Raw genomic sequence first — 144,179 nt, 5'->3', positions numbered from 1 at the left:
TGAGGTTTCTAGCAGTCTCCGTGGGGAGTGGTCAGGTCAGTGGTGGGGTAGATACGTCGGGTATTTTAGTGCAGCAGGAGAGAGTGGGCATCTCTCCTGTTGCAGGGGGGGGGGGGTCGCGGCCGGGATTTTAGGGCAGCGGGAGAGCGTGGGTATCTCTCCCACTGTTGTTGTGTTTTGGGCGTTTGGTTACGGTGTTGACAGCGTTTTTTTCTGCACATGTGCCCATCGCTATCACCAGCGATGGGCACATGCAAATTTAGCGAATCTTCGCTGCTGTCCACCGACCTCATTTGCATGCACGATTTTTTAAGAATTTCTTGGGTTTTCAAATTTGGTATCAAAACGGCTGCATTAGCAGACCATCACTTTTTAACGCGGGTTTTTGAGAGTCCTGGCCTCAGAGATTTAAAAAGGTGTTAACAAAGACTATTTATAGAGGCCTTTTCTTGAAAGCTGCTCACTTTAATCACACCGTTGGGGATTTTTAAAAATATTTGTTGTATTGTGTTTAAAAATTGTGTATGTATCTTATGAACTGCTTAGGTTTAAGCGGGGTACAAGTTTTAAATTAAATAAATAAATAATGCAGTTTCGGTGCAAACGGACTCTTTGATCTCCCCATAATTCCAGGGGCTTTGCTGCCTTGTGCCTTATTTGTCTTGGGAAAGGTGTAGCGTAGACTCGTGTGCTCTGTCACATTGGCACATTCAGGACAGGTTGCCACCTGCAATATTTCCTAAGCAATCACCCAATTACACTAACATGCTGTAGCAACATTTAATTTCCAAGACGACAACAAATGACAGCATTTAATTCAACAAAAACACCACCAACAGAAAAAGGTTGTGGCCAAAGGTCAACAATTAGCTCCTTTCTTGGGATTTATTAACTGCCTTTATGAAGAGATTCACCCAAGGTACAGTTTAACAAAAAACTTACAATTTTGTTAGCAGAATAACAATAATAAAATGACTAAGAATAAACATAAACACAATCAATGAGGTAAATTGGAAGAGGCAAATTGAATCCTAATAATAGGCATAGCATGATAAAGTGTCAAAAATATACACATACAGTGAAATATCAAGGGTAGGAGGCACCCAGGGCGGTGGCACCCCTTCTGTCTCCCCCGCCCCCCCGCACACACACTCCTTCCATGCCCCCATACCACACTCGCACCCTCCCTTCCCACCCCTTTACCTCTTTAAATCTTCTCCAGCGTGAGCAGCTTCTCGGGCCCCACAACTCACCCTGGGGCTGGCTTTTCCTCTGATGTCACTTCCTGGCCCCGGAAGTGATTTCAGAGGGAGCCAGGCTAGCGCGAGCAGCAGGCTAGAGTAGTTGCTTGCGCTGACAAAAATTTTACAGAGGTACGGGGGTGGGGGTGGGCAGGGAAGGGAGGGTGCAAGCATGGTGTAGGGGTCAGAGAGGTGCCACTGTACACATAAGAGCTCCCACAACAAATCATTTAATTATTATCAATCTGCAAACATTTGGAACTCTCTTCTCGCAATGATCTGAACCATTGCTATTTATATTACCTTTAGAAAACAACTAAAAGCATGGCTCTTTACATAAGAACATAAGAATTGTCGCTGCTGGGTCAGACCAGTGGTCCATCGCGCCCAGCAGGCCGCTCATGCGGCAGCCGCCAGGTCAAAGACCAGTGCTCTAAATGAGTCCAGCCTCACCTGCGTACTTCCCAGTTTAGCAGGAACTTGTCCAGCTTAGTCTTGAAACGCTGGAGGGTGTTTTCCCCTTCAACAGACTCCGGAAGAGTGTTCCAGCTCTCCACCACTCTTTGGGTGAAGAAGAACTTCCTTACGTTTGTACGGAATCTATCCCCTTTCAACTTGAGAGAGTGCCCTCTCGTTCTCCCTTCCTTGGAGAGGATGAACAATCTGTCTTTATCTACTAAGTCTATTCCCTTCAGTATTTTGAATGTTTCGATCATGTCTCCTCTCAGTCTCCTCTTTTCAAGGGAGGAGAGGCCCAGTTTCTCCAATCTCTCACTGTACGGCAACTCCTCCAGCCCCTTAACCATTTTAGTCGCCCTTCTCTGGACCCTTTCGAGTAGTACCGTGTCCTTCTTCATGTATGGCGACCAGACAAACTCAAAATGGAGGACGCAACCTAAATTAGACTCCACACAGTGCTAGAACCTCATGAACCTAAGGGCTCCCTTTATAAAGGTTCGCTAGCGTTTTTTAGTGCACGCACCAAATTAGCATGTGCTGTAGCGTGCGCTAGCCGAAAAATTACTGCCTGCTTACAAGGAGGCGGTAGCGGCTAGCCCGCGTGGCATTTTAGCGCACGCTAAAACTGCTAGTGCACCTTTGTAAAAGGAGCCCTAAATGTATGCCAAAACAGCAACTTGATCATTACTGTGTATTATATAAACAGTCCCATGTAATTATGATAATTATTATGTACTGTATAAATAATCCTATGTACGAGATGCAGCAATACAAAGGCATTATAACATTCTCGTTTTTTGTTTTCCATTCCTTTGCTAATAATTCCTAACATTCGATTTGCTGAGCTGAGGATTTCAATATATCATCAGCGATGACACCTAGATCCTTTTCTTGGGCGTTGACTCCTAATGTGAAGCCTTGCATCCTGTAGCTTTAGTTCGGGTTCCTTTTTCCCATGTGCATCGCTTTGCAATTGCCCAAATTAAACATCACCTGGTCAAGGGAGCTCTTTTTCAATACCGAGCAGACTGCAGACCTTCTTAGTGTCGCTGGCAGCTGCCCTGCCACAAAAGAGGAATTAACAGTTTGAGTGGCCCCTTCCATCAGGCCTCTGTTTGCTAGCTGTACTCTTTGCTGGGTAGGGGTCAAGAGGGCTGAAAGTCAACCACAGACCTTTCAAGATTTTTCAAGAGCCTTCTTTGTTGACTGGGTGAATGAGTCCCAGATGGTTGGGTATGAGGGGAGAGGAGGAGGGAAGAGGGAGTGTTCTTCTGATTAGCTGATGGTGAGACTGTCTGTAGGCCTTGATAGAGACCTTTAGTTTTGCTAGAAAACTATGTGGTATAATCTCTCATGTCAGCTGTGACTGGGAAGGCTGGATTTATTGTTGGGGTCGCAGTTCAATGTTTACTATTTGGAATAGCTGCTTGGTTAGATATAATAGAGATGCTTTAATACCTCGATGATATATATGTAAAGTAAGCAAGTCTCTTTCAAATGAAAGAAAGCTCGGGAATAGGGGAAGCATAGACTGCAAAGTAATCAGGAAAAAATAGTTCTTCACTGAAAGGTTGGTGAAATTGTGGAACAGCATCCTAGTGGAGGAATGGAGACAAAAACAGTGGCTGAATTCAAGAAAAGCTTGGAACAGGTACTTATGATTTCGAAGACTATGATGAGGCTGCCAAATTGATCCAGACTCACAGATCAGGGTTGATCCAGTCCTGGGTTTACTGAAGTGCATGCTGGGCTTTGTAGTCTTGCTTTTTTAAAGGGAATGCAATGAGGAAATTAGAACTACAAGTCCTTGCATGCAACAGAGTAATCCCAGGACTGGATTAACCCTATCCTGCAAATCTGGATCGAGTTGGCAGCCTTACTCTAGGAGAGAGGAAGGGATAGTAGATGGCATGGATGGGCAGACTGGATAGGCCATATGGTCTTAATCTGCCTTCATTTTCTCTGTTTTTCTGTCGAAATTGCAGCCTATTCAATGTGCTGAGAGAAACAGTGCTACTTTTAAGGCCTAGTGGTGCATTGCCTTGTGTTTCCTACAGTTGAGCCTGCAATTGATATTTCCACCATTTGCCTTCCAGTTTATGTCCTTGATGCTTAAGTAGGGTTACCAGACTTTCCTGAAGGAACATCTGGATCCATGGCCACACCCCCAGGTTTGCCCAGTTCTGCCCCTTTCCGCCTGTCACGCCCCGTCCCCAGATGGTATCTGCTCATGCGCAGATGGGATGCAATGATGTCACATGCACGAAAAGGAAGACATGTCCAGGGAAATCCGGACATCTGATAACCCTATGCTTAAGGACCTATTAGGTCTGGGAAGAGCCACAGGATATGTTTGTGTATAGTAGAGCATAAGACTTGCTTTTATGGGGCTGTTAGATTCAGGGCAGGTTGATCCAATCCTGGTTTGACTCCATTGCAATTCTGTAAAATACATAGGCCCAAAACAAGGACTGGAGAAGCCCATTGTGAAAAATGCAGAGCTCGTTGTCCCTAGAAGAGAAATGTTTCTGATACAGACCTGTGCAATGGGCGTGCTGATCTCTTCCCTCCTGCAATGTCACAGACCAGCATCTGGAATATCATTACAGCTTGCCAAAAAGAAAATTAAAACAGGCATCATCCTGAGGTGGCAAAAATTCTCCTGGAAGTCAGTTTTAATGAATTCTCTGCAATTCTTGCCCCTCCTCCCCCTTCCCCCTGGCTTCTGTTTCCTACCGTCAATCCGTAGAAACAAGAAGATGACAAATGCTTCAATTAGCTGTGAGAATTCTGAAAATCGATGGTTTAAATGCTGGTGGTGCGGAGTCCCAACTGATCAATGCCAGCAATTATATATGATAACAGCATTTTAATCCTGAGCAGGTTCTGCTGTTCCCTCCTTTAGCAGCTTTGAGTTGGGAGGGAAGGAGGATGCCCGGCTTTGCTGCTGGACCACCATAAATTCACGGGTGCACTGGAATGGAAATCTCCTTTAAAAAAAAAAAAAATCCTCTGCAAGGAATATTTTACATCTGCTCAGTTTCTTGCAATTGCTATAATTTGGAATGGGCAGGGAGAGAATATACCCCGGAATCAATAGCATGGGACGTTGCTATTATTTGGGTTTCTGCCAGGTACTCGTGACCTGGCTCAGCTACTGTGGAAACAGGATACTGGGCTAGACAGACCATTGGTCTGACCCAACATGGTTACTTTTGTGCTCTTATACACATCCTACCTTCCATGGGATAACCTTGAGAGCAGTGGCGTAGTAAGTGTTGGGGGGAGGGGGTGTCCACCCCAGGCGCGGTCTTCCTAAGGGCTCGGCCACCCTTCTCCTCTCCTTGCCACGCGCGCATACCCCATACCTTTTGTAAGTACCCGGCGTGAGGCTGCTCCCTGCGTCGGCATCGGCCTTCTCTCTGAGGTCACTTCCCGGACCCACACCTAGGAAGTGACATCAAAGGGAGAGCCGACACTGACGTGGGCATGCTGATCATGCCAGAGAAGTTAAAAGAGCAAGGGGGAAGGGAAGGGACAGGGCCGGATTTTCCTATAGGCTAACTAGGCTTCAGCCTAGGGCCTCAAGATCAAGAGGGGCCTACATTCAAATTGTTAGCAAAATTAAAATTACACTATTCTAAAAACAGTGAACACTAAAACACTGAACCGAAAATAAGGAGACATTCTACGCTTTGGGATCGGAACCGGCTCCGGCCGCATCAGGGCGCCGACTTGGCTTCTCCCTTTCTTTTTCTCGCCCTGGGAGGAGGATCGAGGAGGGAAAGACGTCAGTCCGGAAACAGCTGGGCAAAGCCCAGCCCCGCGGGGAGAGAGGCAAAACGTGGATCCATCAGGACAGGGCGGCCCAGACTGGCATCGGGGGTGGGGTGGGGTGGGGGGTTTCAGTGGAAGGGGGATGGGAGGCAGGCAGGCTGGCATCGGAGGGGGGTGGGGGGGTTTAATGGAAGGCAGGCAGGATGGCATGGGAGGGTGTTCAATGGAAGGGGGATGGGAGGCAGGCGGGCATCAGAGGGGGGTGAGGTGAGGAAAGACGCACTGGGGGCACTATGGACATAGGAAGGGGCAATGTTGTGTATTATGTTTGATTAGTTATTGTTACAAGTACTATATATGGTGCTGAGAATAAATGTCAAAATAAGTGTTCTCGACTTTTTTTTATTTATTATCCGTGTCACATTTTTTATAAAGGTTAGTACCAATAACAACATGTTTCATTTAACATATTGATATATATCACAGTAATGATGTATTTTATTATCTCTCATGTAATAATAGTCTTCCACTACAGGTGATTGAGGCCAGCAGCGTGCCTGATTTTAAGGCCAAATGGGATCGGCACATGGGATCTATTCACAGGGCAAAGGTAGGGGAGGGACATTAAGGTGGGCAGACTAGATGGGCCGTGGGCCCTTATCTGCCGTCTATTTCTATGTTTCTATGTTTCTATGTAATTTACAAACTTAAAAATGGGAGGTGAAAGGGCCTCATAAGTGGAATAGCCTAGGGCCTCTTTTCATCTAAATCTGGCCCTGGAAAGGGAGTGGACCCGGCGGGGTGGGGGCTGGGGATTTGGGTGGGGAAGGGATGCCACTACCCCAGGCGCCGCTCACTCTTACTGCGCCACTGATTGAGAGTGAGAAAATTTGCCTACACTTCTCTAAAGAGAATAAGAACTACCATTAAGAATTTTGCCATCATCCCCTCCCTTCCCACATAGAACAGATATTGACCCAGAGAGAATCCTAGTACCCATTCCAGAGACTTAAGGCAGTCCGATTAATTTTCAATCTGAATAAATCAGATCATGTCACACCTTATTACCAAAGACTACATTGGTTATCAACCGAGGCTAGAGTCAGATTTACCTTGTTTCTCATTTTAGGGCTCCTTTTATCAAGCCGCGCTAGCGGGGTTAACGCGTGCGACGTTTCATCACGCGTTAACCCCCGCGCTGGCCTAAAAACTACCGCCTGCTCAAGGGAGGCGGTAGCGGCTAGCACGGCTGGCGGTTTAGCACGCGGTATTACGTGCGTTAAACCGCTAGCGTGGCTTGATAAAAGGAGTCCTTAGTTTTTTTTTATTTCTAAGAAAAATATTCCTAGATCTGGTTGGTTTTATTTTCCTTCAGCAAATGCAGGTCGTTACAAAAAATTTTTGGATAGGACCTTAGCATTCCAAGCAGGATTAATGAATTCATGTTTGAATTTTCTCGTTTCTCTATTTCTTACTTATTATCAGCTTCGACAAGATCTTAAAACCCACTTATTTAAACAATATAATATACATTACTGATTTTCATATTATCATGTAGTTATAATGTACTTTTTATCTTTTTATCCATACTTATTTTAGTTTATATTGTGTTTTCCTTATTCATTCATTTTAATGCTTGTATTAGTTACGTTTAATTTTATTATGTATGATGTTATTATTATATTGCATGCCAAGTATCTACTGTATAAACAGCTATGAACTGCTGGTTAGGCGGTATATATAAATTATCTGGTGGATCATTTTTTATTTATTAATTCACAACGCCCAAGACATAATTGTAACTTGTTTGCTTTTCCATCGGTAAAGGGTCGTTTATACAAGAGCTATTTTCAACGACTCCTATCTTTTCAGGCAGCTTCTTGTGATAAAGAGTTTGTTAATCTATTAGTTAGCTCCGTCTCTTACCAGCAGTTCAGAAAATGATTGAAAACCTACTTATTTAAGAAATTTTTGTAATTTCTAGGTCATTTGTTTTTATTGTCACCATTTCGATTTCCTTTTGTAAACCGCAAAGAGCTCCTAAGGTATTGCGGCATATAAATACATTTTTATGTTATGTTTTGCAAAAAGTAAGGCTACTTTTTTTTATTTAGCGGTAGTGCTAAGATTAGAGAGGTGAGGATGGAAGTAGAGAATGACACGGTGACAAAATTCATCACCGTTCCCGTCCCCGCGGATAACCGCGGGAAACCATCTTCATGTCATTCTTTAAGGAGAGAGGGAAGAATCAGAGAATAATTGGGCACAACCACTGACCCGCAAGCTTTGCTTTGAAGAATGCTGGTGTAGAAGGACTGAGGTTGAAATAGACACTACAGAATGACAGTCTCTGGTATCCAAAGCAGATATTGTGATGTCGTAATGCCTCATTCCACCAGTGTCTAAGAGCCAATCACATCAGTGATGTCACAATGGCTTCATTATCCTTGGCTCACATAAGAATCAGAGTATGAACGGCCACAACCACTGACCCGCAAGCTTTGCTTTGAAGAATGCTGGTGTAGAAGGACTGAGGTTGAAATAGACACTAGAAAATGACATGGGATTATTTCCCGCGGTTATCCGCGGGGACGGGAACGGTGATGAATTTTGTCACCGTGTCATTCTCTAGATGGAAGTGTACCTAAGGCTGAGGGGTGCTACAGGGCAGTAGCAAATGCTGCCATTAATTTAATAGTAAAGTTGGGGGCAGATGAATTCAGCACATGCTTTCTTGGGTGTCCTTGAGAACAGGCGGAGAGCTTAGCTAAGATCACTGCACTCTTTCCATTTAGATGCGCTTTCCACCACAATGCAGCTTTTTTTAAATTTCCCTTCACCTTCTTTCCCTTGGGAATTCAGAACTGAAATTTATTTACAGCTGCTGTCTTTCACCATTAGGGGTTTAGCCTGATGCAACCAGCTTTAGCCCTGACGTCACTGCATGCAGGACCTCGCTGTGCCAATGTTTTCTTCTTTCCATGATAGTTTCTGGGCTCACAAAACTCTACTAAACATCTTCAGCTCACACTGTGCCAGCTTTTCCATCCTCCCAACTGACCTAGAACCCAAGCAATACGAACTCTCCCCTCTTCCCCACTGACCTAGAATCCAAGCAATACAAACTCTCCCCCACTGACCTAGAACCCAAGCAATACAAACTTTCCCCCACTGACCTAGAATCCAAGCAATACAAACTCTCCCACACTGACCTATAACCCAAGCAATACAAACTCTCCCCTCTTCCCCCACTGACCTAGAATCCAAGCAATTCAAACTCTCCCCCACTGACCTAGAACCCAAGCAATATGAACTCTCCCCTCTTCCCCCACTGACCTAGAATCCAAGCAATACAAACTGTCCCCCACTGACCTAGAACCCAAGCAATACAAACTCTCCCCTCTTCCCCACTGACCTAGAATCCAAGCAATACAAACTCTCCCCCACTGACCTAGAACCCAAGCAATACAAACTTTCTCCCACTGACCTAGAATCCAAGCAATACGAACTCTCCCCCACTGACCTAGAACCCAAGCAATACAAACTCTCCCCTCTTTCCCACTGACCTAGAATCCAAGCAATACAAACTCTCCCCCACTGACCTATAATCCAAGCAATACAAACTCTCCCCCACTGACCTAGAACCCAAGCAATACGAACTCTCCCCTCTTCCCCATTAACCTAGAATCCAAGTAATACAAACTCTCCCCCACTGACCTAGAACTCAAGCAGTACAAACTTTCCCCCACTGACCTAGAATCCAAGCAATACAAACTCTCCCCCACTGAACCTAGAACCCAAGCAATACGAACTCTCCCCTCTTCCCCATCTGATCTAGAACCCAAGCAATACCAAACTCTCACCCTCTTCCCCACTGACCTAGAATCCAAGCAAATACCCAAAACTCTCCCCACTGACCTAGAAACCAAGCAAGTACAAACTTTCCCCACTCCGACTAGAAATCCAAGCAATACAAACTCTCCCCCCACTGACCTAGAACCCAAGCAATACAAACTCTCCCCCTCATATCCCCACTACCCTAGAATCCAAGCAATACAAACTCTCCCCCACTGACCTAGAACCACAAGCAATACAAACTTTCTCTCCACTGACCTAGAACCAAGCAATACGAACTCTCCCCTCCTTCCTCCACTGACCTAGAATCCAAGCAATACAAACTCTCCCCACTGACCTAGGATACGAACTCTCCCCTCTTCCCCCACTGACCTAGAATCCAAGCAATACAAACTTTCCCCCACTGACCTAGAACCCAAGCAATACGAACTCTCCCCTCTTCCCCCACTGACCTAGAATCCAAGCAATACAAACTGTCCCCCACTGACCTAGAACCCAAGCAATACAAACTCTCCCCTCTTCCCCACTGACCTAGAATCCAAGCAATACAAACTCTCCCCCACTGACCTAGAACCCAAGCAATACAAACTCTCCCCCACTGACCTAGAACCCAAGCAATACAAACTCTCCCCTCTTCCCCCACTGACCTAGAATCCAAGCAATACAAACTCTCCCCCACTGACCTAGAACCCAAGCAATACGAACTCTCCCCTCTTCCCCCACTGACCTAGAATCCAAGCAATACAAACTCTCCCCCACTGACCTAGAATCCAAGCAATACAAACTCTCCCCCACTGACCTAGAACCCAAGCAATACAAACTTTCCCCCACTGACCTAGAACCCAAGCAATACAAACTCTCCCCTCTTCCCCCACTGACCTAGAATCCAAGCAATACAAACTCTCCCCCACTGACCTAGAACCCAAGCAATATGAACTCTCCCCTCTTCCCCCACTGACCTAGAATCCAAGCAATACAAACTCTCCCCCACTGATCTAGAACCTAAGCAATACGAACTCTCCCCTCTTCCCCCACTGACCTAGAATCCAAGCAATACAAACTTTCCCCCCACTGACCTAGAACCCAAGCAATACAAACTCTCCCCTCTTTCCCCACTAACCTAGAACCCAAGCAATACAAACTCTCCCCTCTTCCCCCACTGACCTAGAACCCAAGCAATGCAAACTCTCCTCTCTTCCCCACTGACCTAGAACCCATGCAGCGCCAGCTCTCCCTTCCTCCCCTCTGACCAACAACCCAGGCAATGCCAGCCAGCTCTCCCTTCCTCCCCACTGACGTGAAACCTTGCCATTGACCTACAATTTAGGGCAGGGGTGTCCAACTTGCGGCCAGAGGGCCGCATGTGGCCCCGTGAAGAATTTTGTGTGGCCCCAGTCGAGGGTGATGCAGTGTTTTCCTTTGCTGCCCCCGAGTGTTTACCGTCTTGCTGGCTCCCTCCTCTGTCTTGCTGCAGTGTTTGTGCGTTTGTGCGGCCCCAGAAACATTTTTTCGGCCAATGCAGCCCAGGGAAGCCAAAAGAATGGACACCCCTGACCTAGGGAGTGCCAGCTCTTTTACTTCCTCTATCAAATTTTCCCCCAACCTCTGCAAGGAACTCAGTCTATCAAGCTAAAAGATGCAAGGTAAGGATGTATGCTCTCTCGGCCTAATATTATTTCAGGAACAGAATAGCTGGTGCTGACCTTCAGTTGGTGCACCCAAGACCTAAATTTTAACTCATGGATGTGCTTCTTGGCCCTTGAAGGCACACGTCTCAGATTATGCTGCAGTCAGGTTTTCCATTTTGCCCTGCTCATCTCACCATCCACACCACAGCGCAGGGCAGAATGGAAGACCTGACTGCAGCATAATCTGAGACGTATGCCTTCAAGGGCCAAGAGGCACATCCATGAGTTAAAATTTAGGTCTTGGGTCCCTACAACCCACTTGCAAAAGCAGTTCAGTGGCTGCAGAAATGTCCTGTAACAAATCCTACTCCTTCTACTGACATGCTAGGTAAATTTAGACAAGTATCTTTGTCTCCTATTGTCTTAAATATACTCTTGTGCCCTGATTCTTTAAATGGTGCCTAGCTGCCAGGCATCACTGAGCGTGGTTGTCAGTCATCCACTAGGCACTTTTTATAGAATCACACTTAGTAATGCCTAAGCCATCTTCAGCACCGGTAGGCATTGAAAGCAGAGGCGCAATCAGTGGCGTAGGCTGCCCTGTGTGCCATCTTGGTGGGGGCACCAGTACCTCTTCTCCTCTCCGTTTCTGCTACTTCTCACTCCTCCCCGCCACGCATGCGCCCTCACTTCACCCCTCCCACCGTACCCCTACTCTTCGCTGGCGCGAGCAGCCAGCTCTAACCTGCTGCTCAAGCCAGCCCCCTCTGCTGTTACTTCTGGGTCCTGTGATGTCAGAGGGAGAGCCAATGCCCGTGCGGGCAGCAAGTTGGAGATGCTGTTCGCACTGGGGAAGCTAAACAGGTATGGGGAAGGGAAGGGGCGTGCATGTGGCGGGGGGGGGGGCAAGGACTGGGGGCACCACCACCTCAGGTGGGCACACTGTCATTTAGGCCATGATGTTCTTGTTCTAAATGTGTGTGCCTATGCCAAACCATGCCCAGAATCCACCCCCTAAATATGCCTACTTGCTGGAATAGCCCCTACCTATCTCTTTTCCCTCATTTTGTGCTATACAGCCCTACTAGGATAACCAGAAATTGTAATTTATTTGCCTACCCAAGGAACACTGGTTGTAAATACAGGTCCTTTCTGGATAGAACATTTATGTTTCAAGCAAGTAAACAGCAGTCTTGGTTAGGCAATTACATCAATGGAGCCAGGTTGACCTATGGCGCATTTTGGAAAGAAATTAAGACAGATTTATTTCCTAAACAGAAGTCGTACTAAATTTAATAATTCTATACTGACTATCCTTGAGAAATATGTTGTACTTTTACTATTTGTATTTTGTAAATCGCTGATTGTCCAGTTCTCTTCAGTGTAAACCGCCTAGAAGTCGGATGATTGTGGCGGTATAGAAGAATAAAGTTATGTTAAGTATGTTATGTAGGTATAGATGCCTACTTCAAAGTGGTATGTGCCTCCTGAGTTAGGCCCCTACCAGCTAATTAATTTTTTTAATTGCCATTTAATTGGTTTTTAATGGCACTTTCAATTATCAGCATCAATTAAGCTAATTAAGAAAATTAAGTTAAGCGCCTAGATCAGCCCGGTACACCAATCTAGGTACCATTTATAGAACCTGGGCTTTAGATTATAAGCTGTCTGGGACAGTGACATACTTGAAAAAATAGAGTAAACTTCCATGTGCTAAAAATTGAAAAGGTGGTCTACAAATATATTTAATAATAACAACAGAGTGAGAGATTAATGCCTTTGAAAACATTTAAATGCCCCCGCATCCCAGCTTTCTTACCCGCTCTAGAGCCCACCTCTCTGATTGCAACAGAGCTGTGACTCCAACTGGAAATCTTATTCCATTCACTCCCAGCAATTTCTAGACTCTTGTCTCATAAACCTTTTGTCTTCCGAGTTTTTCCGTGACCTTTTGGTTTTTTTGGTGTGTCTATGTCAGGGAAAGGGGGATATGCTCGGTTTGACAGACTTTTGTCTCATCAACTGAACATAAAGCAGAGGAAAGAATGTCACATTGGTCAATTACTGATTGCTGAGGGTTAGGGAGTGGGAATGCTGTGAGTGACTAGAGCTGAGAGACTGAAGGCTGTGTGTGGCAGAGCCAGGGTGGTAAGAAGGGCTTGTGAGTGACCAGTTGAGTGAGTTCAAACAAGCGTGGGATCTCTAATCAGAAAATAATGGGTATACATTGAAGGAACTAAGGCCAGTACTGAGCAGACTTGCACGGCCTGTGTTCCACATATGACCATTCAGTTGAAGACGGGCTGGGGAGGGTTTCGATGGCTGGGTTGGTTAAGATGGGCTGGAGTGAGCTTTGATGGAGACTCCAGTAGACGGAACCTAAGAACACTACTCGGCAGGGCTCTGGGTTTCTGGCCCAGAAATATCTAAGAAAAAGGCCCATTTAAACTAAATAATTAATTTATGGAATATGTATAGTTGGGCAGACTGGATGGACCACTTGGGTCTTTATCTGCCGTCATTTACTATGTTACTATGTCACAAGTTGGCTGCTGTTGGACTATCAGATGCAAGGTCTCTGTCTCTCTCTTTTGCTGTCATGTTTAATCTTTCCTATCAGTCGATGGGTTTTCTGCCCAAGAGCCCACGAAAACGATACCTTTGTGACAGCTCTTGGTGGTTTCTATTTTTGCTAGTTATTTGATTTTCAGGGAAAACATGAAGTAGGCAGACAACTACGCAACCCCTCCTCCTCCTCTGTCACTCAGATGGGCCACCAGAGCTACCAGTGAGGTTTGTATCAGGGAGCTTGCAACACATGGATAGAGGGGGAAGGTACAGTGTGTGTGTGTGTGTGTGTGAGTGTGACTGGCAGAGATGGGGCCAGCATTAGATATGGAGGGATAAAGGTTTTCCCATGTGCCAAGCCTTTTCTAAAATTGCAGAGAAGTTTACATACATATAAGCTGCATGGTGACAAGATGGTGCACGCTGAGACTCAAAGGAGGTAATTCTCAATGGATCGCCTAAAGTTAGGTGCCAGGATAATGTGTGCTAAGCATGGATTCTATAAAGGAAAGGGAAAGGAGATAGGATCTAATGTACCGCCTCTCTAGTTATAATCAAAGCGGATTAAATATTATAAACAGGAACTTATTTTGTACCTGGGGTACTGGAGGGTTAAGTGATTTGCCCAGAGTCATAAAGAGTTGCAATGTTTATGTCTATTTAAAAAGCTTGATATACTAGCTGGCCTTATCGAATGGGGGCACTTTACAAATTAACAAATTTAAAAATTTAAAGGCAGGAAAAGAACTCCATTAATAAAACAGAAAAAAAAAACCTTAAAACACATATATTCGAGAAACCAGCTTGCTCTATCATACTACAACCTTAATACTAAAAGCAGATCGTTTCTATGTATGCATAATTATTTACAGTAAATGAAACAAAACATAACATCGTATTGATAAACCGCGTAACCATAAGTTCAATGCGGTTAACAAAAGAGTAATAATAAAATAAAGTAACATAGGAATCATTTAGCTGAATTCACCAGATACTTTGTAAAAAGAGAAGTTTTCAGTTGAGTTCTAAAGTGTTTCTAAGAACAAGCACTACGCAACAATGGTCAAAATTCCCTATCGTAAAAAGCAGCCTGAAATGCTAATGTATGTTCCAAAGATTTCTTACTCTTACATCCTTGAGCCGATGGAAAAATAAACAAAGCGTGTGATCCTCTTCTTTATTTATAGGATGCTATGTGGAATCTATCAGTCATATAAATTGGAGCAATGCCATACACAACTTTGTAACAGAGACAACCCAACTTAAACAAAACATGAGCCTCTACTGGAACGGTTAAGAAGGGGACCGCAAACAGATCGGAGAAGGGTATCATGCCATGGTGCGACCCCCCACCTGTGTGCGATTCTCAAAAGCCACTTAGGCGGTTTCTGAGACTGGGCATCCTATACAGAATCCGGGTTTTTGTCTAGTAAGACGTCCAAGTGCTGGTTTATACTGTCTTTTGGACGTCTATCTCTTTTGAAAATGAACCTCCTACTGTATATTGAAGGAACAAGTCAGGAAGAGAGAGAAGAATTGAAAAAGAGACAACAGTCACTGGAAATAGAAGAGAGACAGGAAAGTAGACAAGTAACTGGAATCAACATAATAGAACATGAAACCGTCCAGACAACAAAGATAGAATAAAGTGTTTTATTTGGAATTTATTAATTGAAATATATTAGCTTTGGGAAATATTAATTGCAGATGTCTGCATTGTATTCAGTACAAAATATGGAGCCCCTTTTTAGGTTTTGTATGTCACAGTGTGCCTGGTAGTGGAGAGCTCTTTTGTATGGTGACTTGCATGAAGAAATGTTCCGGTTCTGATCTGCATGTTGTGGGGAGGTAGAATATCAGCTCCTGTATAACCAACTTTATTATGGTGTGTTACACTGAGCTTTTCTTTTGCTTGCTTTCTCATTTTGCTCCTTTTTGTTTGAGCATCATCTATCTCCTTTGTGTTTTTGCCGAAAAGCAGGTTAAAGTATGTGTGGCGAGAAACATGGTTCTCTGAGTTTGTCTGGCAGGATCTATTGTATTGCTTTACACATGGGTGACTTGGGCCTAAAAGGAGTGGTGCGCAAGGCTCTGCTGTCATTTACTGTGTTACTGAAGCTACTACTCTCAGCTGCTGCCATAGGTAGCTAGGTAGTCTTGCCTAATAGTTGGGGCAGCCCTTGCCCCACACCCATTAAGGATCCTCGGGGAGGGGGGGGGGGTGCCAGCTTATCCCTTGCCTCAGGCAGCAGATTGCCTTGAGCCACCCCTGAGCATTCTATCGGCAGTCGGCATATAGTCTTCCTTTGATGGAATTTCTGCATTGAATGTGATCTGTTTTAAATTCTTACCATTTCTTCTTCTATATTGATAGATTTTATCTTTTTATTACCCATGATCTCTTCTGGCAGATCCGGTATAGTTACATCACAACAGGACAGGTTTTCGTTACTGTTATCTAAAACCTTCTTTGTTCTTGAAATGGCATATTCTCATGAGAACCATCAGATTATTGACTGGAGTAATAATACTTTGAACAAAATTATTATTATAGGCTCCATCAACTACTCCTACTTTAAGTAAGAATAAACCTTTTAAGGTCACGCAATAGATCTGCAGCCACTTCATCCTCCCTTTTTATAAGTGGACTACCTTCAGTATTAGGATAGACTCTGTCTTACAATAGAAGCTGTTATAATTATTCTCCCCCCTCGGGAATATACCATCTAAGATGGCCCTATGCCTATAAGATACAATAGGTTGTTATAGCTATACAGATCTCCCCCCCTTAGGGATGCCATCCACCCAAGTAGGTTTTATGCCTATAGAGTAACTGCAACAAAGGTCAGTTTACAGTTATACAGTGTAGGGTTCCCTCCCTGGAATTTTATAGAGTTAAGACATTTCTCCCTGTTCCCTGTACCTTACTCCCATGTTTATCCTGCTGGGGTCTGGAGGAGTTAGTTGTCGGTGTTTGAGGGAAGTAGTGTTCTTGATGGGAGAAATTGGGTGTAATTCCGTGCTTGACCCTCTTCATTCTGCATGAAGGGTCTTGGGCACAGCCTCTCAGTGGGGCCTGCCAGAGGGAGGGGCCTGCTTGGCTGTGGGCCCTTTAAGGGCAGAAGATCTGGCCGGTAGTTGTTGGGCAGAACTTCCTCCATTTATCTTAATGGAAGAGGGTAAACAGTGGAGTGCCACAGGGATCTGTACTGGGACGGGTGCTATTTAACATATTTATAAATGATCTGGAAATTGGAACAATGAGTGAGGTGATTAAATTTACAGATGATATTAAACTGTTCAAAGTTGTTAAAACACATGCAGGCAGACCTTAGGAAATTGGAAGACTGGGCGTCCAAGTGGCAGATGAAATTTAATGTGGACAAATGCAAAGTGATACACTTTGTGAAGAATAATCCAAATCATAGTTATCAGTGCTCAAGAAAAAGATCTAGGTGTCATTGTAGACAATACCCTGAAATCTTCCACCCAATATGCGACGGTTAGGTTAGGGACTTTAAAGGCGATGATGGTCCTTTCAATAGTCTTCTGTGCTTTTCTGTATCAGGACCGAATAGCTACCAGATTCATTAACACCCATTTTAATTTGCTCTGTGTATAATGTGTACCAGTGTCATATCTGTAGTTCATGCAGAAAAACTCTTTGCATCACACTGCCATCACACAAGTTTCAAGTTTATTTAAAATTTCTTATACCACTCAATCAAGCTTCTGAGCGGTGTACAATAAAAATACAGCTTACAAATGATAAAACAAGGTTAGAACTTGATAATTAAAAATTGACAGGGGAGGTTAGAAAAACGAAAAACTCAGACAAAAACGAACGGGAACAAGTGGAAAAAGGGGGAAGAACTACAATGTTTGAGAAAAGAGAACAGATAAGGAAAAAACGATAGTCGGGGGGGGGGGGGGGGGGGGGGGGAGGAAGAGTTTGCCTACAGCAGTCAGCAAGTGTTTGGCCCTTACAAAGGCAGTTAAGTTTCAAAGGCATCTTGAAATAGGAATGTTATGCTAACCCACATCAATATCTGCACACGCTTTTTGCATTGGCTCCTTAGAGGATCATTTGTTTGAAGGAGGAAACAGCTGAGAAGATCCAGAGAACATGACAGTGAAGAAGAGAACACCCCTCCCCCCCCAACTCCTGAGGAGCCCAATAGGAAGTAAAGGTGTGTCTTTGATTAGAGATCATATACTGCTCCAATGGACCCCCCAGGAGTGTGGTAGGTTTTCTGCTGCTCAGAAGAAAATTATTCACTGGCGTCTGGTTTAATTGGGCAGCTCTTATAGCTTATGCTGTAAGTCAGTAGCATTAGCTCACAAGGGTTAGGGGTTTGAACCCTAGTCAGTCTCACACTGGCCAAGGAAAACTACTATTGTCCTGGTCCCCCTGGACCATGGGAGTGTGTGGCACAGTGGTTAGAGATACAGCCTCAGCACCCTCAGCTGCTCCTTGTGACCCTGGGCAAGTCACTTAATCCCCCCATTGCCCCAGGTACATTAGGTAGAGTGTGACCCCACCGGGACAGATAGGGAAAAATGCGTAAGTACCCGAATGTAAACCACTTAGGCCGTAAGTGGTATATAAATACTAAAATACATTAAAAAAACTATAATGGTGCCAAATGGATTTTTGGTTCATTCAGAGCCCATGCTGACGTGAACCAAAAATGCTCTCATTCACTATGGGCCTGTTTTACAAAGCCACGCTAGCGGCTGCAGCGCGGTAACAGCCCCGAAGCCCATAGAAATTTAAAGGGCTTCGGGGCTGTTGCCATGTGGCAGCCGCTAGCGAGGCTTTGTAAAACAGGCCCTATTATGTTTAACATTTGTTCAAAAATTAACGCACTGGGAAACATTGTTAAAATCAGCAAGGCTGGGCTTTAGCGGAGACAGGTGCTTTTTAAAGTGGCATTTGAATGTGGCCAGAAGGTAAAACTGAGGAAGATGATTCCAGATGTACGGTGCGGAATGGTGGGAACGGTAGAGCTGGAAGCTGTTGATGTAGGAAAAGGGCACAGATAACAGAAACTGGACCAGTGAATGGAGGCTGTGAGGTAAAGGGGGTGAGTGAGCAATAGATAGGAGCTGCAGAATAAAGGCACTTGGAAAGGAGTAAAGAAATTTAAGCTAGACATGGAAATAGAGGGGAAGCTAATGTGGTGATACTGGTGAAGAATCAGTCCTATAGTTGAATATTGAACAGAATACAATCGGGCTGGATGGTTCAGTGGGAGGTCTGAGAGGAGCAGGCTGAAGTGGTCACAAATCACCATATTTCTATGCATATAACCTGCACATGAATATAACATATGCAAATTGGGTGTCTATGTAAAGATAAATTTGAATAACGTGCCCATGCATATAACATGTGCTATACCAGTTTATTTTTCTAATGCATGCTAATTGCAAAATCAATGCATATGTATTTAAGGGCTTTCCACTTTAGGTTTTTGCAGGTAATAGCGCACAAAACCTGCAAAAACCTGAAAAGAAAAGCTTTTAAAAACAGACACGCTAATTTTGCAATTAGCCTGTTTTAGTAAAAATTCACTGGTATAGTGCACTCATGATATAGTGCTCAGGGGATAGGCACAGTTTGTAAAAGCACATGTAATATGCACCGTATATGCATAAAACTACTAAACTGGGGTAGATCCTCTGGATTACTAGGAAGACATACCCATCTTCTTCCGCTCCATCTATTCTTGGCAGTATAGTCCCTTTAAAGAATTCTGTTAACACACTTGGCATCCACTCCGATAACCAATTATCCTTTGATACTCAGATTTCTCTCCTTGTAAAGGCTCATTTCTTGCCCTTCATAAAATTAGCTTTATTCGATCAGTAATTGACATTAAGGATATACGAACTCTCATTTTCACACTTGCACTAAATGATCTTGACTATTGCTGTTCCCTAACCGTCTTCCATCAATGCTTTCAGCTCGTTCAGCATACCGCCGTACGGCTGCCATGTGGTGCTCGCAAGCTCAACCACGTCCCCTCATTATTGAAGAAGCAGCAGTTAGTCCATCCAGGTCAGAATCAATTCTCCTTTTAACTGATCCTGCACTGCAGTTGGGTTCTCTTCTGTGACTCGCAAGCCGGCTTATGCTGTACTCCCTCTCTCATGCTCTGAAATATATTAAAGAAACCTGCTTCTTATCCCCCTCCTGATCAGACTGGAAATCACACATGCTGCTTCATTTGGCAACTTTACACCTGCCTTATAGAATTCCCTGCTTTGTCCGCTGGATTCTGTATAGGTTGTCCAAAATTGAACATGTGGTTTTGGGCATGGATCATAGACCCGAGCATAATCCAATTAGCTAACAATCAATTACTGGCATTGACAGGGGTTGATTTTATAAACGGTGTCCTGATTGTAGATGGCAGAAGACATCCTACCGCCATCTCACCAGCCAATTGGGATGCATGTTTTTTTTTTTTTTAAATCCATGCAGCGAAGGACGCTTACACTATAGGCATACCCAGTGGCGTACTTAGCATATATCAGTAACCAACACAGATGTATTGAAAACCGATGTATGTAAATTATACACTTTCAATTGGAGACTGTTAAGATAAAATGATGTTACAGTTGTGCAGAGATAATGAAAAGCCAGTAAAGCTCAATGTTAGCTCAAAAAGAAGGAAAAAGCCTCAGAACGGGCCCTCCCACCACCACAAAGGTGGACATAATAGGTGGTTGAGCGATAACCTCACAGGCAAAACCTTCGTTTAAAAATGAGCACTGCAACACTTGAGCATAAACTGTGCTTCACATAAAAAGTATTCAGACAGAGGAACGAATTCCACTTATCTTAATGCTGATCGGCACACCAACGGAGGCCAGCGTTTCACCGACAGGCTACATCAGGGTGTGACCCGACCGATCAGTCTTTGTAAGAGTGTGAAAAAACGCTTCAAAAAGTCCAGAAAAGGGCATTTGCAGTGAGCCACCTTTTTAACTCGGTGCTTGCGGGGGACGCTTGTCCTTCGCGGACCGGTGGGAGATTTTTGCAGACCGGCACCGGTCCACGGACCGGCAGTTGAAGAACACTGCTCTAAAGGACACCGATGCATGATTGACAAGTGATTGGCATCCTTCAGAGAACCTGGCCCTTAACTGGCAGTATTTAGGAGCTCCACACAGATTTGCCCTATGCCCTTTTCTACAATGTGTGTGCATAAATTTCATAGTGCACAACTCTGAAGGAGGTGTGGCCATGGGAGGGGCATGGGCAGGTCATGAACATTCCAAGTTTCCAAATTTCCAAGTTTTATTAAAATTTGTTATCCCACTTATCAGATTTCTAAACAGTTTAAAAAAGGGGGATATACAAACATTTGTCATTGAGCAAAACAATATATGTATTTACATGGACATTACGGACTGACAATAATTACAGGAGGTAGGTGGGGAGAAATACAATTTTAAATAGGATAGGAAGGCGTAGAAGGGTAATACAAATAGGAGGGGGAATTAATGTCTGTGGTAGAGGATGGAAACAGATTGTCAGATGTTATAGGTCAAATGTATCTTTGAATAGAAAAGACTTTAGATTTGATATAAATCGTTCGAGGTTGGATTCTTCCCAAAGGAGATTAGGCAATGAGTTCCATAACTGAGGGGCTGTAATGGAGAATATACAGTAGATGAACATATGGTGTCATCTATTATCTGCTGTGGTGATGGTTCAACTAGAAGGTGTTGATTTTGAGACCGGAGTACTCTATTAGGTGTGTAGGGAATTACTAATCTGTTAATGAATTCTGGTTTATTGGAGGTTTTAGATTTAAATGTTAGAAGAAGAATGTTATAAATGATTTCCAGAATTGAAGCGCAATGTTATAGAATGCTTGCATTTGCGCACCTAATTGCCTTCAGTAGGATGCTCATGCCCAAAGTTAGGTGCCAAACATGCACTAACGGGCAAATTCTATATAGGCCTCCTAAAGTTAGATGTAGGCGTCTAAGTTAATTAGTTAATAGGCTTAAATCGGCAACACTTCTTAATCTTAATTGGCACTAATTGGAGTTAATTGAAAGTTAGGCATCTAACTCAACAAAAGGCAGTTCCATAATAGGTGCCTAGTCCAAAGTGCCTGCTTAAAAGTGGGCATGGTTAGGGGCAGATTGTGGGCGTGTTTTTGAGTTAGGTGCCTCTTTTTTTATTTATTAAAAAATTTATATACCGCATACAACTATGCGGTTTCCATACCACATACATAAAATCTTGTTTCCCTCCGATTATCACAAATAACATAGACATGTCTAAACAACATCGTTAATCGTCCTTCCTACAATTCTTCCTACAAATTATTCAGGCACTCAAGCATTTTTCCCTCTAACTGTCCCGGTGGGCTCCCACTCTATCCAATGTACCTGGGGCAATGGGGATTAAGTGATTTGCCCAGGGTCACAAGGAGCAGTGCGAGATTTGAACCCACAACCTCAGGGAAACCGAGGCTGTAGCTCTAGCCACTGCACCACACACTTAAGCACAGGAATTTAGGCAAAGAAAATTCTGGCATAAACACGGTATGCTTAAAGATAGGACACCTTAGCAACACCTTAGGTGGCGTTGTGTGATTCTATACAGTACGCCTTTTATAGAATTACGCTTAGCACCACACTAGTCAGCGCCAATATTGTAGGCCTATAAAGAATCAGGCCCTAAGCTAGTATTCTGTAAAGGTCATTCTGTACAGAGCGCCCTTTATGGAATACTACTTGTGCAGAGATCATCCTGCTGATTCCCTCATGCTCTTAAGAAGCCAAAATCCCTCATGTAGTCAAACTAGGGATCTAACAACATGCCCCCAATATTTAAACACTGCACGAGTAGTCACTGTTGAATTGAAATGCTGACATGGTGTTTAAATCTGTATTCAGCGTCCAAAAAAAAAAAAAGTGAGGATGAACTAGTACATAACCACCAGGGATATATCAGCAAATAAAGTCATAATAGTAAGAAATTCTTCCCAAAAGTTTATCATTGACTTGACTTTGGACTAGAGCAGGGGTGTCAAACTCAAATCATATAAGGGTCTGAAATCTAAAATTCAGGCTAAGTCGTGGGCCAGATTTTTTTTATTAAGATACTTGCCCCCTCCTATGCCGATACGCAGTGTGGGCCCCAGCATCGGTTCCGATGCTCACAGGACTTCTGTGAGCCTCGGATCAATCACCGACGATGGCACCAAAACCCACTCTGCATGTCAGCAAAGGAGGGGATTAGTCTTAGTAGAATGCGGGGAGAGAGAGCATACTTCTGAGGTGTCTGCTGATGGAGAAAGGGGCTTTTCTTGCCTAATACCTGCTGCTTCCCTGTCTTCTAAGCGTTTTAAAGGTCCAAACAGTGCTGCAAATTGGGCAGGCACCGAGAAGGGCACCTACACCATCAGCGAGGCTCCTGCCATCTGACTTAAAAACTGGCTTAGATGGGAGAGAGAGCATACTTCTGAGGTGTCTGCTGCTGGAGAGAGGGGCTTTTCTTGCATATTACCTGCTGCTTCCCTGTCTTCTCAGCGTTTTAAAGGTCCAAACAGTGCTGCAAATTGGGCAGGCACTGAGAGGGGCACCTACACCATCAGCGAGGCCCCTGCCATCTGACTTAAAAACACTGCAGCCTCTTTGGCACGTGGTCACAGACGTGCAGCCACAGGGCGTGGCCAAAGGGGCGTGCCCTAAGGGGCAAGCCAGGCTCCTTGGGAGCTCCTTGGAGCCACTTGGGGACAGTTGGAGTGAGGTTAGTGAGTGGTGTCCCCTTTGATTTATGTCTGTACAGTGGTGCCTCACATAACGAACGCCTCACACAACGAACGCTGCACACAACGAACTTCATGTCTTGATTCACACAACGAACTTCGTTTCACACAACAAACTTCACACAACGAACTTCGTTTCACACAACGAACTTCGTTTCACACAATGAAGTCGCCCGAGCTGCCGATGTATTGCATCCTTCCGCGCAGGCACTGCAGGCAGTCGTTAGTCACTGCGCTTAACTGCCCTCTCTCACTGTATACAGTCGTCCTTTTAAGATAAACTCAATATTTTTTATATATCATGGCTTCTAAAAAAAGCAGGAAGGTGATTTCTGTTGAAATGAAACGGGAAATAATTAGAAGGAGTGAATGTGGGGTAAAACAGTGAGATCTCGTCAAAGAGTTTGGCCTCAGCAAGACCACCATTTTCACCATTTTGACAAATTTATCTTTTTTTATGTCATCTTAGCATATTTTATGCTGCAGAACGAATTATTTTTTTTAACATGTATTGTTATGGGAAAACGCGTTTCACATAACGAACTTTTCGCATAACAAACTTGCTCCTGGAACGAATTAAGTTCGTTGTGTGAGGCACCACTGTATAATGATATTGCAAAAATTTTCTTCTAATGGGGAAGCGTAAAGCAAAAGTTAAAGTCTCGACTCCTGTATCTTCAGGCCCAATGGATAAACATTTGACATCTATTGAGGTTAATACTAAACAGACTAAGAGATCAGAATAATTTTCAGGAGCCTCACTTAGCTCTCCTGAAAGAACTCCTCTTCTAAATCCTGTTCAACTGGCACCCAAAGTTGGTGCTAGTGCTTCTAAGGAAGCCTCAGAGCCCCAGACTGCACAGGTAGTATCCTATGAAAAAATGCCTCAAATCATACCATTGGTTGAAGATCTGGAAGGCTCTGAAGAAAATAAACAGAAAATGACTCAGACTTGTGGCAAATTAAAATTAAAATGGAGAAAATGTTGAAATTAGTCATGACTCAGTCTCAGGATTTTTCAAAGGAGGTGGTAGGAAAACTAGTGAATGTTGATTCTAATATTAAAGTTTTGGATGAACGCACAATTAAGATAGAGAAGCAAGTTTCTAACCTACAAGCATCTTCCATGTCAGCAATAAAGGATTCACATTCTATACATGTTAAACTAGAAATAATGGAAAATACTACAAGGGCAAGAAACTTGCGATTGATTAATTTTCCTGAAACACATTTGAGATTCTTTTTCGTAAGTATGTCAGAGAGGTTTTGGGGTTGACTAACTCTGAATCAGTACCTATTTCAACACTCTTTTATATACCTAAGAAACAAAAAATTACTGTGGAACAAGGACCAGACCAATTGGCTTCTATTGATATGAATTTGATGGAATTTCTTGAAGACTCACAAGATACAATACAAACCAGGTCTACCCTTTTAGTTGCATGTACAAATGAGAGTGATAAGGTACTGATAATGAAACTATATTTTAAAAATAAAGAGGCAAGGCAATGTTTTGTGGGGCTAGCATCCAAATATTTCCAGATGTGGCAAGAGTAACCCAACTTAGACAAAAAACATTTTTAGCTTTGAAATCTAAGGTCGTGGAATCCAGTGCCACATTTTTTCTGAAATTTCCATGGAAGTGTTTGGTAACTTTTCATGATAAGGATTACGTATTTTTTGATCCTATTCAATTAGAGTATTTTCTTGAACATTCTTAGTAATCTTCTTTATGTAAGTTGGGGTAGAATTTTCCGTTCTTGGTTATGATAATTTCAATGAAAATAGGAGTTTAAATAGTTAAATGCCTCCCTTATTGATTACTAAATTTTATGTTGTTATGTAATGTAATTTTTTCTCCTCAATGATGGGGGCTTGATGGGATTTCTGATTTAAGTTGTATTAAGCAATATTTCTATATTTTTTGTGTAAATTCCCATATCCTGTATACTTGTTTGGATACGTTAATAAATTTCAATTAAAAAAAAAAAAAAGAAGTATAGGGATGCAACTTCTCCAACCCCACGCCAGCTACAAAATAAATAAAAAAGACTTTTCCTCTCTTTTAGGTCCTAGTTCACGCTTGCTGTCTAACACCAGCTCTGGCAGGATAAATATTTCAAATCTGGCATATTGTAATCACAAAATAGAAATTAAAATTATTTTTTCTACCTTTTGTTGTCTGGTTATTTTGATTTTTGGTCCCAGTTTCTCTTTCTGATTTTGTCTATTTTCTAATTCTCTTTCCATTTTTCTCTTTCCATCTCTCTAATTCTGCTGTCCATTTTTTTCTCCTCTTCTCTCTTGCTCCAGTCCCTGTCTCCAACATATTGATTTTTCCCTTTCAACTTTTCACCTTTTTTCTTTTCTGCCTCTGTCCACTCAAATTTTGCCCTCTTTCTCATCCTTCTCCTTTTTAAATTCTCAGCTACCTATCAATTTTCCAGCTTCTCTTATTCTGTAGCTCTCCCATTTCTCATCTCACTCCTTTCCTAGCCTCCTATTTCCTTCTATCTCTCCTCCTCTCTCCTCTTGGTCTAACATTTTGCTCCCTATCTTTTCTGTTGTTCTTCTTCCTCTCTCCCCCCTTGATGCTGAACAATGAGATGGAAGGAAAAAAAAAAAGAGATGCTTCATCTCTCTCTCCCTTCCACCCCCAGGCCTAACATTTCTCCATCCCCTTCCATCTCCAGATTCAACTTCTCTCCCTTTTTCTTCCCAAATGCCCCCCATCCCATCTCTCCCCCTGTCTGCCTGCCTGCCTCCCCCCAGGTCCACCATTTCTCCCTTTCTCTTCCCAACTGTTCTCCCTTCAAGTATCTTTTTCCCTCTTTCTCCACACTATCCCAGGTCCAATCTCTCTCCCTTCATCTCGCTCTCTTCACAGCCCATCGTGGCTTTCCTTCCAGCGCTGGTCCGATGTCGCTGCCGGGCCAGGGAATCTGCCAACCTCGCCAATTCAGGAGTGCTGTGCGTAGCTTCTCCTCCTGCTCTTTGCCTGCCGTGGTCTGTCTCCAATGACGCGCAACTTCCTGTTTCCGCCCGGGTGGACCGCAGCAGACGGAGGACAGGAGGGGGAGCCACGAACAGCACTGCCAAGTCGCTGCCGAGGCTGGCAGACTTTCCGGTGTGGTGTCGTCATCGTCGGACTGGCGTGGAGAAGAGTACACGCTGGGCTCAGAAGGGGAAGATTGGGAGTGTTGCTGTGGCCCACATAAAAAGGCCAGGCGGGCCAGATTCGGTCCACGAGCCTTGTGTTTCACACATGTGGACTAGAGAATGATACGGGGACATATTTTCCCCCATCCCCATAGGAACTCAATTTCCTGTCCTGTCCCAGTGAGTTCTTTTACTCTCCCTGCACCATTCCTGCAAGCTCTGACCTCATCTGCACAAGCCACAAACACTTTAAAATCACAAGTGTTTGAGACTTGTGCAGTTAAGGTAGAGCTTACAGGAATGGAGCAGGGACAGGGAAAGTGACAAAACTCATGGGAATGGGATGGGGAAATTGAATTCCTGCAGGGATGGGGAAAAATTTGTCCCTGGGTCATTCTCCACTTTGGACTCTATTTATTTTTGGTGAGGTTTCATCTCCATGCCTTTTGTGTGGACTCAGATATTTAATATGAACTAAGCCCTGTATCCAGCACTGAATATCCGGATATAGACTAACTACTGGAAGTTATCCAGGTACTAGCTTTACCTAGATAATTATTTGAGTAAGTTAGGACAGCTAATTTGCTGTCTTAATATACTCAGATAACTTCCGGATCCATCTTAGCTCTGCCTCCGGACCACCCCAGCCCTAGCAGAAAACTGAGGCAGCCAGAGAGGATTTCAGCTACAGACATTTCAGAACACTGCCATCAGACTCATCTACTGTCTCAGCAAATTTGACCACATCACTCCCGCCTATATAGACTCTCACTGGCTTCCGATAAAAGCAAGAACTCAATTCAAGTTCTATTGTTTGCTGTTTAAGATAACCCATGGAACTGCCCCCTGTTATCTAAACAACCGCCTAAACCGCTACCTCTCATCCAGATCAAGAAGAACTCAAAACCTATTCACCTTCCCACCTAATAATGGAACCCGTCTTAAGAAACTATACGACAGCCTTCTAGCGACACAGGCAGCAAAAATTGACCCCACAATCACCAAAATAATAATCAATACAACAGACATCAAAGTATTTCGAAAAGAAATCAAAACATTTCTATTCAGAAAACACGTCATTACCAACTAATATCCTCCCTTTATGCACAAGCTCTCCCTCTATAGAATAACACATTAATCAATTCTTAGAACCTTTCCTATCATACATACTCTGATTCCTATATAAACATTTTCCACACTATCCAATAAACTTCTTATGACATTATTAGGTAACTTCCAACCTGTAAACAGTATATACTGATAATCTCCACTATATTCTGTTATCAATTGATTCCCTTGATATGTAATTCTCAAAATTGAATCCTCTACCACACCATGTAATGTACACGAATAACTGTTATGTAATTTATCTAGATAATCTTTATTACGCAATTCTTTTGGTAATTCCTATAATTTGTATTCCGCCTTGAACAATATATAATGTATAATGTACTCGAAATTAATTTTCCTATGAACTGTTTTCCTACCTTCTTCTACTCTATGTTTATAACCTAACTAATTTATTTTTCTCAAGTACTTTAGCAAGAATGTGAGCCTTTGGGACAGTCAGGGAACTCTAAGTACTTTCTCTTCATCTTAATTAATCTTACTTATTGCATTTCTTCTGTTTCTACTGTAAACCGCTTAGAACCTCACGGTACAGCGGTATATAAGAAATAAAATTATTATTATTATGCTTATGTTTATATTTAATTACAGTATGGTTTTGATGAATCACCAAATTTGGGACAAGCCAAGTCTAAGCGATGCACAATCTCAAACAACTTCCAAAAAGGGAAAGGGGCACAAATAAATGGCAGCAAAGTACTCAACTTCACACCGAGAAGCATCCACTCTTTAAAAGAAAAATGTGTAAAATCTACAAACATAAAAACATCAAAAGGTTGCTCTTGCTCTTGATCCACCAGCATTAAGGAAGGTTGAAAGCTATTGATAGCAGCATTCAGAATCGCTACCTGGATAACTACAGTCATTTTTAATATTGAGCCCATGGGACTCAATTCTGTAAATGGCACCCAAATTTGGGTACTGTTCATAGAATCGCACTTAGGGCCTGATTCTATAAACGGTACCTAAGTGCACCTACATTATAGACGCTGCTCTGTGCAGTTGTCAATCAGCCACACAGCGCAGTTTATAGAATTATGCCTAGCTGCGCCTAAGTGGATTTAGGCATTACTAGGCGTCCTTGAGGTAGGCGCCGTTTTATTAGGTCAGATTTTGCCTGGCCTAATTTACCAGTATTTATCTTGGACACCTAGTGACGCTTAAGTCAACCACACCCATATGAACATAAGAAACAAACATAAGAATCGCTATACTGGGAGTTTCAAGTTTCACATTTATTTAAGATTTGATAAAATCGCTTTTTTCCTAGATTACAAAGCGATGAACAATAAAAAATGGGGGAGACGGACAATATTGGGGGAATCATTGACATACTTTCAACGAGAGGGAAGTAAAGGGAGGAACTACAAATTAATATAGGAAAGAATACGAAGAAGGGACAGATCGAAGGTCCATCAAGCCCAGTATCCTGTTTCCAACAGTGGGCAACCCAGATCCCAAGTAGTAAAACAGATTTTATGCTGCTTATCCTAGGAATAAGCAGTGGATTTCTCCAAGCCATCTCAATAATGGCCTATGGACTTCTCTTTTAGGGAATTATCCAAACCTTTTTTAAACCCTGCTAAGCTAACTGATTTCACCACATTCTCCGGCAATGAATTCCACTTACATGTTGTGTGAAGAAATATTTTATCCAGTTTGTTTTAAATCTACTACTTAGTAGCTTCATCACATGGTCCCTAGTCCTAGTATTTTTGGAACGAGTGAACAAGCGATTCACATCTACCCTTTGCACTCCTATTCTCCACCCCTAACCACACCTACTTTTCAGGTAGGTGCCAATAGGCATCATAGGCTACTGCACGCGGAACTTTTAATTGTTAATTAAAAAAAAAAAAAGAATCAATTAACCTCAATGGCATGGTCAATTACCATGCAGTCCAAAGAAAACAGCTGAGAGGTCCTGGTCTGCAAACGAACCACACTTTAACGGCAACCAATACTGTCTATACAAGAAATCATCTATATAAGCATAGGACTTGACACGGGTCATGTTTTGGCAAGTGAGCATGTGGCAGGAGTCCAGGATGAAATTAGCCAGTGCCCACAAAAGCAATGCCAAATCACAAATTATACTGAGCACAAATGGACAGTACTGACATGTTGCTCATTTCAGGAAGCACTGTCAATGTTTCCCGAAATGAGTAGGCTAGGTTTTCACACATGCCTATTGCAACAGATACTCACTATGTTAGCTTAACCTTCTGCCCCTCCATCCCCTGCTTGACTTCTTCAGATACACCCCTTCAAGTAATGTCTAGTGTATAACCTTTCTCTGTCTTACTAACCTTAATTCAGTTTCCCTAGCTTGTTTTATTGTAAACCACTTTGTCATGCTTTAACTGAAAGGTGGTATATCAAGCTAATAAAGAGAAGGAAAATCTAAGAAGGAGGTGATAAGATGTTTTGGTAGTGTCATACAGAAAGAGAAGCAACAAACTTAAACAGTGTTTTGGATGAGTATGGAGGAGAAAAAGGAGTCAAAAATGAGCCCAAGATTATGGCTGAGGAAACTGAGAGGAAGAACATGCAGAGAAAAAGATAAGCAAGTTGATGGGGGAGAGGGAGATAAAAATTTTAAAGTGGCAGCAAGATATTCAGGTGGCAGTATCACACAAGAAGGCTGAAATTTTGGGCCTGGGTTTCTGTTGACATTTCTGGAGTGGAGAGGAAGATCTGGGAGCCAGAGAGTACCTCACACTACAAGAGAACATCAGAGCTTCGAGGAAGAATAAAAGACGGCCCAGGACTGGGCTCACCAACTGATAATAAGAGTGATGGATGAGGGCTGGATGATGTACATCCTAGGGTGCTGAAGGAACTTAGGGAAGTTCTGGTAGCTCTGCTAACTGACCTTTTCAATGAGTCTCTAGAATCGGGAGTGGTACTGGAGGACTAAGAGCAGATGTGATCCCTCTCCACAAAAGTGGAAGTAAAGCAGAAGTAGGGAATTGCAGGCCGGTAAGTCTGACTTCTGTGGTAAGCAAATTAATGGAAACACTTTTTAAACAGAGAATGGTCAGGTTTCTGGAATCCAGTGGATTACAGGAACGGAGGCAACATGGATTCACTAGAGGTAGGTCTTGTCAGACATATCTGATCAATTTCTTTGACTGGGTGACCAGAGAATTGGATAGAGGGTGTACAACATGCGCTAGATGTGGTGTATTTAGATTTTAGCAAAACCTTTGACAGTGTTCCACACAGACATCTAATAAATAAACTGAGTGCCCTCGGGATGGGTTCCAAAGTGACGGGCTGGGTCAAGCACTTGTTGAGTGGAAGGCAATAGATCTAAAGGCAAAGAAACAGTGTGACAAGATGGTGGCTGTTGCCAGAAGGATGCTAGACTGTATAGAGAAAGGTGTAACCAGTAGAAGAAAGAAGGTGTTGATGCCCCTGTACAGGTCATTGGTGAGGCCCCACTTGGAGTATTGTGTTCAGTTTTGGAGACCATATCTCACAAAGGACATAAAAAGACTTGAAGCAGTTCAGAGAAAGGTGATGAAAATGGTAGGTTTGCATCAAAAGACATGAGGAGAGACTGGAAGCCCTGAATATTATATTCTAGAGCAGGGTTGCCCAATTCCGGTGCTCAAGATCTACTGGCAGGCGAGGTTTTCAGGATATCCACAATGAACATGCAAGAGAGAGATTTGCATATCAAGAAGGCAGTGCAGGCAAATCTCGCTCATGCATATTCATTGTGGATATCCTGAAAACCTGGCCTGCCAGTAGATCTCGAGGACCAGAATTGGGCAGCCCTGTCCTAGAGAACAGGAGGGACAGGGGAGATATGATTCATATGTTCAAATAATTGAAACATATTAACATAGAACAAAATCTTTTCCAGAGAAAGGAAAATGGTAAAACCAGAGGGCATAATTTGAGGTTGCAGGGTGGTAGATTCAAGAGTAATGTTAGGAAATTCTTCTTTACGGAGAGGGTGGTTGATGCCTGGAATGCGCTCCAGAGAGAGGTGGTGGAGAAGAAAATGGTGACAGAGTTCAAAAAAGCATGGGATGGATACAGAGGATCTCTAATCAGAAAATAATGAGAATATATTAAAGAACTAAGACTTACACGGTCTGTGTCCTGTATATGGCCATTCAATTGAGGATGGGCTGGGGAGGGCTTCGATGACTGGGATGGTTTAGATGGGCTGGAGTGAGCTTTGCAAACAAACCAAAACTGCAGACTTGTACACGGTGCAGGCAAATTTTTTCACTGCAGACGAAGTTGGACCTTTGGTTCTTTTGTTGTTTTGTTGCCCTGGAGTGAGCTTTGACAGAGACTCCAATAGATTTGAACCTAAACAAAGTACCAGGCAGAGCCCTGGGTTTCTGGCCATGAAATATCTAAGAAAAAGGACAATTGAAATGAAATCATTAATCATCATTTACTTTGTTACCATGTTTCTAGAATAGCAGAATCTGGTATAGGGATTAGGGAAGTCAAATAGAGCATTGCATAGATGTCTTAAGTAGCCAGTTGGTTGGGCACTGAACCAAAGAGAAGAAGAGCCAGGCCTATAAGCCACTCAAACCATTATATTTATGGTGGAAACTTTGAGCCCTCCTAAACACAACAAAACCCTACTATACCGCCATATAGGTGTCACCTGCAGCAATAACTCTCTCTGTCAAGGGATTGCTAATAAAGAGATTAGAAAACTTCAAATTATACAAACCCCTGCCATCAAAATGATATACAAGGCAAAAAAATGTGATCACGTTACCCCATTGCTAAAAGACACTCATTGGCTTCCTATATCCCACCGTATAACATTCAAAATCTTACTTCTCAGCTTCAAAGCAAGATCAGAACATTCCCAGACATTTATCAATTGATTGTCACTACCATATACCCCCTCAAGATCACTTCCTTGACTCACTTCACTGAAAGGGTGCCAGATATACATCGCACCATAACCACCTTATAATTTATGCTGAGCCCTCCAAAACTCCCCCTTCAATTCACCATATTGTATATGATACCACACGGAAAACAACCTTCTTGGTCACTGTGCCAACTCTCTGGAACGCCCTACCTAATCATCTTAGACAAGAAGACTGCTTATCAAGATTTAAAACTAATCTTAAAACATATGTTTAAAGATGTTTTTGATATATAAATAATTTCACGTTAGTGATTCAGGACTATTTTCTTTTTCTCCTCCCCTTTGTGTTTCCTTTAATTTTTTTCGTACTATAATGTAATTAATGTCCCTCTTTCCCTTCTGTAGGAGGTATTTGTTTACTATTTGTTGGTATTTGTCTTTCTCCATTACCATTTTAACTTATATTTATTTTAACTTTGTATGTACACCGCTTAGACTTATAGATAGGCAATATATCCAATTAAAAATAAACTTGAAACTTGAATAAGGGCTATTGGGGTGGTAGACTAGTGGGTATAGTAGGTTTTTGGGAGTGTTGGAGGGCTCAGCATAAATTATAAGGTGGTTATGGTGCGATGTATATCTGGCACCCTTTCAGTGAAGTTCACAGCAGTGCCCCACTGCTCTGTTGGTATGTCTAAGTGACCAGTCCATTACAATGCTGGCCCCTCCCACATCTAAATGGTGCCAATGTGGATGTTTCTGACTTGGATGGTTTTGTGCGAGGTATAAAATTAGACGTCCTGGAGGCCTAGACATTCTGGCAGCCAAGACATCCAAGTAGATGATTAAAAATAAATAAATATATATATTGGACATCCAGTTCGAAAATGGCCATTTTTTGGCCCTCCACTTTGGACATTTTGCTGGAAACATCCAAATCGGACTTAGAAGTTCAATTCAAAAATAGACCTCCACATCTCCTACTTTATTCAAAGCAGTTTACAAAAAATTACAAAAATTTACAAAGGGTGATTAAGAACAAAAATACTGAGAATTATAAATAATATTGCTTAACCTCACGGGTTGAGTGAAGCTCATTGTTCAAAGAGATAGGTTTTTAGTAATTTATGAAGTCTATTTTTCTGTCTGTCTCATAATACCGAAACCTTGTTACTGGTTTTAATTGCTAAGATAAGGCATGTGTTTAGTACAGGCAGAAAAGCTGTGCTTTTGCAAGTTGATCTGTTGGTGACCTCTGACATGATAGACCATAATATTTTACTGGTCTTATCAAGAGGATTAGGGATAGAAAGAACTGTCTTAAAATGGTTTCAAAATTTTCTTCAATGTCATTCATATGCGGTGAAGGTACGAGGTGTTCGCTCTCTCAGTTTTGACTTCCCAAATGAGGTGTTCCCCAAGGTTCACCCTCGTCTCCAATAGTTTTCAGTAACTTTATGAACACTTGAATTCAGGGGGTTGGATTCTGGTGAATTTCTTTATTCATATGCAGATGATACATTTATACTTCAGGAAGTGGATCATAGTATAGATTTTGGTTCTTCTAAAATGACAGCTTGTAACTATGGGCTGATCATTTCTGTCTGAAGCTTAATCCTTCAAAGACCAACCTTCTTTGGTTTGGAACTCAAATCTAGGGGTCTGATACAATTAAGGAGGTCTTTTACAAAGCTGTGCTGTCGAGCAGCACATGCTAAATGCCGAGCCATCCATAGGAATAGAACAGGTCCTTGGCAGCTCAGCTTTCTAAAAGGACCCATTAGTCGTCTTTCCCAGCTCCTGTGACCCTCAATGAAACTGTTTCACTTCCACTTGAATGCACCAGAAAATTCAAGAAAGGGATAAAGACTGTCCTTTTCTCATACTGCTTCAACTGGAATTATGAAGTTGACATACCCCCCCCCCCCCCTTTAATAAAACTATAGCGTGGTTTTAGCGCCAGCCAAGGCGGTAACAGCTCCGATGCCCACAGGAATTCTATGAACGTCGGAGCTGTTCCCGCCGTGGCCGGCGCTAAAAACCGTGCTACAGTTTTGTAAAAGGGGTGGAGAGAGAAGAAACTAGGATGGGTTTAAATAGATTATAGTTAGTTGAAATGGCCAGCCTCCTTAGGAGGTGTATAAATATACCCCCTCTTTTATTAAATTGCGACAGCAGTTTCTAGCGCGGGGAGCTGCACTGAATGGCCCACACTGCTCCTGACACTCATAGGAACTCATTGAAGATCGGGAGCAGCGCGGGCCATTCAGCGCGGCTCCCTGCGCTAGAAACTGCTATCGCAGTTTTGTAAAAGGAGTCCATAATGTATTTAGCTACAATAGGAAACCTAGTTTATATGTGTATATACATAGGATGATTGATTTGGTAAACATGTGCATATAAGTAGGGTGATCAATTTGCCAGTAACATAAGTAGGATGATTGATTATGACATAATAATGCCGGCATTAATAACTCTGTATTGTAACACCACCACAGAGCTCTGTGTATTTCAGTACAGAGCTCATGTATTGTAATACCTCGTAGAAGCTCTTTGTAATTCTGTATGGTAACATCTCTACAGAAACTCATATAAACCGCTCTGAATTGACTCCCCAGTTGTTAGTAGCTAGCGATATAGAAGCTCTCAGTAAACATACACATAAACTAGAGGTCTGCACGGGAACGGGGATCGTGGGAATCCCGCGGGTCCCGCGGGAATCCCCCCTTAACCCACGGGACTCCCATGGGTACCCCCCTCTGGCCCACAGGACTCCCATGGGGACCCCCCTCTAGCCAACGGGACTCCCACGGGGATGGAAGGCTTTGGAAGCAGGGTTCGTCCATATAATATAATGGACACGTCAGCCTTAGTAAAAGAGGGGGTTTATAAGTTAATTACCTGAGGAGTGGTTGGCGCAGTGGTTGGATCTACAGCCTCAGCACCCTGGGGTTGTGGGTTCAAACCCCGCGCTGCTCCTTGTGACCCTGGGCAAGTCACTCAGTCCTCGATAGCCCCAGGTACGTTAGATAGGCTGTGAGCCCATCGGGACAGATAAGGAAAAATGCTTGAGTACCTGATTGTAAAAACCGCTTAGATAACCTTGATAGGCGGTATATAAAAACCTAATAAACTTGAAACTTGAACTTGAAACTGAACAGAAAACAAAAAAAGGTTTCACCAAAGAGATTCCACAAGGAAAACAGCAGCGCAAACACAAAAGAAACTGTGGAATTGATGATCCTGTCAGAAGTAATTGCTGCTTTTTACGGGGACGGGCGGGGATGGAGGTAATTTCTTGCGGGGATGGGTGGGGACGGAGAGGATCCTGGCGGGGTCAGGTGGGGATGGGTGGGATTTCTGTCCCCGTGCAACTCTCTAACATAAACTTGAAAGTACTGGCAGTTATTTTAGATTCATTGCTCACTTTTCAACCATGAGTAAATAGTACCGTATAAAAATGATTTTTTTAAATTGAAAGAATTGTGTGTGCATTTCTTGAACCACCTCATTTTGCAATCTTGACTCAATATATTGTAATTCACTGTACGAGGGCGGGGGGTGCTGAAAAGTTTGCAGCCCAACCAAGAAGAGAATGATGTGGATACGGTTCAATCAAAGAAACGAAAGAATATCAAAACAGAGAGTTTTGTTTCTGCAAATTGGCACTTAACCAAATACGATAACACTCTTTTCAGCTACAGTGGCAAAATAACGCTCAGAATTTAGGAAGTTGGTTGGTTGGGCTGAGAACTTTTCAGCACCCCCTCATACACTGGAATTACAACTGGTTTGATGAAGAGATTATAGGTAGTCCAGAAAATGGCATCATTTGGGTGTCAGGTCAAAAGCGCGCCGGGACAAAGGCGCGCCCAGACAACTGAGCGCAGCGTGGAGGCGTGTGCCGCTCAAAATTACTGTTTTTAGGGCTCTGACGGGGGGTGTGTGGGGGGGAACCCCCCCACTTTACTTAATAGACATCGCACCGCATTGTGGGGGGCATTGTGGGGAGTGTGGGGGGTTGTAACCCCCCACATTTTACTGAAAACTTAACTTTTTCCCTGTTTTTAGGGAAAAAGTTAAGTTCATAGTAAAATGTGGAGGGTTACAACCCCCCAAACCCCCCATAATGCCGGCGCGATGTCTATTAAGTAAAGTGGGGGGGTTCCCCAACAAAACCCCCCGTCGGAGCCCCTAAAAACTGTAATTTTCTTCGGCGCGCACCTCCATCTTGCGCTCAGTTGTCGGTGCGCGCCTTTGTCTTTCGCGCCATTGTCTATGAACCCATGATTTGTAAGAAATCCAGTTTCAACGGTGTCTCACCTATTTTGAGAGATTTGCATTGGCTCTTACTTTGTGAAAGAGCATATTTTAAAATTTGTTTGGGGTGATATTTGGAAGAGTTTCTGGCATGTTTTTCTGTTGGAAAGCTCATTCATGGACGAGCCAGAACTTTGAAACGTACGCATCCTTCTTTTAAAGGAATTTGCTCCTAAAAACTGCTCACGCAATCATAAGAAAAGCCTTCACCGGATCAGACCGAGGTCCACCCAGTCCGGTGATCCTCACACGCGGCGGCCCATTTAGGTACTCCTGATTGGAGACCCAGTTATACCGTAGCCCTCAATATGATTTGCAAGAAGGTGTGCATCCAACTTGCGCTTGAATCCCAGAACAGTAATCTCTGTCACAACATCCTCCGGGAGAGCATTCCAAATTCCCAGCACTCTCTGTGTGAAAAAGAACTTCCTGACATTCGTCCTGAACCTGCTACCACTCAGTTTCAGTCTGTGACCTCTTGTCCGTGTCACCTCCGAAAAAGTTAGTAATGATTCTTCTTGATCTATTTTATCAAATTCCTTTATTAATTCATGAAATATAAAAAAACCCAAGAAGAGGAGAGCAGAAAGGACTACAGGGTGAAACTGAAAGAAGCCAAGAAAGAGATACGTTTGGCGAAGGCACAGGCGGAAGAACAAATGGCTAAAAATGTAAAAAAGGGAGATAAAAATTTTTTCAGATATATTAGTGAAAGGAGGAAGATAAAAAATGGAATTGCTAGGCTAAAAGATGCTGGGAACAAATATGTGGAGAGTGATGAGGAGAAAGCAAATGTGCTAAACAAATACTTCTGTTCTGTGTTCACAGAAGAAAATCCTGGAGAAGGACCGAGATTGTCCGGCAAAGTTACACGAGAAAATGGAGTAGATTCTGCGCCGTTCACAGAGGAGGGTGTTTATGAGCAACTTGAAAAACTGAAGGTGGACAAAGCGATGGGACCAGACGGGATCCATCCCAGGATACTAAGGGAACTCAGAGAGGTTCTGGCGAGTCCTATTAAAGACTTGTTCAACAAATCTCTGGAGACGGGAGTGATTCCTGGGGATTGGAGGAGAGCGGATGTGGTCCCTATTCATAAAAGTGGTCACAGGGATGAAGCAGGAAACTACAGGCCGGTGAGCCTCACTTCAGTTGTTGGAAAAATAATGGAAGTGTTGCTGAAAGAAAGGATAGTGTATTTCCTTGAATCTAATGGGTTACAGGATCCGAGGCAACATGGCTTTACAAAAGGTAAATCGTGCCAAACGAACCTGATTGAATTTTTGATCGGGTGACCAGAGAGCTGGATCGAGGACATATGCTAGATGTAATTTACTTGGATTTCAGCAAAGCCTTTGATACAGTTCCTCATAGGAGGCTGTTGAACAAACTTGAAGGGCTGAAGTTAGGACCCAAAGTGGTGAACTGGGTCAGAAACTGGCTGTCGGACAGACGCCAGAGGGTGGTGGTTAATGGAAGTCGCTCGAAGGAAGGAAAGGTGACTAGTGGAGTCCCTCAGGGTTCGGTGCTGGGGCCAATCCTGTTCAATATGTATGTAAGTGACATTGCTGAAGGGTTAGAAGGAAAAGTGTGCCTTTTTGCAGATGATACCAAGATTTGTAAAAGAGTAGACACCGAAGAGGGAGTGGAAAATATGAAAAAGGATCTGCAAAAGTTAGAGGAATGGTCTAATGCCTGGCAACTAAAATTCAATGCAAAGAAATGCAGAGTAATGCATTTGGGGATTAATAATAGGAAGGAACCGTATATGCTGGGAGGAGAGAAGCTGATATGCACGGACGGGGAGAGGGACCTTGGGGTGATAGTGTCCGAAGATCTAAAGGCGAAAAAACAGTGTGACAAGGCAGTGGCTGCTTCCAGAAGGATTCTGGGCTGTATAAAGAGAGGCGTAGTCAGTAGAAGGAAGAAGGTGTTGATGCCCCTGTACAGGTCATTGGTGAGGCCCCACTTGGAGTATTGTGTTCAGTTTTGGAGACCGTATCTGGCGAAAGACGTAAGAAGACTTGAGGCGGTCCAGAGGAGGGCGACGAAAATGATAGGAGGCTTGCGCCAGAAGACGTATGAGGAGAGACTGGAAGCCCTGAATATGTATACCCTAGAGGAAAGGAGAGACAGGGGAGATATGATTCAGACGTTCAAATACTTAAAGGGTATTAACGTAGAACAAAATCTTTTCCAGAGAAAGGAAAATGGTAAAACCAGAGGACATAATTTGAGGTTGAGGGGTGGTAGATTCAGGGGCAATGTTAGGAAATTCTACTTTACGGAGAGGGTGGTGGATGCCTGGAATGCGCTCCCGAGAGAGGTGGTGGAGAGTAAAACTGTGACTGAGTTCAAAGAAGCGTGGGATGAACACAGAGGATCTAGAATCAGAAAATAATATTAAATATTGAACTAGGCCAGTTATTGGGCAGACTTGCACGGTCTATGTCTGTGTATGGCCGTTTGGTGGAGGATGGGCAGGGGAGGGCTTCAATGGCTGGGAGGGTGTAGATGGGCTGGAGTAAGTCTTAACAGAGATTTCGGCAGTTGGAACCCAAGCACAGTACCGGGTAAAGCTTTGGATTCTCGCCCAGAAATAGCTAAGAAGAAAAAAAAAAAAGAAAAAATTTAAATTGAATCAGGTTGGGCAGACTGGATGGACCATTCGGATCTTTATCTGCCGTCATCTACTATGTTACTATGTTAAAAGTCTCTATTAAATCCCCTCTCAGTCTACTCTGCTCGAGGGTAAACAGTCCCAATTTCCTAAGGCGCTCTTTGTAGCTCAAATTCTCCAATCCCTTGACAAGTTTCGTAGCTCGCCTCTGTACCCTCTCCAGCAGAGTTATATCTTTCTTGAGGTATGGAGACCAGTGTTGTACACAGTATTCCAATTGCGGTCTGACCATTGCTCTATAAAGTGGCATTATTACATCTTCCGATCTACTCGTGATCCCCTTCTTAATCATGCCCAACATCCGGTTAGCTTTCTTCGCCGCTGCCGCGCATTGTGCCGAAGGCTTTAGGGTTCTGTCAATCAGTACCCCCAAATCTCTTTCCTGTTCGCATTTTGCTAATGTCGCCCCCAACATCTTATACTCGTGTTCTTTGTTTTTTCTTCCTAGATGCATCACCTTGCATTTGTTTATGTTAAAATTCATCTGCCACTTTGTTGCCCATGCTTCCAACTTGTTCAGATCCTTCTGGAGTTCCTCGCAGTCCCTTTGAGAGTCAACCGCCCGACATAGTTTTGTATCGTCTGCAAACTTTATTATATTGCAAGTTGTTTCCTCTTCCAGATCATTTATAAAAATATTGAACAAGATGGGTCCAAGAACCGAGCCCTGGGGCACGCCGCTAGTCACCCTCTCCCAGTCCGAGAATTTCCCATTTATGGTAACCCTCTGCATTCTGTTCTCCAACCACTTGCCGATCCATCTGTGCACTTCTCCTCCTAGGCTTAGTAGTTTCTTCATAAGCCTTGCATGTGGAACCTTGTCAAACGCTTTCTGGAAGTCCAAGTAAACTATGTCCACTGAATCTCCACTATCTACTTGTTTGTTCACTTTCTCAAAGAATTGTAGTAAATTTGTCAAACACGACTTCCCTTTCCTGAATCCGTGTTGACTAGCCCTTATTAGGTTGTGATCCTCCAAATGTTGTACAATGTTGTCTTTAATCAGTGTTTCAATTATCTTCCCAGGAACCAAAGTGAGACTCACAGGTCGATAGTTTCCTGGATCACCTCTTGATCAATTTTTGAAAATTGGGATAACATTTGCTATTCTCCAGTCTTCTGGTATTTGCCCGGTTCTAATTGACATATTAGCCACAGATTGTAGCAATTCACCAATTTCGACCTTAAGTTCCTTTAATACTCTCAGGTGAATTCCATCCGGTCCAGGGGATTTGTCGCTTTTCAGTTTGTCAATCTGAAAGTATATCATGTCCAACGTCACATTTACTGTTGTGAGGCTTTCTTCTATGCCTCCGGTGAATATCTTTCCTGTGTCTGGCACTGTTGAAATGTCCTCATTTGTGAAGACAGAGGCAAAGAATGAATTTAACCTATCGGCAACCTGTTTATCCTCTTTATTGACCCTTTCTTTCCTTGATCGTCGAGAGGGCCCACTGACTCTCTTGCTGGTTTCGTACCTTTTATATATCTAAAAAAGGGCTTGAAATTTTTGGTTTCCTGTGCTATCTTTTCTTCATAGACTTTTTTGGCGTTTAGAAGGAATCTGAATATTTATAGATTTTCCTTTCAATAATTTTTGTAATCTGTGTACAAGTATGTTTATTGCTTGTTTGTATTAAATAAATTGAATAAATAAATAATTAAAAAAAAAAAAAAAGAAGGAATCTGAAAGCCTTCTGCCGACCATTGTTTTGATGCTTAGGGCTCCTTTTACTAAGCCGCGGTAGCGTTTTTGGCACGCGCTGATGATTAGCGTGCGCTAAACCCCGCGCTTTTATGCGGGAAAAACTAACGCCAGCTCTATGGAGGCATTAGTGTCTAGCACACGCGGTATTGTAGCATGTGCTAAAACCGCTAACGCAGCTTAGTAAAAGGAACCCTTAGTTTCTTTTTTCAAAAAGTTGAGATCACGCTCTTTTTCTGTTTATTATTCTGATTTAATTTTGTACTTTAGGAACTTTGTAAGGGAATAAAGTGGTATATAAGGCTGATGAACAGAATAGAATAGAATATGACCGGTGGAGAGGCTGACTGCAGGGCAGATAAAACTCAGGTGCTGGAGCAAGTTGTAAGGTTGGAGGAGGACAGCAGATATCGGTCCAGTAAATATGTGAGGATTTGCCAAGAGCCCACCTAGTGCAAATCCACTAAGCAAAGAACAGGGCGTCTCATAACCACCACTAGAGACTGGCAAAACACCTCATCATGCCAGTTCTTTTTCTTTTGTGCCTCTCTTATCCATCCCCATCTTCCTTTCACAAGTTCTCTCTGCCTGACTCGTTCTTTGTTTCTTCCTCTCTGTCTCTCTCTCTTCCCCCTTTGCTTCCTCTCTATATACTGTATCTGTCCTTCAGCTGCAATGGAGGATGTATGATGGTTAGAGGTTCAATTAATTTTTATTGTTATTTTAATTTTATTGATTGTTTTGAGTTATTATTTTAACACACTTTAGGCTACTGGTGTGGTGTGATATCAAGTCATGCAAAGTACCTGCGTCTGACATCTCTCCATCACTTTCTTGCTGCCCTCATGGAATGGTGCTAATATCCCCACCCTCCATCCCCACCACCCAGTTCCCTACAGCCTTCCTGCTGCCAGCAGCTTTGACAGAGGCAGGCTCTGCAGTGACGGACAACTCCAAATCCCCCCCACCCCCAGCAAGAAATCAATAATTCTGACCTTTAACTGGCTCCAGAGCTTCCAGGCAGAATGTGAGAAAGAAAATGCTGCTCCGTGATTAATTCAGAAAAGCTTTGACAGGGCGGTTGTTGGAAGACCCAGAAAAAATGGATCCAGGCCGTGAATTATCTCTTGGAATAAATATTCCCCAGAATAATTATTCTTGTGCCCCTGGAATATGTATGCCCTGGTGCTTGGGAAAAATATAACCTGGAATAAATATCCCTTCATCTCTCTAAAAATAAAAAATAAAAAAGCTTCTCCCGCTGCTCAATAGAAGCAGAGCAGATCTCTCTCCTTTCCTCTCTCTTTGTCTGTCTACCTCTGTCTGTCTGTCTGTCTGTCTTTCATGCCTGACAGTTGAAAAGTTGATCAGCTGTCAGATACTTTTCTCTAGACAGCAAACAACTAGCACAAAATGTCAACATCATTTTTCTGTGATAACTGAAGTAGGAGCTTTGGAAAGGGCTCTATCTCTCCTGCCCAAACTCTTGTTTTAAGGAAGGAGAATTTAACTCCCTGCATGCTTCTCTCCCATCATACTGCCGAGTCTTTCATATCTTTGGTAGCAAATACATTAAAACATATTTTCCTTGATTCAAAAGTTATTTTACCTGTGCAGGTCAATGGGGAGGCATCACCTGGGATACTGTTTTCCGTTCTGGAGACTATCTTAGAAAGGACAGATACAGAATAGAGATGACCCAGAGAAAGTGATATGAGGGGCCACCATAAGCATATGAGAGGATACTGCTGGACCTAGATATGAATACCTTAGATAAAAGGAGAAGAGGTGAGCAAGATGGGTGGTTACTCAAGATACCAGGCCTGACAAAAGAGACAGAACTTGACTCATGTGTGACCACTTGTGTGTGCCCCAAATGACATCAGGCAGCTGCTTCATCAGCACAGGACCACACCCTCTGCATGCTTCATTAGAGGGGGAATCCCTCCACATTGGGACAGAATCATAGTTATCAGATGCTAGGATCCACTTTGTTAACATCCATGAAAAAGATCTGGGTGTCATTTTAGACAAGTTGATGAAACCTCCCACCCAATGTGCGATGGTGGCCAAAAAAGCAAACAAGATGCTAGAAATTATTACAATATGTGCAGGGCAGCTGTTACAGTCCAAAACAGCAATGGTAGAACTTCATTCTCTTCCAAGAACACACTGAAATAACCTACACAGAGTTGGGGAGTAGAACACTAAAAGGCAGTGTGCATAGAGGGATCAAAGTTGAAGCTCAAACCTCGTCCCAGTCTGGTAGTACATTACATTACATTAGGGACTTCTATTCCGCCTATACCTTGCAGTTCAAGGCAGATTACAAAAGAGCTAACTGGACATTTCCAGTGAAGTTACAACAGTTTTGGGTTTTGTTTTTTTTTGGTTACAAGGGAGGAGAGGTAGCTGGATTAATTCTGGAAGAACTTGCAAATTGGATATTAAATTGACTGTACGTTACTGTGTGATATAACAAATAGATTACATTTAGAGTACAAATAAGATTACGTTACATTTCAGGGATCTAAATACTTGGTTGGTGTTTTGGGGAGGAAGAGATTATTTAAGTGGAGGTTTTGGGGGAGAATTTATATCGGAGGAGGGGGAAGGGTTGGGTTAAGATATCTGGATAAATTTTTTGAAAAGTAGGGTTTTGATTTATTTTCGAAAAGTTTTGAAGTCGCCCGTTGCCGTCAACTGGTTGGAGATGGAGTGGTTAACTTTTGCTGCCTGCGTCGCCAGAAGGTTATCAAACATCTTTTTGCGCTGAGTGCCCTTGAGTGGAGGGAAGGCAAAAGGGTTCGGAGTTCTTCTTTGTCTTGAGGTGAGGATCTGGTTTAGGCGGTTGTTTAGATAGGGGAGGCGGAGCCGTTTAATGCTTTGAATAATAGTACTGTTATACCGCGTATCTCTATAGCTGGGCAATAAAAAAATAACTAATTCTTGGGGTACTGCTGGATGCTTATGATGTGGATTGGCCAATGCTGGAGAGAAGGTGTTGGTTTTCACAAATCTGTGGTCTTACACAGTATGAAATGTTTTATATTCTAAGTGCTATGCACTACCAGGTTCAAAGGTTGGTTGGTGATACTATGTAGGCAATGGCCCCTCCCCCCTCCATGGTAGATGCCATCATTGAATTTGAGCGATACATAGATAGCCTGAATTAAGCCCTATGGTTGTAATGTTCTGAAAGGAGTCAGATTACATCATCCGTAATACAGGATAGACATTGCAGTGACTTGAGTATGCTTTGGGAGGAGAGAATATAGGAGAAAAAACTTAGGCAATGTGAATGGAGATTACTTGTATTCATAGGAGCCAGGGTTCAAAATGATTGGGAGTGCTAATCCCCAATGGAAATTACCCTTCCCTGGTCACAATTGAGCTTGTTCAATACTGGGGGTGTCCCCACAGCACCCACAGAGCTGACTCCTATGCTTGTGCCACATTCCAGCCTGACTATGCAGCCTGTTTCTGTCTGAGCTGGAAAATAGGAGGCAGACACAAGCACTAGTTGACCAAAGAAACCCTAACTTCAGTAGACATGGATCTTTCCACAAGCCTCACCAACCTTGGTAGTCTTACTAATGAGTCACAGAAAAAGGTCTGCGTGTTTGGTTAAGAATTAGTTTTATAAGAAACAAAATTAAAGATGGCAAGGCCTGAAATGGTCTACTAGCAGAGCATGTGAAGTCTGTGAGGTTGCACTATCAAACTGCAGATGAATCGGTTTCTAAAAGAACTTCGTGGCTGAATGAACTTCTGCCCTCCCACCAGTAGGTGTTAGTAAGTTCTCCCATGGTCTGATCACTCCTACTTGCTCTGTGGTTTCAACTTTCAGAAACCATCTTGCTTGAGACAGTGTTGCCAGTTGGGTGGTTTTCTCGCCAAATTGGGCTACTTTTTAAGCCCCAAGGCGGGAAATAAAGGGCTTTGCAAGGTGGCAGGTTTTTGTGCAAGATTTTTTCTGGAATTGGGCTTATTTTGGGTGGGTAATGGGTTTGCTGGCAAACTTCCTGATTTTTTATTTCTATTGGTTCTGCTGCAGCACAATGGGCCAATCACATATGACCTTAGGGACTCTGAGGTCATTTGTGATTGGTCCAAAGTGCACCAGCTGAACCAATGAAAATTGAAGACAAGACTGGAGCAGAACAGCATGCACTGTTGAGATCAAACTTGGACCTTGCCTACTTTTTTGGTAAAGTTTGGTTTGGTCCTCTACCCCTCTAGTGTGCACTCCATGTTAAGTAACCCTCATGAGTTCCTGGTACTGGTCAGATCTCAGTTGCAATCCTATTAGCCTTTGAACTCAGACTGTCTTTTGTAATTCTACTTCTCTCCGGACCCTAATTCCATGCTATGGTCTTGCTTCAGCCTCTTAAGTGGTCTAACTTGTATGTTCAGCTGAATATGTCTTAAAGTCAGTTTTCTTGCTGTGTCTGGCAATGCATCCCCATGTCTAGATTTGTACATTCAGGGCCTCAATGCGGGAAGAAGGTGGTTGCTTCAGGCAGAAGTCCTCAGCCTCCTCCTTCTAGTGCTTGTCTCATCCTTGGATTTTGCTTTCCTGATAACCCATTTTACTCCAAGAATCGTCCTAGAATCCACCCCTGTAACAGATTTTGAGTAAAAATGGGAGAAAGTGCAGAAAGGGGGGAAGGATAGAGTTGTTATTGGGCTTCATATATAAGCTGATAAACTTATTAGACCACAAGCAATCTGGTTTTCAGAAATTCTGTAGCACCGAAACTTATTTAACTCTTGTCACCAAACTTAGGTTACTAATTGACCAAAGCCAATCTGCTATTTAAATGCAGTTAGACCTTTCAGTGGCTTCTGATCTAGTTGATTAAACATAGAAACATAGAAATAGACGGCAGATAAGGGCCACGGCCCATCAAGTCTGCCCACCCCAAAGACCCTCCCCTACCTTTCTCTGTGAATAGATCCCACATGTCTATCTCATTTGGCCTTAAAATCAGGCACGCTGCTGGCCTAATAACCTGAAGTGGAAGACTATTCCAGCGATCAACCACCCTTTCAGTGAAAAAGAATTTCCTGGTGTCCCCGTGCAGTTTCCCGCCCCTGATTTTCCACGGATGCCCCCTTGTTGCCGCGGGACCCTTGAAAAAGAAGATATCTTCTTCCACCTCGATGCAGCCCGTAAGATACTTGAATGTCTCGATCATGTCACCCCTCTCTCTGCGTTCCTCGAGTGAGTACAGCTGCAACTTATCCAGCCATTCCTCGTACGGGAGATCCTTTACTATTAGATAAGTTGGATTTGAATGGAATTTTAGCTTTTTTAATAAACAGAAGTTACAAAGTTAACAGAAATGTGGAATATTCATCTACTTGGAATCTCAGTTATGGAGTACCACAAGGGTCCCCTTTATCTCCAATACTATTCTGCATTTTTAAGTCCCTTGGAAGAGAACTTAAAGCTTTAGATTTGTGTTACTTCATATATGCTGATGATGTTCAGATCATTTTCCTGCAAATGAACACTAATGAAAAACCTTTCAATGATATGAATGACTGGGTTTATTTTGAAAATTTCTAATTTGATGATAAAGCACTCAAACTGAACTCTACCAAGACAACATTGATATGGGTGAATGGAAAAATCTTCATAAGAAAATAAGAGTTGCTATACTGGGTCAAACCAAAGATCCATCAAGCCCAATACCCTGTTTCCAACAGTGACCAATCCAGGTCAAGAGTACCTAGCAAGATTCCAAAGAGTAAAACATGTTTTATGCGGCTTATTCAAAAAATAAGCACGGTATTTTCCCAAGGTCATTTTAATAATAGCTGATGGACATTTTCTTTAGGAAATTATCCAAACCTTTTTTAAACTCTGCAAAGCTAACTGCTTTCAACACATTATCTGGCAACGAATTCTAGAGTTTAATTTCACATTGTGCAAATAAATATTTTCTCTGGTTTCCTTTGAATCAAATTATTAGCTTTAATGCATGCCCCCCAGTCCTAGTATTTTTGGAAAAACTAAACAAGCGATTCACATCTTGTACCCATTCCAATCCACTTAATATTTTATTGACCTCCTCTCTTCTAACTGTAAATCCCATACTAAATGGTAAAAATATTGCCTTACAAGCAGTGGTTCATACAGTAGTGTAAGGATTTAGTTAGACACAGAACTGAAAGGTGATTATCAAATAAAACAACTATTCTCTTCAGTATTTATTCAGCTTAGTTTGGTGCGTCAGACCTGTGCTTATTTCTCTCTAGATGACTTGCAAAAAATAGTCCATGCTTTGATTTTTTTCTAGAATTGATTACTGCAATCTGTTATATTTCAGTCTATCCAAAAATTCAATTCTCAGGCTCCAATTATTACAAAATACAGCAACAAGGATTCTAGTCTATAAATCCAAATTTGACAATGTAACCCCTTTACTAAAAAGTCTGTATTTGCTTTAGATTGCTGCCAGGATTGAATTTAAATCTTTATGTTTAGTTTTACAGTATTGTATGAAGGATGTCCTGTGTATTTAGTCTTAACTAGTTTCTTTAAGGACAAGCTGAGGTTCATGTAGATTGATTTATAGAAATAAACTTGTAGTTCCTTTATCCTATTCTTTGAAGTTAAAATCATCTTACAAGAAGCTATTTTCATTTTCATCTGTTTTCTTTGAATTCTTTGTCTTTAGAACTCAGTTTTTAGAGCAAGATTATTTGAAAACAAATTAAATCCTGGCGGTTTCAAAACAGTACAATTTTGGATTATGTGGCGGGCCTTTTTCGAAAAGGACTTCTAAGTCCTATTTGGACATTTCCCACTAATCATCCAAAGTCAGAAGCACAGAAATATCCATTTTCAAAAGCCAAAACGCTAGATGTCCAAAAGTGTATTTTTGGGGAAACTTATCTATTTAGACGTCTAGGCCGGCAGAATGTCCAACCCTTAGGATGCCTAACTTTATACCCCATTTTCGACCAAAGAAACGTCCAAGTTGAAAATGTCGAAATGCTCCCAGCACACCCCCTGGAACTCTGGACTCACAGTGGGAGAAATGTCTAGCTAGACGTCCAGGAAAAAGGTTTTGAATATCGGCAGTTGGACATCCCAGCGATTAGGTTGTTTTTTTGGACATTTAAGGTTTTTGATTATGATCTCCATAGACTGATATTTTGCTTAATTAGATTATTTTTACATTATCTTGCAAATACAGGTGGAGGGGCATAATTGAAAGGGACATCTAAGTCCGTTTACGTCCATCTCGCAAGTCGTCCAAAGTAAAAAACAGCTTAAGACACATTTTCGAAAGATACATCCAACTTTTTTTTCGTTTTGAAAATCGTCTAATTATACGTCCTGCCGATCTGATCGTCCAAGCCACTAAATCGTCCATCTTTATACCACATTTTCGTCCAACTTTCCGTCCAAGTCCAAAACGCCCTGTTGGACGTGTGAGGGGTCTGCAAAGTGATGGACTGCACACCCAGACATGCCATCTAAATAGTGGGGTACCTTACAGGGCACTGCTGTGAACTTCACAAAAAGGGTGCCATGTCTTCTCCTCCCTACAGCTCCCTTATAGGTTATGGTGAGCCCCCCAAACCACCTCCAGAATCCCCTAGACCCACTTATCTACCACCCCAATAGCCCTTATGGCTGCAGGAGCCACTTGTATGCCAGTACAAAAGGGTTTTGGGGGTGTATAGGGGAGTGCACATGTTTAAGTATCAATGCAGTGATTACAGGGGCTTATGGGCATGGGTCCACATCTCTATGGGTCCCTAACCCACTCCCAAGATGACTTAAGCTGCCTCTGGGCTGGACGACTAGGCTTTCCTATGCCAGGCGGCCAGGTGATGATGGTCTGGAGGCTGAATTTTAAAGTTATGATTAAAATTTTTATGGGGTAGTGTGTGGGGGGTCTGTTTTATGTGTTTCAAGAGCTTATCTGATGACTTTAGGTGGGTTTTTGTGACTTAGACCATGTTTTACATGGTCTAAGTCACAATGTCCAAGTTCCGTCGATCCCGGCCTGTATAACTTTCGGTTATACATGCTGTACGACTAAGTCTAAGCCGGCCCACATCCCGCCCAACTCCCGCCCTTGACATGCCTCCCGAAAAGCCCCGTTTGGCTTTGGTCGTTCAGTGGCATTATGAAGGCCTAGGTCATTTAGAAATACGTCCAAAACCCGTTTTTAGTATCGGCACTTGGACGTTTTTGAGAAATGTTCGTCCAAGTGCCGACTTAGGCCGGTTTTTGGACATTTTTCTCTTTCGATTATGAGCCCCGTAGTGTATAATGATTTGCTTTACTTTGTAAGTCATCCTGAGCCATTAGTTGTGACGATCTGTAAAATTGTTATGCTATGTTATGCTATCTCCCCAAGTAGGCAAATCTCAGCTTGGCAGACTGGTCTTTATTTACTTTAATTTATTTAACCCCCCCCCCCCCCCCTTTATGAAGCCGCATTAGGCCTTTTTTATTACTGGCTGCAGCAATATTAGCTTCGACGCTCATAGGAATTCTATGAACACTAGAGCTAATACTGCCGGCAATAAAAAAGCCTAACACGGCTTCGTAAAAGGGTGGGGTGTTTAGATTTACTTACTGCCTTTTCGGGGAAATGCACCCAAACCAGTATACAAGAAATACAAGCCAGACATAGACAATTACAGTCATAAAAACATTAAAATCTATTTATTTTTATTTATTTTAGCATTTATACACCGCTAAACTGCCTAAGCGGTTTACATTCAGGTAGTTTCAAGTTTCAAGTTTCATAAAAATTAGATTTGATCGCAAAATCGTAATTCGATGCGATTTACAAATAATAATAAAATTGGGGTAAAAAGAAAAACACACTAATCAAACCAGATGGTTAAAACAACTTTAGACCAACCAAACACAGAAGGTAAAAAATAAAAAATAAAGGGTTAAATACAATTTATAAACAAATAAAAAGGGCAGGGTGATGAAACAATAGGATGGGGAAAAGGTTACCCGCTCAATTTTCACTTATCAGCATTACTAGTCCTCTAATACGCATCCTGAATATATAAAATTTGCATAACAGTTAAAAGCGTCCTTAAAAAGCCAGCTTTTCAAGAGACTACAAGTGTCTACCCTTATCTGTGGGTTCACAATCTGACTATGACATAGTATGTGCTACTTACAATGTCTTAACAAATTATATATCTCAAGCCTATGTTTGGGCTACCTCACTTGAACATAAAATAGGTTGTGGGTCTGAGCACTAATTTAATTAATTTAATATTTATTAATTTCCAATCTACTGATAACAACCCCAGATTGCAGGATGTTCAGAAAAGAAATAAAGACTATACTCTTCAAGAAATCCCTGACAAAGTCCTAACACCACAAGTACCTTCTTTCCCCCCCCCCCCATATTCTTTCTGACCCCCAAATCAACCTGACTCTCTTTTTACCCTCTCTAAAAAGGCCAGAGATCTTCTATTGTAACCCTCCATCTATTACTCTTTTGTAATCCGCCTTGAATCGCCAGGTAATGGTGGAATAGAAATCTCTAATGCAGGGGTGTCCAACTTGCGGCCCCGTGAAGTATTTTGTGCGGCCCCGGTCGAGGGCAATGCAGTGTTTTCCTCTGCTGCCCCCGGGTGTTTACCGTCTTGCCGGCTCCCTCCTCTGTCTTGCTGCAGCGTTTGCGCATTTGCGCAGCCCCAGAAACATGTTTTTCGGCCAATGCGGCCCAAGGAAGCCAAAAGGTTGGACACCCCTGCTCTAATGCAATGTAATATGTGGAATTATAAGGCTGTGATATACATTTTTATGTGTTTTATCTACTTACAATGTCAACACAGTACCTGTATGTTGATTATTATATTTGTATTGTGTATGTTTTATTATTCACTACCAATACATTTAAGATTGTGTGGATTATAAATATATACATACATACATATCAAAACATCATAGGGCTCCTTTTACTAAGCTGCGATAGTGTTTTTAGCGCACGCAGGATTTTAGCGCGTGCTAAACCCGCGCTACGCGGCTAGAACTGACGCCATCTCAATGCTGGCATTAAGAACATAAGAACATAAGCAGTGCCTCCGCCGGGTCAGACCATAGGTCCATCATGCCCAGCAGTCCGCTCCCGCGGCGGCCCAAACAGGTCACCTGTCTGAATCATCAGAAGGGGCCCCCTTGCCACCCTGGTTTCCCATTGAAGTCCTATCTTCCCATCGAAGTCCTAACCCTCCGGTTTTGCACATGCACGACCTGGTCGGGTTTCTATACTTATTTCCTGGATACTTCTCTCAGTATCCCACGATCCCTTTATCCCTCAGGAATCCGTCCAATCCCTGTTTGAATCCCTGTACCGTACTCTGCCCGACCACCTCCTCCGGCAGCGCATTCCAAGTGTCCACGACCCTCTGGGTGAAAAAAAACTTCCTTGCATTTGTTTTGAACCTATCTCCCTTCAGTTTCTCCGTGCTAAAACTGCTATCGCAGCTTAGTAAAAGGAACCCATAATAGATAGCATAGGGTGTCAGGGGGGAGGTGATAAGAAAGAGTAAAGTGAGTTAGATAGAAAATAAGGGTGACTAACAAGGAAAAACTGCATGTGGGGATCAGAAAAGCTGCTTGAAAATGATCCCAGCTAGAGTAGGAGTGGATAAGCAGGTTCTGTTTCGGCAGGTGCAGCTGGTGTTACTTCTTGTGTGTGCGATTAGCTAGTTAGTTGCTTCTTCTATGAGCTTTGGAGAAGAGCCAAGATTTTACCTGCTTCTTGAAACAGAGATTGTCTTGTGCTAGGCCCCCCCTGGCTTGTGAGCCACACATGGCTCTTCTTGCATGTGGCTGCGGCTCTCCCTCCCCATCCCCACCCCCATCCCTTTAATCTCCCTCCCAACCCCACCAGGTACCTGGTGGGTGGGGGTTCAGGCAGGAGCACAGCCTTCTCGCTCCTGCCTCCTCACGGCTGCCTTCTATAATAACTGCCGTAACCTCTCACAGCTGCTCGCGGCATTTCCTGTAGTACCGCGAGCTGTCTCAAGAGGTTGCAGCAGCCATGTTAGGAGGCAGCCACAAGGAGGCAGGAGCCACCGCCACACTTCGAGCTGAGGGTTTCAACGTATCCTCAACGATGACACCTAGATCCTTTCCCTAGACAGTAACGCCTAAAGTGGAACCCTGCACCACGTAGCTATAGTCTGGGTTCCTCTTTCCCACTTTGCACTTGCTCACATTAAACGTCATCTGCCATTTTGATGCCCGGTCTCACAAGGTCCACTTGCAATTTTTCACAATCCTCTGGCGATTTAACAACTTTGAACAACTTACCCCCCTCTTTTACGAAACTGCGATAGCAGTTTCTAGTGCGGGGAGCTGCGATGAATGGCCCGCGCAGCTCCCAACGCTCATAGGAACTCAGTGAGCGTCGGAAGCAGCGTGGGCCATTCAGGGCAGCTCCCCGCACTAGAAACTGCTATCGCAGTTTCGTAAAAGGAGACCTAAGTATCATCAGCAAATTTAATTATCTCACTAATTATTCCCATATCTAGATCATTGATAAATATGTTAAAAAGCAGCGGTCCCAGCAGAGACCCCTTCTCTATTGACAATATTGACCATTTAAACCTACTCTCTGTTTTCTGTCTTTCAACCAGTTCATAATCCATAATAGGCCATTATCTCCTATCCCATGAATTTCTAATTTCCTCAGAAGTCTTTCATGAAGTATTTTGTCAAATGCCTTTTGAAAATCCAAATACACAGTATCAATCGGTTCACCTTTATCCACGTGTTCATTCACCCCTTCAAAGAAATACAGTAGACTGGTGAGGCAAGATTTCCCTTGACTAAAACCATATTGACTTTCTCTCATTAAACCTTGCTTATGTATATGTTCTGTCATTTTATTCTTTATAATAGCCTCTACCATTTTGCCTGGCACTGGTGTCAGACTCACCGGTCTATAATTTCCTGGATTACCTCTGGAGCCCTTTTTAAAAATTGGCATAAAAATGGCCAACCTCTAGTTTTTCAGTACTATGCTGGATTTTGAAGAAAAGTTACTAATTACCAATAGCTCTGCAAGTTCATTTTTCAATTAATCAGCACTCTAGGATGTATATCATATGGTCCAGGTGATTTGCTACTGTTCAATTTGTCAAATTGACCCATTTCCAGTGTTACAGAGATTTGTTTGAGTTTCTCTGATTTATCAGAATTGAATATCATTTCTGGCACCAGCAACTCCCCCACATGCTCCTCGGTGAAGATACATACTTGCACATACATGTTTTGTATATGTGGGGAATAATTTTATAATGGGGCATCTGCACAAATTTTCAATGCAGTGGCATAGTAAAGGGTGGCAGTCTGTCCCAGATGCCGTCTTGTTGGGGGCGCTGGCATCCATCCTCCTTTCCTTCCCCCCCCCCCACTCCTTCCCCGCCTGCGCATGCCCGCCCCTTCCCTTCCCTGTACCTCTTTAACATTTCCGACGCAAGCAACAATCCTAACCTGCTGCTCGCTCTAGCATCAGCTCTTCCTCTGATGTCACTTCCTGGACCCGCGCCTAGGAAGTTAAAATAAGAGGAAGAGCAGCAGTTTGGTGTTGCTGATAGCACCGGGAATGTTAAAGAGGTATGAGGGAAGGATAGAAGCTTGAATGCGCGGCAGGAGAGGACAGGGAAGGAGCAGATGGGGCACCTCTCACTCTCGTTACATCACTGTCTCAATGTACCTATTTTATAAAGGCAAAATAGACAACTATATTCCATTTACAAAACAAACTTCAAGAGTAACCCCAGCACCAAACTGGACTGATGTAGCAGCAAGCAGAGGCTTGGGTGTCCTGTTCAAATCACAATGCAGTTCCTTGTGATCTTGGGTAAGTCACTTAACTGTCCATTACTTCAAGTACAAACTTAGCTTATGAGCTCTCTGGAACAGGGAAATACTGAGGTCAATATTCCTCACGCTTTAACCAGCCAGAAATGGCTCTCGGTGATTAAATCACTTGTACGGTGCTGCTAACTGCTTCAGTGGCACTTAACCGTTTAGCACAGCTGAACATAAATAGCTGGTGCCAAAATGAAACTGGCTATTTTGGGTTCTTCCAAGGATGGAGTCGGCACTTGGCCAGCTAAGTGTCGATATTCGGGTACTTAACCAGCGAGGTTAGCTGCATAAATAGGACCATAGCTGTATGCGGTAACTGCTAAATATTGGACTTAACCAGCTCCGGAAACCTAAAAATTCAATGTCGGTGCCTGGACATGGCCTGATATTGGATTTTTGGGTTTAGTGCTGGCAGTAGTCTGGGTTCATAGACAACCCCGCGAAAGACAAAGGCGCGCGCCGACAACTGAGCTCAAGACGGAGGCGTGCGCCTAAGAAAATTACAGTTTTTAAGGGCTCCGACAGGGGGTTTTGTTGGGGAGCCCCCCCAGTTTACTTAATAGAGATTGCGCTGGCGTTGTGGGGGGTTTGGGGGGTTGTAACCCTCCACATTTTACTGTAAACTTAACTTTTCCCCTAAAAACAGGGAAAAAGTGAAGTTTTCAGTAAAATGTGGGGGGTTACAACCCCGCAAACCCCCCACAATGCCCCCACAACGCAGCGCGATCTCTATTAAGTAAAGTGGGGGGGTTCCCCCCATGTCCTCCCCCCCGTCGGAGCCCTAAAAACAATAATTTTCTGCGGCGCACGCCTCCACACTGCGCTCAATTGTCTGCGCACGCCTTTGTCCTGGCGCGCTTTTGACCTGACACCGTAGTCTGTGCCATGCTGAGCACTACCGGCTCCATATCAACCCCACCTGATTGCAACTCACCTTGAGCTACTGCACAAGCCAAATCCTGAGTGGAGTAGAACGGATCGATTTTTCACTCTGTCATAAGTTACAAAGACTAGGGGACACTCGATGAAGTTACAAGGAAATACTTTTAAAACCAATAGTAGGAAATATTTTTTCACTCAGAGAATAGTTAAGTTGTGGAACGCATTGCCGGAGGTTGTGGTAAGAGCGATAGCGTAGCTGGTTTTAAGAAAGGTTTGGACAAATTCCTGGAGGAAAAGTCCATAGTCTGTTATTGAGAAAGACATGGGCAAGCCACTGTTTGCCCTGGATCTGTAGCATGGAATGTTGGTACTCTTTGGGTTTTGGCCAGGTACGAATGACCTGGACTAGCCACCGTGAGAACAGGCTACTTGGCTTCATGGACCATTGGTCTGACCCAGTAAAGCTATTCTTATGTTCTTATATTAATCCAAATGAATAAATATTCAGTCACACACATTTACACCTGCTCTGAGGCAGAAGTAGTCATGTGTGTGCACTCTGTATGTATGCATATACATAATTATGCATTCTTGCCCTATCCTAAATACACCCCTGGAAATGCCTCCACACAGTTTTGTATTTGTACACAAGTATTACTCACACACTATTTTATGCAATTTTTCTTCCATGTGTATGTATGATTTATGCAGAAAATGCTTTATCCAACTGCTCCTACACGAGCACACAGCGCCACAGCCGCAGCCAAATGAACTTGGGAAAATCTCTTGTTGCCTGTTAGCAGGCTTGAAGAGGAAATTAGACTGGAAGGGAGCGATTTGGGAAGGAGGGCCAGATTCTGTACAGCTGTGGAAAACCCAAGTGGTTTCATTCCTGGCTCTAGCATTGATTGCACAATTTGTATTTCACTCCAAAGCCGCTGTATCCAGCCCCTGAATGAAAAAGGCAAATCTGACATTTTTAAATCCAGATACTTAAAACAAAAATCAATAGGACCCAAGAGAGGCCTGGGATCGATGGCTGTGATTGTGAAGTTATCAGGTCTTGGAATAGCTTGTAAATCATTAGAGGAGGAAAGAGAAGGCCAGGACCAGTCCTCAGGGTTACAGAAGTGCTAGAAAGGGTACAATTCTAGCTTCATGGTCACCCCATTTTAGAAGCACCCTTGTAGGCCAAATCAGAACTTGAATTCGCTATGTGTAATGGGATAAAATCTGATGGCCTGAAGCAGTGAGAGAACACTGAGGTCAGAAGTCCAACATAGAAAAAAAAGGGCATCTGGAAAAGCATAGCTGTAGAGGACAAAAAAGGTTTCTTGTGGTAATGTCCGATATGGCATTGATGAACATTTGAGAGCTAACCTCGAAGCTAAGTAATAAGATTAAAATAGAAGAAAAATACATTGAGTAAGGAAATTAAAATGAAATACAATGAAGAAATAGTTATGGAATTATGAAATTAAGAATAAGTATGAAACTAAATGAATTTTAGAGTTTTGAGTAAATAAACAATAAAGTGGACTGATGAAGACAAGAGATTGCTGGGCATTATTCATGGTCCAGTTGATATCCGAAGGTCCATACAAATGAAAAAATAAAGAAGTAATATATATCTACATATACATATATTATGAAGTATATGTTAGTACTAGACCAATAATCTCTTTACAGTGTATATGGGGCCGCAATATATAAACAGGCACCATATAGCTTTACAATATTAGAGATTTAAAAAGAGGACAGAGAATAGTTAGTGATTTAGAGAGAAGTGATATGGCACCAGGACATCTGGTTGCAGCTTTGACTTCTGGGTAGGGTTACTATATGGCTCAAGAAAAAGGAGGATGGATTGAGACATCCATGTTTTACTTCTATTAAAAGCAATGGAAGTAAAGAAGACAGATTGAGACATCTTGGCTTTACTTCCACAATGGAAGTAAAAGCCAGATGTCTCAATCTGTCCTCCTTTCTCTGGAACCATATGGTAACCCTACTTCTGGGCCTCAAGGGCAAGGTTGGTCATGAGCCAGGCCTTGTTTGCACTTATATCACACCTGCTCAAGGTGGCACCTCCCTGCAGGCAGGCTTGGATGTTAGAGCCTTCTACATAGGCCTGAGAGATAAGGGATGCTGGTAATGTGAGTACTGAACAAACTATCAGCTGCAACCTAGAAATGAAGAAAGTGAAGATACCGAGAGATGAGGTCCAGTCGTGTCTATTGTGCTGTCACAGTTCTCACTCCATGTACAATCTTCTTCTGCCCTCCCCACTGAAGTCCTTTTGGGATGGGTTTTCTAACCAGCTAATTTTTGGAGGCAGCTGATTCAGCCTCTGCATTTAAAAGTTTGCTTCCGCCAACTAGCTAAATTTAAACCCTTACATTCACAAAGCATACACAAAAAGAGGCAGTTCCAAAGCCAGTTAACACTAATTTTCACTAGCTGCACTACCAGATTGTCAGATTTTGGTTGGCTACATTTAGGAACTATATAAAGCCTTGTGCTGAGTGTCGCATCAGAATTTACAGTACTGCTTGGCTTTATGTAGTAAATGTGCTGAGCTCTCTGTGTGTAAATGCAAGAGTGCAAGTGTCCATGGAGTGTGCTACAAAGAAGTGAAACATGAAGAACTGGTCTAAGGGGGGTTAGCAAGAGCTGATAAGAAAACTGGTTTTAAGCAGGATGGTAGAGAGAAAAATGTAGTAACATCTGTGAGACTGTGAGTTGACAAAAAATAAAAATAAAAAACGGGAAAGAACAGGGCCAAGAGCCTGAGGGAGGGTGCACATCCTCTGGTTAAGGCCTCTGCCCTTGGGTACCCCTGTCCTGTTGTGTGAGTGCTTATCCCTCTTTGCTCTAAACCAGGGGTGTCCAACCTGCGGCCCTGTGAAGTATTTTGTGTGGCTCCGGTCGAGGGCGATGCAGTGTTTTCCTCTGCTGCCGCCGGGTGTTTACCATCTTGCCAGCTCCCTCTTCTGTCTTGTTGCTTGTGCGGCCCCAGAAACATTTTTTTCAGCCAATGCGGCCCAGGGAAGCCAAAAGGTTGGACACCTCTGCTCTAAACCTTGTAGTGATTTGCAGCCAGAAATTGCATGTTATGTGACTGTGTTACTTCTGAAGAATAAAACTTTGATTTGGATGTGATTGGCCATCTGTCTTCAGTATGTAGTGTTTAGTGTATTCTCTTACGGTAACCTTAAGTTATAATCTATATAATAAAACCGTAGGCGGCACATGCACAGTCTTATCGGCGTGCTTCCATGATCCGTATGTCCGTGGCCGCCAAGAGTGCAGCATGCCCCGCACTTACTACGGCCCCACGCGCAGCTGAGTTCGGCACGGCGGTTTCCCCAGATAGGGGAAGTCGAACAACTCACTCCCGACGCGCAGCTGAGTTCGGCACGGCGGTTTCCCCAGATAGGGGAAGCCGAACTGCTCACTCCCGCCTCATGGTCCTGCCGCTGCTCCTGTTCACAGCGGCCTGCACGTCGACGACTCACCCCCCCCCCCCCCTGGTGCTTGGCCCGCCAAACAATTTCTGCCGTTGCCGAAATTTGCCCCACCGTTCCTTCCCTTCCTCCATCAGGTACAGTTCAGCTCCGCTAAAAGGAGCTGCTTTGAAATTGGATCCCTGCCGCCACCGTAACACGTTCCCTCTGCCGCGGTCCCATATGTCAGAGAAGAGGCGGGACCAAGGCAGAGGGGAACATGCTACGGCAGTGGCAGGCCTCCGATTTCGACGCGGCTCCTTTTAACATTGGTGGATTCACTGCACCTGATGGAGGGAGGGAAGGAAAGGTGGCTGTGCGCTGTTGAGCCCCTCTTTGCCCTCAGACCCTCTCCTAACTGCTCCCTCCTGTCTCAGACCACTGGGGGGAGGTGCCTGTCTTCAGCTGCAGGGATGGAGGGAGGGAAGAAGAAAGAAGGGTTAACTGGCAAGCGAGTTATCAAAAGCCAACCATAGCCTGGGACCCCTACATGGTATGAATAATGACCAGACAACAAAAGGTAAGAAAAATAATTTTATTTTCTGTTTTGTGATTACAATATGTCAGATTTGAAATGTGTCTTGAGGGAGGCTGCCGCGGCGGCTTTGGACAGAGGGGTACCATTTTTGTGGGAGCTGGCCTTCGGAGAGGCTTGGGACACGGGGACGGATGCAGGAAGGGCTGCCGCTGCGAAGGGCTTTGGTGGGGGAGCCAGCCAGACCGCGAGTGTGGGGCCGTTGTAAGCGCGGATTGGTCAAGGAGCCGCCGTTGCCGAGGCTTTGAAATTGCTCTCCCACCGTCACTCCCTTCCGTCCCGGCTCTGCCTCTGCCCCTGCCCAGGTTCAAAAGCAGGAGAGGCGGTCATCTAGCACCCGTTAATCTAATGGGCTTAAACACTAGTAATAATAATATAGCTTTATTTTTATACCTCACGATTCAGTGTGATTTACAATAAGAAAAAACTGCAAAATGCACAGCGATATTATATCATTAAAAGTGCATTAAAAAAGTACAATTTTACATATTTGTCAAAAAGATTAGTTTTCTAAAAGTCTGATAAGATGAAGAAATTGTTATCAAATCACCAAAACATTTATTCCATTTCCCTGCCTGAAATGAAGGTGTTTTTTTTCTAGAAACCTTTTTGATTTACAACCTTTTATCGAAGGGAAAAAAAACAAAGAACATCTACATATGGAACTGTTTAGTTTCCAAAAATTCAAAGTGATCAGTATAATAGCCTGGAATGAGGCCAAATAATGTTTTATAACACAAACAAGCAAATTTAAAATTTATTCTTTCTTCTATCGGAAGCCAATGCAACTTCCAATTATAAGGTGTTATAAGTTCTGACTTTTTCAAATTGAAAATCAAGTGCACTGTCATATTCTGAACAATTTGTGTGTGTAGGTAAGTTGTAGCTTTTTACTGGCTCCGTAGGAGGCTCTCCCTACAGTTGAAAGTATGGTTTGGTTTGGCTGACATTTTCCTGAGGGTAACTGGCTAAAATAAACTGTTCATCTCAGAGAACCCAACTTACCCATTTCAATGCTGGAGATTTCAGGCCAGTCCTAGATTTCAGGTCAGCCCATCCTGGTGCATTATGGGACTTGCAGCACTGATTTCAGTGGACAGAATCAGGAACTACAAATCCTACACTGTTTGGGGTTGTACGTTCAAAACCAGGACTGACCAAAATGTCTCCGGCCTGGAACTGGGTAACTTGGAATATCTGTCATCTTATTTGCTCAGCGCCTCTGAAAACTGACCCCCCTTTGCATGCATGTTTGAATCCTGCTCCTCTAACTTCTGCTGGAAGTCTGTCCCAGATGGCTGTTCTCTCTCTTCAAATGATGGCCCTTTGTGTCCGAGCTTCTCAGTCTGTAGAAAATACTTCCAAGGTCTGGTATGTTATCTGTCTGAATGTTTGTATCAAATCCCTTTTTCCCCTTAGAGCAGGGGCTCAACCCAGTCCTCAGGACACACTCAGCCGGTCAGGTTTTCAGGATACCCCCTAATGAATATACAATATACTAATATTAGAGTTAATAGGGAGAAGGCACCTTTAATACACTGGTTAGCTGCTGGGCACAACTCAGAAGATTTATGGTTTGCTGTTTTACAGCAGGTCAGGTTGGTGAGAGGGGGTGATGCCTCCGCTTTATTGTTGAGAAAAGAACAATTTATATTTGATTGGAATACGATAGAATCCAAGGGTCAAAATAAAGAAATTGAAAGGTCAGCGTTATGATTGGACCTTGGAGGTTTGGTTAATAGTGGAATCTTTGGCACACATGCGCAGTGTATTTAAGGGCTGGCATTTTTGTCCATTGGTCTGAGTGGCAGGACGCCTGATGTAAGATTCCCCTCAGGGAGTTACAGCTATACTGAGAGTATGATAAAGAACAGTATTTTGAACATTTATTGTAAGGATTTTCTTGTGTATTTGAGATGGTAGTGGTGACTGAGTATTAAGTTGCATGTATCTTGTTGTTCTGATTGTTTAGAACAGTGTATCTCAAACTGGGTGCCGCGGCACACTGAGGAGGAAGAGAGACGCCTGCCAGCTGACTTCCCAACGCAGTACAGTGCCAGCGCTGCCCGATTCGCCGAAGGCCTGCATGTTTCCCCCTTCTCTTTAGCGTCCTCCGGCTTCCCCCCTGGCCTGCCGGTCTCACCTTTAAAGCTAATTACAGCAGCCTGCAGAGGATCACCGGTAGGTAAAATGATTTTATTTTCAATATAGAGATTGAAATGTGTCAGTTTTGAGAATTTATATTGTGTGTGTATATGGAAAATGAATGGAAAACATTGCATTACAATTAGTAAAGGGGATGGGATCTGGGGCAGAGCTTGGGTGGGCCTAGGGAGGTCTGTGGTTGGGGTACTCAGTTGATATTTGTTAGACTTAGGGGGTACTTAGCTTGAAGTCGTTGAGAAACATTGCTGTAGGCAATCAGCTGGCGCCAGTGCCTCTCCTTCTCTCCGGCCCTCTTCCCTGCTGGCACCCCCTACTGGCGTCTCAGGGCCCATCTGGAGGGCCTCTGCACATGCACGGACATCGACAAAATGATGTCACGCATATGCCTCAAGCCGTGGCTACTACCTTTAGTGTGCCCCGGCTCGAGAAAGTTTGAGAGACACACTGGTTTAGAAGAATGGATTAAGCCACATGTGAGTAGCACGAAGTGATCGCAGTTCCGGCTCCTGAAGATGAAGTAGCAAAGCACAGCCCATGTCAAGAGTTGGAGTCCAGTTGAATTAGAGTATACTGCACGATGACGGAGATATTTTTGATCACCAACGAGATGAAATGAAAAGTTGCAACACATCAAGTTTTTAGAAGATTTTTATTACGCGGTGGATGTATAGTAACTGAGATAGTTTAACTACTTGAGTTGCTAGTGTGGACTTTTTTCTCCTAGAACCACAACACAATTGCAACATAACTTTGAGTTTATAAAAGTTAATCTAAAGCATTATAAGATATTATGTAAAGGTATTTTTTTTTGCCTAATTTCATTAGAGATGTGTCGTTATGAACTTATGTAAAGTTTGTATGCTGAATAATAAAAATTGTATATATGTAGATTTAATTACATGAAACCCAAAATATATCGAGAATAATAAGAACATAAGAAATGCCTTCACCGGATCAGACCAAGGTCCATCTAGTCCGGCAATCCGCACACGCGGAGGCCCATTTAGGTGCTCCTTTTTGGAGACCTGGATTTCCCGTATCCCTCAATATGATTTGCAAGAAGGTGTGCATCCAACTTGCGTTTGAAACCCAGCACAGTATTTTCTGCCACCACCTCCTCCGGGAGAGCATTCCAAGCGCCCACCACTCTTTGTGTGAAACAGAACTTCCTGACATTTGTCCTGAACCTGCTGCCATTCAGTTTTAGGCTATGACCTCTTGTCCGCGTCACATCTGAAAATGTCAGTAATGCTGCTTCCTGGTCAATTTGATCAAATCCCTTTAATATTTTAAAAGTCTCTATCAGATCCCCACGTAGTCTTCTCTTTTCGAGGGTGAACATTCCCAGTTTTCCGAGGCGTTCCTTGTAGCTTAAATTCTCCATGCCTTTGACTAGTTTTGTGGCTCGCCTAGTGTGTTGAATTATAAACAGATACCACCAGGTATTTATGAAGCTACACCATCTTCAAAGGTCACTTATTTGTGATAGAGATTGTACAGTGAGCACAATTAGCCCACCACCTAAACATCTCATTTCTCAATCACTGCACAAGTGCTCCTTTTGGGTGTTCAAATCTGGTTTTCTTATTAGAGAATGACACAGGGAAAAAAAATCTGTCCCCTTCACTGCCCCATCACCGGACCACCATCCCTTTCACCGCCCCATCCCGGTCCCCACAGCATCCACCCTTCCCTCTCACCACCTCACCGCCCTTCAGTGGCCTGAGAATCTCCCTCCCCCTTACCTTCGTGGCGTAAAGAAATTTAAGGAAGGGAGGGCGTGCAGTCACCGATCGCATGCGGCCCCTTCCCTCCCTAGGGAACAGTGATCACAACATGATCCAGTACAAATTAGAAGTAAGAACATCAAAAGGGAAGAGAACCACAGTGACAACGCTCAACTTCAAGAAAGAGAACTATGATGCTATGAGAGTAATGGTGAAAAAAAACCTCAGAAACAGCTCAAGGAAAACAGAGACCGTGGAGCAAGCCTGGTCCCTATTTAAGGGCACCCCAGATTTAGAAAAGGGTGCATAAAAAACCGAACAAAAGACCCAGTATGGATAACCAATGAAGTGAAGAAAGCGATAGGAGACAAGAAAAATTTGTTCCGGAAATGGAAAAAGGCCCAAACCCGGGAAAACTGGAAGGAGCACAGGAAATGCCAAAAAGAATGTCATCGAGTGGTTAGAAGAGCAAAAAGGGAATACGAAGAAAGACTGGCCAGGGAGGCAAAAAATTTCAAATCGGTCTTCAAATACGTTAAAGGGAAGCAACCGGCGAGGGAGGAAGTAGGACCGTTGGATGATGGAGACAGTAAGGGAGTGATAAAGGAGGAAAAAGAGGTAGCTGATAGGTTAAACAAGTTCTTCTCATCAGTCTTCACAAACGAGGACACATCCAGTGTACCAAAACCCGAAGAGATCTTCAATGGAGACCAAGAAGAAAAACTGTCAACAATAGAGGTGAGCCATGAGGATGTCCTCCAACAGATAGATAGATTGAAGAGCGACAAATCACCAGGCCCGGACGGAATCCACCCAAGGGTACTAAAAGAACTAAGAAATGAAATAGTGGAAATACTCCAACGAGTTTACAACTTATCCTTGAAAACTGGCGAGATCCCGGAGGACTGGAAGATAGCAAATGTTATACCTATCTTTAAAAAGGGATCGAGAGGTGACCCAGGAAACTACAGGCTGGTAAGTTTGACATCGGTTCCAGGCAAGATGGTAGAGGCACTGATAAAGGACAGCATCTGTGAGCACATTGAAAAAAATGGACTAATGAAAGCGAGCCAACATGGCTTCTGCAAAGGAAGATTATGCCAAACAAACTTACTGCACTTCTTTGAGGGGGTAAACAGCCAGATGGACAAAGGGGAACCCATAGACATCATTCATCTCGACTTCCAAAAAGTCTTTGACAAGGTACCCCATGAGCGGCTACTTAGGAAGCTGTGGAACCACGGGGTGGAAGGGGACATACACAGATGGGTTAAACACTGGTTGGCAGGCAGGAAGCAAAGGGTTGGAGTGAAGGGCCACTATTCGGACTGGAGGAGGGTCACGAGTGGAGTTCCGCAGGGGTCGGTACTCGGACCGCTGCTGTTCAATATATTTATCAACGACCTAGAAACAGGGACGAAGTGTGAAGTTATAAAATTTGCGGATGACACTAAACTCTGTAGCAGGGTTAGAACTGTGGAAGAATTTGAGGACCTACAAAGGGACCTGAACAAACTGGAGGAGTGGGCGATTAAATGGCAAATGAACTTCAATGTAGGGAAATGCAAGGTCATGCATATAGGGAAAAAGAACCCGATGTTCAGCTACCAAATGGGGGGATTAGTACTAGAGGCAAGCAACCTTGAAAAGGACTTGGGTGTGCTGGTGGACACAACAATGAACTCAACAGCACAATGCGCAGTAGCCTCAAAGAAAGCAAACAGAATGTTGGGTATTATTAAGAAGGGTTTTACAACCAGAACGAAGGAAGTCATCATGCTGCTGTATCGTGCAATGGTGCGCTCGCATCTGGAACACTGTGTCCAATATTGGTCGCCGTACCTAAAGAAGGACATGGAGATACTTGAGAGGGTTCAGAGAAGAGCAACAAGAATGATAAAAGGTATGGAAAACCTTTCATAAGCAGACAGGCTAGAAAGGCTGGGGCTCTTCACCCTGGAGAAGCAGAGACTCAGAGGAGACATGATAGAGACTTACATGATCATGAAGGGCATAGAGAAGGTGGAAAGGTACAGATTCTTCAGCCTATTGGAAACTACAAGAACAAGGGGGCACTCGGAGAAATTGAAAGGGGACAGGTTTAGAACCAATGCTAGGAAATTTTTCTTCACTCAGAGGGTGGTAGACACCTGGAATGTGCTTCCCGGAGGATGTGATAGGACAGAGTACATTAAGGGGATTCAAAGAGGGATTGGACAAGTTCCTGAAGGATACGGGGATTGAGGGATATAGATAGAGGTAGAGATAGGATTATGGAAGGGTATAGATAGAAGAACAATGGGGATTGAAAGATTTTAGACAAAGGATCACTTACAGGTCATGGACCTGATGGGCCGCTGCAGGAGTGGACTGCTGGGCATGATGGACCCCTGGTCTGACCCAGCGGAGGCAACTTCTTATGTACTTCCTATGTTCTTAAATCTCTCTCATGCATATTCATTGTGGATATCCTGAAAACCTGGCCTGCCTGTGGACCTCAAGGACTGGAATTGTGTAGCCTTGCAGTACAGGTTCTTCACTATTTTGATGACCCTCTTCTATACTGCCTTTATTGAGGAGATAGTGCTATAAAGTCTTACAACGCAGAATCCTGGGCTCTTAAATATGCCTGTTCTACCCCACTCCTTCCACAATCTGGCTATAAAATGATATTTAATTCTGAAAGTGATCAAAGGGCCCAAATACGCCTGGGGAGTCACTGTTTGAAGGCCAGACAGCCAGGCAAGCAGACTAAGCAGCGATGTCACATCCTCACTGACAGCTCCTTGGGGTGTGATAGAGTGATCACTCCATTATGTGTCTGGGGAAAGTCCAGCTGGATGGGAGGGAGGGAGGATGGGCTCCACCATTCTTCCAGCCGCTGGCCATTCAGCCAGACTCATTTATAACAATTCCCACTTACATGACAGCGAAAATGCTTTCAATAGATTCCATTTGTAGAAAACATGCTGTTGAACATGAGGCCGCAGGTGCCCAGGGGACAGCCTCATTGGCAGTTTAGGGAGAAATTGGGGAAACGGTCTCTATAGACTTCCTTTGTAACATAGTAACTTAGTAAATGTTGTCAAATCAAAGACCTGCATGGTCTTTCCAGTCTGCCCAACAAGCTGGCCAGAGTTGAATCTGGCGCCCTGCACAGTTTCCAATTCTTCATTAATCCGTCACTCTCTCTCTCTCTCTCTGCTGATTTTGGGGCACAGCCCACCAAAGTCTGCCTGGCACTGGTGCTACTTCCCAGCTACTGGAGTCGTGGTTGATGCCCACACCAGCTTTGATCCTGATCTGGTTTTTGCCTTTTATGCGGTCCACACCATGGAAGTCTGTCTAGCATTTGTCTTACTTCCCAACCTCTGAAGCCACCATCAACGTTCATTCCAGTTATGAGGTAATTTAAGTTTTGCTTTTTTCTATATAGTGACCCTCTGTGTTTATCCCTCTCATTCTTGAATTCCATCACTGCCTTTGTCTTCACAACCTCCCACAGGAGGGCATTCCAGGCATCCAGCACCTGATCTGTGAAAAAGTATTTCCTCACCAAAAAGGGAGTCCAAGGGGGCTTCAATGATGAGACAATCAAGGCACAACAAAGGAGTCGTGTATTTCCTGACTTTACTCCTAAGTTCCCCGCTCTGCAGCCTCAACTCTACCACTTCCCTTCTCTGAAAAAAATTAGCTTGCATATTAATACTTTTTAAGTATTTAAACTATACTGCCCCCTCCATATTCGCAGATTTAGTATTGACAAAACCACCCTGCCTCCCGGACCTCTCCACACCTTACTTTTAAAGCCTAGTGGTCTTGCGGTGAAGCGGGGCAGGAGTGATCTTCCTATGCTCCTTCTCCGTGCACAGCCGCAAACAAAAAATGGCTGCTATGAGTTCCCATGGTCTTATGAGACTGCAGCGGGAACTCACAGCAGCCATTTTTGTTCGCTGCTCTGACCAGGGCAGGAGTGTAGGAAGATCGCTCCTGCCCTGCTTCACCACTAGACTCAGCGGGTTTTAAACGTAAGATGTGGAGAGGCCCGGGAGGCAGCTGTGGTTCAGAGTCAGCCCTAAAGTTATTCGCAAATTTTTCTTATTCGCGAGGGGGCTGTGCATCTAACCCCCGTGAATATGGAGGGGGAGGGGAGTGTACTGTATCATATTCTCCAATCCTTCCTTTCCTCTAGGGCAGTGTATCTCAAACTGTGTGCCTCCTGAGATTTCAGGTGTGCCACGGTACACTGGGAAGGAGGAGAGGCACCAGTGCCAGCTGTGGCAAGAGGCACGTCCTGTAGGCAATTAGTGGACGCCAGCACCTATCCTTCTCTCTGGCCCTCATCCCTTCTGGCACCCCCCCACTGGTGTCTCAGGGCCCGCCTGGAGGGCCTTCACACACACGCCTTTCTGGATACGTCAATCGCTCCTCCTAAACTTACTTGCTCCACTTCATCACTGACGCTGACCCATTCTGCTTCTATTCCTTTCTCTCCTCTCTTCAACCTTCCAAAGTATTTAGATCAATGCTGTCTTTTTAAAATGTTTATTTTATTTTTATTTTTCCTCTAACTCTACTTTTCACTTCACTATTACCCTCCAGGTACTTTAGTTAGATTGTGAGCCTTCGGGACAGTAAGGGAATTTTCCAAGTACCTTTCTTATTTCTAATCTTAATGTATATTTTCTGTAAACCACTTAGAACCTAACGGATGTAGCGGTATATAAGAAATAAATTACATTACATTACATTACACGCAGACATCGACATGATGATGTCACTCATGCGTGTGATGTCATCAGGGCAATATCCATGCACTTCTCGAGCCATGGCCACTACCTTTAGTGTGCCGCAGCACAAGAAAATTTGTTGGACACTGCTCTAGGTCAGGGGTAGGCAATTCCGGTCCGCGAGAGCCGGAGCCAGGTCAGGTTTTCCGGATATCCACATTGAATATGCATGAGATAGATTTGCATCTCAAGGAGGCAGTGCATGCAAATCCATCTCATACATATTCATTGTGGATATCCTGAAAACCTGACCTGGCTCCAGCTCTCGAGGACTGGAATTGCCTACCCCTGACCTAGGGTATATGAGGTCTGTTTAAAAAGTTCCAGGACAGTTTGAATTGCGCATCAACGGGAAGTTTTTTTTGCAATGTGCTAGGCAGCGTTGAGTAGCTTGAAACCTCATGAGTAACCTCCTTTTTTCCCCTTTGTTGTTATCTGTTTTCTTCTCCGAGCTGCAGCAGTTTTTGTGAAAGTGCTATTTTTCATGTGTGAACTGAATGCTACAGCATGAAGTTCTTTTTTAAATTGGATAAGACTTCTACAGAAACATGAAATATTGAAAATGGCTTATGGGGTACATGTCAGGAGTCATGGATTGTGTTTTGAATGCTTCAAAATTTGCATGACAGTTCTTCCCCAGCCACCTTACTCTCCGTGTTTCGACAAAACTGTTTTCCTCAGGGGTCCCTGAGGGTCGTGATACAACAACTCATGGATCAAAGGCTAAAAACAACTCTGGACAGAACTCTGTGTGGACCCTTTAATCCACGAGTTGTTGTAACAGGACCCTCAGGGACCCCTGTGGAAGACAGTTTTGTCGAAACACGGACCATGTTGGGTCCATAGTCTCCAATGATTTGGGTTCTAGGTATTTATGTGGATTATTGGACTGAACTTTTAATATAAGAACATAAGAATTGCCGCTGCTGGGTCAGACGAGTGGTCCATTGTGCCGAGCAGTCCGCTCATGTGGTGGCCCCCGGGTCAAAGACCAGTGCTCTAAAATGAGTCCAGCCTCACCTGTGTATGTCCCAGTTTAGCAGAAATTTGTCCAGCTTAGTCTTGAAACCCTGGAGGGTGTTTTCCCCTACAACAGACTCCGGAAGAGCGTTCCAGTTTTCTACCGCTCTCTGGGTGAAGAAGAACTTTCTTACATTTGTACGGAATCTATCCCCTTTCAACTGTAGAGTGCGCCCTCTACCTTGGAGAGGGTGAACAACCTGTCTTTATCTACTAAGTCTATTCTCTTCATTATTTTGAATATTTCGATCATGTCCCCTCTTTTCAAGGGAGAAGAGGCCTAGTTTCTCTAATCTCTCATTGTATGGCAACCCCTCCATCCCCTTAACCATTTTAGTCGCTCTTCTATGGACCCTTTCAAGTAGTACCGTATCCTTCTTCATGTACAGCGACCAGTGCTGGATGCAGTACTCCAGTGGTCGCCGTACATGAAGAAAGACTCTTAAACATCATCCTATCCACATCATCTTTGATTTTGTTTTCCTAAACTTAAATCCACACTGAAAGGAAAGCGATTCAACACCATTGAAGACATAAAGCGAAATTTGACACCGCAACTTTTGGTGATTCCTGAAGATACATTTAAGAACTGTTTCCAGAAGTAGAAACGATGTTGGGAAAAGCGAATACATAGGGAAGGGGAGTATTTTGAAGGGGACCCAAAGGAATAAGTTGTTAGATTGTTTATATAGATTTTTTTTTTAGATCACTTCTCACATTGTCCACTACCTTCCTTTGTGCACCAATACACTCCCAGCAACATTTTCTGCTATCACCCTTTAAACAAATGGATTTTTTTTAGGTGGGGGGGGGGGGATTTTCTGTTAGAAAGTATTATACAGTGATGCCTTGGAATCCAAACTTAATCCATTCCAGAACCCCGTTCGAGTTCCAAGACAATTTTTCCCATTGAAAATAATGGAAACTGGATTAATCCGTTCCTGTGTCCCACAACTCAAATTTTAACAGTAAATACACTGGATTTTAGGGGCAGAAACACACACATACAATATGCAGGATGTTCGGATTCCAAAGCGGAGTTCGGATTCTGGGGCAAAATTTACTACAAAAAAAGTTCGGATTCCAAAACGATTGAGTTCTGGGGCGTTCCACTGGAGGTACCACTGTATTTCCCTCATAAACCTGCAGGGGAATCTGGGCCCAGGCCAATGGCATTTTTTTTTTTTAACTTTAGTGTACCTGTCAGTCCCTGAGTCATCCAGTACTCAGGCACTGACAGGATTATTAGCGCAGAATAGTGAGCAGCTAATTAATACTGTGATTTTATCGTGCATTAATTTGCATGCTCATTATTCTGAGCATGCCGTGGTAATTTTTTTTGTGCACGATTTACGACAGAATTTGATTCTATCGTGAACCTTTGAGCAATCAGCCCATTAGTTCTCCCTCTGTGGCAACCTGCATGTCAGCATCTGCATGCTTTGTGGCACGCATTCTGTGGGAAGGCCTGAGGGTTTTTTTTTTTATCTGCTTGTAGAAGTAGAGAAAAAAAAGGTTAACAAATAAAAACATAAGGTGATACTTTTTCCTAGAATAACAATGCATTTCACTTCCCTACTGAAGAAAACTGCCCTCATGCATGCTGTCCTTGTAAGGAATGGCAAGTGTTGAACCATAGTTTAAGGAATCTGTACCCTCACCTCTCTCTGCCCCCTCTCCTGCCTCGCTTTTTCTCTGCAACAGAGGGCTGCAGTTCGGAAGCAGCCAAGCGTTGGGGACTCTGTACTGGAAGAGTTTCTAGAGCTGGCTCTGATGGGATTAGCTGAGCTGCCGGTCCTGTCATGGAACAAGACAAGCCTGTGATGGGCGGCTTTAAATGCATTTACTCAATCGCCAGGGGCTCTGAGGAAAGAAGAGCAAGGGATGCACGAAATGACAGACAAAAGGGGGGTAGAGCCACACAGGAGGGCAAAGAGAGGATAAGGGTGCAACAAGAGACGGGCAGATTAAGGGGGGCCAAGGGACAGAGCTATAGAACCCTAGCCTATCCGCATTGGGATTTCAGAGCGCATCCAGCAAGTATTAATTACTGTTGGCTCTCAATTAGTACTGGTAGTTAATTACTTCCTGAAGTTTAACTCTTCCCCGGATTCCACTGCAGCTGCCTCCCACGAAAGCGAATCGATTGAAACGGTGATTGTGAGGTCACAATCACTATAAGCCAATCGGGTCCTGCGGGTATGAGGTTATGTGCTACTCCCCCGCTGGCAGGGTCTTCCCAGGAGCTCCTGAAAGTTTGCACCGAGGAGTTTCCAATTGATGGGCAAGGGCTGGGGTCTCCTCGTCGTTCCTAAAAGTTCAGCTTTATGCTCAGCCACCCAGGTCCAGGACTCATTTATTTAGGCACTTTTCTTCCCTCCCCACTCCAACACATCTGCCCCCTGTGAAGATCCCCCGGTAGGGTGAGGGCTGGCACCCTACGGAATGCTCCTCCTGTAATGCCCTCTCTGACTCCCGGCGCTATCTCGGATAATAGCTCAGAGTTATTCAGGCCTGGCAGCCGAGTGCCTGGCAAACGGCATGCATAATTTATAGCAATGTGTGAGGGATGGAAGCTGCCGTTTAATATTAATCCGCCTTTTTACATTCAAATGCCCTCTCCTCCCCCCTCCAGGGGCAGAGGATCTGGACAGGGATCGGCAGAGGCACCGAGCAGTGGGGAAGAGGGGGGGCCGGTTGCAGATTCCCCAGGGGAAGCTGCTAATGAGGCGGGGGGAGAGGGGAAGCGGATGGGGATTAACTGGCTGCTTCCAGCCTGAGCGTGGTGCATGAGTGAAAGGGATTGGGGGAGGGGGTGGGGGGGCGATGTGCTGAATCTTAGTCCGAGAGCAAAGAACAAAACAAACCTTAGACTGCAAATGAGGAGAAAGATCCACAGAGATCGGGCGGGGGTAGAGAGAGCGGAGAGTGAATGAAACAAGAGATGATAGCAGGTGGAGAGAAAAGAGGGAACTGGCATATTTGTGTGTGTGGTTTAGGGGACACAGAAGGGGGAGAAGTTACAGACAGTGTGTTTTGGAGGGTACAGAGACAGTAGAAGGTAAGCGCAGGAGCAGACAGAACTCGGTAGAGGCCAAGAGAATGGGGTTATAAGATTGCCCCCATTCCATCCCATCCACTACTTGCAGTGTAGAGTTAAAATCTACCCCCCCCCCCAAAAAAAAAAAAAAAAAAAAATACAAATTACAAAATAAAACAGGGCTGGAAAATAATTCCACAGGCGTGACGGCGGAATAATTGTGATAAAGTGAGTGAGGGTCAAGCAGGCTGTTTCATAGTGGCAGTGTGTGACGATGTCTCCCCCTTCTCCTTTCTCTCCGGCTCATTCTGCTTATCAATGTCCTTTCCCTCTTCACCTGTATATATAGTGAAGATGATGTAGCTCTGCTGGTTCCAAAGAAAACAAGTGTTAGATTTTGAGACCTTTAAAAAGTATCAAAGCCTATTTCAATCTTCCCTTTATACCAGATACATTTAACTATCAGTCTTGGTTTCTTTCTTTTCCATTTATCTCGCTCTACTTTTCTTTATTTTTTTCTATTATCTACCACTTTTTTTTTTTTTTAAATAAAGTCCTCTCTTTGTTCCTGCTAATTTCTGCTGCTCTTTGACCCCTAAGATAAGAACATAAGAATTATCATACTGGATTAAACCAATGGCCCATCTAGCCTAGTATCCTGTTTACACAGTGACCAATCCAGGTCACAAGTAGTAGCAATATTCCAGTGCTACTGAACCCAGGGCAAGCAGTGACTTCCTCCATGTCTATCTCAAAAGCAAACTAAACTAAACTAAGCCTTAGGTTTATATACCGCATCTTCTCCACTGAAGTGGAGCTCGACACGGTTTACAGAGTTTAAAAAATATGGGAAGAGAGAAGAGAAAGAGTTTACAAAGCGTAAAAAGAGGGGATGTAATCAGGAGAAGAGATTATTATATGCTAGAGAAAAGCCAGGTTTTCAGTTGTTTTCGGAATAGTTGGAGGGAGTCCAGGTTCAGCAGCGGGACAGTGAGGTCGTTCCAGAGGCCGGTGGACTTTTCCTCCAGAAACTTGTCCAAACCTTTTAAAAATCCAGATATGCTAACCACTGTAACTGCATCCTCTGGCAACAAGTTCCAGAGCTTAACTATTCACTGAGAGAGAAAATAATTTCCTCCTGTTTGTTTTGAAATTATTTCTATGTGACTTCATGGAATGTACTCCTTGTTTTCTCTTTTTTCTTCCTCCTCTCTCTCAGCTCTCACTTTAATTACATCTCTTTTTTCCTATAGGTTCTTGGATCTGGTTGTCCCAGTTTTCATGATGACCTGTAGTTGAGGCAAGATTGGTTTATTGGTAGAGTTAATCTATTCTGGAAAGCAGGGGGAAGGGGGGCTGCTAGGGTCTATCCAAAAAACATTATGAAATGGTACCTTAAAATGATCAAATTTCTCTCCAGAGAATACAGAGACAGTCTCATTTCTCCCCAGAACAAGAGAAATCAGGGACAGACTTTCCCAGTGGGTAATAGAGCTCCTCAACTGCCTTCCAGTCATGTTCTAGAAAGAACTAGCTGATTACCCGGCATTGCCCAGGTATGTATTTATCCCAATCTTCTATTCGACAGGAATTTACATGTCACTTCCTTCCCACCCCCACGGTATTTTTTCCCAGAAGTGATATGTATACCAAGTTTGGTTGAAATCTCTCATTGCGTTTCAGAGTTATGCTGGAACATCCATCCATCAAGAGAACGAGTCTCCCCTGACTCAAAAAGAGCGGTGAAGGGAAGAGACAGCCCAACAAGAACAACCTACCACATATTTTTAAAGGTGAAAGGGAAGCCCTCAGTCTCACAGCCTGCAGTGGGAACACGCCCCTATTGCACCAGCTGTCACAGTCATACACCCAAAAGGTCTGTGAAACATCCCCGGGCTAACCCGTGTGCAAATTTAACATAGTTGAACTGGTGCACAAACCAGTGTGCTAAAAGTGAAAAAGTATAAATAATCACTTCAATAAATAAGTTTGGCTGTCTCTGCCCCTCATCCAAGGGTACAGTAGCGTCCAAAATCAGCCAAGCTGGCACAGTCACGAGCTAAACAAAAAAATTGAGATACTTAGCTTCTCCTTAGAAATCTGGAGTAGGTGTATAGCCAGCATGAAATGAACCCGTTTCAAGGGAAAACCACCTTCCTCAGGAACCAGCTATGTTATCGCTGTATGCTCTCAAGTAACCAGCCAGAGAATAGTCAGGCAAAGTTGAAAATACATACACACAGATACATCCGATTTTATATATATACTAGTCTTTAAGCCCGTTACATTAACGGGTGCTAGGGTGCTAGAATAGATCGGTCTGTCTGTGTTTCTTTATCTCTCCTTGGCCGCTGTCTGTATCCTTCTGTCTCCCCCCCCCCGAGCAAAGCTGTCTGCACCCAGAACACATCTCCCCCCCCAAAGCAGCCCCCTTTCCCTCTACCTAACTGTCTCTCCATGGCCCTCTTCTGTCTTTCCCCCAGAGCAAAGCTGTGTCCCCCCAGCACACCTCCCCCCAAAGCAGCCACCTTTCTATCTCCCTATCTCTCCATGGCCCCTTCTGTCTCCCCCCAGCACACCCCTTCCCCCCAAAGCAGCACCCTTTCTCTCTCCATGGCCCCTTCTGTCTTCCCCTCAGAGCAAAGCTGTTTGCCCCAAGCACACCCCTCCCCCCAAAGCAGCCCCCTTTCCCTCTTCCTGTCTCTCCAGGACCCCTTCTGTCTCCTCCCAGAGCAAAGCTGTCTGTCCCCAGCACACCTCCCCTCCAAAGCAGCACCCTTTCCCTGTCTCTCCATGGCCCCTTCTGTCTTCCCCCCGGAGCAAAGCTGTCTGTCCCCAGCACACCTCCTCCCCAAAGCAGCCCCCTTTCCCTCTCCCTATCCATGGCCCTTTCTGTCTCCCCCCAGCACACCCCTCCCTCCAAAGCAGCCCCCTTTCCCTCTCCCCCTGGCTCCCGGTATTGATCCCCTTCTTACCCTGCCTCCATCCCGGCATCTTCTGGCCTGCTCCTCTTCAAAGCAGCCTGCGATTGTGGTGGACGACTTAAGCGAACCTAGCAGGCTGCTCTCCAACTCGGTAGCACGTTCCCTCTGACGCGATCTTGTGCATCAGAGGGAGCGTGCTACTGAGGTTGGAGAGCGGCCTGCGAGGTTCTTTAAAGCAGGCCACGATCGCAGGTTGCTCTGAAGAGGAGGATCAGCAGCAGCGGTGGTGGCGGCAGCAGCAGCGACGGCGATTGAGGGCGGGAGGTGACGCGGCGAGGATGCGGGCAGGGAGCGAGCACAGTCACGCAAGTGAGGGCAGGCGGCGAGTGAGAGGCAGCGGCGAGTGAGGGCGGGCGGTGACGCGCCAAGGACGCGGGCAGGGAGAGAGCATAGTCGCGCGTCTTCAGCCACCGCACGCGCCTCCAGCCCCTGCAAGCGCCGTGAGGTGTCAAATAGAATACTGCCACAGAAGCACACCTCATGGCACCAGGAATCACGAATTTTCAAGAGCGCATGCGCGCTCTAGGGTTTTATTATTATAGATAGAAAGATAGATGTAAGAACCAGGGCAGGATTAATTCATCGAGAGCCTCTAGGCACACAAGTACACTGGGCCCCCTGCCCCGCCCCACCCCACCATGCGCCCAGGCGGAAACAGGAAGCTGCGTCAGAGGGAAGCTTTGGGCAAGCAGCACCGCTTGCACAATTACAGTTCCCGTTGCCTTTCTTACCCGCGTTGCTTGCTTATCTTACTTTTCGTCAATGGGGGGGGGGCGCGTTGCCGATCGGGGTGGGGCCTGCGTTGCCGATCAGGGGGGGGGCCCGGGTTGCCGATCGATGCTGGAGGGGCCCATCGCCGTTTGGAAAAAACAATGTTGATGCCTTCCTTCATCGGGCCTCTCTGACCATTTCAGGCCCTAGGCACGTGCCTACTTGGCCTATTGGTTAATCCTACCCTGGTAAGAACTGCCCTAGTCAGACCAATGGCTCATCAACTGCGATAAATCTGGATCAGCCTATCTTGTTAATCGCCATTTTGGGATTTTTTTTCTTCAGATCCGTGTCCAAACCCTTTTTTAAAACCCACTTACAAGTTGCTAACTCCTTTTACCACATCCTCCAGCATATTTTCTCTGATTTTAATTTAAACATACTACTTAGTAACCTTATGGCATGATCTCTAAACATTGTGCTTCTGGAAAGAGTTCCACTCCACTCATGATTTTATAGGGCTCCCTAGGCTTAGGGTTACCAGATGTCTGGATTTTTCCGGCCACGTCCTCTTTTTAGAGGACAATGCAGGAGTCTGGATGGCTTTTCAAAACTTTGTCCGGGTTTTGAAAAGCATTGAGATCGGGGCCATGTTGGGGGAGGGGCATCTGCACATGCGTGGGTGCGGAGCGGTGACATCACACGCATGGACACATGCACAGATGCACTCCAGAGTCGCTCCGAAGAGACGAGGTTTGTGTGGGGTTGGGATTGCGGGGTGGAACGAGGTAAGTCCGGGAAGGAGGGGGAACAGGATTGTGCCATGCAGCCTCTTTTTCCTAATCTAAAATCTAGTAACCCTACCTAGGCTGTCTCTCTTCCAAGCTGAAAGTCCTCAATCTCTTAAGTCTTTCCTCCTAATCCTCCTAATCTTCTAAGTCTTTCCATCGCCTCTTTCTGTACCTTTTCTAATTCTGCTGGTGTCAGGTCAAAAGCGCGCCGGGACAAAGGTGCGCGCAGACAATTGAGCGCAGCGCGGAGGCACGCACCGCACAAAATTACTGTTTTTACGGCTCTGACGGGGGGGGCGTGGGGGGGAACCCCCCCACTTTACTTAATAGAGATCACGCCGCGTTGTAGGGGCATTGTGGGGGGGGTGGGGGGTTGTAACCCCCCACATTTTACTGAAAAGTTCACTTTTTCCCTGTTTTTAGGGAAAAAGTTAAGTTTACAGTAAAATGTGGAGGGTTACAACCCCCCAAACCCCCCACAACGCCGGCGCAATCTCTATTAAGTAAACTGGGGGGGGCTCCCCAACAAAAACCCCGTCGGAGCCCCTAAAAACTGTAATTTTCTTCGGCGCGCGCCTTTGTCTTTCGCCGACTTGTCTATGAACCAATTCTGCTATACCTTTTTTGAGATGTGATGACTAGAATTACATCCAATACATAAGGTGTGGTCACACCGTGGAGTAATACAGAGGCATTTGATACTCTGTTTTATTCTCCATTCTTTTCCTAATAATTCCTAACCACAGGAGCCAGCTCTGTGGGTGCTGTGGGTGCCCGAGCACCCCAAATATTTTGGGGACTTCACTAGTTGCCCTCGCCCCCGTGGCTTTAGGGGGCCTCCCGAAGGCTGGCATGCTTCCCACTTGTCTCCACCCTCATTCGCCATCCCCCTGGGCTTCCCGCTCTAATTTTAATTATGGCCTACAGAGGATTGCCAGGGCTGCAGCGATTCTAACAGGCTGCCCGTGGCCTCTGCTGCATGTCCTCTCTGCCGCAGTCTGTCCTAGACCAAAACAAGATGTTACATTGGAGAAGGGGTGGGTCCATGGCAGAGGGAACATGCAATGGAGGCAGCCTGTTAGAATCGCTGCAGCTCCGGAGGTTGGGGTGGGAGAAGTAGTAAGAGGATGCGTCGTCGAAAGTCATGTGAAAAATGAATTGCAAAACATGGTGATTATGTGGAAAAGCGATGTTATTTTTTTTAGAGATATTTAGTAAATAAGTCTCAAAAAAATAAACGTGCAGAAACCTTTTGAAGATCCCTCGTAGAGCACCATGGCAAGAATACTCCAGCTGTGTCAGCTTGTGTAAAATAGGAGCAGGATACTCTCTTCTGAAAACACTTAGGGAGCATGCTCAATTTGAGGGCCTGTTCAGTATCTCCTGTCACTATGTTGCTACTCCATTCGTTAAGTAAGAGAATAAAATATAGAAAAGAGGACATCCTTGAAGATCATCAATTTTAAAGCTGGTCTGCTGATCAATGAGTGATTCGGGGGGGGGGGGGGGGGGCGCACTGGCTCATAGCCTAACCAGGGGAAAATTGCCTGTTACATAAGTCACTGAGCCCCGGGACATCCCTATCAAATGCTTGGGGGTGGGAGCATGTTTCTCAGTGGGAAAAGTAGACCGGTACTTGGGCGCCTGCAATTCAGGCGCTGTGCCTCCCACCCCCTGGTGGTGGTTTCCGGTACGCAGCGAGCCCTTAGAATCAGAGCAGATTTGTACCACTCACCACTTTCTGTGCTGGAGCAAGACAGGCCCACATGAGCAGTGGAGATGCAAACTATATAAGCAATCTCAGTTCTAACTCTCCAAGCTGAAGATGAGCATATCAGTGCTAGCTAACATATAAGAATAGCCTTACTGGGTCAGACCAATGGTCCATCAAGCCCAGTAGCCAGTTCTCACAGTGGCCAATCCAGGTCACTAGTACCTGGCTAAAACCCAAGGAGTAGAAACATTCCAATGCTACCGAACCAGGGCAAGCAGAGGCTTCCCCCATGTCTTAATAACAGATTTTGGACTTTTCCTCCAGCAATTTGTCCAAACCTTTCTTAAAACTACACTGTGCTGTTGTTACTGTGTGCATCATTGGAGCAGTGTGAAGCCAGCACGGATATCTGTGGCCGGTCAAGTTATTTTAGGTCGTGGCTGGCAGTAGCCTGCAGCAATGCAGACCTTTGGCACCAGCAGTCTCAGCAACGCTGGGCTGGAGCTCCTCTTCCAGTGGTATAGATGTTCACCTCAGCATCAATGCCTCATTGGGGCAATGGTGAGTAAAAACTCAAGGGAGTGGCCCAGCAGGAGGCACTTACCTCTCCACTCACGCAGGCGTCAGTGGGGTTCTCTGGTCAGAGTATAGCCCCACTGCTGTTAGGGAGGGGGGCCAACTCAGGGAAGGGCTTAGATACATGTGGAGCAAGTTCCCTTTGGAGCTTAAGCCAGTGTTGATTCCCTGGGAAAGAACAGAGGCTGTATCTTCTGTTTTCAATTCCACTGATGGGCCCACAATGGTTGAGCTGGTGCTCCAGGAGGGGATGGGCCCAGGGAAGGCAGGGGGACTCTCTGTACCATAAAAGTATTGCCTGCTCTTTTCTTAAGACCTGGCCATATCATAGGTCTATAGGCCACACAGAAGGTCAGCAATTCATGCAGCCTTAATATGGGCTCAGTGGGGAGAAATTCCTGGAGACATGTGTCTGCCATTCCCGGGAGATGAGGGATAATCCCGGGAAGATTGTATTCCGGATCCCTGTAGTTCGTCCTGTTGATTGTCTTATGTTGGAGGTGAGAAAGAAAGAATAACTTTAAAGGAGAGAAGAAGATGAAATATAAGAGAGCAGGAAGACCCATCCACATGGCCGGATGGATAGAATAAACCGGTGAGGAAACAGGTGTGAACAGTGGTTGGAGGAGATCTGCACATGCTCAGGAGGACCTGGAAGAAAAGGCTCTTCTGAGCTACAGGAGAGCTATTCTGTCCATGCCACTGTCGAATGATGTCACCCGTGTTTGGCTGACTCATTCCGCTTGACAATGGAGAACAGTGCAGGCAGTTGATAGCAGACCTCTCGTGCATAGACAATGGAATGGGACAGGCCACCTGAGGAGCCAGCGCTCAGACCTGGGCACTGAAGCCCATAACACAAACTCACCGAGCAACAACAGTGAAGAAAAACAGTTAACCAATGCTCAAGGTAGGGAGAACGAGAGGGCACTCTCTAAAATTGAAAGGGGATAGATTCCGTACAAACATAAGGAAGTTCTTCTTCACCCAGAGAGTGAAAACTGGAACGCTCTTCCGGAGTCTGTCATAGGGGAAAACACCCTCCAGGGATTCAAGACAAAGTTAGACAAGTTCCTGCTGAACCAGAACGTACGCAGGTAGGGCTAGTCTCAGTTAGGGCGCTGGTCTTTGACCAGAGGGCCGCCGCGTGAGCGGACTGCTGGGCATGATGGACCACTGGTCTGACTCAACAGTGGCAATTCTTATGTTCTTATGTTCAAAGCAAATGGCATTCCAATTTTAGGTGTGGATAACTAAGAAATCAAAAGCGAGTGTGCACAAAACGGTGACGGGATAATCGCGCACCAGACACCAGCGTGCCAACAAGCCAGTGCTGACAATTTGGCGCAAGAAAGAAGCACGCCGCAGGAAAACTTTTGTTTTAAAGAGCTCCGAGGGGGTGTGTGGGGGGAAATCCCTCCCCTCACTTTACTGCATCGTGTTCGCGCTGCTGTTGGGTGGCGGTGTGGGGGGTACAACCCCCCACATTATAGAGAAAACAGAACTTTCCTGAAAAAAATCAGAAAAAGTTCCATTTTCTCTATAATGCAGGGTTCCAACCCCCCCCCCCAACAGCAGCGTGAACACTTTGCAGTAAAGTGGGGGGTTCCCCACTCACAGCCCGCTTCGGAGCTCTTTAAAATTAAGTTTTTCCACGGCACGCTTCTTTCTTGTGCCGAATTGTCAATGCTGGATTGTCGGCACGCTGGTGTCTCGCGCGCGACAGACTATGAACCCACAAAACGTTTGCAGAGCGCACAGCTCTTGTGCGCATGTCCAGACAAAACTGGAAGTGCAAGCACACATCAGCACTGTTCTTCTGCACCTTTAAACGTGAGTTTTTAAAAAATGGCACTTACATTTTTGAAAGGCTCATATTTAAGTGCAGAAAACTGGTGACGGGAAAAAAGCATGCGAGACTTCGGCGCACTGACATTGCAGCACAGATAGTTCGACACAAGACCCCAGCGCACCGCCTAAAAAGTTACTTTTAAAGAGCTCCGATGTGGGATGTGTGTGGGGGAACCACCCCACTTTACTTCATACTCTTCACGCTGCCGTGGGGGGTGTAACCCCCCACATTATAAAGAAAACTTAACTTTCTCCTAAAAAAAAATTGGGAAAAAATTAAGTTTACTCTATAATGGAGGGTTCCAACCCCCCCAACGGCAGCGCGAAGAGTATGAAGTAACCTGGGGGGGTTCCCCCCACACCCAGTGTCGGAGCTCTTTAAAAATAACTTTTTAGGTGGCGCACTGGGGTCTTGCGCCAAATTGTCTGCGCTGCAATGTCGGCGTGCCGAAGTCCCGTGCATGAATGACTATGAACCAAAAAACCAGTGCCAATATATGTTCTCCCTTTCAATTTTGCTCGCGCTCTCATCTGTTTGTTTTTCATTGTCAATGCTTAGAAGCTGCAGGGCTTCCTTCCGCTTCCAAAAATTCAACAATTGCAATTACAAAATAAATGTTCAATTTTGCTTCAGTTCCATTTATCTGCGGCATTTGGAGTAGTGCATCAGGACATTTTGCTTCATTTACTTTCAGATATTGGTCTCAATCAGGTTGTTCTTGACTGGTTTTCTAAATTTTTATTGTCTCGTTCATATTCAGTTACTATTGATGGTGATATTTCCAATTTTTGGCGGCCCCCTTGTGGAGTTCCCCAGGGCTCTCCGCTTTCCCCTATCTTGTTTAATTTATATATGACTACTCTGAATTTGTATAAGTTGTCAGCTTGGGAAACGCTTTTCACCTATGCGGATGATATTTTTATACCGATTGAGATTGATTCAGATCACAAAGGACCAATAGACACCCCTTTCAACTACCGACCCATAGCCTCTATTCCATTATATGTTAAACTAATAGAAGGTCTGGTTGCCCAATACCTCACCAACTACCTTGAAGACCACAACCTACTCCACCCAACCCAATCAGGGTTCAGATCCAACCACAGCACTGAGACACTGATAGTCTCCCTTCTAGATACAGCCCGACAACACCTTAGCAAAGGAAGAAGGATGCTGATAATTCAACTAGACCTCTCAGCCGCATTTGACCTGGTTGACCACAGTATACTTCTTCAGATATTAGAAGCAATAGGGATCTCAGGCGGAGTATACAACTGGTTCCAAGGATTCCTCAAAACAAGAACATACAGCGTAAAAACAAAAGATCTAATATCGTAAACCTGGACCAATCCCTGCGGAGTACCTCAAGGTTCACCACTCTCACCGATGCTCTTCAATGTCTTCATTTCCTCCCTTGGTACCCTATTAGACAAACTCGAAGTAACCTCATTCAGTTATGCAGACAATATAACCATACTCCTCCCCTTTGACTCACAAGGACATGGTGAGCGAGGCGCAAAATCTTTACATCCCCAGATTCAGAAAGGGGAGCAAAAAGAGTCGAATAAAGGACCCGATATGGATGACTAAAATAGTGAAGGAAGCGATAAGTAATAAGAAAAATTCATTCAGGAGATGGAAAAAGGACAAAACTGAAGGAAACTGGATAGAGCATAGCAAGTATCAAAAACAATGTCACCGTGTGGTTTGAAAAGCTAAAAGAGAGTATGAAGAGAAGTTAGCCAGGGAGACTCGTAATTTCAAACCGTTCTTCAGATATGTTAAAGGGAAACAGCCAGCTAGGGAGGAGGTGGGACCGCTGAATGATGGAGTCAGGAAGGGAGTAGTGAAGGAGGAGAAAGAAGTCGCGGAAAGACTGAACATGTTCTTTTCGTCTGTATTTACAAATGAAGACACAACCAACATACCGGAACCTGAGCAATTCTTCAATGGAAATCAAGCAGAAAAATTAACATTCATGGAAGTGAGCCATGAAGATGTGCAGATAGATAAACTAAAAATAGACAAATCTCCAGGTCCGGACGGAATCCATCCAAGGGTTCTGAAGGAACTAAAGGAGGAGATAGCAGAACTACTGCAGCAAATATGCAATCTATCCCTGAAAACAGGCGTGATCCCGGAGGATTGGAAGACGGCCAACATCACGCCCATCTTTAAAAAGGGATCAAGAGGTGACCCGGGAAACTACAGACCAGTGAGTCTGACCTCGGTTCCCGGAAAAATGGCGGAAGCACTGATAAAAGAAAGCATCGATAATCACTTGGAAAGAAACAAACTTCTTATAACCAGCCAACATGGTTTCTGCAGGGGGAGATCGTGCCTAACCAACTTACTACACTTCTTCGAATGAATTAACAAACAGATGGACAGAGGTGACCCCATAGACATCATATACCTTGATTTCCAAAAAGCCTTTGACAAGGTGCCCCATGAACGATTACTCCGGAAACTGAAGAACCATGGGGTGGACGGAGACGTACATAGATGGATCAGAAACTGGTTGGCAGGTAGGAAACAAAGGGTAGGGTTGAAGGGACACTACTCTGACTGGAGGAGGGTCACGAGTGGTGTTCCGCAGGGCTCGGTGCTCGGGCCGCTGTTATTTAATATATTCATAAATGATCTAGAAACAGGGACGAAGTGTGAGATAATAAAATTTGCAGATGACACCAAACTATTTAGGGAAGCTCGGACTAAAGAGGACTGTGAGGAATTGCAAAGGGACTTGAACAAACTAGGAGAATGGGCGACAAAATGGCAAATGAAGTTCAACGTTGAGAAATGTAAAGTATTGCATGTGGGAAGCAGAAACCCGAGGTACAACTATACGATGGGAGGGATGTCATTGAATGAGAGTACCCAAGAGAGGGACTTGGGGGTAATGGTGAACAGGTCAATGAAGCCGACTGCACAGTGCGCAGCGGCCGCTAAGAGAGCGAATAGAATGCTAGGTATAATCAAGAAGGGTATTACAGCCAGGACGAAAGAAGTTATCCTGCCACTGTATCGGGCGATGGTGCGCCCACACCTGGAATACTGTGTCCAGTTTTGGTCACCATACCTTAAGAAGGATATGGCGTTACTCGAGAGAGTTCAGAGAAGAGCGACACGTCTGATAAAAGGGATGGAAAACTTTTCATACGCTGAGAGATTGGAGAAACTGGGTCTCTTTTCCCTGGAGAAGAGGAGACTTAGAGGGGATATGATAGAGACTTATAAGATCATGAGGGGCATAGAGAGAGTAGAGAGGGACAGATTCTTCAAACTTTCAAAAAATAAAAGAACAAGAGGCCATTTGGAAAAGTTGAAAGGGGACAGATTCAATACAAATGCCAGGAAGTTCTTCTTTACCCAACGTGTGGTGGACACTTGGAATGCGCTTCCAGAGGACGTTATAGGGCAGAATACAGTACTGGGATTTAAGAGAGGATTGGACATTTTTCTGCTGGAAAAGGGAATAGAAGGGTATAAATAGAGGATTATTGCTCAGGTCCTGGACCTGTTGGGCCGCCGTGTGAGCGGACTGCTGTGCAAGATGGACCTCAGGTCTGACCCAGCAGAGGCATTGCTTATGTTCTTATGTTCTTAAGACCCCACTACAACAGATAACCTGGTAAAAACCCTAGAAACAGTGGAAAAATGGATGACAGAACACAAACTGAAGCTCAATCCAGACAAAACTAAATTTCTACTGCTTGAAAAAGACAAAACCCCTTCGATAACAGAACTAGAAATAAAAACCACCAAATATCCTATACAGCCCACTCTCAAACTCCTTGGAGTAACAGTAGATAGATGTTGCACTCTTCAGGTGCAAATCAACAAAATCACACAAAAAGCATTCTTTACCATGCGCAACCTTCGCAAAATTAGAAAATTCTTCGGCAAAGAACAATACAGACTCATAGTTCAATCCCTAGTCCTAAGTCTACTGGACTATTGCAATATCCTCTACCTTCCTTGTCCCACCTACTTAATAAAACAACTACAGACCATCCAGAACACTGCCCTCAGACTGATCTATTCCCTTCGAAAATTTGACCACATCACCAACGCCTTCCTAGATTCACACTGGCTTCCAATACAAGCCTGCATCCAATTCAAGCTATATTGCATATTATTCAAAACATTAAACGGAACGGCACCCTCCCACTTAAACAACCGCCTAAATAGGAACCTCTCTTCCAGACAAAGGAGAACCCAGTCCCCTTTCTCCTACCCCCCTTATAAAGGAACTAAGCGCAAAAAGATGTACGACAACCTACTAGCAACACTTGCAGCTAAATTGGACCCCTCCATCACCAACCTACTGACAGCTTAAACTGACCTCAAAGCTTTTCGAAAAGAAATCAAAACCATACTATTCAAGAAATTCATCCTAATTTCCTAACCCCACTCTTCTCCCCTCTCTCCCCCTCTTAGGATCTTCCCTTCAAAATGTGATTTAGACCTAACGCCTTTAACTGTATTCCTCTTCCTGAAAACGTCCAGCTATCGTTTTGATGTATTAGGCCCAACGTCTTTAATTGTATTTCTCTTCCTGGAAATGTCCAGTTATCTTTTTGTTGTAATCCGCTTAGAACTGCAAGGTACAGGCGGAATAGAATTCATTAATGTAATGTAATGTAATATAACCAATTTAGTTTTTAAAATAAACCATTGTATTTCTAAACTTCAAGCTTGGGCTATGTCTGTCCAGATGAAGCTAAACGCAGCCAAAACTAAACTTTTGTGGTTAGGCCCAAAACTGGACTGCCTTCCTCCCATTGTACTTCTGGATTCTGGGGCTTCCCTGCAGATTGAGTTCTCCTCTAAGATTTTGGGAATCCTTTTCGATTCTTCTCTTACTTTTAAGGATCAAATCAATTCTCTGGTCAAGAAATGCTTTTTCATTTTGCCAGTGTTGAGGAAGGCTAGATCTTTTTGCCATCAACGCCGTTTTTCTGTTTCGGCTCAATCAATTAAAGTATCTCAGCTAGATTATTGTAATGCTATTTATCTTGGTGTTACAAAGACCTGTCTCCAAAGATTACAATTGATTCAGAATACCGCTACGAAGTTGATTTTTGGAAAAAGCCAATTTGACCATGTGACTCCTTTGCTGTTGAGCCTTCATTGGCTCCTGGTTCATCTCGGGATTCAATTTAAATGTGCATGCATTACCTTCAAAATCTTATGTGGTATTTTCACTCCTCTTGTCTCCTATGCAAGAGGTGCTCAACAATTCAAACGCTCTCTTCCATCTGGAAAAGGAACTAAAGGAGTTAAGAACCTCAGGGCTCCTTTTACTGAGGTGCGCTAGCGTTTTTAGCACACGCAGCAGATTAGCGCGCGCTAATCCTGCGCTATGCGGCTAGAACTAATGCCAGCTCAATGCTGGCATTAGCGTCTAGCACGCACGGCATTGTAGCGCGCGCTATTCCGCGCGTTAATGCCCTAACGCAGCTTAGTAAAAGGAGCCCTCAGTCTTTCTTTGGCTTTCAAATTTTCTCATTTATGGAATGAAACTCCCTTTAACTTTGAGAAGCCCTAGTCCTTTTCTATTTTTCTGTAAATCTTTAAAAACCTTTTTATCCGCTAAACACTTTGAAAATTAATCCTCTTGTAATTCTTATTGTTTTTCTTTTAGTATCTTTTTAAATTATTGTTAACTGAGTCGAGCTTCCTCTGGTTGATGACCCGGTATATAAAGCTAAGTTTTAGTTTAGAGTATAACCGGCAGTTTAATGTGAGAAATTGACAAAAAATCCTCTCCCCAGACTCCTCTAGGCTGCCCCTGAGCTGGTGGTAAATTTTTTGCATTATAGACTATCATTTGTTTCTAGGCATTGCAGCGCTGTCATCCGAGCATTAGGAAGGAACAGTTACTGACCTCGTTACCATTCATTAAAATACATTAGGAGGCAAGTTGCAGCCATCTTTGGCACACAAATTAGCACCAGCGCTTGAGCCCTCAGCATTTGGCGCTGTATAATGTGCACACAAATGCAGCGCTAATTCCTTTTACCCTCGGTGTTATGTTTTCAGAATCTGCCCCTGAGCCAGTTACCATGGTGGGAGCTGGTTCCTTCAATCCCCACCACTCCATTCTCCTCCACAGTTCAGCTGCCACCAGCACCTGGAGGCTTCTTTGAAACAGGAGAGCAGGAAGTGCCTGACCTTCTATTTCAAATGTTGATGGCAACTGAGCTGAAGAAAAGAACAGCCTGTAGACAGTGAAGAAACAAGCTCCTGCCACCATGGGGAGAAGTGCTAGATGCTGAGGGACAAGGTGAAGGAAGGAAGAAGAGCCTTTACTGGTAGAGACTAGCATCAAATGATGGTTGATATGAGTAGAGGGGGGGGGATCCTGATGCTGGCAGATGATCAGGGTGAGAAGGGGTAGGAGAGCATAATGGGAAGGTTAAAAGGAAGGTCATTATTAGCAGATACTTGGGGAGTAGTTGGGAGAAAAAAGATGATGATGACAGCCTGGAGATGAGTGAGAAGATGGGTAATGCTGGCAGATGTTGAGGGAGTGAGAAAAGCGAGGAGGACAGATACTGGGGGGGGGGAGGGGTTGAGCATGTGGAGAGGGAGGGGCAGAGGGATGGATGCTGGACAGAGAAAAAGCAGGATAAATACGTAAGTACTGGAGAATAATGTAGGTAGGGTAGGTTATCAGGAAGAGGGGAGGTATGGGGATGAGGCAGAGGGAATGGATACTGAAAGATTGGAGAAACTGGGTCTCTTTTCCCTGGAGAAGAGGAGACTTACAGGGGATATGATAGAGACTTACAAGATCATGAAGGGCATAGAGAGAGTAGAGAAGGACCGATTCTTCAAACTTTCAAAGAATAAAAGAACAAGAGGGCATTCGGAAAAGTTGAAAGGGGACAGATTCAAAACAAATGCCAGGAAGTTCTTCTTTACCCAACGTGTGGTGGACACCTGGAATGCACTTCCAGAGGACGTAATAGAGCAGAGCATGGTACTGGGGTTTAAGAAAGGATTGGACAACTTCCTGCTGGAAAAGGGGATAGAGGGGTATAGATAGAGGATTACTGCACAGGTCCTGGACCTGTTGGGCTGCCACGTGCGCGGACTGCTGGGCACGATGGACCTCGGGTTTTCAGAGGAGGCATTGCTTATGTTCTTATGTTATGTTCTTATGAGGCAGGAGTGCACATACTGGAGACATGAGGTGTTAGGTGGCAAAAGCGCACCCAATGTATATCTCGGGATTTACACCAGGCTTAAATCAGCTGGCATGTCCCTACAGTCACATTTGGGCACAGGAACCTGTGCTCTGCACAGTTCTATAAGCAGTACCCATCTTGGAGTGTTCTATGGCCGCCTGCCCCCACCTCTGGATTCCCCCAACATCAAACTCTTGCTCCCTCTTAGTACATTATATTTATTTATATTATTTTGAGGTATCAGCCTTACACCTTTTACCCTTCTATGGATCCACCCCTCCCCCCATTGACCATACCCCTCTAGGTCCCCTCCACAATCCTTACCTGACAGCTTCCTTTGTTTGTCTTGAGGAACAGGAGTGATCCCCATTCACTCTTTCCCCACTGGGCTCCTGGTTAAAAAGGGCATCTCTAACAATCCAGCAGCAGCCTGATGGTACTACTGCTAAGAGTCAAGCTGCCAAATAAGAACACATGGGACAGCCTCCCGGTTGTTGTCGTTGAGTCAACAGCCTTGTCTGAATTCAAGAAAGCCAGGGACAAGCACAGAGGATCTTTGAGGGGCAGGAAAGATTGTAGAACCGAGCAGTCAGTTTGGATGGGCGCATTACATAGGGTGTCTCTCCATGTTTAATTTGCAACCATCAGTTCATAAACCAGTTTCTTATTCAGTTCATTGCATCAGGAGAGAGTTAGTGAAAGTCAGGAAGACCACGCAAAACAAACAGGGCAAGAAGAAAATGTGTGATTCGTGGTCAGTGATACTGGTCCACAGTCCCAATCGATGCCGCCCTTAATGCTCCATTGGCAGCATTTCTGGTCATGTCTCTTATGCCGATTGCATGCAATGTTGTATACAGCTAAGTCTGTAGTAGCCTTTCCATCATAAATCAAGGTCTGGAAACTCTTTAGCAAACTCAATCAAGAGGTTCTTCTTTGGAACTACTGAGTTTGTTTCAAGATTCATGCCATTGGCTATTACCATTAAAATCCTCCAAAGTACTGCTTCATTCAAAGAAGTTCCCTACATTTGTTTTGGGCAAGTTCTTCAAATAATAATGCAAGGAGGTTCACTTTGGACATGAGACTTAATGTTTACTAATCCCTTCATAATTGTGGCGGATGAATGACAGAAAGACCTAGAAGTCTGTCTGTTGGAGTTGATATTAATGTTCCTGAGATTATCCAGATTCTAGCATTTAACTGTGGGTCCTAGAAGCTTGGTGTGAGTGCTCTGAGCTCACTTTGCTACAGAGCATATGGCTGTAATGTCCAATCACTTAGCAGTGTATATATGATGCCCTTCTTGTTTCATAATTAGCTGAGGTAGGTCACATGACTAATTCTGCTCTTCAACCACTAATATTGCAAATATCTTTAATCCTTTTCATAGTAAATGGTGTAAGTGTGGGGAGATGGGAAAGGTGTAAGTGCGGGGGAGATGGAATTGAAGGTCTGAAATTTACCCTTCTAACCTCTGATCTAGTCATTTGTCACATTTGCTGGACATCTTAAATGAATAATATAAAATCGGCCCTGCAGAATAAATGAACGCAAGTCAGAGACAGCTAAGTCAACAGCGCTGAGCCCGGCAAGATTACTCTGATTAATAATGAATCAGAACAAATTGCTGGTGGCAGACTCGCTTCGCAGTAACCCATGCAAATGAGGGAGGGAATGCTGGGACACACCTCCCTCTCTTGGAGACACGAGCAGCTCGGATACCGGGGCAGAGGCTGCTCTCAGGCTGTCACTCGGCATCAGGCTTATGTCCATTTCAAAATGCCATCACTTAACAAAAACTAGCCAGCAGTGTGGTGCTGCAGGGTCCCTGAGGAGCTGGAGATAAGAGGGTAAAGGGTCCCTTTAGGGGTGTCACCAGGGGCTCTCTTCTGGACAAGTCAGATGTAGTGTCTTCACATTCTATTGCTGTTTGGAACATTCCAGAACCTTTCCCAGTGCCTCCTCCTCAGAGAGGATCATTTTACAACAGGGCACCTGGGCAGAAAAGACTCATGGGCACATACAGTGTGCTGTACCTATTGTATAATGACAACATGTGCACCTCTGAGGCTTTCTAAAACAGTCTACCTGAAAGATCCCACACAGAGTAACACATGTTTCCAGATAGGAGGGACTTTATGCATGTCTGTACCAGTGGAAATGTGTCAACTCCCCCCCTGTTCTCTATCTATGGTATTGCCCACGTATATTGCACATAATAACAGACATTGTGGTCTGGATTCCGTACCTAGCGCTGAGAATTAGGTGCTGGTAAAAATCAGCGCTCAGTGTTTTGTAGAATGGAGTGGAGGAGAGGCCTAGTACAGCTGTTGCCTCAGCACCCTGAGGTTGTGAGTTTGATCCCAGCCTGCTCTTTGTGACTCTGGGCAAGTAACTTAACCCTCCATCGCCCCTGGTACCACAGTCAGATTAAGGGCTAAGTTTGGCATGGGGTCATAGTCATGGCTTAAAGGGACAGAGCTAACATGGATGTAGCCATGGGAAGTCTTACCTCATCAATCTGCTACATTTTCTGAAGGGGGTTGAACATGTGGATAAAGGTGAACCAGTTGATATAGTGCATCTGGATTTTCAGAAAGCTTTTAACAAAGTTCCTGAGAGATCCCTGAGAAAATTAAAAATTCATGGGATAGGAGACAACATCCTATTGTGAATTCATAATTGGTAAATAAAGAATAGGGCTAAATGGTCAATTTTCGTAGAGGAGAAAGATAAATAATGCTTTTTAACACAGATGTATATAAATGACCTGGAACTGGGAACAACAAGTTAGGTAATTGAATTTGTGGATGATACCAAGTTATTACATCACAGACTGTGAGAAATTACAGAAGGACCTTGGTAGTCTGGAAGGCTGGGCATTCAAACGGCAGATGAATTTAATGTGGACAAGTGCAAATTTATGCACATACAATGATTATTGTAATGCGCTGTAACTTGCTTTACCCAGATGTGTCCTTCAGGCTTTGCAAGTTGCCCAGAACACGGCTTCAAAATTTGATCACATTGCTCCAATTCTTCGTGAGTTGCATTGGCTGCCGATTGCATGTTGTATGGAATTTAAGGTTTTATGTATCATTTTTAAGCTCTTGCATGACAATTGCCCAACGGTATTGGGGTATTTATTACATTACTATCATCTGACATGGACATTACGGTCCATGGATAGCATGAATTTGGAAGGCCCACCGTTGAATGTGGTAAGGCTTGCACGGCTTCGGAGATCTATGTTGACGGTTCAGAGGTGCCTTGTTGGAATGTGCTGCCTCTAGATATAAAGCAAGAAAACAATGTCCTGCAATTTAGAAAACGTTGTTTGAAAGAGCATTTTCATAATGATGCTGATTTTTTTGCGTGTTTTGCTGTTGAATGTTGTAAATAGTGTTTTAAGGAAGAAGCTTGTTAGTGATTTTGTGTTGTATGTGCTTATTTGTGAATTTTATTATGTTTTTTTTTTTTTGTTACTGATAGTCACTTTGATTTAAGTGAAACAGTTTTATTTAAGTAAAGCAGTTCTACAACCTCCAGTCTAATTCAATTATACTTAACTTCTCTTCTCCTCTTCTACCTTCTCCATTCATCAAACTTTGCTCATAAACAATTTTATTAATGGTTCATAGAAATTACTCATAAATAAGACCTTAGTGGCTACACTGGAACAAATTTTTCTTTCTTTTTAGTTCAAGTTTACTGTAGCAAGCCTCCTCATTGGCTTGCCCAAAGTCTTAGACATACTTTATTTTAGTATAAATCACTTATCTCAGTCATCAACCTGTTTGGGCTCCGACATGAATTCACATTTTGCAAATTAGCTGTCTCAAGGAGTATCCCCTTTTAGAAAGATCCACCGCCAGCTCAGTTTCAATCAGTCAGAAAAATACGAAACGAAAAAAAGTGGAAAATCGCTGGACTAAGTGTATATTCCTTGATGGAGACTGCTCCAACTTTGCTGGTTGGGCTGAGAACATTTCAGTGGTCCTTCATATTATAATTATGGATAGGTATTCATCAAACAAATAAAGAGGGGGGAAAACATGAAAATTCATGTTTTATCATTTGCTGATAATAGTGTAGACTCTTTCAAGAGAGTGTGCACTTTTTGCAAAGGTGCCCGATGTGCACGTGTGAACCACTGCACACACATGCATAGTGAACTGTTCCAGAAAGAGTGCACCCTTTTGCCCATAGTGTGTTTTCTCTCAAAAGAATGCACACTCAGTGACTTTGCTCCCATGACACACACACTCACAAAAAAGCCATAGAAAAATCAAATATAGCAAGCGTTCCTGGAAACAACAAGTGAACATATTCTGGCTTCCCATCCCTAATTACAACACCTCTGCACTGCTCCGTGCATTGTTCTCTCTAAGCTGAGTAGGAGTCTTCTACCTACAGTCCTACCAGTGGGGGGTGCTGTTTCGCTATCACATTTTCAATAGAGACAGGCATGCTCTGTAGGACTCCAGGGAACCTGCCTGTCCCTAGTGATTGAAATCATAATATTGAAGTGCCACCCCCCCTACTGGCAATAGTGCTGTTGGAGGACCCACGCTCAGCTTAGAGGGAACATTGGCTCTATGGTGAAACTGCACTTTGAATATTATGTGCAATTGTTATCTCTGCATTCAAAAAAGATATATGGGGCAATTCTTTAAATTGATGTCTCTGCTTAGTTGCTCCAAAGTCATGTGCTTAAAGCCAATTTAACAATGGAATCTTGGCTAAGGTTATCAGATGTCTGGGAAAACCCAGACATGTCCTCTTTTTAGAGGCTCCCAGACAGACTTTCCCAAAATCCAGCAGTTTGTCCTTGTTATGGAAAGCCCCGACGATCGGCCATATCTGGAGGGCCTCTGAGCATGCGCGGATGACATCACACACATCCATGCATGCTTAGAGCATGTGGGGGGAAGTGAGGAGGCTGTGGAGAGGTGGGGCTGAAGACTGAACAGGGTGGGGCTGGAGGCTGAAAGGGTGGAGTCATGTGTCCGGGGTTTTGTGGAAAAAAATATGGTAACCCTCATCTTGGCACTGAGATTCCATTAAAGAATACTAGTGTAATGATGCATTGGTGTACCTATGTTTAGGCATGTTAATGGCAGGCGTAAGTTGGTACCTAGGTGTGCCAAGAGACACACGTGGTTTATAGTACTTTGTAAACCATGCATGTAATTGGGAGACATACCTATGTCCCACCTATGCTTTCAGGAAAGGCTACAGCGGCTAGGGTTGTTCAGCTTGAAGAAGAGAGGGTTAAGGGGAGACATGATACAAGGTCTATAGCAGGGGTGTCCAACCTTTTGGCTTCCCTGGGCCGCATTAGCTGAAAAAAATGTTTCTGGGGCTGCGCAAACGCTGCAGCAAGACAGAGGAGGGAGCCAGCAAGACGGTAAACACCCAGGGGCAGCAGAGGAACACACTGCATCGCCCTCGACCGGGGCTGCACATAATACTTCAAGGGGCTGCAGGTTGGACACCCCTGGTCTATAGAATCCTGAGTGGAGTGGAAGGGGTAAACATGAGGTGGTTACTTCTTCCAGAGCTACAAAGGCTAGGGGGACATATGATAAAGTTACTAAGTAGTTTTGTAAAATAAATTGGAGAATTTTTTTTTTCACTCAACGCATAGTTAAAGCTGTGGAATTCACTGCTGGAGAATGTAGTAAAAGCAGTTAGCAGAGGTGGGCTTAGAAAATATTTGGACAGGTTCTTAGAGGAAAAGTCCATAAACCTATCAACAAGAGAAATCTACTGGGTGTAAGCAGAATGGCCATTTTGGTATCCTGTCAGTTCTTGCAACCTGGATTGGCATCAAGTTTTTTTTCAAGTTTATTAGGATTTGATATACCACTTATCAAGGTTATCTAAGTGGTTTTTTACAATCAGGTACTCAAGCATTTTCCCTATCTGTTTCCTATTTGAAACAGGAAACTGGTTTTGATGGACCTTTGGTCTGGCCCAATATGGTAATGCTTATGTTCTTAACTATTCCAAGTGCTGAGATAGGCTTCTGGGGCCGAGGTAGGGAGAAGATTGGGATGTTCAGGCATGCCACAGTTTATTTTTGGCTACATATTATCACTCGTAACTGGGTACATACCTCAGATCCTAGCACTTGTTGTGAATTACACAATTCAGGTATGACCAAACCTGTTCTAATCCTCAGATGTTAGTATCTAGTACTAGTTCCTTTTGCTACACTGCACGAAGGTCTCTGCCCTCTCTGAGTTCCTAGATTCCTTAACAAAACAGCTATTTCTTATGATTCTGGGGTGCTGGAAAGCTTTTGTGGCCTTTCTTTTAGGAATATTTGAAAGCTTGGCCTCTTTTAACAGCAGATACAGTGCACATTTCAGAAGCTTAAAACGTTCAAGGTCTTAGGTCTCAGGCAGCTCAGACGACAGCTCTTTTCTTCCTTCTGATCTGCAGAGGTTTATCTGGAAACCGATTACCGGCAGTCTAGGCTTCAGTGCGGCACTTGAGAGGCAGCAGCACCACCTGCTGTCCATGCAAAGAAACACAGGCAGAGATATATCCTGCCACCGCGTTGGAGGCAATATTGACCATCACTGGAATTTGGCTCTTGTTGTGCTCCTGAACTGTTTAATAAAGGAAAGAATTATTACACTAGAAACACATGCAGAAAGTATTAAGCCAATATAGTTTCCTGACTGAATCAGACAAGCTCAGCACACTCCAACCCAGCAGAGCACTTTGAGTAGGGTTACCTGATGTTCGGATTTACCCAGACATGTCTTCTTTTTAGTGGACTGTCCAGGTGTCTGGACGGATTTTCAAATCTCGGCAATTGGTCTGGGTTTTGAAAAGCGTTGAGCATCTGGAGGGCCTCTGCACCTGCGCGGATGCAACAAAACGATGTGTGCATGGCATGTATGTGATGTCATCGTGCTGCATCTATGCATACACAGAGGCCCTCCAGATGCAGCCCCGAAGAGATGAGGTTTGTATGGGGCTGGACGGGGGGGGGGGGGGGCGTAACAGGGCAGGGCTGGGGGAGGAATGGGGTAGAGCCACGCGCTCTCTTTTTTTGAAGAAAAAAATCTGGTAACCTCAACTTTGAGGCCATTCTAGATTTCTAGTTCTTGTCCCCAAAGCGTTCTTCAAATGCCCAGCAAGCTGTATCAAAACACAAAAGTGACAAGAATTATAAATCAGCTCTATCCCACAGTAAAGTTAGAGGCAGGGCTGGCCCAGTCAATAGACAAAACTAGGTAATCACCTAGGGTGGCAACTTCTAGTTGTGGCAGGGGCAGGGGAGGTCACTGTTTCCTCTAAACCAGGGGTGTCAAAGCCCCTCCTCGAGGGCCGCGATCCAGTCGGGTTTTCAGGATTTCCCCTATGAATATGCATGAGATCTATTAGCATACAATGAAAGCAGTGCATGCAAATAGATCTCATGCATATTCATTGGGGAAATCCTGAAAACCCGACTGGATCACGGCCCTCAAGGAGAGACTTTGACACCCCTGCTCTAAACTGAGTAAGAGTCTTCCACCTAAGTAGTGTAACGAGGGTGAGTGGCTCCCAGGGCGGTAGTGTCCCTCCCCTGCCCTCCACTCCACCCCCCCCTGCCCTCCCCCCCACCCCCCTCTTCTTCCTAACCACCCCTGCCGCACACTTGCTGCCTTTGTCAGGTCGGCTTTCCCTCTGGTATCACTTCAAGTTTCAAGTTTTATTTAAAATTTGATTAAATCTCTTATCAAACTTCTAAGTGATATATAAAGACTTTAATAATAGGATTATACATATTTGCTATAATAAAACCCTAAGTATGCATGCACACTTCAATCTCCATGCAGCCATGTGCCGTGCCTGCCTCAGCTGATTTCCTGTCCCGATCTCCGACGCAGGCTGACTTTCTCCTAAGCTGCCAGAACGCCAAGACTTTCTCCTATGCTGCCGGGACGCCAGCCGCGGGGCATTTGCTAAGCCGGCCGTCTGACTTTCTCCTATGCTGCTGAGACACCAGCCGTGGGGCATTTGCTAAGCCAGCTCACTTCGATAATGCGAGGCGGGTCGGCATAGCAAAAGCCCCAAGGCTGCCCACCAAGAAAGCATACACGTACAGTGAGTTCCACCTCCTTTTCCAGAGTTAGCGATTTCCCTTCATACCTGCATTCAGAATTGCTTAACTCTTGAGCAGGGCCACTACATGCAGAAGTGATTAGCAGGGAAGGGAAAAGGGGTACTACTGGACAGGGGGGGGAGGTAAAAGGAAGGGAGAAGGACTACTGCTGGACAGGGGGAGCAGGGAAGGGATGATGCTGGACAGGGGTGGAGGTAAAAGGAAGGGAGAAGGGCTACTGCTGGACAGGGGGAGCAGGGAAGGGGTGCTGCTGGACAGGGGGGAGGTAAAAGGAAGGGAGAAGGGCTACTGCTGGACAGGGGGAGAAACAGATAGAAAGACAGACAGTGGGAGAGAGACAGAAAGAAAGACAGTCAGACAGGGGGCCAGGGAGAAAGAGAGAGAGAGAAAGAAAGACAGACATACAGAAAAAAATAAAGAAACAGAAAGTAAGAAATGCCTAAGTCTACACATGTATTCTAGCACCCGTTAATGTAACGGGCTAAAAAACTAGTATAATATAATTAACAAACTTGTTAAAAATCAAAGCACAAAATAAGGACAGACAGACACACAGAAGTAAGAAGAAAAGGGTAGGAAATGCATTAATTATAGGACAGAAGAACATGGAGGGGGAAAACAACAAGGAGGGGGAAATCCATGTATGAAAGATCGCTTAAAATTAGAAATCGGCTGAAAAATCCTGAATTGGACAATAGAGAATACCTCTAAATAGATCTAATCTAATTTGGTATTTATGAGTTGCGCTATGCCTAAACATGTTCAAGGCGACTTACAGTATTTTGAATTACTAAATTAAAATATTACTTTATACTAGTTTGAGGAAGTCAGAATTATGATTTGGATAATAGAGAATAGAATGGAGGTTCTTAGATTGTATTGGTATAGTGTTTGAATGGAATGAGAGATTTAGTGGTATTAGTTATTTTGAGTTAGTTGTCTACAGTGTGTATATTTTTAAAGAAGAGAGTTTTTAATTTTTTTTTTTCGGAATCTGTTATAGAATGTTTCCATCCTGATATTTGTCGGGAGGTTGTTTCAGGTCTTGGTGCCAAGATATTAAAGATCAAACGCATCTTTAAACAGAAAACTTTTCAATTTGCCCTTAAATCGGTCTAAAGTTTTTTCCTCCCTTAAGTGAGTAGGTAGGGAATTCCAGAGTAGTGGGGCAGTTACAGAGAAAATGTTCGAACATCTTGTGTTGATAATTCTCAAGGAAGGGATAAACAACAGATGTTGTTTGTTTGATCTTAGTGATCGTGAGGGGGCATAGGGTATAAGAAGTCTGTGTATGAATAAAGAGGCATTAGATGCTTGTGTTTTAAATGTTAGTAGGATTATTTTATAGGTAATCCTGTGTGCGTTAATCAAAAGTGGTGTTACATGGTCGAATTTCCTGGCTTTCATAATAAGTTTTATTGCCGTATTTTGAACAATTTGAAGACGCCTTAATTCTTTTTGTGTTATACCCCAATAAAGTGAATTACAATAGTCAAGTTTTGAGATTACAAGAGAGTATATTAAGATATTAAGTGAGGGTTGAGTTTGCCAAAAAGCTTATCATACTTAGTCTATAAAAGCTGTTTTCCCTAGGTGCAAGACCCGGAATGACGACAGAGAGAGCTGACACCGACACAAGCAGCACGTTCGTGATACTGCTCGTGCTGGGAAAATTAAACAGGTATGAGGGAAGGGAAGGGATGCAAGGCAGGGTGGAGCGGAAAGGAAGATGGGTGCCAGCACCCTCACCAAGATGGTGCCTGGAGCAGACCACCCCTCCGCTTACTACGCCACTGCCAGTAGGGGGTGCTGTTTCACTATCATATTTTCAGTAGTGAGAGACAGCCAAGCTTTGCAGGACTCTAAGGAAATTGCCTCTTCCTAGCAATTGAAAGCACAATATTGCAGTACCACCTCCTACTGGCAGCAATGAGGGAGGGCTGCACAAAGCAGCTTTAATCAAAGCAAAACGGTGCAACTTGACAGTCACACAAACTCAAAGCACCTACCTTTACCTACAAAACAAAGTTTGACGTATTAAAGCCTGATGTCCAATTTGTAGAATTGCTGTGGGGTGATCATGACTGTAGAGTTTAATTATCATATTCTTGGGGGGGGGGAGTCGATGTGCTAGCAACCTGAACATTTATTTGGAGGGAGGGGGAGATAAAGCTGGAGGTTTGGCTAGGGTGCCCAATACTCTTGCACCAGTCAGATTAGGGGAGAGCTGAGGAGAACAGGTTAGGGCTCTGCAGTGCAGTTTCTGATGGAACACTGTTTGATCTACACTGAGCTGTAAATCTGCATCCCAGAGCATGGTAGGAATTTGAAGTCCCAGATTCTTCTATTTGACATCATCACAGACACCAGATTAGTGCTTTTGAAAATCAGCAAGAATAACAACAAGAGGCAATGATCTGCCAACTGACGGAACAAATATACAACAAGCAGATCAATTAAAAATGAGGAGCAGTCTAGTTTATTAATACCGAAACCTAAAGTGGCCACATTTTGCCAGTAAGGCTGCATCATGAGTGTAACTATGTAAGAACATAAGAATAGCCTTCCATCAAGCCCAGTATCCTGTCTTCTCGGAGGCCAATCCAAGTCACAAGTACCTGGCAAAAACCCAAATAGTAGCAGCATTCCATGCCACTGATTCAGGGCAAGCAGTGGCTTCCCCCAAGCCTGTCTCAACAGCAGACTATGGACTTTTCCTCCAGGAACTTGTCCAAACCTTTTTTAAAACCAGCTACATTAACCGCTTTTACCACATCTTCTGGCAACACATTCCAGAGCTTAACTATTCTCTGAGTGAAAAAATATTTTCTCCTATTGGTTTTAAAAGTATTTCCCTGTAACTTCAAGTGTCCCCTAGTTATTGTAATTTTTGACAGAGTAAAAAAATCGATCCATGTGTACCCTTTCTACTCAACTCAGGATTTTGTAGACTTCAATCATATCTCCCCTTAGCCATCTCTTTTCCAAGCTGAAGACCCTAACCTTTTTAGTCTTTCCTCATACAAGAGGAGTTCCATCCCCTTTATCATCTTGGTCGCTCTTCTTTGAACCTTTTCTAGTGCCGCTATATCTTTCTTGAGATATGGAGAACAGAACTGAACAACAGTGAATCTGCCATGCTGTTTCTGACTGCTCCCTTTATGTTGTCTCCATAAGTCAGAGGTCAAATCTTCAAAAGCATATTTTCTCACCAGAGTGAGCTGAAGTAATTGAGTGGGTCCGCATGGCAGATTCACTGTTGTACTGCCTACATAGTGGAATTGCTGCTACTCTGAAGAGATAGTGCTGGGTTTCTGTTGATTAGAAGTGCTTACTTGCTACATATGGAATCCTGGTCTCTTCTCTTTCTGTCTTGGTGGGGTAGAGTTGAGGCCATTAAAATGGTTTTAGCCCCCCAAATTGATTACATTCTTAGTATGGTACCATTTTCATTTTCATCTTTTCTATATATAAAAGTTGACAGCCTAATTAGTAAGTTTCTTTGGAGATCAAAACGACCACAAATTGCAATTCATAAGTTAAAATTACTTAAATTAAGAGGAGGCCTAAATCTACCAGATGTTAAGAGATACCATTTATCTTTCAGTTTGGCCCAGGGTTCTAGAACTTTGATAACTGGAACACTCCTAGATGGCTATTTTTTTTTTTAATCTTAATATCTCCAATCGCTATATGTTTGCTACCATTTATGGACAAATATCCTTTTAAGGCCATGTTAAGATGCCATTAGCATTTCTACATTCCATAGAGCTATTAAAGAAGAACTATTTGAGAGGAAGCATGTTCCTCTATGGCTCAACAGTTCTACTGATATCCAAATTCCGGCCGAATTAAGAAAAATGTGTCAATCAAAAGATATTTGGACTCTGTCACATCTTATCGGCAATGGGGAACTCATTTCTATAGGTGAACTTGAACATATTCTAGATCAGTGTTTTTCAACCTTTTTACACCTATGGACCGGCAGAAATAAAAGAATTATTCTGTGGACCGGCGATTGAAGAACACTGGGCTAAGTCATGGGCCAGACCCCCCCATCTCTACCCAATCTCCACCCCAGACTCCGCCCCCATAATAGTACTAATTGCACCTTGCACGTCCCGTGCCTCATCTGAAAGCCTTCCCTCTGACGTTGCAACGTCAGAGAGAAGGCTTCCGGTTCAGGCGCAAGATGCCCGTAGGAGCCACTGCCCGTGGCTTTGTGCACTGAATCAGTTAGGAAGAGGGAGCTGGCTCGAAGATAACGCCGCATCGATCGCACCATGGACCGGCGGTTGAAGAACACTGTTTTGGGCCTGATGCACATGCTGGCCCTGTGGACCGGCAGGAAATTTCCGTGGACCGGCACTGGTCCATGGGCCAGTGGTTGAAGAACACTGTTCTAGATTATCACAATATAGGTACCAATTTATGGCAGAGGATCTTGGATCCACTTAAGTCTTTATTATCTAAGTATAAGGACTCTGGTCTAACTAATTTCTCAAAGACTATAGGCCCTTTATTATCTGGAAACAAAAGAGCATCAAAACTATATAAAATCTTAAGACAGTGTGAGGGAGAAAAAGATGTTTCCTTCGATAATATGTGGGCAACAGATCTAAATGAAAATCCAAGAGTAATAGATTGGAAATCCTTCTGGGCATTCTCAGCTAGACCTACTATGTCGGCATCCATATGCCAGTCTACATTTTCATTATGCATAAAGCTTACTGCATCCCTGCTAAAATGGTTAAAGTGTTAGATGCGACTTTTGTTGGTCATGCCAACGGCAACTAGGACTCTAATACACCTCTTATATGAATGCCCTAACTTACAAGTTTACTGGTCAGACATTTGGTCCAAAATCTGCTCAGTTGTAAACATGAATATTAATAAGTTGTCCATGTCATATAAAATAATCATATTGCGTTCCTCTAATCCAGATATATCAATACCACTGTTATATAAAAAAAAATTTGATTTCATGATTGCCTTAGCTATCCATCATATTGTTTCCAATTGGAAAGACAATTCTAGGCTTAATTTTTACGAATGGTGGAATCACCGTTGTGTCATCAGAAAGTATGAGAAATAACATTCAAACAAAATAGCATAGCCAGATTCACAAAAATTTGGGCCCCTCTTGATGAATATGTAAGGACTCATGTAATAATAATAATAATTTATTTTCTTGTATACCGTCCCACCATCAGTTCTAGGCGGTTCACAACAGAGAAATTGAAACATTTCAGTTAAAAAATACAATATCAAAAAACACACAACTACTATGAATACAACATCAATTAAATACCAATTAACTTTACTTTGTATATTAACTATACTATATTTTGCAAATTAATATGTATATTTTGGTATCTGCAGCTTATTGTTTTGTTTTATTCTTATACTTTTGTATTTGCAAAATTTCAATAAAATTTCAATTAAAAAAAAAAAGAAGTGCTTACTTGCCTGGAACAGACTGCCTGAGTCAGTATGTCAAGTTCTATCCCTGGCAGTATTCAAATCCAGGCTAAAAGCCCACCTTTTTGAGGCTGCTTTTAAGTCCTAACCCCTACTTGCTTGTAAAGCACCCATGCCTATGAAACTCCCTAACCCCCTACTTGTCAGAGAGGGTGGTTGATGCCTTGGATGAACACAGAGGATCTCTAATCAGAAAATAATGGGTATATATTGAAGAACTAAGGCTAGTACTGGGCAGACTTACATAGTCTGTGTCCACATATGGCCATTTGGTTGAGGATGGGCTGGGGAGGGCTTCAATGGCTAGGATGGTTTAGATGGGCTGGAGTGAGATTTAACGGAGACTCCAGTAGATGGAACCTAAGCACAGTACCGGGCAGAGCTCTGGGTTTCTGTCCCAGAAATATCTAAGAAAAAGGACAATTTTAAATTAAATAATTAATTTATAGAGAGTGTATGGTTGGACAGACTGGATGGACCATTCGGGTTTTTATCTGCCGCCATTTACTATGTTTGTCTGGTTAGATTATAAGCTCTACTGAGCAGGGACTGTCTCTTGAATATTTTAATGCAGTGTTTCTCAATTCAGTCCTGGAGTACCCCCTTGCCAGTCAGGTTTTCAGGATATCCACAGTGAATATGCATGAAAGAAATTTGCATATAATGGAGGCAGTGAATGCAAATCAAATTTATAATAATAATAATAACAGCTTATATACCGCAATACCGTGAAGTTCTATGCGGTTTACAAAGATTAAGCAAAGGTACAAATTGATTGACTTTAAGAGGGGAGGAAGAAAGAGGGTTAATAGGACAGGAAATCCATTTTTTAGGAGAGAGTGATCAATAGAACAAGTTAATCGCTATAGAGGGGAGAGAGAAGAGAGGATTAGTTGTCTAGATACTTTAGGAACAGGTGTTTTTATGCACATTCATTGTGGATATCCTGAAAACCTGACTGGCAAGGGGGTACTCCAGGACCGAGTTGAGAAACACTGTTTTAATGTACAGTGCTGCGCTGCTTACGTCTAGCAGCACTATAGAAATGATAGTTCTGAGTAGTGCTGCCCGATTCACAATTTGAATCAGTTCACTGATTCACTTCAGGTGAATCGATTCGAATTGATTTAAAACAGCAACAAAAAATCAGCCTCCCAATTCGGTAATTACCCTCCCCCCTCGCCCCCTAAAGCAGGAGCGGCAGTGCTGCCTCTTGCTGGCCGGCCGCTGCCGCACCTGCTTTAGAGGGCGAGGGGGGAGGGTCAGTCAGGAAGTGCTGGTGTCCGGCTTCCCCCCTGGCCTCCCGCACATCCATTTACCTAATATCAGTAGCCTACAGAGAAGATCACCGGTGCTAGCGATCTTTGCAAGCTGCCATAGGCCTTCGGGGCTGTTTCCTCTGCCGCGATCCTGTCTCTGACGTCAGAGGAGGGGGTAGGACCACGGCAGAGGAAACAGCTCCAAAGACCTATGGCAGCTTGCAAACATCGCTAGCACCAGCGATCTTCTCTATAGGCTGCTATAAGGTAAATGGATGCGTGGGAGGCCAGGGGGAACACGCAGGCCTTAAGGGGGAGGGAGGGGGGAGGTGCACAGTCCTTCGGAGGGTGCAGGCCTTCAGGGATGGGGTACAGGCTCTCAGGGTGGAGAGGCCTTCGGGGGGGGGGGCAGACCTTCAAAGGGGGGACAGGCCTCCAAGGGATGGGGAAAAGCCTTTAGGGGTGGTGGCAGAGGCCTTAAGGGATGGTGGCAGAAGCCTTAAGGGATGGTGGTACAGGCCTTCAGGGGGGACAGGCAGGCCTTCAGGGGTGGGGGTGCAGGCCCTCAGGGGGCACATGCCTTTAGGGGAGGGTGCAGGCCTTCAAAGGGGGGGGAGACAGGCCTTCAGGGGTGGTGGCAGAGGCCTTCAGAGATGGTGGCAGAGGCCTTCAGGGGGGACAGGCAAGCCTTCAGGGATGGGGTGCATTCCTTCGGGAGGGGACAGACCTTTGGGGGGGGTCCTGGTGTAGAAGTACATGGAGGGAGGGAAGGGAAGGAGGATTCAAAGAGATGTGCATATGGCAGACTTGGGGGGGGAAGAAATAATGGTTCTAAAAACAGAGGAAAGGGAGAGAGATGGTGGACAATGGGATTTAGGGAGGGAAGGAACAGAAAGGGAGAGAAGTTGGACACAAGGAATGATGTGGAAGGGGATAGAGATACTGGATAGGAGGGTAGTTGGGAAAAGAAAGGGAGAGATGGTGGACCCTGGGATGGTGGGGAAAGAGGGAGAGATGCTGGATGAAAGGGTAGTTGATAAAAGGTAGATCTGTGGATGGAGACAAAAAAAAAGGAAAGATGCCAGACCTCCAAGGGAGGGAAGGGAAATAGAAGGGGAGGAGAGAGATAGAATAATAATAATAATAATTTATTTATATGCCGCCATACTGGGGAGGTTCTAAGCGGCTCACAACACAGGAAACAATACATACGATTCATCAAAGTACTGTATTCTGGTGAAATATAACAAGGAGCTATACATACATTTCAATAATACATCAGAATAAAAAGCATGCCATATAGATAGAAATGCAAGTGATTAGAAAGTGATAAAAACATAATTAAGTTAAAAGGAAAACATTAAGATATCAACTTATTAAATAAATAAGTCTTTAACAATTTCCTAAAATCTAAATAAGAAGAAGCTTCTAACATCATTTTACCAAGTCATGTATTCAATTTAGCGGCCTGGAAAGAAAAGGTTCTAACAAGGAACTTCTTATAATGGCAAGATTTTACAGAGGGATAAGTAAATAACTGCACCTTCCGTGTGTTTTTATTAGAATGACTCCAAGAAAAGTGAAAAAGTAAGTAACCTGGTGACTGACTAAACGCTACTTTGTAACAGATGCATGAAAACTTGAACAACATTCTAAACTCTAAAGATGGATGGTTAGCACAGAGAAAGAAAGAGACCCTGGAAAGCAAGTTATCAGAAGACAACCAGAGCCTGGAACCAACAAGATTTGAATAATGACCAGACAACAAAAGGTAGAAAACTAATTTTATTTTCTGTTTTGTGATTACAATATGTCAGATTTGAAACGTATATCCTGCCAGAGCTGGTATTAGACCGCAAACATGAGCTAGGATTTAACAGAGAGGAAAAGTATTTTTTGTTTATGTTGTTTACACCACAGCACCAGTGTGGTTAGGAGAAGACAAAGGGGGTGAAGAAGCTATAAAATAAACCCACCAGGATGTTAGAAAAAGAAAAAAACCACCCAATTGGGCAGGAAAATTGAATCGAATCGAAAAATAGATTCAATAGGCTGAATCGAATTGAAATTTTTTTCCTGTATCGGGCAGCACTAGTTCTGACCTCTTCTGGGAGGACGGGATATAAAACCAAATAAACAGCAGTAGTAGTACTCCTAGGGGTTAAGCTTTTCAAAGGAATCCCTACAGTTTTAACCCTGACACAGCCTTTTTGGTGAAATATGGCCACGTCGGGTTACAGTATTAATAAACCACTCTGCTTCTTTTTAATTGATCTGCTGTTCTTTTGAAAAATCAGGCCACATTTTCTGAGTGTCTCTTTTTATGCACCATACCCAGGTAATTTTAGAAGTGTCAACATGAGCATTTAAAACACTATTCTACACACTTACATTGCTTATAAAACTATACTGTACTCCGAAAGGAATCTTTTGCATGGGAAACTTCAGCTCTTGTTTAAAAAAAAGGAAACACATTCCTGGGAATGTAATCTGATACAATGTAAAGTGACAGATATGGAGAAAGCTACTACTAATCCCTGGAGTTGGTAGCATAGAATCTTGCTACTCTTTGGTATTCCATAATCTTGCTTCTCTTTTGGATTTGAAAATGTTACTACTCTATGGGATTCAGAAATCTTGCTATGGGATTCCAGAATGTTGCTATTCTTTGAGGTTCAGGAATCTTGATTCTCTTTGGGATTCTAGAATGTTGCTATTCTTTGAGATTCCGGAATCTTGCTTCTCTTTGGGATTCCAGAATGTTGCTATTCTTTGAGATTCCGGAATCTTGCTTCTCTTTGGGATTCCAGAATGTTGCTATTCTTTGAGGTTCCGTAATCTTGCTTCTCTTTGGGATTCTAGAATGTTGCTATTCTTTGAGGTTCCGGAATCTTGCTTCTCTTTGGGATTCTAGAATGTTGCTATTCTTTGAGGTTCTGGAATCTTGCTTCTCTTTGGGATTCCAGAATGTTGCTATTCTTTGAGATTCCGGAATCTTGCTACTTTTGGGGGGGCTCTGGAATCTTGCTTCTCTTTGGGATTCTAGAATGTTGCTATTCTTTGAGATTACAGAATGTTTCTATTTTTTTGAGTTTCAGGAATCATGCTATTCTTTGTTGAAATAGTGGCTAGAGCTACAGCTTCGGCACCCTGAGGTTGTGGGTTCCAACCCCATGCTGCTCCCTGTGACCCTGGGCAAGTCCCTTAATCCTCCATTTCCCCAGGTACATTAGATAGACTGTGAGCCCACTGGGACAGATGGGGAAAATGCTTGAAGTAACTGTATATAAACTGCTTTGAGTGTGGTTGAATAACTACAAAAAGGCAGTATACAAGTCCTATTCCCTTTCTTTAAGGTTGTGGAATCTTTCTACTCTTTGGAGTTCAGGAATCTTGCTTCTTTTTGGGATTCCATAATCTTTCAGATTCTGGAATCTTCTTACTTTTTGGGATTCTGTCATGTATTCATTATCTGAATTGGCCACTATTAGAAGCAGGAGACTGGACTAGATGGGCCATCAATCTGCTTCAGTATGGCTATTTTTATGTCCTTATGTTCATGGGGCCAGCTCTTCCATTACGCAGTCACCTAGAGCGCAAATATTTTGGAAGGAGGGGTGAAGTAGTAAATTCCCTGAATCCTCTGGGTACCACCCACCCAGTTTGAAGGACTTCACAGCACTGACTGCTAACATTTCTAAACCTTGCAGTCAGCACTTCCTAATTATTGATCTTCTGGAGAACAGTAGATGTACTTGCACACCAGTTTTAGAAATGTTTGCAACAGTGAACCAGAAGCCATCAGTGACTGAAGAGTGACCTGAGACCACAAGGCTGTTGGTGGAGCCCATCCAGGAGATGACCCAGCTATAGAGATAAAGGGAGGGGAGCAAAGGTTACGGGAAGAGAACGCTGAAGGAGCAAATTCTATGCTGAAGCTGTCACTAGTAGATAAGTGGAGGGGGGAGCTTCAGGCCTAAAGTTTCCTTTAGGGAAGGTTCCCAGACCTGTCCTGGGGGAACCCAACAGTCAGGTTTTCAAGATATCTGCAATGAATATTCATGAGATTGATTTGCATGCATATTCATTGCGATTAACCCGAAAACCTGACTGGCTGGGGTTGCCTCGGAACAGGTTTGGGAACCACTGACCTAGGGGGCGTCTAACACCTTTGCTTTGGGGGTCCCAATGGTGCATCAGGAAGGGGGCTGGTCAGAAAGGACTGGCCTAAAGTCTTCCTGGGAAGGCTGGTTTCACACAGCATTTACTCTTGCTCGGCCCATCCTTTGCATGCAGTCTTTCGGGTCCATGTTCTTATAAGGGAAAGGCTTTTACGGACCGTACCACAAATGTAACTGCTGTGTTACAAGAGCGCTGGCTTCTTCATGTGGGAGTCCAATAAAACATAGCCGAGCCTGATAAGGATCTAGTTTTATCTGGACTGAAATAAATTTGTAGCTGTTTTGTTGAAGGAACTGCACGTTAGTTATTTGGTTCTCTTTTTCAGGGATGAAAGCCTTGAGAAAACCTAAATGGTGAAACATGTTGGCTCAATGATCCCTAAGCTAAAAGGCTAAGTACTCATAAAGTATATAAGTATAAAGTTATAAGTTAAAGACTAAAGCATATACTAAAATTTAAAAAAATATAAATAGGCAAATAAAGATCCAGTGACGAAAAGACATGTAAATCCTCAGACAGTGAAAGTTTTTGAGTCAGAGGTAGTGCCACTGAGGATCTGGGTAAAACTATTTAGAGCAGGGGTGTCCAACCTTTTGGCTTTCCTGGGCCGCATTGCCCGAAAAAAAAGTTTCTGGGGCCGCGCAAATGCTGCAGCAAGACAGAGGAGGGAGCCAGCAAGACGATAAATACCTGGGGGCAGCAGAGGAAAACACTGCATCGCCCTCGACCGGGGCCGCACAAAATACTTCATGGGGGCCACAGGTTGGACACCCCTGATTTAGAGTGAGGAGCACAACGGATGTAACTTTTGAAGGAATTACACCAATAACAGAAGCTAAAATAAGGAAAGACAGAGGCAAGCATGGAATACTAGTGGCTGGAAATCGCAGCATAGAAGAGACTGGCTGAGAATCGTAGTGGGGAAAGGCTAGGCATCTGTGAGCCAGCTCAGGGCAGATTCCACAGCTCATTGTCCAATTACCGCCTTATCTATGGCAACAGGAAATCTCTCCAAAGACATGGGGCAAAGTCCACCGAGCACAGCCATTCCAGATCAATGTGAAGTGGGGGGCAGAGTGGTGAACTGGACAAGCCCTTCGCTCTGGGGTATCTGCTAGGCTCAGGATATCAGTCCCGGGACTCATTCCTTCCAGTTCTTGGGGTGTTTTCCTCCTGCCTCAATAAGTAGTCTGCAAAAGGTATGTGAGCAAAGGCTTCTGAGCTCTGCTGTGCCCAATTCGGCAAATTGTTTGTGAATCTATCTCTAGTTGCTGGATGTAGATGAAGAAGAGAAAGTTCTGAGGAGCACGGGGTAGGGTCAGGGTGGCCCATGCTCAATTTCAAGTCAAGGAGGAATGTCGGTGCATTCTGGGGTTTGTAGTTTGCTGCTTAAATGACACGATGAAACTCCCAGATTTGATTATTGTGAAAAGTATTGAGAGCACTGAATACAAAATCATTACATTCTGGCTTTTTAAGCATGCTTATTTTTCTGGAGTTCTATTTTTATTTTAAAAGAGACTTTAAAAATGCTTTATATTTGGTTCTGTTGTTGATTTTCAGCATTAAGGTTGATATGTTTGTAGTCTTGATTTAGAACATAAGAAAAGCCATGCTGTATCAGTCTTAGATCAAGCTTCTTTGAGCCTGGTATTATCTCTAAAGTCAGGATAGCAAAATGGCTATGGCCAGAACCAAAATAAGTGCTGGGGGCTGCACCACCAGTCCCCCAAATATTCAAAGACAATATCCAGGGATGACCCAGCACTGAATATTCAGGAAGAAAGTGTTAAAAAAAGAAAATCACTGAACACTGTGGGCTGAAAGGTTTCCATATTAATGGGTTTTTCTTGGGGCCTATTTTCCAAAAGGGTTTGTTATAGACATATAAAAATTTTTCCTTATAGAGACACAGTGGGCCCGATATTCAGCCAGCATTGATCAGAGTTTTGCTGACCACCACTAGTGCTAAACTTAGAAATTCAGTGCTGGGCCCAGTGCTGCTCCCTGTGACCCTGGGCAAGACACTCATCCCCTCCCCCCCTTTTTACAAAGTAATGTCGCTGCGGTAACTGCCCTATTGTCCATAGGGATTTAAAGGGCTTCAGGGCTTTTGCCGCATGGCTTTGCGAAAGAGGGAGGTTAATCCTTCATTGCCCCAGGTATCAAAGTTACAGTGGTGAAGTAAGGGGGGATGCGGGGGTCCACCCTGGGTGTGGTCTTCCTAAGGGCACAGCACCCCCCCCCCACCTCATTATTTTGCGCTCCTCGAACCCAGATATCTCAATTCCATCAAAGTTCTTTAAAATATTTGGCACTATGACAGCTTGGACTATCCATCACATTGCCTGCAATTGGAAAGACAATTCTAATCTCAGCTTTCATGAATGGTGGAATCATTTGTGTATAATTAGAAAATTTAAAGAAATAATTGCTTTCAAACATAACATTATTGCTAGCTTTAATAAGAAATGGGCCCCACTAGACGATTTCTGTAGAAACACTTTGTAATCTCACTTGACTTCTCTATATCTGAATAAATTATCCGCAGCTCTTATGCGTTTTGTTTTATTTTATGTTTAATTTGTCTAATTTGTTTTAGGTTATTTCCTCTGTTCTGATGTTTTCAATATAATAGTGTATTATTGTATGTAATTAATTTATGTTGCTAGTTTTATTTGTATTTGATGTATTTACTTGGTAAAATTAATAAAAAAATATTTGAGAAAAAAAAAGGTACGGGGAAATGGAAGGGGCACCTGCATGGCGGTGGGGAGGGGGGGGGGAGAAGGCAGGGGAGGAACGCCACCGCCCCAGGGGCTGCTCACCCTTACTACGCCACTGCATAGTTATATTGTGAGTCTACTTAGAGTAACTGCTAACTGTTCAATGTTTGAAAACTGATTTGATATCTGCGGAGGAAAAGCGGTATATCAAATAAAGATTACCAAACCACCGGAACTGTCATTTGGAATGCCCCAAAATAGCTGGTTTGTAGTCAAGCACTAGTCAGTTATTTTCAGCAAAACTACCAATTAAGTGCTGCTGAAAATGAACAGTTAGCCCAAAAAGGCAATTTATCTTGCCAGAAGCCACTTCTGGCTGGTTAAATCATATTGAATATTGATCCCAATGTCCATATAGAGGAAATTTTTGTGTGTAGTTCTGGTTATTGTCTTTCTTTCTGGTTCCTTCTGTGTGGTTTGTTTTGCACACACTATAAACAGGAATGAACACAGAGTAAAAACTTTTTAAGGTATATTAAAAGCAAGAAGCCAGAAAGAGAATCAGTTGGACCACTAGATGACCGAGGGGTAAAAGGGACTTTCAGGGAAGACAAGGCCATAGCGGAAAGATTAAATTAATTCTTTGCTTTGGTCTTCACCAAGGAAGATGTGGTGGAGTTACCGGTGCCAAAAATGATATTCAATTCTGATGAATCAGAGAAACTCAGACAAATCTGTAGAAGATGCAATGGGTCAATGTTGACAAGTTGAACAGTAGCAAATCACCTGGACCGGATGGTATATACCACAGACTGCTGATAGAATTGCAGAGCTATTGTTAGTAGTTTGTAATTTCTCTTTAAAATCCAACATAGAATGTGACCAATGTGACACTGATTTTTAAAAAAGGGTTCCACAGGTGATCCGGGAAATTATAGACCAGTAAGTCTGACATCGGTCCCAGGCAAAATGGTAGAGACTGTTATAAAGAACAAAATGACAGAACATATTCATAAAGTAATACAAAAACAAAATGGTATTACTATCAAAATTAACTACTTAATGTAAACCTTTACTTGACAGAATAATGTTTAGCTGAGATTATATATGGGAGCAAGAACCATTTAACTTACAAAACGAGCCTCAGAACCGTCTAGCAGAGACAACATGCTGTTACAACAGCAAACCACAAAGGCCTCCAAAAGTTAAATCATAGGTTCCTCTGACCGGGAGTGAAACCCAGTAAAAAAAAACTCAAGGGCTCAAAGGGCCTGCTGAGAAAAACCTTAGGGCTCCTTTTACTAAGGTGCGCTAGCATTTTAAGCGCGCGCTAACCACGTGCTAAATTAAAAATAGTAACGCAAGTTCTATGGAGGAGTTAGCATTTAGCACGCGCTAAGCGCGAGCGAAAACCACTAGCGTACCTTAGTAAAAGGAGCCCTTAATTTGCCCTCTCCGGTCGAATAAAACTATGTTCAAAAATTGTCCCAAAATAATCAAGGCAAACATAGTGTATTAGCATATACACAAAAAAACCCCCAAAATATATGGTCTGTATATGGCCGTTTGGGGGAGGATGGGCTGGGGAGGGCTTCAATGACTGGGAGGGTGTAGATGGGCTGGAGTAGGTTTTAACGGAGATTTCGGTAGTAGGAACCCAAGCACAGTACCGGGTAGAGCTTTGGATTCTTGCCCAGAAATAGCTAAGAAGAAAAAAAATTTTAAAAATTTAAATTGAACCAGGTTGGGCAGACTGAATGGACTATTTGGGTCTTTATCTGCCGTCATCTATTATGATACTATATTACTATATAAGGAAAAAGCTCCAACAGTACTTATCTTTAGACGGTTGCAACCATGATGTCAAAGAATCCAAACATGAAAATCAACACACCATCCTCACACATGTATTTGTAATCCAGTCAAAGCATGGGAGCTGGTCGTGATCCTTCCCCCTTCAACAAGGGCTTTGTTTCGCCAAATTCTGCTGCCTGCAGAGCTTCCTCACAACAGCAGTTTGTGCGCGTTTGGGTTAACTTCCTTCTTTCCTGAAGCAGCGGAATGTTTTCTGACCTCCGGGCCGCATCCGGGTGGTCCCTGAGCATGCACGGATGCATGTGATGTCATTTGCACAAGATCAGAGGCCCTCCAGATGTGACTGGGAGGTCGGGGCTTTCCAAAACCCGGGCAAACTACTGGGTTTTGGAAAGTCTGTCCAGGCACCCAGACAGTCCTCTAAAAAGAGGACATGTCTGGGTTTTCCTGGACATCTGGTAACCCTACTCTGAGCATGCCTCTTGAGGCATCCAATAGAAACATAGAAACATAGAAAAATGACGGCAGAAAAGGGCTATAGCCCACCAAGTCTGCCCAATTCCAATTATCCGCCCCCCAGAGTTCACTCCCCTAGAGATCACACGTGAATATCCCATTTCCTCTTAAAATTCGTCACGCTGCTGGCCTCAATCACCTACAGTGGGAGTCTATTCTAATGATCCACCACTCTTTCGGTGAAGAAGTACTTCCTGGATTCGCTCTGAAATTTCCCTCCCCTGATTTTCAGCAGATGCCCTCTGGTGGTTGAGGGTCCCATGAGACAGAAGAGATCATCTTCCGACTCGATACGTCCCGTGATGTACTTATACGTTTCAATCATGTCTCCCCGTTCTCTTCTTTCCTCAAGTGAATACAGCCGCAATTTTTTTAGTCTTTCTTCATACGTGAGATCCTTGAGCCCCAAGACCATCCTTGTCGCCATTCGTTGAACCGACTCAATCCTCAGTATGTCCTTACGGTAGTGTGGTCTCCAGAACTGAACACAGTACTCCAAGTGAGGCCTCACCATGGATCTGTATAACGGCATCATTACTTCAGGTCTCCTGCTGACAAAACCTCTGCGGATACAACCCATCATCTGTCTTGCCCTGGAGGAAGCCTTCTCCACCTGATTGGCAGCCTTCATGTCCTCACTGATAATCACCCCTAGATCGCGTTCTGCCGTGGTCTTAACCAATGTTTCACCATTCAGTACATAAGTTCTATGCGGATTTCTTTTGCCCAGGTGCATTATCTTGCATTTTTTAGCATTGAAGCCTAGCTGCCAAGTGCCTCTCAAAGGGCTTGACACTATAAATGATGCCTAACCACATCTAACTTGTAGGTGCTAGTCTGTGCAGTTGTCAATCAACCACTAGGCGTCACTTATAGAGTCACGCTTAGTGGCGTCTAAGCATGTTTAGGCATCAGCGCTAGGCATCAGTATATTAGGCCACACCCCCAAAAACCTCTAATTCAGTGCCACTTAACTGGAAAGTGCCACTGAATATCTCCACAGACTGCCCAAAATGGGCAGGTCAGGGGCGGCATTGAGCCCAGGGTTATGCGGGTGCCGACAATATTCAAGTGCCAGCATCTGCATAGTTATAATCTACTGTATAATAATTCTATACGTTTTGGGCTGAAAATGAATCACAGATGAATTTGGTACAAGAAGCCAAATTTCAGACTGAGTGTCAGCTTCATCCTGGAATGTAAACTCTGCCAAAATGTGGCATATAAGTTGGTGCCATCCTATATAAAATTTTTAAAACACATATTAAAACTTTGAACTCTATTTTAGCCTTTACAGTCAGCTAATGAGATTTGACTAAATATGGCATATCATGATCTACCACATTTCCATATCATTTTTACTCCAAAGCTGTAAACGCTACGAGAGGCCACTGAAAAGTTCTCAGCCCAACCAACAAGGTTGGGGCAGTCTCCATCGAGGGCTATATACTTTTAGGGCCTCTTTTATGAAGCCATTTAGCGTGGGCCGCTGCGGTAACGGCCCCGAAGCCCATAGAGATATAAAGGGCTTCGAGGCTGTTGCCGCGTGGCTTTGTAAAACAGGCCTTAGTCCAGTGATTTTCCATTTTTTCATTCCATCGGAAAAATACGGAATGAAAAAAAGTGGAAAAATTGCTAGACTAAGGGCTCCTTTTATGAAGGTGCGCTAGTGGGTTTTCCCGCACGCACCGGAATAGCGCGCGCTAGCCGAAAATCTACCGCCTGCTCAAAAGGAGGTGGTAGCGGCTAGTGCACGTGGCAATTGAGCGCACGCTATTCTGCGCAGCTTCGTAAAAGGAGCCCTAAGTGTATCGCCCTCGATGGAGACTGCCCCAACTTTGTTGGTTGGGCTGAGAACTTTTCAGTGCCCCCCCCCCCTCATACAAAGCTGCTTATCGGGCAGCCCCAGGAGCATAATATTCACATAATCTAAATGGGATAATATCAGGGCCTGCATAATCATTAGCAAATGATTTAGCTTCAAAACAAAACTTACAAATTCTTTCACACCAGAGGGGGAGATATGTACCTTTGGGATTCTTTGACAGTTAGATGAAACCGTATAGTGTAATGGCATACATTTCTTTAGGAGCATGGAGACCTAGAGTGTCTGGGAGTAATGGGGTATGGTTGGATTCTTTATAGAAGGCTTGGCTCTGGTGGAGACTACACATAGGGGGTGAATCAAATAACTGAGCTATCCTCCCCTTAACAACCTGTGCTTCCCTGCGAGGGTAGGGGGACCACAGATATTAGAGGAACAATTTGGGAAAGGCCAATATATGGGGCAATGTATGGATGTGTCCCTTGAGAGTAACTTTCCTACTTTTGACCCACTTAAGTGGGCTTGGGAAGTGCCAAAACAACAATTCTTTACATATCTTCAAATATGACATTATTACTTTAGTGAATATTCCAAAGCACCGCAAGGGTGGGATGGGGTGGGGGGGGGCACTTTCTAAAAACAGATCACATTTTTTTTTCATCTCCCCATGTCAGCGAATTCAGTATCCATGTGGTATAGAATGGGTAGAGAGGAATGTGGGCGGTAAACTTTTTGACAACACTCGATCAGACGCGATCTGGGGACTTGGGCGAAGATTCTCCCGCTAATGTTTTGCAAGAATGCTTTAAGTTTGCCGCCCGATGATCCAGGAATGGAATTCTGCAGGAAATGCAGTTTAAAACACTTGACCAGATGCCAAGGGGTAAGAACTGGGCTGTGGAATACTGACGAGTGCGTGCGTTGTAAATGTATGAAAGGTAGGTAGCAGCATACACTGGTTGAATGCCTGCAACTTGGTTCATACGGGACACAGATCTTAGATTTTATTTCAAGAGTGTTGCAGGAAAAAAATATATAAATAGTCCTACTCTATATTGGTGCTGGGTTATGAGAAGGCGCTTGTAGAACAGGAGCTTACGTTGGAACAGTGTAAATTTGTCTCCATAGATGTGCTGCTGGCAAAACGACACATTGTGCGAATGTGTGCAGCTGAGACCCCCCCCCCACCCCACCCTCCACCCCCTCAGTTGTGGTTGGCAAGCATGAAGGAGATGGCAAAATGGGAGCGTCAGGATGAGAGACATAAGAAAAGGAAATATTGGGTCTTATGGCATTCCTTTTTTTCCATGTTAGGTGGAGAGGTAGAGTGGAGACTATGGGTAAATGGGGTGGGGCCAGGGGGGACAGGTTTAGCTTTATGAGTTTTCAGGGTATAAATGACAAATTGTCTTTCTCGGAAATGGTTGTTATGTGAACTGCACCTTGACGGTGGTGTTTTGTGCTTATGTGCAGACTCCCCCTCCCCCCCCCCCCCTTTTATGAAGCCGCATAAAGGGTTTTTTTATGACTAGCTATGGCGGTAAAAGCGCCAATGCTCATAAAATTCCTATGAGTGTCATAGCTTTTACCACCTTGGCTTGCAATAAAAAAACCTCTAATGTGGCTTCCGTTTCCACTACAGTATATATGAGAAGGTGCTGAAATGTTTTCAGCCCAAACAAGAAGAGAATGGCGCGGATGTTGTTAAACCGATGACCTGAAATAATATCAAAACAGAGAATTTTATTCCTGCAAATTGGCACTTATCTTATTTCGTTAACACTCTTTTCAGCTATAGTGGCAAAATAATTCTCGGAATTTATGAAGTTGGTTAGTTGGCTTGAGAACTTTTCAGCACCCCCTTGTATAGGGTGTTATCCTTGGTGTTTTTCTCCATTTCGGGGAAAGTCATCTTTAATTTAAAAACTTTTTTTTTATTTTATTTACAAATTCTTCTAATTAGGTTGCAAGTTTTATTCAAATTTGATATAGTCGCCCAGCAGAAATTTCTAGGCAAAATACAGAAATAAAAAACTACAATTTGAACTAACCAAACATACCGAAACATGGAGGGCAGGTGGGAAGGAACTACATTCGGTATTGGATAGAGAGACAATCAAGGTAAAAACATCTAAGTAAGGATAAGGAGAAAGAGATCTTTGAAATTGGTTATGACTATTTAGGAAAGTAGAGGTTATAATAAGAAAGCATCTTTGAATAGGTGGCTTCTCAGTTTACCTTTGAAACGGTCAAGTATTTTTTCATCCCAAAAATCTAGGGGTAGTGTGTTCCACAGCTGAGGAGCTGTGACAGAAAAGATCTTTAAGCAGTGGCGTACCAGCGCGTGGGGGGGGGGGGGGCGGTCTGCCCCGGCGACGGCACTCAGCAGCATCAGTGCCCCCCCCCCCACCTCTGCGACGGCACTCAGTCGCTGAGTGCTGTCGCCGTTGCAGGCCCAGGAATTTTCCGGACCTGGCCAGCTGTACATCCCCCCCTAAGGCTGCACCCAGGGTGGACTGCCCCCCCCCCGTCTCCCCCCTTGTTACGCCACTGTCTTTAAGCGGAGTGCCACAGGGCTCGGTCTTAGGCCCAATCCTTTTCAATATCTTTATAAGGGACTTGGCTGAGGGGCTTCGCGGTAAAATAACGTTATTCACCGATGACGCCAAACTATGTAATATAACAAGCAAGAGCACAACGAACAATATGAAACACGACCTACTCCTATTGGAGCAATGGTCAAGGACCTGGCAACTGAGTTTCAATGCCAAGAAATGCAAAGTCATGCACCTCGGCAGTCAAAATCCATGCGAGACTTACACCTTAAATGGCGAGATCCTAGCAAGGACTGTTGCAGAACGGAACTTAGGGGTGATCATCAGTGAAGACGAAGACTGCCAATCAAGTGGAGCGGGCTTCATCTAAGGCTAGGCAGATCATAGGATGTATACGTAGGAGTTTCGTCAGCCGTAAGCCTGAAGTCATTATGCCATTGTATAGATCCATGGTGAGGGCCCCATCTGGAATATTGCGTGCAATTCTGGAGGCCTCATTACCGCAAGGATGTGCTGAGGCTTGAGTCAGTCCAGCGAATGGCCACCCGGATGGTCTCGGGACTCAAGGATCTCCCGTACAAGGAACAGCTGGATAAACTGCGGCTATACTCACTCGAGGAACGCAGAGAGAGGGGAGATATGATCGAGATGTTCAAGTACCTCACGGGCCGTATCGAGGTAGAAGAGGATTTCTTTTTTTTCAAAGGTCCGACGGCGACAAGAGGACATCCATGGAAAATCAGGGGGGGGGGAAGTTGCACAGCGACACCAGGAAATACTTTTTCACTGAAAGAGTGGTTGATCGCTGGAATAGACTTCCACTTCAGGTGGTCGAGGCAAGCAGCGTGCCTGATTTTAAGAAGAAATGGGATCGTCACGTGGGATCTCTGCACAGAGTTAAATAGGGGAGGGTCATTGGGGTGGGCAGACTAGATGGGCCGCGGCCCTTATCTGCCGTCTTTTTCTATGTTTCTATATTTCATGTGTCGATTATTTTTAAAGAAGGAACGCTTGGTAATTGCTGGTCCATGGATCTGAGTGTGTGTGATGGTTTGTACGGTATCAATTGGTTATGTATACATTCAGGCACTTTTGATGTAATTGTTTTAAATGTCAGCAATATTATCTTATATGCGATCCTATGTACGACCGGGAGCCAATGAGCTTTTCCTAAGAGTGGTGATACGTGATCAAATTTTTTGGCATTTGAAATGAGTTTTATTACTGAGTTTTCATAGATCACCTAGCGTCAATCCAGCCACCCAATATTTTTATCGGCAATGAAATAGGTATACTCACTCCTTCTAGGTTAATATCTTTCTGAACAAGTTCAGCATGTTGACTTACCACCCACTTACACGCACAAGTGGGCTCTTCCAGATACAAATGGACAAACGTTTTTTGCATTCTGTGTGCTTTTACTGTGAGGACATAAGTAAGCAGATTTTGGGTGAAACACAGGAGCAATGCAAATGTACACATATATATTATAAAATATTATACTTTATGTTTATTCTTGCTACCATCTAGATGCAGGAATTTACTGAAGCCGATGTAATTGCACCTTAAATCCAGGTGACTTGTCAACCAGTTATACTGATTTATATGAATTCTGATTTATAAAATAGGTTTAAGATAGACACCTTATTAAATGCCCTGTTATAAAATTATTCTCCACACCATGTGCTACATCATGTTAAGATTGTATCAGTTGCATTGTACTATTGGCCTGCTTCCCCTAGGGTAGTGTCTTATGAGTTCTCTTCTGTTTTCTTTCAGGATTTTGGGAAAAGAAGCTTCCTAGCAGTGTCTGAATGGGTCTTTGAGAGTCTCCGGCGTAGGCCACTTTCCTCCAGCTCAGAGTGCACCTGAGCAAGTGTACCGTGTAGGCTTCTGCAGAGAAGCCGAGTCAAGAACCTTTGCAGGAAAGAGGGGGAAGGAGGAGCACAAGACGGGGGCTTTACAGAGAAGTGGAGGAGAGAGCTTTGTAGAGGAGAGGGAAGAAGGGGTGCTTACAGATGAGAGGTAGGGGATCTGCTTGAGATTGGACCTCCAGGATTGGGAATTCCAGTGCCACAAGCATGGGTAAAAGTCTCCTCATGACCTATGTGCTCTGGGCCCTAGGGGGCCCCTTTGGCCTCCATCACATATACCTGGGCCGGGACAGCCATGCACTGTTGTGGATGCTTACCTTTGGAGGCTTTGGCATTAGCTGGATCTGGGAGTTCTGGTACATTCCAGGCTTTGTAGCCCAAGTGAACCGCTGCCAGGATGGCAAGGTGCAGCCAAAGGAGTCTGAACCAACCATCAGCGCTGTGCGCTTCTTTGGACAGATGTCAGTGGGTATCTATTTTGGGATTGTGGCAGTCATTGGCCTCTCTTTCCTCAGCTCCTTCTACATTGTAGCCCTGCCCCTAGCCATTGGGCTTGGAGTTCATTTAGTGGCCAACGTGGGCGAGCAGACCTCAGACCTGAAGAACACCCTACTGGCAGCCTTCCTAACTGCACCTATTTTTTATGGGCGTGCCATTGCCATGTTACCCATCAGCATCACCACCAGCATGACCTCCCAACAAAACCGGCGCTACAAACCCCCCTCTCGGGACTGTGAGCCCCTGAGCCTTCGACTGTACCGTCTGGGACTGGCGTACCTGACCTTCAGTGCTCCTGTGGCATACAGTATCATCTACAACACCACTGCCACCATCACTTACATGGCTGAGGGTATTGGATCCCTTCTGGACTGGCTCAGCATCTTTCCCAGTATCAGCCGCCTGCTAGAATCCATCCTCCTCCTGCCATATCACATCTGGAAGGTGGTGACAGGCGGGGTCGGCTTAGGTGCTACCTACTTCAGAGAATGGGAGAAAATCTATGAATTTGTCAATAGCTTTCAGAGTGAAAAACAAGCTATGGCATATAAAGTAAGTCCTTCCATGATCCCCATTGTTCCTCTTTTCCCTCCATCTCTAGCCAGTGGCGTAGTAAGTGGAGGGGGGGTGAGGGAGTGGTCTGGCCCGAGCTCCATGTTGGTGGGGGCACCGGCACCCCTCCTCCTCTCCCCCGCCTCTTCCCGTTCATCCCCTCCTCCTTCACAGCGGTCAACAATGTGCTGTTCGTGACCCCATCAGCTCTCCCACTGACATCACTTCCGGGTGCTGTGCATAGGAAGTGACATCAGAGGGAGAGCCGAAGGGGTCACGAAGAGCACTTTGTTGACCGCTGAGAGCAACAACTTCAACTAGAGGTACTGGAGAGGGGGAAGGGAAGAGGGACGCTTGCAGCAGGCAGGATCTGGGAAGGAGCGGGGGCAGAGACGAGGACAGGGGAGGGGTGCCCTGGGCACCTCTTACCCTCACTATGTCACTGTCTCTAGCCTCCGCCTTACCTCTTTTTTTGCTCTGGAGATGTCACAACCAGCAGAGAAAGTCAAGACTTTTATTAAAACAAAATAATGAATAATAACAAACAAATCCCAACTAGGACCCAGTTTCAACGACCACGTTGCCTTCCTCAGGGGACAATGTTTATCTAAAAAAATACATAACCAAGATATACATATAAATCAAATATACAAATAAAAAAGAACCTTAAAAAATAGCATGAAGGAACATATAAAATGGTGTGGTGTAAATGTGTTTTGATCAATATAAACTAACTATTTTAAGAGTTAAAAAGTAACAAATTGTAATTTATATGTTTTTCCAAAAATGTGTACGTTTCTTGACCAAAAAGTAATTTAAACCACGTAGCATTACACACAAATGGTTCATATAGCAAATATCCAAAATATACATATAAATCTAATATAACTATGTCAAAACTTCACTGGCTTCCGGTGATTTCCAGGATTCACTTTAAATGTGCCTGCCTAATTTTCAAGATCCTACATGGCATTTTTCCTCCCCTAATCCCACTATCCTGGAATTCTTCGAGACCTGACACTACCAGATCCGCCCACATACTCAAACTACCTGTCCTTGATAAAAGGCGTCATGTATGCAGGTAAATTAGGGAAATCCCTTTTCTTAAAATTCACTGAGCTTTGGAATAACCTCCCTGCTCTGCTGCGGAACATAGGCTCATTCCAATTATTCCGAAAGCATCTGAAAACCTGGCTTTTCTCCAAAACGTAAAGCTATCTATTTAAAATGTAAAGCTATCTATCCTCTTCATAACCTCTAATTTCTTATTATGTCCTTCCCTCATTTATTGAATTACCTGTAAACCGTGTTGAGCTCTATCTTTATGGAGATGATGCGGTATACAAACTTAAGGTTTAGTTTAGTTTAGATTCTCTTCCTCTCTCTCTCTTTTCTCTCTCTCTTCCTCTCTTTTTTTTTCTCTCTCTCTCTCCTTTTTTCTCTCTGTCTCTCTCTCTCTTCCTCTCTCTCTCTCCTTTTTTCTCTCTCTCTTTCTCTCTTTCTTTTCTCTCTCTCTTCCTCTCTCCTTTTTTTCTCTCTCTCTCTCTTCCTCTCTATCTTCTTTTTTTCTCTCTTTCTCATTAAAAGGCGTCATGTATGCAGGTAAATTAGGGAAATCCCTTTTCTTCAAATTCACTGAGCTTTGGAATAACCTCCCTGCCCCGCTGCGGAACCTAAGCTCATTCCAATTATTCCGAAAGCATTTGAAAACCTGGCTTTTCCCCAAAACGTAAAGCTATCTATTTAAAATGTAAAGCTAGCTATCCTCTTCATAACTTCTATTTCTTATTATGTCCTTCCCTCATTTATTGAATTACCTGTAAACCGTGTTGAGCTCTATCTTTATGGAGATGATGCGGTATACAAACTTAAGGTTTAGTTTAGTTTAGTTTATCCCAGGACAAGCAGGCATGATATTCTCACATGTGGGTGACGTCATCTACGGAGCCCCCGCGCGGACAGCTTTTCAAGCAAACTTGATTGAAGTTCCAAGTTTGCACACTGCACCACGCATGTGCTAGCCTTCCTGCCCACTAGAGGGCGCATCCCCACCTCGTGGTCCTCAGTTCAATTTCATCCGCGGAGCCAGAAGCCCTGTGGAAAATTGTGCTCTTCAGTTTGCCTTCTGTCGCCGCGGCTGTGTCCTGATTTCGACGCGGTCGCTGCGTTTTGCCTTGTTTCTTTTATTTAATTGTTTAGTTATCGTACAAAAAAAAAAAAAAGTTTTATTTTTTCCGTCGCTCCGGGGGCTCCCGGTAGCCGCGGCCGTGGGACCTCGCCTGTTCCCGGCTGCTTTTTGGGCCCATGTCCCGGCCTGTGACGGGATTTAAAAAGTGCGGTCGGTGCGACCGACTCTTATCGATTACAGATCCTCACCGGTGCTGTTTGCGGTGCTTGGGGCCCCAGCACCCGACAGATTCTTGTGCCAGGTGTGCCACTTTTCAGAAGAGGGCTCTCAAACGCCGCAGGGCACGCATGGCGGAACTTTTCGCCGTTGAGTCCCCGACCGGGAAGGCCTCGAGTTCGGCCTCGGCTTCGGCCCCGGCCTTGACCTCGGCCTCGGCCTCGGGCCCCTCGGCTTCGCCTCGACCTTCGGTCCCGTCGAAGCCTGTTGCCTCGTCCAAGCCGGCCTCGGGTAAGTCTCCACTTCCCTCCTCAGCTCCAGGATCGACCAAGAAGCCATCCTCGGGCTCCTCGACGGCGGGAGGGTCTGCCTCTGCCCAGCCCAAGGTGTCCAAATCGATTGCCCCGAGGGAATACTTGAGACCGAGGTCGCCCTCTGAGGAGCATCGACAGGTGTTACCACCTGGGATGACGATCCCGGCTTTCCAGGACTTGCTCCGGGCTTTGATCGCCTCGGAGCTGTCCGGGGCCATTGAGCACCTGCAGCAGGCTTCGACCTCGACTGCTTCGGTCTCGGCTGCCCCGCAGTTGGCGACCTCGGCCTCGGGTACTGGGGCTTCGGCCCCCGAGGTTCGTACTGCCTCGCCCTCGGCTTTGCCCTCGGACCCGGCATCGGTGGGACAACCTGAGCATAGCGTGCGGCCCCGTGACAAGATGCGCCGGGTGCGGAGGCTCTCGTCCACTTCTTCCTCGAGGTCCTCGTGAGGCTCCTCGCCTTTGGGCAGGCCTCGGGCGAGGCGCCGTCCGAGGAAGGCCAAGCGATCTCGGGCCTCGCCTCAGAGGCGCGGTCGCTCATCGCCGCTCGGGGGCGAGACCTTACAGGTCTCGGAGCTCCGCCTGGATAACCCCAGTCTTTTTCGCTCCCCTGTCGGAGAAGGTTCCCGTGCCTCCTCGCCGGGGCGGAAAGGACGGGCCTCGATACCTCGTACACCGGGGGGTTCCCCCAAGGGTTCCTTCAGGCATGATCGGTCCCCGACCCCCTCGAGGTCCCGGGAGCGTACCTCGTGGGGATCGGGGTCGGGTAGAGAGCCGAGGTATTCCCGCGAGGCCTCCCCTTTCGGCTCGGTGGGGAAATCTCGGTCTCCTTCTCCGCCTGCCAGACCTTCGTCATTCTCCAGGTTTGTGCAGGATATGGCGGGGGCTTTGGGAGTGGACTTGTTGGTAGTTTCCCATTACACCAAGGAGTTTTTGGAGGAGCAGGATCTTCCTGCTCCCCCTCGGGAATCCCCTCGCCTTCCGCTGAATAAGGTCCTTCATCAGACCTTACTGAGAAATTTGGAAACCCCTCTTACGGTCACGGTGGTGCCGTCCAAGATGGAGTCGAAATACCGGACCCTCCCTCCTAAGGGGTTCGAGAAGGCGCAACTCTCCCACCAATCGCTCCTGGTGGAGTCGGCGCTTAAGAGGACGCAACCTTCCAGGGTGTCTGCAGCGGTCCCGCCGGGGAGGGAAGGACGGACCCTCGACAAATTTGGTCGTCGCCCGTACGCTAATTCTCTTATGGCGACGAGGGTCTTGAATTACGCATTTTCATATTCTTCCTACTTGCGTAACATGGTGAAGGACCTCCCAACTTTTCGGGACATCATACCTGATTCCCATAGGGAGAAGTTCGCCACCTTTATGTCGAATCTATCTCAACTGCGCTTGTACCTATTCCATGCTGTGTACGACGCCTTTGAACTCGCCTCGAGGGTATCGGCCTGTGCGGTGGCTATGCGCCGGCTGGCGTGGCTCCATACCCTCGAGATGGACCCCAACCTGCAGGAGCGTTTGGCGAACTTGCCCTGCGTGGGTTCTGAGCTGTTCGACGACTCCCTGGAGGCGGTGACCAAACGTCTGTCGGAGCAGGAGCGCTCTCTTGCCTCCCTGGTCCGCCCTAAACCTAAGGCCCCGCCGCAAAAACCTTTTAGGCAGCCCCCGAGAAGATACCCGCAGAAATCTACGCCGGCCTTCTCGAGACCTCCGCCCCGACGCCCACCCCAACAGGGTAGGGGAGGTCAGTCAAAACCCCCAGCGCAGGGAGCGTCCAAGCCCGCGCCGTCTTTTTGACGGGATCTGCGGTTGGGGGCGGGCCCCCTCCGCGGTATCGCTGGACCCCCTCCCCATCGGGGGTCGACTCAGGTCCTTTTACGGGGCTTGGACCGAGATTACATCCGACGCATGGGTGCTCCGGACCGTCTCCGAGGGCTATTCGCTCAACTTCTTAGCACAGCCTCCAGACAGGCCGCCCAGCGCTTGCCCGTCCAATCGGAGCCAGTTGGCCCTTCTCCTGGTCGAGGCCAGGGCCTTGTTGAGCCTACGGGCAGTGGAGCTGGTCCCTCCAGACCAGCGGGGTCGGGGGTTTTACTCCCGTTACTTTTTGGTCCCGAAAAGGACCGGGGATTTCCACCCCATTTTGGACCTCAGGAAGCTCAACAAGTTCCTGGTCCGGGAGAAGTTCCGTATGTTATCGCTTCCGGTTTTGTACCCCCTGTTGGAGGAAGGGGATTGGATGTGCTCCCTGGACTTGAAGGAAGCATATACCCATGTTCCGGTGCATCCCGCTTTCCGCAAGTTCTTACAGTTCCAAGTGGGAGAGTTGCACCTTCAGTATCGGGTCCTTCCCTTTGGTCTGGCATCGTCCCCTCAGGTATTCACGAAGTGTATGGTGGTAGTCGCGGCAGCCCTGCGCTCTCGGGGGCTACAGGTCTTTCCCTACCTGGACGATTGGCTGATCAAGGCCCCGACCAGGGAGGGAGTTATCTTAGCGACCCAACAGACTATCATCTTACTTCAATGACTAGGGTTCGAAGTGAACTTTCCCAAGTCTCAGTTGTGCCCGGCTCAGTCTCTCCAGTTTATCGGAGCCGTGCTGGACACGGTTCGCCTCCGCTCTTTCCTCCCCCCTCCTCGGAGGGAGGCCTTGCTTCGGTTAGGTCGCCAAGTTTTGAAGCAATCCGTGGTGTTGGCTCAGCGTATGATGATCCTTCTGGGCCACATGGCATCGACGGTCCACGTCACTCCCTTCGCTCGCTTGCATCCGAGGCTTCCTCAGTGGACTCTGGCCTCTCAATGGCGGCAGGATCGCGACCCAGTCTCTTGTCCGATAACAGTGACTCCTTCTTTGAGACGCTCGCTCCGTTGGTGGACCAACTCTTCCAGTCTTTCAGGGGGTTTGCTGTTTCTCGTTCCTCCAAGTCGCAAGGTCCTGACCACGGACTCCTCGGAGTACGCGTGGGGGGCACATCTCGACGGTCTGCGAACGCAGGGTCTATGGTCGGCCGAGGACCGTCTTTGTCACATCAATGTGTTGGAGCTTCGTGCCATTTTTCTGGCTGCTCGAGCTTTCTGCCACCTACTGCACGATCAAGTAGTGCTCGTACGGACGGACAACCAGGTGGCAATGTATTATGTAAACAAACAAGGGGGGACGGGTTCTTGGCCTCTGTGCCAGGAAGCCCTGCGCCTTTGGGAATGGGCAGTCTCCCAGAACATATTCCTGCGTGCGGTTTACATTCAGGGAGAGAGGAACTGTCTGGCAGACAAACTCAGTCGTCTTCTCCAGCCGCACGAGTGGTCGCTGAACTCCCGGGTTCTACGCGAGGTCTTCGACCGCTGGGGGACTCCTCAGGTGGATCTGTTTGCCTCCCCGGAGACTCACAAACTACCCCTCTACTGTTCTCGGAGGTACTCCCGGGACCGTCTCGAGGCCGATGCCTTCCTTCTCGATTGGGGGGGGGAGGTTCCTTTATGCGTTCCCTCCTTTTCCTCTGATCTTGAGAACGCTGGTACATCTCAAGTCGACCAGAGCCACTATGATTCTCATTGCGCCTCGTTGGCCCAGACAGCACTGGTTCTCCCTGCTTCTTCAACTCAGTGTCAGGGAACCTCTGCTTCTGCCTGTCTTTCCCTCTCTACTGTCTCAGAGTCGGGGTTCGCTGTTACATCCCAATCTTCAGTCTTTACATCTGACCGCTTGGTTCCTTTCCCCTTGACTTCGGTTCCTGTTTCTCAGTCGGTGAGGGAGATTTTGGAAGCCTCGCGCAAGGTCTCGACTCGGCTTTGTTATTCCCAGAAATGGACCAGATTTTCATCCTGGTGTTCCTCGAACCATCTGGACCCGAGTTCAGTTCCCGTGTCTTCGGTGCTAGAATATTTGTTGCATCTGTCTAAGTCTGGACTGAAGACGACTTCCATTCGGGTGCATCTCAGTGCCATTGCGGCGTTCCATCGGCATCTCGAGGGTCGATCTCTCTCGCTTCATCCTCTGGTAACTCGTTTCATGAGGGGTCTTGTGAATGTCCATCCTCCTCTGAAACCTCCTCCTGTAGTTTGGGATCTTAATGTGGTCTTAGCTCAACTGATGAGGCCTCCTTTTGAGCCTCTCGACAAATCTCATCTTAAGTTTCTCACTTGGAAAGTGGTCTTTTTGATTGCGCTCACATCCGCTCGTCGGATTAGTGAGCTGCAGGCTTTGGTTGCGGATCCACCTTTTTGCTGTGTTTCATCATGACAAGGTGGTTCTTCGCACCCATCCTAAATTTTTGCCTAAGGTTGTGTCTGATTTCCACCTCAATCAGTCCATTGTTCTTCCGGTGTTCTTCCCGAAGCCCCACTCTCATCCTGGTGAGGCGGCGCTTCACACGCTTGACTGTAAGAGAGGGTTGGCCTTTTATCTCCAACGTACCAAGTCTCATCGGAAGGTTCCTCAATTGTTTTTGTCCTTTGATCCTAATCGGTTGGGTCATCCTGTTTCCAAGCGCACCTTGTCCAACTAGTTGGCTGCTTGCATTTCTTTTTGCTACGCTCAGGCTGGTCTCACGCTCCATGGTCGAGTCACGGGGCATAAGGTCCGGGCTATGGCAGCTTCTGTTGCTTTCCTCCGGTCTACTCCTGTGGAGGACATATGTAAAGCTGCCACTTGGTCTTCGGTTCATACTTTCACCTCCCACTACTGTCTGGACACTTTGTCCAGAAGCGACGGCCGGTTTGGCCAGTCGGTGTTACGTAACCTGTTTTCCTAGATTGCCATCCTCCCACCTGCCCTTTTTTTTGGGTTGGCTTGGAGGTCACCCACATGTGAGAATATCATGCCTGCTTGTCCTGGGATAAAGCACAGTTACTTACCGTAACAGGTGTTATCCAGGGACAGCAGGCATATATTCTCACAACCCGCCCACCTCCCCGGGGATGGCTTCTTTGCTTGATATGGAACTGAGGACCACGAGGTGGGGATGCGCCCTCTAGTGGGCAGGAAGGCTAGCACATGCGTGGTGCAGTGTGCAAACTTGAAACTTCAATCAAGTTTGCTTGAAAAGCTGTCCGCGCGGGGGCTCCGTAGATGACGTCACCCACATGTGAGAATATATGCCTGCTGTCCCTGGATAACACCTGTTACGGTAAGTAACTGTGCTTTATGTGCACAAAATTAACCTTGCTATCTCATGTAAATCACTGCAAAATCCTATTGCAATTGAATTTCTCAACATATGGCAATGTCTTCATGATTAAGCAATAAATGAAATCTTTCTGCATGTGAAAACAGAAAGGTTTCATTTATTGCATAACTTCATGATATATCTTATGGAATACCTAAATTAATCACCTGTGTGATTAATCGTGAAGGCATTGCCAAATGTTGAGAAATTGAATTGCAGTAGGATTTTGCAGTGATTTACATGAGATAGCAAGGTTGATTTTGTGCACCTAGTTATGTTAAATTTATATGTATATTTTGGATGTTTGTTATATGAACCATTTGGCCCTGATTCTACAAAGTGCGTCCCGATTATAGGCAGCTGTAGGCGTCCTACAGCTGTCTAATCAGCCAATCGGGATGCACGTTTTTTAAAAAAATGCTCCCCAGGCAGGCCGCCTATATTGAAGGCGCCTCCGGGAGCCTAGGGAGGCCCGCAAGACACCTAAGCTCGCCTAAGAGCCTTAGGCAGGCCTTAGGCGAACTTAGGCAGCCCTACGCATCTCCCTAGTAGAGGAAGAGACTCTTAAAATGTAGGCCAGCAAAATGCTGGTCTACATTGTAAGTAGACGTGGCCGCTATACTGATCGCGGCAAGGGATCTCCCTGCTGCAATAAGTATAGCGGCCACGGCCACCTATCCCATCACCGGCAGGAGGATGCCCAACTCCTCTTGCCGGAACCCCGGACCCGAACCCCCCCTCCCCCCAAACTGGTAATCGCCGACAGGAGGATGCCCAACTACTCCTGTCAGAACCCTGGACCCCCCAAACTGGTAATCGCCGACAGGAGGATACCCAACTCCTCCTGTCGGAACCCCGAACCCCGGACCCCCCCAAACTGGAAATCGCCGGCAGGAGGACGCCCAACTCCTCCTGCCGGAACCCCCCGGAATCCCCCGGAACCCCCTCAACTCGTAATCGCCAGCAGGAGGATGCCCAACTCCTCCTGCCGGAAAGCCCGACGACCCCCACCCCCCCAATCAGGCCTTAGGATTAGTGGGGATGGGCGGACCTGCTATGCCTAAGGCCTGATTGGTCCAGGCTTCTAGAGCCTGGGCCAATCAGGCCTTAGATTTAGCGGGGATGGGCCGGGAAGGGGCGGATCCGTCTCATTTCCACGGGGCGGGCCTGTTGGCTGGATGACAGCAAGACCCGTCCAGCCGACCAACATTTAAAGGTTAGTTTGGGGAGGGAGATTAGTTGGGGGGGTGGGGGTCGTCGGGCTTTCCGGCAGGAGGAGTTGGGCATCCTCCTGCTGGCGATTACGAGTTGAGGGGGTTCCGGGGGATTCCGGGGGGTTCCGGCAGGAGGAGTTGGGCGTCCTCCTGCCGGCGATTTCCAGTTTGGGGGGAGGGGGGATTCGGGTTTCCAATAGGAGGAGTTGGGGATGGGATGGGGGTTGGGGATGGGCATCCTCCTGCCGGCGATGGGACAGGCTGCTGCGGCCGCTATACTTATTGCAGCAGGGAGAGATCCCTTGCAGCGATAAGTGTAGCGACTGTGTCTAATTTAAACCGATTCTCTAACCGGCGTCTGTACCATGGACGCCGGTTACAGAATCGTGGTTTAGTGTAGGACCGATTCTGTATAGGACACCTCTCCTGGGCGTCCTATACAAAATCAGGGCCTTTGTGTGTAATGCTACGTGGTTTAAATGTTTTTGGTCAAGAAACGTACACATTTTTGGAAAAACATATAAATTACAATTTGTTACTTTTTAACTCTTAAAATGGTTAGTTTATATTGATCAAAACACATTTACACCGCACCATTTTATATGTTCCTTCATGCTATTTTTTAAGGTTCTTTTTTATTTGTATATTTGATTTATATGTATATCTTGGTTATGTATTTTTTTTAGATAAACATTGTCCCCTGAGGAAGGTGACGTGGTTGCCGAAACTGGATCCTAGTTGGGATTTCGTTTGTTATTATTCATCATTTTATTTTAATAAGACTTGACTTCCTATGCTGGTTGTGATGTCTCTAGTGCCTCTTCTTGCTACTCCCCCTACAGCATTTCGAGGCTTTGTTTCTTCTCTTTTGCTCCTTTCTTGCACAGCATTTCTCGACGCTCTCCCAGAGGCACACCTAGTCATTCACATTTTTAGGATTACCTGGTGAATATGCTGGTCAGAGATTTGCATGTTAGGGAAGCACTGCCTGCAAATCCATCTCACACATATTCATAAAAAAAGAGTCTGTTAAATAACAATAACAATTTAGAATAAACTCACAAAAAATTTTTTAGTGAAAATTTATTATACTTATGTTTATAAAATAATTAACATGCTACAATCATTGCTACTAGTCATAAATACATCCACCCAAATGTCCAGAGAACACCCCTGTATCCCAAATGCAAGTGGTTTATCACAGCCTTAAATTCCTGTTCAAAAGATATAGGGCTAGATTCACTAAGCTTGGCGAGCCTTCTCCAACCCCAACGATTCACTAACCTTCTGGCCGATCCACACCCGATCCGATCCGCACATGAAAATGAGGGGAAATGACATGCAAAGTAGGAAGGCAGCGATTCACTAAACCATGGGTAGGCAATTCCGGTCCTTGGGAGCCGGAGCCAGGTCAGGTTTTCAGGATATCCACAATGAATATGTATGAGATGGATTTGCATGCACTGCCTCCTTGAGATGCAAATCTATCTCATGCATATTTATTGTGGATATCCTGAAAACCTGACCTGGCTACGGCTCTCGAGGACCGGAATTGCCTACTCCTGCACTAAACCAACAAACGAATACCGATTGGACTGGCCAATCCAAAAAGAAGCGACTGCTGAGGACCAGTCGCTCACGTCCTTGCCAACTGTCCTGCTCTCTGCCATCCTGAAATCCCAGCCCTGCAGCTCTGAAACCATCAAAATAAAAAATATCTCCCTTGTGCAAAAATTGCCCTGCTCTCTGCCTCCCTGCCTCTCTGCAAGCTCTTGTTTTTAACCCGCGGGTTTAAAGCGGGGCTGCACTACAGCGTGTTCTGCTTAGTTGTTTCAGTCTGGCTGCAAAGCGTGTTCTGTTCCCTTAAAATGATTCTCGTGGGTCTAGCGAGTGCAGCCACCCCCCCTTCTGTTTTGACCTCAAGTTTGTGCGGAGAGCAAATGCATGTGCGGATCGCATCTCTAGGCAGAGAGGATGGTCTGCGCATGCATCTGGATCGTTCTGTAGCGATCCGTGGGATTGCATGTGGGCATGTGTCCGATCAGATCATTTGCATGGGGACTCTTTAGTAAATCGGTCACCTGGCAAGACTTGGCCATGGATCACCTACGGATTGGATCGGAAAGGTGAGTTTAGTGAATCTAGGCCATAGTCTTAACTGCTTGTAATCCTCTGATGTTGTGTTGATGACAAAAAAGCATATTTTTCTGTTAGTCAGTTTTATTAACTGTCTTCACAAGAATCAAGAACATGGACCATCTCTCACTCTCAGATTCTCTCTCAACACCCGTCTCGTCAGGAGTAGGAAACCACACAGGAGATTCTCAGGGACAAACTTAACCTTTCTATAACATCAGATTAACTTTGATTAGTCAGATCTAGTTCAATTCTCTTTAAATATATTTAGAATAAATTAAATTTAACCAAATGTCACTAGAATACATTTAAATTAACAAAATCTCGTACCTGTTTCCTATACATTATAAGCCACATGAAGACCGCAGCAAACAAACCCCTTCTTTTGCTAAGGCGTGCCAGCCATTTTAACGCGCACTAAGGGGTTCTTTTACAAAGGCGCGGAATACCGCGCATTAAACCGCCTGCCGCGCTAGTACCTAACGCCTCCATTGACGAGGCGTTAGGATTTTAGGCTGCCGCGGGGGTTGGCGCGTGATGAAATGTCCGACGCGCTAACCCCCGTAGCGCGCCTTGATAAAAGGAGCTCTAAATATTAGCATGCACTAAATGCTAACGCGTCCATAGAATATAATGGACGTGTTAGCATTTAGCGTGCGTTTAATCAGGGGTAGGGAACTCCAGTCCTCGAGAGCCATATTCCAGTCGGGTTTTCAGGATTTCCCCAATGAATATGCATGAGATCTATTTGCATGCACTGCTTTCAATGCATATTCATTGGGGAAATCCTGAAAACCTGACTGGAATATGGCTCTTGAGGACTGGAGTTCCCTACCCCTGTACTAAATGCTAACGCATCCATAGAATATAATGGACGTGTTAGCATTTTGCGTGCGCTTAATCAACTAGCGTGCCTTAGTAAAAGGATCCCAAAGTGGGTCAATGCACATACATTGTACTCATTGGAGACATCCTTAAAAGCTGACTTGTTAGATGGTCCTCCAGGACAGGGTTGGGAATGTTGCTCTAGCATCCTCTTCCCACCCCATCTTCATCTTTCCTTTTCTTTGTACTTGAAGGGGCACCTCCTTTTAGGGACCTCGATAGCCCACGATAAGAGCTAGGTAAGATTTGTCAATCTTTGGGGTTTTTTTTTCCTTTGTAATAATTTGGAACGATCTTCCTACGGAAGTTAGGCTCCTTCCCTCTCTGATAACTTTTCGGAAATCTTTAAAAAACTTATCTATTTCAGAAATTTCTAACTGATAAATAAGGGATTACAACTGATGGCTTCTTAGCTCTAATAATTCGTTTTTCTTGTCCTATTAGTTAATTCTTGTGTAAACCGAATCGAGCCTTTAGTTGGGATGACTCGGTATACAAGACCAAGGATTGGATTATTCTACAATGCAGTGTCTCTCAAACTTTTTTTTTTAGCTCTGGCACACTAAATAGAGAAAATGTTTTTCACAGCACATTATAATTGAAATGATAAAAGTGTAAAAACCAACAAAAAATTACCCTCCCCCCCTTTTTTTTTTTTTTTTTTTACAAAACTGTAGTGCAGTTTGTAGTGCCAGCCACAGCGGAGCTCCAACACTTACAGAATTCCTATAAGCGTTGGAGCTGTTACTGCCGCAGCAGGCGCTAAACACTGTACTATGGTTTTGTAAAAGGGTGTGTGTGTGTGTAAATTTCAGAGTTATTTATTTAAAGTTCTTTAAGCTACGTATGAGTAATTGTAACAGCGGTGAAACTAAAGTAGATAGAATAGAATTGTTAATCAATGCGATGGATGAGCTTGTTTTTGAGTGCAAATTAATTCAAAACGCAGTTCGATAGTTGATAAGCAAACACACATTTCATCATCCACCATCTACAGTCCTTCTCTTTTAATTCAAGTTCACAAAGATAAGAAGAGCCAAACGATAACAAAGCCCTGAATGCTTTGTTGCTCAAGTTAGGATAATCACAGCATAAAAAATAAAAATAAAATTACTTGCCATTACACTTCTCCGTATTTGCTGTGATAGGAGAATAACAGACCCGCGAATACAGAAAAATCACAAATAATATTTTCATATGTTATTCGCTGTTTTCTATTAAAAACCATCGTGAATATGGTGAAACTGTGAATAACATTGTGGGAGACCTGGCCTGTTCCTGAAAGAGAGGCAAAACACAGTGAAGAAAGTGCTGGGAATCACCGATTTCTCTAAGCAAGCTGATGTAATTTGGGGGGAGGAACCAGCAAGCTAAAAACCATGAATAATCGAAACCGCAATTCCTGAAACCGTGAATACGGAGGGAGAAGTGTAGTTTTCAAGGACCAATCACGTCAAAGAATGATGATTGCCTAGGCCAGGGGTGTCCAATGTCGGTCCTCGAGGGCCGCAGTCCAGTCGGGTTTTCAGGATTTCTCCAATGAATATGCATTGAAAGCAGTGCATGCAAATAGATCTTATGCATATTCATTGGGGAAATCCTGAAAACCCTACTGGACTGCGGCCCTCGAGGACCGACATTGGACACCCCTGGCCTAGGCAGTTGTATTCTTACACATACAAACACTCAACATTGACAGACTCTTGCGTACAAGATGTACAGGTCATCTAGTCTATGAAGGGAATTTTAAAAAAATAAAGTAAAATTCTGGAATCTCTCATGGCACACAGTTTGAGAGACACTGCTATAATGGCAGGCTTTTATAAAATACTAATGTAACCCAACATCAGTGGCAAATTGGTTATATCCACCGTTCCCTCTAAGCTGACCTCTAAGTTCCCACCTACATTCCTGCCAGTGGATGGTGCTGTTTCACTATCACATTTTCAATAGTGAGGGACAAGCAAACTCTTCCTCACTCCAGGGAACCTGCCTGTCCCCTAGCAATTGAAAACACAATTTTGAAGCATCACTCCCCACTGGCAGGAATGGGGTTGGAGGACTCCCACTCAGTTTAGAGGGAGCATTAGATCCATCAGTCATAGACGTAGCATAACTGCGGGCCCCTAAATGTGTCAAGGGTGTATGAAGCTGCAGATGTGACATCCCCACCGTGTCCTTTCCATGCTTCACCCATGTGAATGCCCCTTTGCTTAGTCTCCCTGCTGTCACTTACACACAAAAGTTCAGCCTTACCTTCTAAAGTGCTTCTGTCTCTATAGTGAACCTAGCTTGAATAGAACATCAATTTTCACGTAGAGAAAAATTCACTCATTAATCATAAATATCCCAGCTGTGTATTTTACCTATTCTTCAAATTTACCATATAACACACACATACACTGTGAAGCAATCTCCCTTTTCCTATCAAATAATAATTTGAATTAAGGGACCTTCAGAGGCAAAAACATTCAAGCCAGCAGCAAATTACTACCTATTGCTCACTTTTATTCGTCATCGGTCCATAACCCTTTTTTTTTTAATAGCACTTCACAAATGTTTTTCCAAACTATTTTTTCTTTCTTTCTTACAAATGCAATAGAGAGAGAGGCACTTAACTTTGACATGAGGTAATATACTGCTAGCTTGAATGTTTTTGCCTCTGATGGTCCGTTAATTCGACTCATTATTTGACAGGAAAAGCAGATATTGTTTCACAGTGTATTGTGGTGGTCTTCAACCTTTCTCATGGCCGCAGTGGGACGACGAGAGATCTCTGAGGGCCGCCAAAAGATTTCAAGCTTTGACATGGCCACCAGTGGCATAGTAAGAGTGAGCGGTGACACACCTCCCCACCGTCTTCCCTGCCCCCCTGAGACATGCACACCCCCTTCCCTTTCTCCATACCTTTTTAACTTCTCTGGCATGAGTAATATGCCCACTTCGGTATCGGCTCGCCTTTGATGCAAGCAGCAACCTTGCACCAGGAAGTAAAAAAGGTACAGTGGAAGTCAAGAGGCGTGCACACGCGGAAAAGAGAGAAGCAGGGGGGGGGGGAAGATGGGGTGCCGCAACTTCCGCAGACTACTCCCTCCCCTGTATCCCCTTGCTATGCCACTGCATTCTGGTTTTATAAACCACCTTGACCTGCTTATTAAGAATGAGTACTAAACCTTAGAAATTAATACTAATGCTAATTCTAAGGACGTCAAAGATATATTTTTAAAACTCACTTTAACTTCAACTTGTCATCAGTAGCAAATTCCATAAATGACACACCAGAATAACACACACAAGAGCAGTGGCGCAGTAAGGGGGGCAGTCCGCCCAAGGCGCGGTCTTCCTAAGGGTATGGCACCCTTCCTCCTCTCCGCCCTCCCCTGCTCCTCTCCTTGCTGCGCACGCGCTCCTTGCCTTCCCTCGTACCTCTTTTTACTTCCCCAGTGCGAGGTTGCTGCCCGCGTCGGCATCAGCACTCTCTCTGATGTCACTTCCGGGACCCACGCCTAGGAAGTGATGTCAAAGGGTAAGCTGACACTGATGTGAGCATGCTGCTCACGCCGGAGATGTTAAAAAGGTAGGGGAAAGGGAAAGGGGGGAGGGGCGCCGCTCACCCTTACTACGCCACTGTGTAGGAGATTGTCTACTATTGGCAGGATTGAAAGTACAGTGTTCCCCTGCGAATTTGCAGTTCTCGAATTGCGGACTTTCTCATTCGCGGTCTGCTCCGACCGCCTCTTCCTGTAGTAAAGTCGGGCTACTCCAATCAGGAGCTGTGTGTCAAAGCAGTTCCTGATTAGTGTAGCCCGACTTTACTACAGGAAGAGGCGGTTGGAGCAGACCGCAAGTGATTTTCTTCACCCGCCGGCGCTCCAGCTGCCCTCTCCTGCTGCCTTCTCCTGCTTCCCCTGCCTTTTGACAATTCGCAGGGGTTCCTGGAACAGAATCCCCGTGAATTTCGGGGGAGTACAGGATTTGAAGAACATTTCATCCAACTGTTTGAGGGCTGCAGTGGATGACTTCAGGGGCCACATGTTGGAGACCACTGGTGTGTGGTATATGTTATATGGTGAATTTGAATAATTAGTATCTGTACAGTGGCTGTCTGACAGTGGCATTTGAATACCAGCACCCAGTTAACAGAATTGCCCTTTGCGTGTCCTCTGTAGGGTGAACTAGTCTTCCATGTTTGGGCTGGTAGAGGATATGATGGCAAAAATATCATCCTATACACCACAGTCCTCACTGAAGCTGTATCTGGATTGTCAGCTGGATTCATATGGAACAAGGCAGAATGAACATGCCCTCATGTTACCCCACACCGTACATGGAGATTTGGTCAGGTGCTTTCAGTAAAAATGAAAATATGGGGTCAATATTCAAAGTGATTTAACAGGGCATGAGATACTCCTGGTTGGTTAAATTGCTTTGTGGGGCTGTCTGCTGATACTCAGCACCAACTGCTAAAATTGTAGCTGGCTATCTAGTGAGTTGGGGGAGGGGGGAGTCGGTACTTATGTGGTTCAGTGCTGATATTTAGCACTTAAACTAAACTACCTAAGTTAACTAGACAAATCTGACCACACAAAACACAGTCTTATCTTTATCTGGTTTGCTTAAGCAATTAAGGGCTAGATTCACTAAGGGCACGGATCGGACCCGATTCGTGAGGGATCCGATCTGATCCATGTCTGGGGGGGGGGGCTGATTCACGAATTACCCTCATGCAAATGAGGGCAATCGGAATCACGCCCCCAACTGAGTGCCCGGATCACTCTATAGCAGTGGTCTCAAACTCGTGGCCCTGGGATCACATGCGGCCCGCCAGGTACTATTTTGAGGCCCTCGGTATGTTTATCATAATCACAAAAGTAAAATAAAACAGTTTCTTGATCATATGTCTCTTTAGCTATAAATTACAATATTATTATGATTATTATTATTATTAAGACTTGGCCAAAAGGAAAGATTTATAAACTATAAGGAATTTTACCTCATGCAAAATTGTCATTTCTTTAATAAGATATTAACTATTTTTTCTGAGGCCCTCCAAGTACAGACAAATCCAAAATGTGGCCTTGCAAAGGGTTTGAGTTTGAGACCACTGCTCTATAGCGATCCCAACGCATTCACAACCATCTGTAGATGGTCTGCACATGCGCTGGCCCTCCATTCCCGGCAGAGCAGGAAACTCCTTTTTTTTCTTCGCAAGCCCATGGTTTTAACCCGCTTTAAGCCCACGGGCTTGCACTGCGGGGAAGGGCAGGAGAGTCCGGGCAGCAGGAGTGATTCGAGGCTAGAGCAGGAGATGGGGCTGAGAGCAGAGAAGCAGGGCAGAAAGCAGGGCGGAAGAAGGCAGGGCAGTCGGAAAGGACCTGAGCAGTCGCTTATTTTTGGATCGGTCAGCCCAATCGGTATCCCTCTTTTTTTTTTTTTAAGTGAATTGCTGCCTGCCTATATTTGCCCCGTTCCCCCTCATTTGCATGTGCAGATCAGAGGATGATCAGGACAGAGGTTAGTGAATCGGGTCGCAAAGGGGTCGCTAAGTGGTCAGAAGTTGATCGGTGGGCTTAGTGAATCTAGCCCTAAGTGCTGAATATCCTTTTAAGGACGCTATCTTTTTAATTCCAACTCTTCCAGTCTTGCTCCCCTACCTCATGTATTTTCCCTAGTCACCTTTTTCTATAAATAATGTATTTCTCAACCTCTTCCCTTTTGTTCCAGTTTGTCTGTATGTCTAGTCCGTCTTTAATGTTTAGTGACCCTCTAAGTCTTGTACTAATAATTGTATTATATTTCCCCTTTTTTAAAATTATTATTATTTTATATACACCACCTTTAAGTCTGAAAAGGTGGTATAACAAATTTTTAGTGAAACTTGATAAAGGATGGCCCAGAAATTCAGTGCCAGGAGCTGGACATAGCCCGGTATTGAATATTGGGGCATACAGCCAGTGGCAGCTAAAGTAACGCTTACCATCATTGACTGAATATTTACTCCTTCTAAACTAAATGACATCTTCTTGCATATAATATGGTAAAGCTGGGACCAGCTCAGTCTGTCCCTTTTTGAGGCTGTAGACATCACCTTTCCAGGAAAGTATAGAGAGGGAGGTGTGCAAAAAGAGGTGGAGAAGAGAGAGCACACAAGTGTGCTAGGCTCTGTTCACAGAGCTTGGCTTTTGCGCTCAATTTTGTGTGCTACCATGGGCGCCCTGTTTTAAAAAAGGGTTTTGCGCCTGAGTTATTTCTGCACACAAATTCACTCTGACATCAGCGCATAGCTCATTTCTATCCCATCGTAATGAAGGCATTAGCTGTTCAACACAGATGCAGAGTTATGTGCAGAAGACCAGAAAGCTGAGTGCTTTGCGGAGGAATAAAAGGTTAACCTGTTCTTCTACAGTCAGTGTTAGTGGGGAGCTCATGCCCTATTTCTTTGCTTTATTGCCAATATACAGGATCCACAACTATTTTCTGGTCCATGAAAAAAGACAGAGCTGAGTGGTAAGTGCGCTGCAACAGAGTTAAGTGCAGGACTGTTGACATATAACATACATCATACAAGATCTCCTATCCGATCACAAGTATGACAAACTTCTCATCAAGGAAATGTGACTATCTGACAATGACAGAGTTCCTGAGGGTCAGCTCTGTCTTGACAACTACCAAACCTTCGCCTCATCATGCATAGACAAAAAGGAGGGCAGAGTTGCAGCCATAATAAAATCTCAGCTAATCCCTCGAGTCCTGGACCAATCCACCTTTAATAGCCTAGACTGCCTGACATTCTCCATCGGCTAAGATGAGAAGAGTATATTCATCCTGATCTACAGCGCTCCACACTTGCCACCAAAGAGCTTAGAAAACCTATTTGCATTAATAGAAAAACTAGTCCTCTCTCACAAACATATATGGATCTTAGGAGACTTCAATTTTCCAGAATTCCCCAATGTGACCGGCCAGTTATACAACCTTAGCTTCGAACAGACAATCCACCTTCCCACACACTCCTTAGGCAACACTCTGGGCCTTATCTTTGTTATCAACAACTCACTTTCTCACTATCACAACAAAGAAACTATAATCCCCGTACCTTGGTCAGACCATTATCTCATCACCTTCAACAGCGATAAAGTCCAAGGGAAAATATGCAACAACCTCAAACCACTACCAGACCCACCCTGGATCCCTCTTTGGTGGATCTACCCACCTTAGAGACTGGACTCATCAAACTGGCAGATCAACTCAACAACCCCTGTCGGACCTAGCAGAGAACTGGCACAAAGGAGTCTGCAAGCTCTATGAAAGTCTAGCATCCACGAAACAGAGAACAAACAATAATAATTACTCCTCTCAATGGTTCAACCCTAAACTCAGGGAACTGAAAGGGAAGGTACGGAAAGCAAAAAGAGCATGGTTTAAATCCAAACAACCAACTGACAAAAATACCTGGAAACAACTATCAGATCTTTACAAGCAATCCATATCAGAAGCCAAAGAAAAATACTATGCCCAACTAATCGCTAAATTTCCAAATTGATTGAGGGGCATCTTCTCCCTAACTAAGAAATTATTCTCAGCTGCCCAAGGGACCACCCAAAACGAACCACAGTTGATAGACTCAGAAACCTTTTCCGCCTTCTTCCAGGAAAAGATTAACAACATTTGTTTAAACCTCAACAAATCACCAACACCACCAGGAAGACAAATGCCAACCTCAACTCCCCACACACAAATCCCAGCCAAAATCCTTGACCATTCGAGGAAGTCTCACCGGACACATTAGAAGCAACACTGGACACATTATGTCTTACCATTCCCATCCATGACCTTTGCCCTCTCACCCTGTTAAAATCGGTTAAGGGTCCCTTCATCAAGTCAATCCTACCCCTTATCTACACCTCACTATGCAAAGGAGAGGTACCAATAATCAAACCTCTACTGAAAAAAAACCAACCTTGGATCCATCAGACCCCAGCAGCTATAGACCAATGTCCAACCTCCCATTCATGTCAAAACTCTCAGAAAAGACAGTCCTAAACCAACTAACCACATTCACACAGAACCAAGACATCCTAGCTAAAAAAACAATCAGGCACTGAAACAGTAGATGACTGTTGGAACTACTTGGATAGAGGCATGGATGTGCTGCTCGTCTTGTTAGGCCTGAGCGCAACCTTCAACACACTAGATCACAACATCCTACTATCAAGACTTATGGTAGATCGGGATCAATAACACAGCACTATCCTGGTTCAAGTCCTTCCTGACAAACAGACAACAAAGCGTCCTCACCAACTCCCACCTCTTGACACCAAAATCACAAAATATGGCATACCCCCGGGAGCACTATTATCCCCATGACTCTTCAGCTTCTACATCAAACCAGTCATTGAAATTGCTTCAAGGCATGGAATCCATATTCATTCATTTGCTGACGATATCCAGATATACATCCCACTGGGATCAATACGGAATTCCCAACTCGAAAAGCTAAGAACCTGCCTAGACAAAATCAAATTATGGATGACATCTAACAAATCCAACTAAGCCCATCCAAAACCAAACTGTTATGGATTCGTAGATTCGTTTAGCCTCTTGACCATCCCTCACCTGGGATAACACCATTCTCGTACCCAAAGACGAAGTATGCAGTCTAGGCAAAATCCTAGATGCCAACCTTACATTTATGTAACAAAAACAGACTGACTCAGTAATTAGCACTACCAAAGAGTGGAACCCGCTGTACAAAAACTCAGCTCAGAGAAATGAAACTCTGAAGAGGGAGGGGTAACCACCTCTTGGGAAAGAGTTTATCTTCCAATCATTGCTTGATTGATGTTTAAAGCGAGTCCAACTCGATGGTGTGAAAAAGGTTATTCAATTGTGTATGAATGTCTTAACTGAAATACTGTATATATTCAGTTCACAAATCTTTTGCATTCAGGTTGACACTAAAATTTCTACATGCACTTAACTCGGTTGTGAAAGAAAATTCATCAGGGTCCCGACGCGGCCCCGTTTCGGTGTCTACTTCAGGAGACCCCGCACACTGTAATTTGAGATTCGCTGAGAAGTAACAACCGTGAAAAGTTCAAAAAAGATCAGTCAAAATGATGAAAAAAATTTTTGTGCAACATAACGTGGGCAGGTGCTAGAAAGCTATTCTGCGCATAAATAGTGGTATGCACAGAATAGAGGAAAGGAGAGACAGGGGAGATATGATTCAGACGTTCAAATACTTGAAGGGTATTAACGTAGAACAAAATCTTTTCCAGAGAAAGGAAAATGGTAAAACCAGAGGACATAATTTGAGGTTGAAGGGTGCTAGATTCAAGAGCAATTTTAGGAAATTCTACTTTACAGAGAGGGTAGTGGATGCCTGGAATGCACTCCTGAGAGAAGTGGTGGAGAGTAAAACTGTGACTGAGTTCAAAGAAGCGTGGGATGAACACAGAGGATTTAGAATCAGAAAATATTAAATATTGAACTAATGCCAGTACTGGGCAGACTTGCACAGTCTGTATATGACCGTTTGGGGGAGGATGGGCTGGGGAGGGCTTCAATGGCTGGGAGGGTGTAGATGGGCTGGAGTAGGTTTTAACAGAGATTTCCGCAGTAGAACCCAAGCACAATACCGGGTAGAGCTTTGGATTCTTGTCCAGAAATAGCTAAGAAGAAAAAATTAAAAATATTTAAATTGAATCAGGTTGGGCAGTCTGGATGGACCATTCTGGTCTTTATCTGCCGTCATCTACTATGTTACTATGTAATAGCATTCCAGCGTGTGCATGCATCTCTGGAGGCCAATTCAATCTGTGCACAAAATATAGGGGTCCTTTTACTAAGGTGCGCTAGCTGGTTTAGCACGCGCTATACACTAATGCATCCACTAATGCATCTGGCACTTTAGCCCACATTTTCTGTGCACAGCCTCTTTGCATTGGCACATTTTTTAAAGCATGTATTAGGAAACCCTGTGTTGAGCTTTAGCATAAAGCTGTAATGCATGGTTTTTTATATCAGTCCAAGAGAGAGCACAGAAGTAAGCTTTTTCTATAGCTGATGTCACCATTTGATTGATTTATTTAACAGATTTCTCAACCGCCTATTCCTAGGTGGCTTTACAAATAGTAACATACATAAAATAAAAACAAAAAAACTCCCCAGCTGTGTAACAAAGACATCCAGAGCTTCAGATTCCATGTTCACTCTGCAGTATCCATGTATGGGAGCTGTTATCTCAGCAAACTGCACAGGCTTTGGTAAAAACTCCAGATCCTATCCCTCCTTGACTACTGTAACATCATCTACCTGGGTATTCCAAAAAAAAACAGTAAAAAAATTGAGATTAGTACAAAACACCGCTGTTCGCTTAATCTTCGGACTGAGAAAAAAAGACCACATCAGCCCCTACTACAAAAAACTACACTGGTTACCAATAGAAGCGCGAATACTATTCAAATTTGCTTGTATCTGTTTTAAACAAATCTGGGGACTAGCACCTTCCTACCTGCAAACTCACTTCATTTTGCGCAACCCCACACGAACAACCAGAAACAAAAACATCTTTGCCTACCCAAAGATCTCAGGCTGCAGATACAAATCCTTCCTGGATAGAACCTTCATGTTCCAAGCGAATAGACAACAAGTCTGGTTGCGAAACTGCGTAAATGAACCCAAACTGACTTACAATGCATTCCGAAAAGCAATAAAAACCGCCCTATTCGACAAATTCATTGACTAAAACAGACCTCCCTTAAACTAAAACAAACCCCCCGTAAACGCTATTCAATCTCCCAGGAAGCTCCAATTTTCATGTATTCTTTACCCATGGAACTTAAATTAGTATGTACCTTGTTTATGTAACTTTTCTATTTTAGGCTCCTTATCATTCGCTGACTGTCCACCCTTCTTACAATGTGAACCGCCTAGAAGTCGCCTGACTATGGCGGTATAGAAAAATAAAGTTATTATTATTATTATAGATAATTTTGTAACTTCTGCTTCTTGTTCTTCTGCTTAGGTTTTAGGTCTTCATCATGGGGCTACGCTTGATGAAATTAGCAGAAGATACCGAGAGCTGGTGAAGGTTTGGCACCCGGACCACAACCGACATCGAGCAAAGGAAGCCGAGCAGTTCTTCATTGAGATTCAGGCAGCATATGAGACCCTCACACAGCCACGCAAGTCCAAAAACTTCTGAAAGCTTTGGGTCATTCATAAGCTTTCCAGAGGAGGACACAACTTTGTTCAATAAATTGCTCAAATATCTCAGAAAACAAATCCTCTTTGGTTCTGAACTCTGTCTAGCTCTGTGGCAGAGACCCGGGGCTCCTTGCACTTGTGTGATGAGAACAGAGAATGGTGTACTGTTTTATATGTGGAAAACTTTCACAGCACTAGTCGGGATTAACCTGCTCAGACCCTAGGATTACTGAACCTACAATTAAATTAGAAAAATAAAATACTAGCTCTAGCAAACAACTTCCCGATAATACAACTAGCAATTACAGCACAAAAATCATTAAGAAGGTTTTGCTGTATTTTGATTTCTTTGCTGGGGAAATATTAAAGTTTTTGAAAAGTTGGCCTATATAGCCACTCTCACTGTAGCTTCCTAGGCAATGAAGCACAAAGAGAAGGTGATGAAGGACAACTTGAGATGGGGGATCTTGGAAAGTGGAGGGAGAGGAGATAAATCTGAGGGGGAAAAAAAAGGAAAGAAGGGATCTGAAGAGGACAGAAAGCAAGGAAAGGAACCTGATAGAGGAAGAGGCAGGAAAGAAAACAGGTGGTAGGATGGGGTAGAAATAGGAAAAGAACCAGGAATAGTAAAGGTGGGAGGTAGATATTCCTGAAAGGAGGAAGAGAAGAGGAACCTGAGGAACTGGACATGTAATGAGAATGGAGGAGGGACACAGGGGGTGGAGAAAGGACTGTATAGGTCTGAGAAGAAGTCAAAAGAGAAAAATGGAAAGAAAAGAAGGGGAGAGAGAAAGATGAATGGAGGAGATGAAGAATAAAGGAAAGAGCAGAGATCAACATATGGGAAGGGTGCTAGAAGAGTGATGGAGAGGGAGGAAAGAAGGGAGACAACCCCACATTTCTTTTTTACTTTGACCCCTATGGACAGCTGAAGAGCAAATTTTCATCAGAAACCCATGCAACCGCCACATTTAAACCTATATGTTCGCTCAATACATTGTTGAAAATCCTGCTCTCATCATGCACTCTTCTGAATTTTACCAAAACTTTGGTGCAGTTTCCTCAATTCGCTGAATGCAAGTATTTCATGATTTCTCTAGCTTTGTCATACAAGCAGTAAACGTGCATTTAAAGATATGAATCCTGCCCTTTAATCTATCCTACATCCATATGTACATATTTGTGGCGGGGTTGAACAGAAGTTAATTCACTAGTCATTCAGACAAGATGTAACTTAACAAATTTGCAGACCTTGAGGAGCAATGACAACAGACTTCATCAGGGATCCCAGGTTGTAAGGGGATCAAATGAAACCACAAGACAAACTAGCCAGCTGCTGGATTCTTCTCCCTGCTTGTTGGCCTGGGGCAATCATACGTTCCTGGTGGTTTGCAGAGAGCATATGATTGCCCCAGGCCAACAAGCAGGGAGAAGAATCCAGCAGCCAGCTAGTTTGTCTTGCGGTTTCATTTGATCCCCTTTCAACCTGGGATCCCTGATGAAGGCATGTTACCGAAACACGGACCATGTTGGGTCCCTTGGTTTGCTTTTAAGGTGTTGTTTTTAACCGCATTCAATTTATTGACATAAATAAACTTTGCCTGTATCATTGTACGTGTGTGTGCAGTTCCTCTTGTTTTGAAGACGTGAAGAGGTACATTATGTTAATACAGCAAAGTCTTCCTTTTCAGTGGTTGGTCCAGTTATGTGGCATGCTATGCCTGAGTATTTGCACCTATGTGATAACGTTTTGAGGTTTAGGAAATTGTTAAAAACCTACTTTTTGGTCCAGGCATTTTAGTGAACATAAAAGATGTGGGAACTTAGAGAGCTGTTTGTGCATGATGCAGATGATGTTCTATTGGATTTAATGTAAGTTTGTTTTTAAAGTTATTATCAAAGGTTTTATTCTAAGCAGCCTAGGTTTTAGACG

General features: G+C 44.4%; 1 protein-coding gene across 7 annotated transcripts; it reads left to right on the top strand.

The window, feature by feature from the left end:
* Positions 1–61,120: 61,120 nt before the first annotated feature.
* Positions 61,121–143,603, top strand: DNAJC22 (DnaJ heat shock protein family (Hsp40) member C22). 7 transcript variants are annotated; one of them, XM_033935943.1, is made up of 6 exons: positions 61,121–61,174; positions 66,108–66,292; positions 97,288–97,375; positions 106,942–107,022; positions 117,833–118,977; positions 142,065–143,603. In XM_033935943.1, the coding sequence occupies exons 5-6, from the start codon at positions 118,135–118,137 to the stop codon at positions 142,242–142,244; spliced, it is 1,023 nt and encodes a 340-aa protein (XP_033791834.1). In that variant the 5' UTR covers positions 61,121–61,174; positions 66,108–66,292; positions 97,288–97,375; positions 106,942–107,022; positions 117,833–118,134; the 3' UTR covers positions 142,245–143,603. The 7 variants fall into 7 exon arrangements, with proteins under 7 accessions (XP_033791834.1, XP_033791831.1, XP_033791837.1 ...); XM_033935940.1 differs by lacking the exon at positions 106,942–107,022; XM_033935946.1 differs by lacking the exons at positions 106,942–107,022; positions 142,065–143,603 and adding an exon at positions 137,497–138,735.
* Positions 143,604–144,179: the final 576 nt, after the last annotated feature.

The sequence above is a fragment of the Geotrypetes seraphini genome, chromosome 3, assembly GCF_902459505.1.
Source record: "Geotrypetes seraphini chromosome 3, aGeoSer1.1, whole genome shotgun sequence".
Classification (NCBI taxonomy): Eukaryota; Metazoa; Chordata; class Amphibia; order Gymnophiona; family Dermophiidae; genus Geotrypetes; species Geotrypetes seraphini.
Note: the sequence above shows the minus strand (reverse complement) of the source record. Positions and strands in the feature narration are given on the sequence as shown.

Excerpts from the sequence above, each read along its gene's own strand:
- DNAJC22 (XM_033935944.1), top strand. The coding sequence starts at position 118,135 with ATGGGTAAAAGTCTCCTCATGACCTATGTGCTCTGGGCCCTAGGGGGC. Across the intron at positions 118,978-142,064 it reads AACAAGCTATGGCATATAAA|GTTTTAGGTCTTCATCATGG; the intron begins GTAAGTCCTTCC and ends TCTTCTGCTTAG.